Source organism: Bombus vosnesenskii, unplaced genomic scaffold (genome assembly GCF_011952255.1).
Source record: "Bombus vosnesenskii isolate JDL3184/JDL3185 unplaced genomic scaffold, Bvos_JDL3184-5_v1.1 scf7180000013383, whole genome shotgun sequence".
NCBI lineage: Eukaryota > Metazoa > Arthropoda > Insecta > Hymenoptera > Apidae > Bombus > Bombus vosnesenskii.
The window spans coordinates 11,392-155,570 of record NW_022883012.1 but is presented as its reverse complement, the minus strand read 5'-3'; the positions used below and the strand labels follow the sequence as shown (position 1 = coordinate 155,570).

The 144,179-nt window shown below is 36.6% G+C and overlaps 1 protein-coding gene across 9 annotated transcripts; it reads left to right on the top strand.

The window, feature by feature from the left end:
- The first annotated feature begins 38,863 nt into the window (after positions 1–38,863).
- On the top strand, positions 38,864–132,393 carry LOC117237610 (synaptogenesis protein syg-2-like). 9 transcript variants are annotated; one of them, XM_033501748.1, is made up of 18 exons: positions 38,864–39,070; positions 45,317–45,800; positions 86,305–86,343; positions 114,114–114,243; positions 114,686–114,894; positions 115,963–116,070; positions 116,267–116,350; positions 119,203–119,409; positions 120,937–121,091; positions 122,514–122,658; positions 122,776–122,906; positions 123,070–123,229; positions 123,443–123,742; positions 126,774–127,073; positions 127,679–127,903; positions 128,548–128,708; positions 130,147–130,209; positions 131,079–132,393. In XM_033501748.1, the coding sequence occupies exons 2-18, from the start codon at positions 45,743–45,745 to the stop codon at positions 131,448–131,450; spliced, it is 2,847 nt and encodes a 948-aa protein (XP_033357639.1). In that variant the 5' UTR covers positions 38,864–39,070; positions 45,317–45,742; the 3' UTR covers positions 131,451–132,393. The 9 variants fall into 9 exon arrangements, with proteins under 9 accessions (XP_033357639.1, XP_033357640.1, XP_033357642.1 ...); XM_033501749.1 differs by having other exon boundaries at positions 38,864–39,110; XM_033501750.1 differs by lacking the exon at positions 38,864–39,070 and adding an exon at positions 39,104–39,124.
- Positions 132,394–144,179: the final 11,786 nt, after the last annotated feature.

Genomic DNA, 144,179 nt, shown 5'->3' with positions numbered 1-144,179 from the left:
CTATTAAATTACATTAGAAACCTTGTACGATGGAAGAGTGACGGTATATGTTGGAAGGGCGAGGCAGACATTGAAAATTAGAAATAATCGATTGTTCGTTCTCTAAGGACCTCTAGGAAGAATCGAAGGACTATCTTTTCATTCGATTAAACTGTTATGATAAATGTTATAATGTTTAAATGTTTACAGATCACCGCCGAGATCGATGTGGATATATACGTCTACGTTACACATACATGGCTCACTTTTATCCATGACGATATTCTTCTATTCGGTGGCTAACAACGTTAAATCACGTTGCTCCATGTAGCTGATCTCCTCGCTATCGTCTTTCTCTGCCTTTTCTTAGACGTTCGAACCGCGAAGGTATTGGCAAAAACAAGCAACACGAGAAGGACCTAACGATATACATATAAATGATAGATCCTCGGCACAGACAGCGGGCCATTAGGTGTGGCCATCTCAATCACCGACGCACGGCTGGTCATAAATTTTTCTCACCGTAATAGAGAGAAGGTCGCAGATAGAGACGCAACGAGCTGGCCCACGATCAGTCAAGCCTGCTGAAAATTCATCGAACGTTTACGTTACGCTTACGTTATTACATTTGCGTTGCGTATCGCCGATTCACGTCACTCAGCCTTCCTTTATTTTCCGCTGCCGACATTAACGTTATAAGCTATTTATTCTACTATTTCTAGCTGTATACGGAGCTATTTCCAAACTCTATCGATATTTACAAACTAGGCGACGCGAGATAGCTGGATTACCGATTTCTTTCAGATTTAAAAGAAAATCTACTGCTCACGACTGCTCGACGCTGGATATTATAAGAGTCGTCTGTCACCCGAGTTTTCTCTTTCCTATCTTTCCGATGGTCTGCGCCGTAACACCACCAAAGTCGATGAAAATGTCTATTGGAATGTCTAACGGAATTAGAGCGGTTCCTTGAGAGAAAGCTTACTTTAAAACGGAAAAGAAACGAATGATTTATCCGTTATCTTGGATGCTCGTAACCCTTGCTAATGAGCGAAACGAAACGAAACGAAACGAAGCGAAGGAAAGAGGAGGGTTAAAAACGTACGGGTGTGCCATTTTCTATCCGAGTCACAGCAAGCTATGGCGCATCGTCTAGCTCGACGCGTTTAATAGATCGCACGCCGACTCGTGAATTCCATCCTGTCATCCCGACAACCGTGTTTCACGTTGGTCCCGCGTACATACACCGCGTATAATTCCGGTTAGATATGTACGCGCGTATGTGCTTGTTTTCCCAACGGGTCGGTACACCGATGAAATGTCCTCTCGCGCAGATTTCATTCCCGTTCCAGCTTTTGCCATGGCGACCTATGTCCCATCGGATCTTCTGTCGTCGTTTCCTGGGTTAGGCGTATTACCGAGAGTGAAAGAAAATCCACCGAAAAATTCCATAGAACGATAGTCGATGTTAACGACGTGGTGACGGTCCTGCTGTTTCAGCTTCTGCAAAGGGGTGCCACGCCGTCAACTTTAAAGGAAACACCCAGCTAAATTTCTGGCCCTGTTCACTCGCCGAACACAGCCGAACAACAGGGACGAATACTCGCATTTATTCGGTGTTTACAGAGGAAAGAATAACGTTAAAGATCCAGCATATCCCGTCCTACTGCTTTATGAAAGTATTACGGTTACGGTAATTTTAAACAAAAAAAAAAAAAAAAAAAAAAAAACAAAACAAAGAAAGAGAAAAGAGAGAAAACAGAGAAAAAAGATTACACGGCATCTCCATACGCTTTTACCTTAAAGGAACTTTCCTTATCGAGCAAACAAACCCCTGCTACATACTTGCTTATAATAAGAATAATATCCTTGGAATTTCAGTATCTTCTGTTTTTATCGCGTATCTACTCGAAACGTTACTATCGGCTTTAACATCTTGGCAAAGAGTAATCGAATCGCTAGAAAGTCACGAATTTATCATTGGTAGGTACGAACTGTGCTCGTTCCACGATAAAAAGCTTTTCAACATTGTCCTATCTTTGATTACTACACAGAGATACACGATATGCTTCTCACCTGTCGATTATATATTTATCCTTTGTCATAATCTCTTATCCTTTTCGTCCAAAGTGGCAGGATAATCTGGCACGAAAGAAGGCAGTAGAGTAAATTATATGGCTGAAAATAGCTCGGCAGTAAGGAGAGTAACAAAAGTAGGATGTAGAATATATAGTAGAAGGTGAGTTCGATCAAAGGTGAATAAAATGGATATTGAAATTTGCCAGGGCATGCTGAACTTGCTGAAATGGAAACGGGTGTGAAATAATTAGCGGGGCTGGCGTTATTCCGAGTGTGGATGACAGCAGTTAGAAATAAATATACGGCTGTATATCTTATAATTGTGCGCGGACTAATTCTAGTGTAGAATCCGAGCTAACTTGGAAATAGGGGTGGTAGTTAAAAGGGATGAAAGTTGTTGGAAGGGTAGTGGTAGGCAGTGATCGAGCGGTTGCGACTTAATGAAACTCTTAAGTGCTGACTATTAATATGGCTTTCGAGCTACTAAGACTCGTTTCATCTTCCACCGTTCCTTCTCTTCTCTTTCCATCCTTGACGCGAGTTTCTTACACGAAGAGGAAGAAAATGGACGCAGAATGTGAACGCGACCGAGGAAACCAGTTGAGAATGGAGTATAGGAGAGTACAAGGAAATAGGACGCGCGGCTAATGGAATTCTCCGATATTCACGCTATTATCAGGTATGCATACAATTTACATAGAGGAAACTGCATCGAAACGACGCATCATTCTGTGGACGAATTGCACGTTCTAAAACCAAGAGAGAATTTACGCTCGTGTTAAAATTTTCTATATAGATTATGAACGAATTCGCACGATTATGTACGATAGATTTTCTTCAAAGTTACCACACTCTTCGATATAACGTACCTACACGTACAATGCAAATATCATACATGTCGAAACGAATGTATTTGAAAGATAATTAAGATCGTATGTAAACTTCGATACCGTTGCTTTATTACAGTAAAATGTGTTTTACCCACAAGTTTGAATTTTATTTCGTCTCGTTATATCGAACGTCAGAGGGAGGCGAATGTCGAACAACGGATTGCAATTTCATAAAGACGCGTAACAACTTTAACGTAGTCGTTAAATAGAACTAATTTCGATATCACATACACCTTGGATGTTTCATTGACGACAAAACGACCATCGAATCGAATATCTTTTATATATCGCTGTTATCAAGGGCAAATAATCAAGATGATAAACTATCGGTTACCATTTCTCTTGACAGACTAAACGACGCGACGCGCGTCGTACTCGTAATACAGCCTAGCTACGTAGTTGTTAAATCCAGTTATTCTTAGTCGAGTTGTACCTTTCGTCGTTACATACTCGGCTAGAAGAGTTCTGCAGCTCGGTATTACGACGTTTCAGATTCGCCAAGTCGAATACACAATCAGTTGCTGGTAGAATTCCGTTCTTTATTCGTTTCAAACAATGCATAACCCGATACTCGAAGAAAAACTCGTACAATTCGTTTCGTCTAATACAACGAACGTTGTTTCGATGCTTTAGCTAAATTTTCATTTATCTATCTCGGTATCGAATCGAATCGAAACACGAGAAATATTATAAATATGATTTTATTTGCTAGGCAAATCATCGTTGTCGCGCGTTAAATTATATTTGCCTTAAAAATTCTTCGAATTGCAGATTTTATGCAATCAGCAAACTTAAATACAACGAGTAATAGAAATTTTCAACGCGATATAACTTTGTCATTTACTATTGTCTACTCGTAATTATTTAAAGATGCAAAATGCACTTTCTACTAATGCGTCTAGTGTACGAGTAATTGGTATGGGACTATTTCTGATTGATAGATCGGAGACATTGTGACAGAATGACGCGAATAGGAAAAGCCAGGGGAAAAATCAATAGGGAAAAATAAGAAAAGCGTAAGATTTGTCTAGGAACAGTCGCTGTATAAGTAAACGTTTCTGCAGCTCTTACATTTCCATTATCCTATGTTGTCTTCGGCATAATGATGGGAAGATACATGCGGAAAGTACTTGACATTTACATTTGAAAACGTTGAACAGACAGAAAGTCTTTACAAGTTGGAAGAATCAGCGCAGTTTCGAAAGTTGTCACAATCCTGAAATACTTAATCGAAAGTCTACAACTCTGGCAATCTCGCGATATTCAAACATCGACGAGGTGTGCATTGTTTCGTAGGAATAACCGAGGAAAGTATGTTACGTACGATTAGAAAAAGTGATAATTATTGTTAGAAATGAAATTAGAAATGAAAATCGGAGGAGCCGTTTCAACGTGAATAGCAGTAAAGTTAGAAAAGCGGAAATTCATGGGAAAATGTAAAACGTCTGGCGGTATTTCCAAGTAGGAAGGAATTAAGCGAATACGATCGAACACGATGGAATACGATGCAATACGTAGCTAACGATTCAGACTATGGGAAACTGCGTGACGCTACACCATCTGACTCATTTTCTCAGAATAACGACACATTTTGCAGTAGTGGACATGTGCATATCGAGTTGGCATTTAGCAAGAGACAAGAGAGAAATGGGAAAAATGGCGATCGTTTAGTCGCGCGCCAACAACCTCCGACTCTTCCCTTCTACTTTTTCCATCTATCTAGCACGGCGGCGCGGCGTTCCGCTCGTTTTTCGATTCGGTACCGAGACAATGAAGTCCTTATCGCCAGTGGCAATCGCTTCGAAAGCCAATGCAGCGGCATCCATGTATTTCGTCCCGCGTTTTTTCCCCATTTTTCAATACGTCCTTTTTATTCGGTTTCAACCGCTGCTTTCAGTGCTTCTACCGCGAATCCAACGCCTCTGACCGCAAAGCGTTGTCACCAACAACGAAAGTGCTATCAACGATTTTTCCGGTAACTGATCGGTTCACGTCGGTTAAGACCTTTTTTCACGCCTTTTTTCATCCAACGTTATTCATCGATTATTTATCGCATCTTGTCCCTCTGTGTTCCATTCGTACCGTACTATTATAAAAAGAGAAGCCCATGACAATTTCGAGGTATCCGCTATCATCCCGCGCTTCGAACAAATCGAAAATACTTTTAAAAGAATATCCCTGTAAACTAAACTTCTTCCTCCATGCGACAATCGTTTCCTCGCACGAGTAACTTTTCGAATATACTTGTTTCGTACTCGTTTCAATTTTTCTCAGATACGACGGAAAATCGCTTAATTTTTCAGCATATCATTCGATGATAGTGGATGCAAGTTAGTCTTAAGTTTAAACGTTCGTGCAATGCGATCCATCTTTCGATTAACTTGATATTTAACTGTCAAAGTAATAAATAAGCAAAACTCGACCATGAGAATGTTCGAAGATCAGCCACATCAGCAACGCAAGGTTCAGAAGGGCGGGGAAACTCGTTACACAGATATCTGAAAAGGTAAAAAGGAAAATCACGATTATCGCGTATTAAATAATTTCGTATTCGCCGATGAACCATATCGGCAATTACGATAAGCCAGTCGATGATAAACGATAGGCCTTTCTTGATCGTGAGAGGTGAAATCGCAGCTGTATATTACCGTATATATACGCGGCCGCTCGTGCATACACGATTAATGCAATATCTATCTGGCATGTGATTAGGCATTAGCGAGTAATGCGCGTAGTTTGACCTTCGTTTACGCTATATCACAGAGCTCAGCCTGAAGAAACAAAGAATACGAATTAATCTTCGTAATGCATCTTCCGTTAACTTTAGATGTAATTTCCTTTACATTTTTTTCTACCTCCTCTCTCAAGTTTGCAACGAAATAACTCTTACTTGAACTCATTATTTCGTAAAACAATTTTGCTTCAGAAACCGTTTCCTCGGTGAATTAATTTTCTATAAAGAAGTTGCATTCTTCTTTGCTGAAAAATCTACAGCGACTCGATTAAATGACACAATCGTGTTTCGACCGTCGTCGAAACCTTTCAAACCTTTCCAGGTGATAAGTTTGGTAATTAAAGCGCTAACGATGTACCCACGTAGTACCCACGCATTTCTAATATTTTATATAGCATTGGTTATATAGTTATATCGATATACTTGAACAAGTTTCTTCTCTTTCCAGGAAGAACAAAAATCCCTTTCATTTTATAATATATACGTATAATAGAAGAAAAAAAAAACGGGAAACTAGTTGACGGGAATAGCAAGTTTTCCGTCTGAATATCGCATGGCGGAAGGATACAAGTTGCCCGCTGAAACCCTTATCAAAATTCCTTTCAAAATGAATTCCTGGACCAAGGAGATGTCAGAGTGGTCCTTCAGAAATCGATTTCTTCGAGGCTATCAAGAGGACGATGCGACCGAGAACAAGGAGGACGATGGGAAGGTAATAAGGTGGCCGTTTGTCGTTCCAAGTGTCAAATAAGCGTAGCAGTGTCACCCGTTAGAGCATCCTGATCTTTTTCCCAACGTTCCACTTCACCTTACTGCTGTCACATTCCGGCGACCAATTTCTCCTTTTTGTTCATTCGCCTTTCACGAGATGTTTGGAATAATAAAATCGGCTTGCTTCGACATTGTCTTGGACAAGTTACCCAGTTACAGCTACGACCACTTGACAATTTTTTTATAACTTTGAGAGTAAATATCGATAGCTATTACGCCTGAGATAAAGAAAAGAAGAGGGAAAGAAGAAGAAGAAGAAGAAGAAGAAGAAGAAGAAGAAGAAGAAGAAGAGAAGAAGAAGAAAAAGGAAAAAGGGAAAGACATAAACCACAAGGTATAACGAGAGAAGACGGAAGAATTAGTTATCACTGTTTGACAGTATGTAGGAGATTGGAATTCCCTGGCGCTAGTTTCCTCCTCTTTCCTAATTAGCATTTTAATTTACTATTTGGAATTGGTTACGCGTTCTTCAACTCGAACACTGTTACCGTTCTTAAACCAATCAGACCAATGTGAAATCTATTAGCTTTTAGCGTATCGACGATTGCACGCAGTATCTCGACTGGGTCAACTCTGTAATCGGCAATCATCGTCCGATTCGATTTGGTTCACTGATCGAGGAGAAGATCGATGATTGGTCGATTTAGGAACTAATTAATTAGCGACGGTTTCTCCGTAGCTTGGTTGCTTCTACATCTTCCCATCTTCCAGCGGTAACCATACACGATCAAACGTATATCGGATATAAACAATAATTTGATCGCTGCTCCGCGATAGCACCTGTACACGGAATTTTCCGTATTTACAGAAAATCGATCCCTTACGAATCTGTCTTAAAATACGACAAGATAGCTTTCTTACGGTTTACTTGTACATACGTTCGGAAAACGTATGACTCGATTCATCGAAAAACATTTTTGCTTCATAAATAAATATTATCCACATTAATCCTATATTTTAATCAACGAGTCAACGAAGATCAATTTTACGCGATTCTTTACAATTGAAAGGTAAATTATGTTTGCACTTGTTTCTTCAGATATTCCAGAGGATTTTTCTACCCATTTGCGCGTAGTATTTCTATGTTTCAGAAGCTGGTCGTTGAATCGGCTCAGGTCGTTGAATTTATTAAAACTTAAACTGCTACGTTAAGCGTTAGGTGTAGATCGTGTCGATGTTTCAGCCCATAACGTGTACATTATTCCAGAGATCTGTTGTCCTAAAACGATTCTAATTCGCATCGGTCGCCGATATTGTTATCTTTACAACAATCTCTCGTCGCTTTAATAAACCAGCAAGTTTATTACGAAAAATGTAATATCGCGGTTATGTATCTGGTTGATCCGCTTTAGGATCGCGTTTCAATGGAACATCAAAATAGAAACGATGGTAAAAGGAGATGGAACATAACACGGGTATGGAAAATTTTCTATAGCGAGAAACTATACTCTTTGTCGAGGTACCGGGGAAAGTACCGTGCGGTCCCTGTCCACAGTCACAGACCGTGGTCAGGTCCTTTAAGACAGTCTCTTTGACATCGGCAACTCTATTAGTAACGCATTCTCTAAACTCTAAGCAACGTGTCATCGACACCTCGTAGCTCGGCGACTATCGACTTTCCAAACATTCGTTCGAGCACTCGTTACATTACATTCCACATACATTGATATTGGCATAAAGGCTAAATATTTAGGCATAAAGGGCTATTTGCCCTTATATCGTCGCGAAGATGCGTTGACCCCCCTTACCGTTGCCGCTGTCGCTAACAAATACGTACGTGACAAACGTATGTGCACTAAAGATACGTACGCTAACAAATACAACTACTACAACTACAAATATAAATACTGTACGCTACAGTACAACATTCACAATTACATTATTAGGATTACGGTATTCAGATGTGCTGTCGTTAAATGTAAAATAAAAATAAATGTTAAAATGTGTAAATAACAGATGTCGAAACGTAGAATGAAAAGTATTAAATAATAATAGAAATTATACGATACATAAAAATTTGACAATTTGAAAAATACATAGTAACGAATCGATCGACTTGAACGTTTATCATCACGTAGCCAGAGTTTCTTCCTGAATGTGCATATAGCGTATGCGTGTAGTCTACAAAGTTTTCTAAACTACGTCTTAGTGTCTATCGAATATATTATTATCCTCGCTTTGCCATACTCTTCTCGCCGCTATATACATTCTTCTAGATAAACGCACGTACCTATAGATACACGCACACAGCAACTACATTAAATGGTTGAAGTTCAAGTGTCGAGTTCCCGAGAGTTCTTCTATCTCGTGAGCAAGTTCGGCGAGTGTTGGCGCTCGATAAAAGTGTTTCTCTTTTCCTTGGTAGTTTATACCGAAGCCATGGTTGAAACTTTTAGCTTCTTGACCAGGCGGTCACGCTTTTCTCCACTCGTTTTTGTGATTCCGAGACACCCACAGGACCACCGATAGCAACGAAATCGTATCGTCTTGAAGTAGTCGCTGAATATTAATAATTCAGTCTTACGAGCGAATAACGTGATTTATCCTGGCTGTTATCGAGCTTTGTTACTTTTTCATTCGAACGTTCTCGTTCGAACGTGAAACAGAATCTCCATGAATTCGCAATCGTCGATTGGCCGAAAAATTGGGCCAAGCCTGCTATTCACGACAAGAACCTACACCAACTTTCGATCGTTTTATCTTATCGGGTTAGCTAGTCATTATTTCTCCTGACAAACTTCTTCCTGCCTCCGTCATGCTGCCGAAGGAGAATTTAAAAATTAGTAGAAAGTTTTAAACGCGCTTAGGAGGAACAAACTGCAGCCAAGACATTACGCTGTATCGCAACGAAAACGATCATCGACCATTGCAATTTCGGAACGACGAATAGTTCTATCGAAGCTTTCAACAAGATTTCCAAAGGTTCGCGCGACTTTCCTACTAACAAATCGATTCTCAATTGCTAAAACCGCTTTCACGCTTTGTATTTATACGCAACGGTATTAATATTACGACAAGAAAATAATATGACAGGCAGTGCTGTAACAAATTAACATACGTTGTTATTAGATGGTTGTGACAAGGATACGAATGGTCGATCGATATCGTTAAAGTACGCGTGAATGTCTGTTTTAACGTGTGCGTGACAAAGAATACTCGCGAATAAGTATATAGGTAGAAAAACATAGAAAGATCATTAACTCGTAGGTAGGTACATATCAGTGAGATTAGAGTTTAGGAATAGGAAACTATATACTATCTTGTAAGAGTAATAATATGGGAAACGGGAAAAAGGTTAGCACAAAGTGGAAATCCGTAAAATGTTATTGGCTGAAATTTTCATGCGATATGCTATTTACACTCGAAAGCCTACTAATTTTCTAACGCTGAATTTACAGGTACGTGCGCGCATACATTTGCGGATAGAAACGCGCGTGAGAACGGTAAATTAACCGTGGCGCGTCAAGCGGGACTTTATAATCCGGAAATTAAAGGTGTATTATATCCGGAGGAGGAGGAGGACCTCGGGTGGTGGGTGGGCATGCTCCTGACGAAAGACGAAAGGTACCTACAGGCGTTTGAAGTGGTGGTGTTGGCGATGGTGGTGGTAGCAGCGTAGGAAAAAGAAGGCCTGCTCGACGGAGGTCGAAGCATAGAAGGAGCAAAAGGAAGTGGAGCCAGGAGCGACCGAAACGGGAAATAGAAGAACTGTGCGAGGCCGAACTACTAACTTTTCTTATAAGATCTAAAGTTTCCGCGTGCTAAGACCCTTCTTCCTTTTCCTTTTCTTCTCCTCCTATTCTTTCTCTCTTCGTCCCGCTCTTTCTTCTTCGTCCTCTTCTTACATCTTCTTCTTACCTATCCTTTTACCCTTTACCTTAGCCAGCCGGCAACTCCCGCCATCCAATATACACAAGCATCCATAACGAATAGAGACGCGGCGGCAAATGTTTTACCGAATAATTACTTTTAAACGTTGTTATTAGTTTACACTCTGATTCCGACAACCAGACGAATAACCTTTCAGCTTCGTTCGCCGTATTTCACAGCCTACCGCTACTAAACTAGTTCCTCTTTACCGGTATTCCTTCCAATCATTTTTACTTTTCGCTATCACGGACCTATAACGATCGACGTTTTGCATCGATCATGCTATATTTTCTTATTTCAATCCACTAGAAACCGACGATGTTTAGGGTACGTTTGAACAACGAAATAACTTTCATCACTAAGCCTTACCATTACACAAATCCTATGTAGCATGTTTGCAGAAAAATGAAACAGGCTTCCTTATAATACGATACGAACGAATATAGGTCGACCTAAGACCCAGGCGACAGAAAATACACAATGATCCTGAAACCCGGTGAAACGTGTCCGGCGTATTGCCTCGTACAAGCCATAAAGAAAAAGACTACGACGTTCGGCGCCGTGAAAAATGTCGCACTTTGTAAGAAACATCGCCGATTAAACATCCAACTTGCCTACTTGCTCATAGGGATCCGGAATGGGGTATCGTAATCTGTCCTACGAAATTTCCAACTGGACAGGGTCCATGTCTCCTTCGGTCCTCGAAATTATCCGCATAATTAAAAAGAGGAAAAGGTAAGCACACGTACATCGTATTACGCGATGCAATGTATATTTATACGTAACAGGCGCTTATGTACTTGGAGTTTGGTGACGCCTCAAGATACGATATAATACTTGAAATTTCTTCGTTAATCGACGTTTGGATCGGGAACGTAGCTTTTTCCACCAACGAATGTGAAAGGTAGGCATTTTAGATAGATGGGCTATTTTTCATGTGGAAGAAGCAACGTTTTGCAACATTTCGTCCACCGAATATAATTTAAAATTTAAACTTGAATTTTGACACGTTGAAATCTGTTATTAAGAAAAGTTAAAACGCGTATTTGAGTCAGCGCAAATGAATACAATTTCAACACAGCTGTGTACAATTATCAACGTATGCCAACTGTGACCAGGTTTGACCTAAATAAGATCACGAGCACAGTATCTGTTTAACACACGGTCTAAGAGAAACGAAACTTGCCTACGATTAGTATCCGAGTTTAGTTTGCTTGATGGAAGGAAGGACAGAGTATATCGGGAGTATAAGACTCAAGCGTATACGAAATCAGAAAGTGGTGAAAATACGACGAACCGATACCGACGAGTTTCCAAATTATCTTTTCACCACCGCTTTCCAAATCGAATTCATCGACAGAACGAGCAAATATCTAGAAGGGATTTCTTACTAATTTTTACCAATTAAACCTTTCTTTTTCTTACTATACTGTCGATGTACCGTTGCTAATCGTTCACTTTTTATTTTATATGTTATTTTTATTTTAAAAGATAGCCAACCAATCAACGTATCTTTGGCCAATCTTGTTTCCACTACTTTGATTAATTCGCTTCTGGAATAAAATTAAAGCGGTTATAACGATGGCAACTAATAACGGTGACTAGACACCGGGATACACTTGCTCCAGTCTTTTTAATTAGATTTCGCTGGACCAACAGAGCGATTATATAATCGCAGTATAGTGGGAACTGTGTCCAAGTTTCTTGATAACAGTAACACCTACCGTCCACCAATTTATAGGCTCTCGAGCTTTTCACCGTAATCTTAGATCTCCTCCAGCCGAACAGCACACGTTTGCTTAACCCTACCATCTTATTGTTAGTCGTCTTGGATCACTCTGGGCAAGTCTCGTGAGTCTGGTTGAAACTCTCGACCGCATTCAAGGCTGGCTGTCGCTTCTAGGAGAAGCAGTTGTTATGGTCGAAATCACTTTTCCCCCTCCTTTCTCTCTTCCACTCATGCGCTTCCGTCTCCCCTGGCCGCCCCTATTCCGCGGCTCACTATTTCACTATCTTCGCAAGCTAGTGCCTCGATTACACATAGCTGCGGTGTACTGTGCACGAGTACCGAACAACGTTCCTATGGGGCTACCCTCGAGGGCTTACGTGCTCCCAGTGATATCCGAAATACTCTAGCAATAATCCGTCCTTCCGATTTAACCTCTTTCACACGTCTTCGCATACACTTGCGTTTACTCTATATAATCATATACATATACATATACGTACTTCCTACAAACGCTTTCGCCAGCTCACTCGCGTACCATTTCAAAACTATCCTTCGAAAGATCAATAAATAACGATATAGAAGAAAGTCACAAACTACCGTATTTCCTCTTTCTACTTTTTATCTTGTTTCTTCGTTTTTCTCTGTCCAATTGTCCAACTTTCCGATAATTTCGGTTTTAGTGACCTGTATAATCAAACTGTTACTCGTTCCAATGAAAATAGATTCTCCTCCGAATATCTTTCACTTCGTCCGCTCCATTTGTCGCGTAACGTGCGTACAAAGTATCTGTACATTTGCTTATGCGTGCCTGTGTTTAGAGGCTCGTTTTATTATCTTTTGTTTATTAGCTATTGATAATAGCTAACCATCGCGTCATCTTCGTCGATAAATTCTATACGACTTGATAGGATTTGTTATAACCCAATCACTGGAGGATAAAATATGTATATTATATGTAGGTATGACGACATCTGTTTTCGCTGCAATTAATGATAAACTATTTACTACAGATGTGATTTTATTTTAAACGAATCGAGGCGAAGTAACGCAATTAATTCGATATAATTTCGATCGTAAGTCTTTCTTAACGGTGGCTGTAGTGGTGGTGACGGTGACGGGTACTTCGAGAAGAAGCACGCGCAAGGAATAAATTAGAAGATTAAGAATAAATTCCATTCTAACCGTGTAACGTACACCGATAGTTTTTGCGTCACTGCAACTATACGTATTATCAGAGTTATAGAGTAAAAAGATTTAAGAAACAACGATTCTCTGCTTTTACAAGGTATAATATCGATCGACACGTGTATACGCATATACGTAAACGTATGTTTGTATCTCTGCTTATCGTTGCATATGGCATATTGCATCGGTACAGGTTTAAAAAATGACTAAGAAATAACCAGTAAAAATTTGTTTTTTATCGAAGAAAGCACTCAGTTCACAGCTCCATTTTCACGAGAAAACAAAGAGGAAATGGGACGAAGGACTAAGGACGATAGTCTTACAACGTGCTCGTAAAAGTCGTACCGAGGCCGGAAGCACTCTCCTACTCTTGACAGATATATCGCCTACATGCTCAACTTTAATGGCGGTTACTTATTCACATGGCCGAAAGAGCGTTACTTTCACGAGGTAATAAATAATTAGTTGATGCAATGAACCTACTCTGTTGACACAATGAGACTACAATATGTTTGTATGGCAGGCGTAGTCTGTCAAAAGGCCTCTCTCTTTGGCTTACGCTCTACTCTCACAAGTAGCTACTATGATAGAAATCAGTGTTAATCGTTTCCAAGCGCGAACATCGCATACCCGTATGCAACTATAAAGCAACGATGCTACGAAATATCGTGTATCCGACGAAAAAGGTTCTTGTACGAGCCATAGAATTTTCTAGATCGGCAAACGCAGACCGTTGATTGAACAATTTCTAGCAAAAAGTTGATTTAAGCTTAATTCGATGAAATATTATATATAGAAAGGTAAGCTTTGTCGTCAACGATTAGAATAAAGATTTCAACGCGTTCCAACCAAGAGAGAAGAGAAACTAGACGAATGTTATTAAGTTGTATATTATTGCAACTGTAAATACACTGTTATCCGAGGGTAGAATAGTGTCTAATAGTAGAATAGAGACGCGTTGTGTCACTGTGAAACGCAGAGAGGAGGAAAATGCGTAAGCTGTTATATTGCTACGGCATATTAATACAGAGAGAGAGAGAGAAAATCGTAATATAGATCCTATTCACGGACAATAGTAGATAAACGTAGTATACAACAGGACTCCGCTTATAATAACAGGTCGCGTCGGCAGGCAAATCCGCTTGGATAACAAGATGTTTCGGTTTTCCAGATCGTAATAGGAATTTCCTAATTTTCGTTCGCATCGTTGCTTGTTCATTTCGACGCTAAGAATTAATATTCGTATATCCGTTCTTCGATCGATAGCCTATACGATAGTGTGTATAGATCGCACACTCGTCGTACATTCGACGTAATGTGAAAGAAACTCGTACGGAGTAGGCGCAGGCGATCTCCCATTACGTAACAAATAACACGTTACTACGCGGGTCCCACGGCGCAAAAACCAAAATAAATTTTCTTTCTTAATTTCGAGTAACAACTGATTCTAGAGATCTAGAGATAGTAGAAACGTCACGATGTACGTAAAATCCTTCTTATCGTACAAAAGTTAATGCGCAATTATGATTTTCGGGTCGATTCAGAAGCGCAGATACTCGAATAAGAGACAAACGCAGCAAAGCGATTATAAACAGATGCTGCTCTTGATTCGTTTAGCTTGTACGTTTAAAACAATGAATGATATTTTCACCCCTATCAGTTACATCGTCGTACGTTCTCATTGAAATGCATGTATACATCACAGAGCGTTTTCAAGCAATGCCGCGATCGCGTAATACACAAGTTAGACGAGTACCGCGTTATACGCGATCCTACTCTATTTATTGTACTATCCCACCTGGCTCGAATTTGGATAATACCATCTCGGCAACATGTTCAATAAACCAGCTACTGGTAACGAAACTCGTTCGAATAAATGGAGTTGCACTGTAATTCATGATTAAAGACCCAAGAACGTCTGGCTCGTGTTCGAAAACCAATACAAACGTCCGCGTCGCGTTTAAGCGTATGAACAATATATAGATGGAGAGTTTGCGCATTGGAGACCCTCTGGCAAGGTTTTCAGTCATTTCGTATTATTCGCAGCTAAATGACGCATGTTTATATGCATATTTCAATTTAAAGAATCGAACCGACGTTTAAACGACGAACTGACTCTAAGGACCCACGATATGATAAAACCCATTAGCTGGGTTATTGCAGTGCTTATGAAATGTTTCTCTAATCTTTCACTTTCGTACATTTCTGATACATGTGGATCGAATACACGCAAGATTCGTAACAAAAATATCAACCGTCACCGCAATATCAATAACCGCGAAATCTGTCTATATACATTTATTTTCTTTAGACAATTTTAAACTCTGTAGAAATGTCGTAAAAATTGCTGAAAACATCAATTGAAGATTTGCAGAAGGTCGTGTAAATGTTGAAATAATCCAACGTTGGTTCGTGAAATACAAGACGAGTGATTTTCAATCAGAAAATAAACCAGGACGAAAGATAAAAAGATCATGGAATATAAAGTTTTGAAAACAGCAAGAAAGATAGCCTTTCGAATGTACGCAATTGACCATAAGCTAATTGTTTGTCATTAGAACAAGGAAAGAGCAGAAAAGAAAAGGAAAAAAATGAGCAAATGAGATAGCTTGAGATAGTTAAAAGCGAGGAGCGGAGGAGGAAACACGAGGCAGTCGAAAAGCACAGCATCGCTTGTCAGTTGAGTGGTAAATTTTGCATAACATTCGGAATATTGGTTCGATAAAGTACGATGTATATATGAACGTACATTTAATTTCATATTGATAAAAAATTATTACTTCGTACGAGATCAAAAAATAACGATAACTTTTGATGGCCATTTGCAAGATTTATTCATTTCGGTTTTCTGTAAACGGAAATTTACGTCAGTTACGCGAATATGTACATCGATCGATTAGAAGAAGAGCACATTGCAGAGAAACAGAGGGAACGCACGTGGAATTATTAGATGCAACGAGATGGTGAACAAATTGGCGAATTTATATGTATGTAGTATAAATAATTTAAAACGTTTGCAGTTTTACACGTGCGATAATGAAAATAGTTAATTTATTGACGAGATACATAGGATCGTGCGGGAATGTTACAATGTTTGAAACAAACTATGTACGTGTGGATTAGATGTATATTTAACCGACCTAGTAGCTTGTAAATGATAATAATAATAATAACAAGTTATCCGAAGAGGGATAGTAAATTGAAAATTAGTTAACCGGATAGAAAATTGTTTTTCCAGCTGGTTGTTATAAATTCACATAAACCGAATTCAACGAGGAAATATTCCCTCGAAATTATAATTGCTGGATGCACTCGATTCGCGATGTACTCGTGTAGAATTTGAAAGGTGCAACGGTAATAAGTATAGGGGATAATAAGTAGCTTAAGCGCGATCGATACGATCGATCGGACATAAGAGACCAGACGGGTCGGACTTGTATCCGATTCTCATTGTCGGTAAAGTCTGTAAGGCGACGTTTAATGGCTTCTTGGCGTTGGTTAATTTTTAAGTGATTCACACGCGAAGTGAATAAATGCTTTAAATCTTTACAAACTACCCCTTTTAAAAGACAAAATTACAAAGTTAACTTTGATTTCTAATTGATGAAAGTACAACTAACTATATTCGGATAAAGGAATTGGAGGGGGAAAAAAAAGAAAGAGATCAGATAAAAGAGACGAAAAATTAAGTTTATCATAAACGTTCTAACGATTCTAACGATGCTAACGGTATAAGAAAATAATTTTCGATTACATCTTCGCTTGTTTTAACATACGCGATCATTCCGTATATTCTTCATTCACAGCTCGAGATCTACGCGAGAACAAAGTTTCATTAAATCTGAGAATATAACCCCGAGCGAATCTCTCGCTACAAACGAGTTCCTTTCATAGTTCGACGCTTAAGCTGTGGAGAGATTACCCAAAATACATACCTTAAAAGTATAACGAGTTTTGGCCAAACAACCACGTTCAGGTGTAACCATTTTCTACGTCGCTTAACCGTCTTAGCGCTTCCTTCCTCAACTTCGTGTATCGAGTCGAGAGGTACAAGTATACACCTTACATCGTTATATCCCTCAGTAGTCGCGCAACTGTACGCAGTAAGCGCTCCTGCAACCATGAGACTCAAAGGTAGGGGTCGATTTCCTCTCGATCGCTGCTCGCTCGGTGCTCGGCGCTCGTCAAATAAGCGGCTAAAACTCGTAAACTCTATAATAACTAAGGTATCGGCGTTACAAAGCCATCCGTATTCAAGTTGCAATTACCACGTACTAATTACCATATTAATAAATTTCACTTTGCAACATAAATAGGTCGAGTTACCAGGCACATTTATAAATATAATAACTTAAAATCATATTCCAAATAATTTCCTTCTATTTTTATTTCCATTTATTTCAAACCGTAAATAGTATTTTTACTTGATCCATCGTCACCCACCATCTGTTTAAAGATCATACGGAGAAAAGTAATGTTGAAAGTCTGCTACACGGCCAAGTTGATACGCGAATGATGGCAAGCTTCGTATTACCACCTTCCACACCTTCCCTTTCATTAGACGTAGAATCAACGTGAATTCTTTTTCTATCGATTGCCGTTTGTTTAGTCGAGACTAAATAATATCGCTCCTGTTACGATGCGTATTCGTTTAGCGACCAACTGCCAAATTCGTAAATCAATTCCGACCAAATTGTTCAATTTCCCCGACAACCTACAAGCGTACTGAGTTAATATTTTCGATAATTTATTTAAAAGATGCAAGCATCAAACTTGCAATGGAACTTTTTACGGATTTTCTAACGAGCAATCCGTTTAAAAAATGTTCCCTTGTGATCGCGTAAATTTATTCACAGTAAATCGTTTCAAACAAACAAATACGCGATACTCGTTAAGATGTAGCTTAAGGATTACAAATTATACTACATCGAAAGTATTAAACTTTTCTTATATGACACAACTGATAAAAGGGTCAAAGGTACTCTACGTAATTGTGAATTGTGTTCATACACGTAATAATAATAGGTTGAACAAAGCATAGCTGTTTCTATTAATACGAAATCTTACGTACTACAGGTGAGAATTAATTACTTGGTTTGTACACGTACATGCGTATCTGTCGGACCGAACATTCGTCATCGCGATTAACATCCTAAGCTCGCGGATCGTTTATCGAAATAACTTGTCGTTTGGTAATATAACTTAGAAAGTGAGAAATTTGGATAGATTAGAAACACAAGAGACGTAATGGTTTGTCTTCTTCTACAGAACTAATCGATTAACGTTGACAGACGTGAGATTTTCATTTATAACAGACACATAATTTTATCGCAGTGTCGTCCGTATCGTGAAAATCGTTTAAACGTGGCGACCCTTGGAATAGCCAAAACTATAATTTGCAGAATGATTTTCTTAAAATTTGTCGAAAAAGTCACGAAGAAAGTGAAATCAAACTCTCTCCGCTCTGCAAGAACATGGTTATCGATGAACAGCATGGCTTCTTATCAAAAAGATCTATTGCCGCTAATTTATGCTGTTGTACCATCGCTATCGGTCGCTCCATTCCTCTATCCAAACTAACAGCGTATGGCATATCTGGTATTTTTCTGGCTTGGATAAGCAACTTTATATTGTGATCTGGCAGGTCACAAGCTGTTACGTTTAACAGTCTAGCACTCTCAAATATTATAAAGGTTACTTCGGCTGTTCCATATGTTTCTCGCCCTGGACCTTTTAATCTTTTCATTTTTCAATTCCTTTTATTAACGATATATCCGATCCTTTACATCTTCGTTCAATGTATCGTTTGCTAAACGTATTACGAATATCTCCGGTGTCGCTTACGGAATCTTATGTTTCGTTAACAGAGCATCTAATTAGTTTGAGAACATAAGCACTTTAAGAATATCCTATTGTTTTTTAGTTGCGCCACATTTCGAGTACCGCTCGGCTGTTTAGTCGCTTTGTCATCGATACCTATGCATCGAAGCAGAGAGCGTTCGACGTAAATTTCTACCCATAGCCGACCGTAATATGGGCTGTCCCGCGTCCATCTATCACCACGACTATACAAACGTGCTATCTCGTCTTAAGCTATGTCTCTTAAACGTCGCCATCTTATGTTTGACCCATTGTTCGCCTACAATGTCTCTGAACGGTGCTGTTACTTGTCCCGAAATTGTATCTTCCTTTGGACTAATCGCATCTTGGCCACCGTGAGGACACTACCACCTATTAGATACGTCAGACGCAATATAAGACTCGCTATGGAACTAATCTAACTGCTTCAACCGAATATTTATTAATGTCGATATATTTTGCAAACTTTTCAACTTTTTTCCTTCACGCGCCAGCTTCAAACGTTGACGAGTGAACGAACAAACGGATAAACGAACGGTAAAAAGACTGGATTATTCGAATTCAAGTTAGTGGCAACTGACTTGTTGAATCTAGTCGTAGGCAATTGTACATATGTATAGACGTAAAAGTCGGTGAATAGTAGGAAAACGATTTACCCCTTATGCTTGTCTAGCACACGTATTTCACAACTATTAAAGTTCGGCTCCAGGCGAATCGATACTCGGTACATTCCGCAGCGAATTCCAAAAGCATTCGATGCGAAGGGTTACACTTGCAGGACTCGTCCCGTTTCGCTCCCGACGTCCCGTTTCGTGTCTCTTCTATCTGTTGCGAATATACAAGGTGATAAACCGTAATTAGTCGTGGTAAGAGAAGAATGCTCGATCATGTTGCTACGAAACATTCCGGCGATAATTCCTCGGAAATTCTCATCGTTAGTTGCGTACATCGCAATTTGTATACCTGTCAGAACTTTTCGTACACCAAGAGAAAATTTATTCGAAATAATATAGTCACATCCTGCAACTACTATGAAACTGTTACTAATTATTTGTCGCCTTACCTTGTGTTAAGATGAGGGTTATTCGCTACGTTTCTTTTTTTTTTTTTTTTTTTATCTCTCGTGCTTGTACAAATTTGCGAAAATCGTATTGCATCGGCTTCTCCTCGGTAGATCACCGTTAGATATTACCAGAAAACAAGAGTCTAAATCGAGTTACAATTAGTACAGCGGTAGTAGTAGCGGAAATGAATTACAAAACTCCCGGAAATGAATTAAAAACTAAAATATCGAATATCGATATATGGAATATCGAATATATAACGAATATCGTCAGCGCCTTCCCAATGCATTTTCAGCGCGCCTTGACTTACAATTAACGAGGATGAATACGATGACTATGTCACGTCGACGCGAGCATACATTTACATCTGGTTATAAATTTAACAGCAGCAAGGAGTTTCCTTTAGGTTCGTCCCTAGAGTCATTGTATCCTTGTAGGTAAATGTATTTTCCTATCTTTTGGAAATGCCTGATTTATGACAGTTTTCTCGTCCAAGATGCAGAATAATGCCAATTTCTTCTGCCCCCGATGATTATCATGTATCCAGAATAAATCTCGCACGAGTTTCCAATTGTTTCTAAGCTGAAAGTCTATCTTAAGAAAATAGCGATCTGCCCGGCCATGCCATAAACCGTGCCACACGATAAACGGTTATTGCGTGTATTGCGATAAATGTTAATATACTTGACGAGATTTATAACGTATTGGACGATACACCGATTAAACTATACAGTGATTAAAACCAGAAATAGTAAACGTAACGTAGCATCGATCCGGAAATACGATCATGCGCTTGATAATTCAGAAATAAACGATAAGAAACACCAAGTTCGACATATTATTTACGGAGAACTTGTTACGTTACGTTAGTTATGAATCGTCTTTAATAAAAATCCGAGGAACGTTTAAAGAAGTCGGTAGCTGTAATTTCACAGATATTTTAGATTTTCTCTCCTCGTAAAACGTGCAGCGTATACCTAGGGTATACCAAGAACGACAGGGGTGAAAATTGCGCGTCAAGCAGAGCGCTCGGTAATTATTACTTTCATTTTTGCCGGGAGTAAACGCCCTATGAGAAAAGAAAAAAGAGGCGAAAGAGGTGGTGAAACGTACAACGAAGCTACGGCTGTTACTTATATCTATGTATATACCTGCCTCGTCGTTATGGAATCCCATAACCGCGGCTCTATTCTCGAGTGCTTCTTACACCAATCTCCCCGACGCGACGGCACTAATATTCCTGGCGTAACAGCAAACGTCGAGTTAGCTCTTGCTATTTTATTCGTCTGCACCACTTACCGCGTTAACCCGCATTAACTAACCCGCTATCAATTAATTCTATTCGTGGCAATTATGAACAAATTCATAACTTTGTTTTCTTGGAAATCAAATTGAAAAATTGTTACAAGCTAATTCTTCTGACCGTGTTGCGAAAGATTATACCGTTTCTAAGCTAAAATATGACGAGGATTTTCACAATTATACGTATGTTCGTATCGTATTCAGAACACAACTGCACGGATACTACTACCATCGATGTTACTCTAAGCGCTTGTTTTATGCTTAGTTAGAGAATAATACGGGGCAAGTAACGAAAATCTGACCTTGAAATTCAATCTCAAAGCGAATTTTGTGGCAGTTTTCTTACACCATTTTCCATCGAATTGAAAATGTATCCAAGAATCCAAGTATCGTAGTCGTGCGTATCGGAGCTGCGTACCATGCGAATGTCGCCAGTTGTTTTAACGTTAAAATCAGTCTAACGATCCGCAAGCAATAAAATAACAAAGCACACCAAGTTTAAGGAAAGGAAGAAAATGTACGTTAATTGTCAAAAAATCCGCGTCGCTGGATCTTTGTCCTAGTTGCAAACGGACGTGGATCCCTTAAAAATTAATGTTTTATTTTATTTAATTACAAGAAGCGTGGAAGAAACGACTTTTACGGTAGAACAGGGAACGCGTCTTGAAATTGATGGAACACCGCGGTGGAGACGGAAATCCATGATGTAGATTTAGGCTGGCTAAACGAGAATAATGAAAATAGAGGCAAATATTTTTGATTATATTTATGAAAAGCGATCTATATTATGTGCAAGCCGAACGAAGAATTCGCCACGTTCGAGTACAAGAGAAAACCTGTGGAATATTGGAATAGCGGCAAGTCAAAGCGATTAAAACTGAACACTGTACGTTCTAAATTCCGGCTTATAAAGTCTAAAAGAATGATGCTGCACGAATAGACTTTGGGAAGCTGAACAAAGAGGTTCGTAGAAATCTGGCGCGCGCGCGCGCGCGCGTGTGTGTGTGTGTAACTGTATCCGGTTTCTGGTGCTGTTGATTATTCGCGTTAAGCACCGTTCTAGCATCACTCTAAAAACTCGATAAATCGCGATCTGAATTGCGATAGAGTGAAATTACAGAATCATATTCAACATACGTAGGTACCTGTACAATATTACAACTTGTCAATTCACCCTTATAACACGATATAATATGCACTTGACTGAAATCAACAAAGTAATAACATCAAATTCACGTAACTCGTGCAACGTCTATGAATTCGTTTAACGCAACAATTGATCGTACGTACAGGTACAAAGTTCCGAAAGGAAGGAAAAAGAAGAGCAAATGCATTCGTCGAGGTGCCGTAAATGTACGAGGACGAAAAGAACGCCATAAGTTGCTCGTAAGACACTGTTTCTCATCTGTATAGCAGCACCAGTTGGCGCATGCATCATCCTCGGCATTTTCTACCATGTTATTCCATTCTAGCAGCGTAATCTGCATTCTCCGTTTTACGTTGTAGAAATATCGGGAGAACGTGGCCAAGCTGGCTTCACTGCCAAACTCTTTCAGACATCATTTCAGCCATATGTATGTTCAGCCTACGTATGTGCGTATGTATATATGTATGCGAGTATACCCATCCTGTTCCAAACCTCTCTCATAAATACGATTATCGATCATATCGTGTCTCATCGTGTCTCATCGTGTCTCATCGTAATAAATTTTCTTAAAATACATTTCGCCCTTTACGTTATGGCATAAATAATATCATCCATTTTTTATATGTTCGATTCGTCAATATCATTGGTACTATTCGTATTGCGCATATATTATAATTACGTAGTTTACTTAAGTAAAACGCGATACATGTGTATCAAAGACAGTGATATTAAAATAGATAATCGCATCGGTAATTTAATATATAATATTTATAGAAACACGCTTAAAAACGCTAATATAACGAAATTAGTAGCGGTTAAGGACAGCAGTATCCGGGTTTTAATCCTAACTGGAATTAACGATATCAAAGCTTTTTTACTGAAACCTAATCTGCGAATAATATATGACGAGATATGGCTGCACTCTTTATGAAAATAACGTGAACATGCTTCATTACACGTGAAAAGTTTCATTACACTCGTTACTTCTTGTCATTCTACAAGCGGTAATACAATATAATACAATATAAACGGTCAAAATAACGCGTCTGAGTTTCGACAAGCGTCTCATGAGAAAATTTTCGTTCGATGAAATCGTAGAAAGACCGATTACGCTCCGATTTCGATGATTTTTAGATATGTTTTAGATATGTTTAGATATGTTAGATATCGATATTTCGAACAATTTCTTCTTGTACATATAAAACGGGTGGATACGCTCAGTTTTCGAGATATTTGCAAAAAACTGTCGGTAACGTTACGGCGTATTACTGTTTATAGTTGTACGTCTGTGGCAGTGCATGCTACGAGTATTGGGTTGCCGGCTGCTTATCTGTCATTTATAAACGCGGATTGGGCGAGTTTAAGGCCCCATGCACAAAGGCCACGTGTAATAACAGAAAAGATATATACCTGAGTTAGACTACGAGTTAACTAGCATTAGAAGGACTAGTACCGAAGCCCTTTATTTAAGCATTTTATTTACACAATTAAGAGGAAGGCACTAAAAATACAAAATACTACGCTCTAATCGATGACAAAATATCGACTAATACGTAAAGTTTTCAAAGATCTCGTAAAAGGAATTTTTACGATTTCTCTACCTACGTAAAACTGCTACAAAGATAATCCATTCGCAAAGCCTTTACACTAGCACCGTATAATATTTCGAGCACATATATATGTCATATTATAATTTTATACGCGAAGTTATTAATATTTATCGAGTTATAAATAATTACATTATAATACACACGAACGATACACGATTAACCCGTCGGTGAGAACATACATGTATCGACAATGAATACACGCTGACCGGTTTATGATGGAAATGCTGTATCCTGCTGTATGCCATATTTGCCATATACCACTCACGATCAAATTCAGTTATCAAAGCGTGTCTGGTTGAATGAAAATCAATTCGTATTGATATATTTTAAGGAGCAAATACGAGGACGCAAGCGTTCAATTATTAATATTAAAAGATCCAGGCTGGTGTAAATTATGTATATTATTAATAAGACGATATAAGTAAAAGGTAAAGCACGTAAGTATCACGAATAAGAGAAACATTGTGTCGTAGGAAACAGAAAATGTCTTTCTTATTTATTGTCGCAACACACGAGAAAAAAAAACCCTTGCGTTGTCTTAATTTCAATAGGTTATTATACGAAAGGCATCTATAATTCCCCTTTTTCCTTTCTTCTATTTTGTTCTTTTCTTTTTTCTTTTTTTTTTTTTTCTTTTTTGCGCGAACATGTTAAATCGATGAATACCGCGTCATAGTTGAACAGTGGAGGATTGAAATTTCCTCATAATCTATACACGTGTGGAGAGTTTCTACATACCAATTTAAACAAACCTCAAAGTAATACTTCGATCGACACGATTTACATCGTGACACATTCGATTACTAAGTTAATTGTAAATTTAATGGACATCTTTATCGGTCTACATCTGGTAATGCAAAGTAATGCAAAGAGGGATAAAAGCCAAGTATTTGGCTACAGTTACAGGAAAATTAACTAAAATTGTTTGAACGACCATTTTACATTTACTCTTCTACCTATACTTTGTTTACACGTGGTTGTTGTTTCAGTGGAATGGAAGGAATTGGAAGTTGGAAAAAGCGAGCGTAAGCACAAGCCATTGTGTCGATTTAAATTGGTACGATAGTGTGCATATTTTCAGCGCACGCGACTGCCTAATAAGCTTTATTTGCTTCCGTCGGCATAGCACTATATTTAAGAGAGAATAGCGTGGTTCGTGGTGGCGGCGAGGCGCCAGGTAACGTAAATATCAGCCAGCATTATTAATAACCCAAGGTAATTTTACGTAATTGAAAATGCCTAAGAAGGGTCGTGCCGGTATTTTCCTCCGTGGGTATTCTCTCGCTCCTGAACTTAATGGCGGTCTTCTTTCTGTTCCTTGGTACTCATAGTCTGCGAAAGTTTGCCAACAGAGCACAATGAAATCCCCTTTGGGCCTCTGATTTTTCATTTTCACGACGTTAAACGTATGTATTTCGCCAAAAGCTACAATTTATTTGCCCCTTGTTTCGATGTTTGATAATACATGTGGCAAGTAAATAAATAAGTATCGTGTAGAGTCGTGCATTAGTCGTCGATATACGAAATCGAAACATTACTATCCCCGATGTAGTACTGCCGTGTATAATAAAAGACGCTTTATATCGCCAATAAAAGATACAACTTTTAATTCGGCGAAGAATTATCGACTTAATTGTTATTCTGTGTGCCGTAAAGTATGACGCAGCTATTTTCAAATAGTTTCGTATAGTTCTTACGTTCATATATATTATAGTTCTATCGTACGTATAACAGCGTCATACGTATACTAAATATATATCACTTTGCTTGTTTATCGAAAGCATCTTTATGAATAAAAATTCAATTATGACGCTCATAAAACAGAGAATACTTTATTCGAATCTTCAAGCATCGATAGGTTCGAAGGTAATGAATAATAAAAGTAATGCTCGATGATAAGTACGTAAGTAAGTGTATATGTATATGTATGTACGGTTGTCGTAGCAACAGACCATGGAAAATCAGATGTGTAATAATAAATAACGTCGCGTAAAAACATAATGGTTCCGTCATTTGTGATCTTGTCGCAAGAAATATAATTAGCCACAGACAACAATAGCACATACGACATTTCTTACTTTAATTCAAAACATTACACGAACAAAACAAATAATTCCAAGAGCTGTTATAAAACTTTGTCTATATTGTGACAAAATTATATTAAAAGTTGTAATAGCAGTTGCTAAACTCATCGGACGAGTTTGATACCTTTGAAGAAGTTTACGACAAACTATTTGATTCGGATTTGTACCATATTGATGATCGATCACCACCTTACAACCATACGATCAAAAATAAAGTAATAATAGAAAATAAAATAAGAAACACAAATTTCCTTCAATTTTATATACGTTGTCTTCTTTAACTTTAAAGACTTCCGGCTCGAAATATGATTATTTCTAAGCAGTGACAAGTGTACATGCTCGTAATATGGGCACTTATACGTCCATATAAACGTACTTGATACATACACCTGAGGCGGAGATTTTACGAAAAGATCTACGCATGATTCTGCAAAATGCAGAAAAATATTGAGGGAATAAAAAACGTGAAAATCAGAAACTGTTGCAACAGCGTGACGACCTGACGCGATATATCCTCGACGCAAATGCCTTACAGACCAGGATAACGGTGAACAGCGTACGACTTATTACCCTTGTCATTCCTGATTGACCATCGCCAAGCATTTCACACCCACTGTACTTACACAGCCAGGCAGGCAATGCCAAGCTCCATACTGACCATGTATGCACTACTTACCTAGATCTCTCTTCCTTTCTTCCTCTCCTCCTCTCTATCTGTTTCCCTTTTTCGCTTCCTCGTGCCGGCTCCTGTTTACCCTCCCGCATCGCTATCTTTCATCGATATTATCTTTGAAATCACACGCATACACGCGCACACACACAAAAAGCGCGCGCGCTGCAAATGGTAGACATTTGCTACGCTGTTGCATCATTCGGTTGAAGATTGGTCCATCAGCAAAGATATCGCACCTCTCAGATGCGCGATTTGAACACGCGCTAAACGAGTGATAAATCCTGTGATCCCTGTACAAGCTTCTCGTGTACGAGATTTCAGAATCACTGTATTTCCCTATGATACATTGAAAACTCGCCCTGTCACGAGTGATCGACTGACCGAATATCTCCCGTTTACCGATATCGCTTTTTTGCTTTTGCTTCTCCGTACGTTTTACCTTTGTATTCTATTTTGTGAAATTTTAATTTACTTTCCATTTCATTTATTTCGAATGTAGCGTTTTAAATGTACGTACCTCGCAATGTAAATAATTACACAAGAAGTAGATATATCTTTCAAATAATCTATCGTTATTGTCACGCATATACATGTGTTAATACAACGACTCGACGACTACTTACGATCGTACTTTGTTCGCGAATAGCTAGCTATAAGCTATAACCTATAAGTTACATCCGTTCGTTACGAAGAATCCGAATCGGACTTTTTATACAAGCGTCGTAAGCCGTAATCGATAGAAGATATCAAATCTGGAGGAAAATTTGTTCGAAGAAATCAATTTCATACTTAGATTTTCTAAGCTACGTACTTAAACGACTTGTTGCAGTCGGTTAAAACCAATCCATATATTGTCACAAATACGAGTATATTCAGATCCCCGAAATTTTAACAAAGTTTTCGTTACTACGGATTAACGTAATTAAACTTACTCTTTGATAAATACGACAGAAAATCGTTTCTAAATGCTGGGGCGGTGGGTAACAGGGCACGATAACACATTCGAAATCGAATCTCGTGGGCGCAAGTGATTCAAGATCAGTGATTCGAGCAATCTATCATTGATCGAAATTAAACGGTCGGTTATTATTGAGATCATCGAGGCACACTATGCTCGCCTACTTGATTGGATTCTCGATGACAACCATGCTGACAGTGTTCCCATACAGGTGGATAACTCCTCCGACGCAACCTATCGTTGCTCGTAACATCCGCTAACAACCATACTCTGTCGAGCGAATATTTCGTTCGACGGCTTAACGACCAGCAAAACCTTCAAAAATATTCAACGTCGATTAAGCTGTGCTGTTGATGACGAGAAATATCGTTTGCTGTATCTCAATCGGTCATCGATCAATATTTATTATCTATACTTTACTTATTGTATTTGAGTAAAATTCATATAACATATAAACTCGTCGGGCTCGTTATACATCTTCGTTTTTCATGTATTTCGTAATAGCTTTCTTTAAAGTTAATGGAATATGCATTTAAAAAAGGTAGTTCAAAAAAGTATTCGGATACTAGACTTGGATGCTAGATTTGAACACCGTCAGAGTTTAATACATATACAGGTATATGCGTGAACCATTTTTTATAAATCACCAAGTATCAATCATGTCACGCATCGTTACTATTACCTACTAACGTTGTAAAGCAACCCGCTGAGAAGGTACAGAGATAAATTATGAACCGCGTAACACGACTACCTCTAGTTTGTTCTTAATAAATTGATCAAAAGCTTTTCATCGCATATAATAAACCACCTTTTATCCGGTATGCCAATCTATGGCGCAATCTACGAAGCAGAAATGCGTGCATTGTTTTCAATCAATAAATAATTTATTTTTTCAGATGTAGAAATAGCAAACGAAACGTGACGCGTAAACACGGTATCGAATATTCATTGAAATAATTATCGTTTATTCTTCCGTTGCGTTAATATGACAATACAGAGATCAACTAGTTACTCCCTTGCGCATTTTACTTTCACGAAATCAAGAATTTCAACGACCAACGACATAATCAATTATGGAATATTTTACTGTCGCTGTCCCTTTGTTGAGAACTGTGCCGTGTAACTAAAACTAGAGTTCGAAACAATGTATCTCAATTCATATTAGTTGTCGTGTACGTCGTGTCGTTTTGCGTCGCGTTGTAAACTTGGATCGCAGGAAAAATTCGGTTGTGATTTACGAGACCTGAAGAGAGCATCGAAACGGCAATCCTGAATATCGATGACGCAGAAGCTCGGTTTGTTTGACGTTAAAAGACGCGACAGAAGAATCGCTTAGTTACTCGTAGAAATATAATTTGTACCCTCTACAGTTTCAGAAAATACGAGTATGCAACGAATAACAAATACGCGTTACACAAACGTTACGATGTCCTACTAAAGATAAAAAGTCACATATTATCACAAGCGCGCGTAAGTTTCTTTAAATAGAGTGGTGAAATATCATTTAGAATAACTTTATCCATTAACCGTATTATTATTTTATTATTCCAGATTTATAAATATCTTAAATTTTGGAATTGCTGCGCTCGCAAGATTTTTCAATTTATGAATTAGAAACAATTAATTTACTAAAAAGCTATCTAAATGATATAAACGATGAGAAAACCAGCTTTTTTTACCAATGTCTTGTACAGCAGCCTGTAAGAGAAATTTAGCCCACTTCTGAAACGGCAGCACTTTAGTCTAGTCACTTTTAGTAGCCGCGCTAAAAGGGACTTTGTGTAGCCATGTTTTCCCGGACTGCAGCCTCGCGAAGGGCCTTTTCTCGCCTGCTCTCGCTAATCAACGATCATCGCGTTTAATCTTGTACCAACCACGCACTAATCGCCGATAGATTATCGTATACGCCTGTTTCGTAAGAAAACGTAAGACTTCGAACGGTCGGAGCGGTTTCCTGCATTTTATCACCTCTGATTGTAGAAAGTGAGATAGCGAAAAAGATCGAGGATGCCGTAAATTATGCTGCGTCACGAGTCAAAGGAACCCAACGGACCCCAACGGACCCCAACGGTTCCCAACGGTCCCCAACGGTCTCGCGACTGCAACACCCTGTATACCTCGCTATTCCTCTATATAGAACCGTCAACGCAGAACCACGGATCCTGCGGCAGAAAAATCGATGCTACGCGTATTCAAGCATCCCGAGTAAAACGCAATACTATGGGTAAATAAACTATAGGTTATCTCTTTCCTTGACATTCGCTTATATTCAACCGTATATGCGAGGCTGCAGAAAATGTCTTGGAAAATCTGTTTCAACGACGGCACAACGACGGAATAATTAAATCCTTCGATATCGTGGCTGAAATTTGTCCAATTTCAAACGATAGTAATAAAATCTAGAGCTCAATACGAATTGTAATTATATTTATATTTACTAACCAAACCTATATAACGTCACGGTGGCCGGATTTAAAAGACTAAGCCACGTGATTAATGGTAATCATGTTTTCAATACGGAGTTGTCCACGGTTGCGTAATCCGAAGGACCCGTGAAATACGCTCAGTCTCGTCCAGTCTTCGTTTATACGTACTAGTTTATATAAAGAAAAGATAAGAGTCAGGTTTGGAAGACAGTCCGACAACCGATACTGTCGAACAAGTCGAAACGGCAGTTACGTGTATGGGCAAGAGTTGTTCAGAATCATGTTTTCCCGACAATTAAAATCATATTAAGGAATCATCGAAACCCAAGATACCGGCAGCTTCCTAAATAATCGTGCACCATTTTCTCTATTGAATTTGGTTCGTCGTAATAAAATATTATTAATTATCATACGTGGTAAAATCTGCGGTTTATTCTACTTGGCGTTCGATTAATTTCTTCCATCTTCGAACAACAGCCACTATGTACATTGTACATCAACGCTATTATATAACAGATATTTCTCGAGTAATATCCTTGCTTGAATTTCATTGATTCCGAAGATGTATTTAAAACCGTGTAGTGTTTTAAATTAGCGACTTTTTAAATATTCTTTTAGTAATCCAGTTCCCCTTTTCTTGAAGACGAAAACTTTTTAATAAATTCTTCCGCTTACATCCATTCACTCGTTTACGCCTTTATGTTTGTATATGGTACTGTGCATGAACGCTTGAGTGTTTCTATTTCTTCCTTTATTTGCTTTTCGATCGCATATGACTTGGCAAACGACGAGGAAATCGCACGATACCCGTAGTTTGACCGTGTCTAGTTTGTGACCCAACACTTACCCATTTTTTCACAGATATAACAACTGCTTGCTATAAGACGCGGTGGCGTATAACAAATGTTTAGTACGATAATTTGAATATTCCTTTTATTCGTAATCGATCAAACACAGAAAACAATAACGACAAACGAATATTAAAAAAACAAATTTCACGAATTATTCAAGACAGGCGGATTACGTATCGATCGTTGATCATGAAATTGGAGAACAAAGAGAGAACTGGACATTCTCTAGTTAGCTTGTTGGTTGCGCGAAACAGGAAAGAGGGAATACGGGCGAAAGGGCTTGTCCGTGCAGATCCGCAGGAAGCGAAAAGGGATAGAACGCGGGAATACACGCAAGCTCCAGCTGCATGCAATAAACGTGCGTTAAGCCAACGCGTATGGTCTAAAGCCATCGAGATTATGGCGAAAACTAATTAACTCTCTTCGACCAATCCGTTCTTCGTTCTTTGTCTCCTCCGTTGCTTCCTCCGCTGCCTCCTTCGCTCGAATGCCGACAAACCGATAAATCTGTCAACGATTTGTGATTTTCAACTAAAGCAATCGTTAAAAACTAGCTGATACGACAAAGTTACCTTGACATTATGTATTCAAAATCTGTTTACTGTTTCGTAAGTAGGAGAATCTCTTTCTTTTGCCTGCCCGTCTACGATCTACAGTCTACGATCTACCGAACCGATTGCCAGCGAACTGTATAGGCGAGTTCCTCCGAATTCACCAATCGACTGTCATTCGATCTCGTGGCAATGCATCCATCGGACGTCGGTAGACCGAGTGCATCTTTCTTTCAGCAGGCGTCATCCGCCGAGAACGTATTCGGCAAGATCAAAGGCTCCACATTCACTTTGCTTTTGCTTTTGCTCTTGCTCTTGCTCTTATATACATATATATATATATATATATATATATATATATATATACACACATATATATATATGTATATGTCGGGTTCACATTATGATTAGGGTTAGAGGCGTGAAACGAATCTTCATTTGGATTACACATTGTTGTTATGCAATAGAGAAGACATTGACTAGTGCAAATATGATTATTAGTACAAGTGTGGATATTCCAGAATTGACAAGTAACCGCGGTGATATGTATATTCTTGTAATTGAATAATGTTACCTATGTATTCCCAAATCACTTTTTCCTATTTCCATCTTGCCGTTTTTAACCTGTTAACTGCGCAGTTTACTTTGAGGAATCCCTTACGAGGTGCGTAGCTAAAACCAAGCAAAACCAGGAAGGATTACATTTTTATTAAAAACTTGAAAATTGACAAAAAATAATAGAGTAAGACGTGCAGAAGAATTCGGGGAATAGCCGATATACGCGGTAAAGTACACAAATGGGGTTTCATCGAGGAAAATAATCAACTCAGTTTAGAAAAAGTGATACGTTATACGGAGCATGGCCGATATACCAAAGAGAATCATCAAATAATCAAACTTTTCTTTATAAGATATATAATAGTTTTAGTGCAAGTATAAAAAAAACATAACGCTAAGTGTCACTTATATTACTTTTTACTAAAATTCTGTCTTTTTACAGTAAGTGATAATTTTTTATTTCACACGGCGACTATACAGGTCAATCGCACCAAAATAGAAATTTGCGTGGATACAGATTGGACTCAATTAAGCGGTTAATAAAAGATTAAGACGCAGGAGATGACTCGATCAAAGATAATTATCGTTATTTCCGTTATCCTCTGTTACAACGATAATGAATATGTATACATGTTTTTATATTAGTAAAGTTATCTCGATAATTGACAACGATGATACGTATCGTTGAAGATTTCTATATAAAATATAAATACATTCGAAGGGGTTCGTAATGATTCTATAAAATTAACTTTTTATATATGTACGTATCTATATCTTTATTTCGCTTCAAATCGCGTCAAATCGGTTCGAATCGCTACAAATTTCAGATCAATTCAAAATAAGATTATGTTCGAAAAACGGAACTTGAATTTGCTACAATCAGATAAATGGATACCTGACAAGCAAGTAAATATGTATGTAACAAAAAGTCGATGTTATTCGAGCGAGGGTTATGATTTTGGTAACACCATGTTCCTCCATATCGCTAAATAATGATCGATATACCACCGTAAACCTTCGACAATAGTAGATTTGAAACAGGAACTGTGAGATTGCGGACCGGTTTGCCAAATTAAGGTCGTATGCAACATTCCCGCATTGCATGCCTGCATACCCTATACAGCTGCTTGTGTGGAGTGTATGCAAAATTCAGGAAACCACCCTCATGGCGTTCTCACGTTCTCACCTCTATCTGCAACCCTTCGGATAATCTCACACAAGTTACCACGTAGCGTAGGATTCGACATTAAAACAGTTTTTCAAATTTAAATTTCATCAAATTCTTAATTAGTACGTACTACTACTTAATTACTACTTTTATACTATTCGAATACTCGTGACATTATAAATAATTACCATTCGTATTCTTCGAGATTCAATTTCAACCAACCTACACGCTAGATACATCGTACAGGTTTTCGTAATGGCTTCTCTCGGCGTACTTCGTCACTGTCGATAAGACGAACACTGACAACCTCGTGTTTTCTATACAATAGCAACTTGACCTTTCCAAATTTGCAATGGAGTTTATCTTTCAAATTCAATGCGATAGATCGTACAGCGTTAAACCGTAAGCCGTAAACGAACGAAAACTTATTAACATAGACAATCTAAATTTTAATATGACGCGAGGTACAATTTTTCAATTGTACAATTGTCACGGAGCACGGTTCAAGTCTACAAACTAATACAATATCAAGCTATGCGACAATACGTTACTACACTTATACGTTACTATAGTAAACTCAATTTCCAGCACAAAAGTGAATAAATAATCAATGTAGCACGAATCTTCTCTGAAAGTATTGTTTTGTGTTCTTTTTAATTCGTAGGTTGACGGGCGACAATTTACCGAAGTGAATAGTTAAACGAATTGGTATCTCGAAACCCGATTGGAATACCGATACATTCGGTTATTGGAGCGCATTGTTCCTAGAGTTGGTGTTGAAACACGAATCGAGGAAGTATTTAAAGGTGTGATATAGAGGATAGCCAGGAGTGAAAACAGCTTTCAAAATTTCAATGAAATTAATTAGATAACATTTAATCTTTGTACAACGAAACAGGTTATTGAAAGGTCATGTAGTTTTAACGCGTTCCCGCTTATTCGTGACAGAATCATCTTATGTATGTATACGTAGCATATATTACGGTAAACATATAGAAATATATAGATCATAAACTTTGTAGTTCCGTTTGTACGAATAGAATGCAAAGTTAAAAGAAACAAATAAATTGCAAAAGCCACGACAAAAGTAAAAATAAAAATAATATTTTCTTGCGTATCGTAGCCTGTAGCACGACATGCCTGCGACATACAAAGAAACTGATACGAAGAAACACGAGAAAATGAAATAAGAAACATCCATGGTAGAATAATAATTTTTTGATAAAAATAGCAAAGCCTACCATGCACAAAATATATACATAATATTTGGGATAATCGCGTGTTGTATTAATTCAACGTTTACTCTATTTTGTAAACCTATCTATTCATAAACTTGAAATTAATCGTCGTACTAATAACATGTACATGTTCATCGAAATCCAAGTTATTCGAGTGTTTTAATAATATTATAAATTTTACAAAGTACACATAACTTTCTGGCCATGCAAAGTTGGCCTTGTATTATTCAACTTTTTATTTTTCAATTTCAACGAGATACGCAATATGTAATATATAGTAGATAGGTAGAGTAATCGATAATATCAAAGCCTGCTATAATACTATCGAAACTTCTAAATAGAAAATATGTTGAAACACGCGACATTCAGAATACAAATATTCAATGAAATATACGCAAACAACTGGATATAATAGATATTATTGTATTGGATACGAGTTTGTAGATGGAGTTTATAGATCGGATCACGGTAGTTGTATTTGAAAAAAGTATAGTAGCCTGGTAATGTAGCAGGATAATTCAGTGTCGAGCCGTTTTCATTGATCGAACGAATCGATAATTGGTATCTCGGAAGCAAATTAGAGTGCTGATAGAGGTAGCTGTCGAGGGTGCATTGTTGTCGTGGTCGTCGACGGAGCAATAGAGGAAACAAGCAACTGGACCCGACCGGCCAGGCGGAGGGGCAGGCAGGCAGGCAGGCAGGCAGGCAGGCAGACGCGAGTAAATGCGAAGCTTGCTGTTTGCTCCGCCACGGCGTGCAGCGGCGTCCGATTAATTTCTCGGGCAAAGCCTGCGGGCTCCAAGGACATTGGCAACGATTGTTTTCGGCTTTGCCGATCTCAAAACCGTGTAAACGTCCGGCAGTTGCTTTCGCGTGTTTCCTAATTAAACTACCACTATACGGCGAGAGAGACCTTAGCTACCATATCAACGACAAACCGCCTCTCCTATTTACATTAACATCTTAATACTTAATACTTATTAACTCTTAATACATGCTGTGTCTGCGATTCATTGTGTCATGCGGTTTTATTCATTTTCGACTTGATTAGTTTCATAATTAATTAATTAATTATTTTCAGCTTAACTATTAACTTGACATTAATCGTCCAAAAATAATGGAAGAATAATCCGAATACCGGCGATAGTCGTTAGTTTTTCGCTAAAGACTAAGCCGTTAAATGTGAAATTAAACGTAAAATGGATGTACAATAACGAGGCGCTATCGCTTGTTAACGCTTGTTAACGTCGCAGTAGAAAGCTTAATACGTTTCTGTTTTTCGAGGTAATCATCTGATTTTCGATTACTATTCGTTTCATTCGCTGCAACACCTTTTAATAGGAAATAGTCCATGAAATAAGGACATGGCTACGAAAAACAGTAGTTAAGGGCTGAACATGATAAGTGATAAAAAAGGTAACATTTATTTATACCTTCTACGTACATACACGTACATATATGTATCTGTAATAATAAATATACCTGCCTGAGAGAAGTTGAAATGGGATAACATGTCGTACGAATGTACATAATAATTAATATCTTTAAAATAACGGGAAACGCACGCCATTCTGAAATCTTCGATTCAATGAAATTTGCATGGGAAGAGGATAGGTACTAATGAAAATCGAGGATCTGCATTTCTCCAAGGTTAATGGGGCAAGAGGGAACTAACGAATTCAACAAACTGTAAGAGTTGGTTGATCGCACGAATTTACAGCACAGCGTTATGATATTTTCCACGATATCCTGGCAAGTTTCCAAAACATCGTCGAACGATAAAGAATATATAAAAATTGCTAGTTTACTTACTAGCAATGTTTATTTCTTGCACGATATCGCCCATCGATGTGTCTTGATCTTACGTAATACGTAATTTCACGTAAGAAACGATTTAACGAACCGATGATGTACCGCGATATATAGGTCCATTTTACGATAAATTCTACAAGATGTTTGAACGGTATGAGAATCGGACCCAGTTGATCGATCATGAATGTTAAAATAAAACGTTATGGAAAACTTAAATGTGCACAAATTTACACAATGTATACAAGAATATACGAAATACGAGTATCAAGGTGTAGTATTCGTTGTAAAATTTTAATTGTTCTATTCTATTGCTCCTTTTTGACCGGATCCATGAAAATGTAAATTTCCATAAACATCCACGATCTAATAATAGGTATTTCGTAGTAGCAATAAGCAATAATTTCCCGAGTAGATGCTTTAATTTAAGATTTTTTCATAATTTAACAGTGCATCGTAAGATCGGCAGAAGATCGATATCAACGCATTCGTATCATTATCTGTACGATAGAACTCCATTTATCCGAACCCGTTGAGGGACAAACAGTTCATGTAACTAGAGGTTATACAATAGGAATTCACCAAATCTCTCTACTACCTATGATTTCTCGTTCGAATAATTGGCGTTCGTGTTCACTTAATCGAGCACTAGCTAAAATTTCGTTTCGATAAATGACATTCTCTGCCCTAGTTTACCACAAATGCAAATATAAATGCATCCACTTGTTCGCAACAGTCTGTGGATAATTACGACATCGACGCTCCCCCGCGTCACCACGATAGATAAGTTTTTGCTTTCAAACGACAAAGTTCAAGGGACCCAATCTTTGCCCAAGATTTGCCCAATCTTCGATGTTCAAAATTATTTTTTACAAACAAATTGACAAAGCTGCCCAGGGAGCTCGCATTATAAACTTAATTTCGTCTAAAAGGCAATCGTAGTTAAGTTATATCTCGATCGGCTTAAACAGCTTTAACGCACTGCTTGCATCGTATCTCGCACGAACATGTATGTGCGAGTACTTATGTAAATACATTCGTAAAAGGTTTCGACCGGCCTGTAAGATTAAAAACAGATACAAATACCTCATACGCCGTTACAAGACACTCGCGAGCGATAGATGCGTGGCTTACTTTCTACTCTACTAATTATATTATAATCGGTCTTTCGGATAAACTGTTGTATACATACATATTTGGTTTCTCTTTCTATCGAGCAATGTTCGGATCGCGACTGTTTCATTTTCTGTATCATTTTTCATAGAGCGTGATACAAGGGACAAATACGAGTTGGAATTTTCCCGTAAATGTACTGTCGCAAATGTACTGTTTCTCGTAAACGTTGTTGGCTTTTATTCAAAATGATATATCGCGTATAAAGAAAAGAAAAATTATATATATTTTAGATTTTATGCCATAGATTAAGTTCTAGTAGTTTAAGTTTTAGTAAACGCTTATTGGATTTTTACTTGTTTCGTTGTCTCTTTTAAGCCGATCGATTATAAGAACAAAGTTGACAAAACTGAAATTCCACCATTGGGAGTTCTATAACATTAGATAGAGCTCGTCTAAGAGCACCGATATACGTGGTATAATATTGGATGGGGAATAATCCACGAGGTGTGATAGAAAGCGAAACAAAGGGACTAAAGGCAGTAGCAGATTAGGATTCGTACAATAATTATAGCAGTATCGATAGTTTGTGCCATTATATCGTTTTATTATTAATCGCTTACTGTCACTTACTGTACATTTTGTCACTGTATCGTCGTTCCTACGAACGATTCGAAGAAGATGGGCAAACGTATTTGAAGTTAAGTGTCCGAAGCAGTATCCAGTAGAGAATTGTCATTTAGCAGGTAGCACCGCATCAAAAGACTGTACATTGTACATTGTACATTGTACATACAGGTGATGATACGAGGCGTCACGGGGCGATCGAGAATGGAAATACGAGATCCGTCGAGTCTCGACGGGGTGAGGCATCAGAGGGCGAGAAGGGCGAGAAGGGCGAGAAGGGCCGAGGCGAGGCTAGGCTTGGCTTGGCTAGTCTGGGCGAGGTGAGGCGAAGCGGTGGGAGGTGGGATGGGGTGGGTTGAAGTGAGGCGAGGCGAGGCGAGGCGAGGCGCGGCGAGGCGAGGCGCGGCGAGGCGTCGCGAAACGAGGAGAGGCGAAACGAGGAGAGGCGAACCGAGGGATACCGTGAAACGTGCCGGACGATTTGAGAGGGCCGGCCGGCTGACGCGAACCAAGGGCTGAAGCACGGAGTGGGGCGCGAGAAGCGTCGCGACGCTTCTCGGTAGCGCCGGGAACTAAAAGTCCGGGTGGCACGACGCGCCAGTATTCAGCCCGCGACGGTCGCGAGCGTTCGCGTACTTTCAGCTTTGCTAGTACATATGTATTTATTTGGGCTTGTTCTGTGCACGTATATAGTATATTAGTATATACACAAACATATATCCGAGTTCGTAAGGATAAATCTCGTAACCGGGGCAAGTGAATTTTTCTCAAGATTCTTTTCGACCACGCATATCGGTGAGGAGACGGAATTGAAGAAACTTTTAACTTGTGATGGGTGAACAAATTTATGTAAAATGTTCCAAAGTTCGAACTTACCGAAGGCAGTTGCTTTGCCGAGTTTCATTTCCTCCTCTGTTCTTCGTATTCTTTTTGTTCCCATAGGCAACAGCCGCATTTCTCTATCTAATGGCCATAAAATGAACTTGGCCGAAAGGAATCGCGTTTTACGTTATTATTATCCTTTTCTCGTTCTTTTCCTTTTCTTTCTTCGCTGTTTTTCTTATTAACTGCGGAAAAATAACAGAAATTTTGGTCCCGATTTTATCTTGCCATTGGAGCTCACTTTTTACCCTTTCTACCGACCATGTATTAACATTAATCGAATACCGTGCGATCATTTACCAATATCATAATCTAACAGAGAATTCTTCAATCCCTATCGTTTCCCACTTTGACGCTAACGATTTAACGAAAACTTTCTACAATATATATATTCCACGTTTTCCGCTTTTTCGTTCTTGCAGTCTCAAATATGTTCGACATTTAATTAAATACATACATTGTTTTGTTCGAGCATTCTTCTATAGACTATAAGTGTTATCGAATTTGATTCGCGATTGGGATGCGTGCAATTGTAATCGCACGTTTGCGATACCTGTAATTTTTGTAACTATATTTTACTCGACGATAAAGAGAAGGAAAAAGAGAACCGACTCGATTTATTTCCTTGCCGATACCTTGTCGTTCTATTCTGTCTATATGTCACACGACAGTATGTAAGATGACAGGAAATTGTATAAAGAAAAGACCTCTGTCTTACAATTTACAGTCGTTCGCTTCGTAGCCTCCACTCTAGCATCAATTTTTATTTTCATTTCATTTATCGATATCGAACAACCTAGAGCATACGTGACTTCGGATACGTTACCGCCAGATACACCCTTGCCGTGATTTCATCCTCGTACGAATCTTACTCGACGTTGAATCGTTGCGTTGGGATTGGTAACAGGACCGCCGCTGCGGCTTAACGAGTTCAACGAGTTTTTCTCGGTCGACCGTTCGGTAATTGAGGATCTGGTGGCACACAAAATTCCCACCGATACGATACTTTTATCGACGAATTAATTCGTATTGATTTGCTGTGGTGGAACGAAAAAAAGAAAATAGAAAAAAGAAAAATAAAGAAGAGAACGTTTTTCAGCCATTCGATACTCTGACTTGGGTGATACCGACAAGTGTTTCCAAATGAATCGAGAGCACCTAGATTTTGACAAAGTATAAACGTATGCGATTCCTATCTTCGTTCGAATGAACAATTCGTTGCCGTTCGCGAGAATTTATAGTGATTTCGTCCTTATACCAAAGTCGTGAATTTCATCGATCACATACTTTAAAGATAGATACGTATCGTTTAACTAAATAACCTTAACAACTTTCTTGTCGTTCTGTCAACTTCTGTCAAAATCTTTTTCAATTCTGATACAAAGACTCTGTTAAAATATTTATATATACGTATTTATTTGTAGATAGGAAAAGATGAAACTGACTGAAAAGATGAAGCTTCCATGCTTCACTCGATATATACTCTCAAACGTTTCCGAATAAAACCGTCTAATAGTCTAATCGTTCTGTTGCATTTCTTTCGTTCGATTCGTTACGGATTAACGAATTATTAGCAGGAATGCGTTAAAATATACTTATTGAAAACGACTATCGCATTACGCAAAGTACCCATTAGAAGTTCAAATTCTTTAATCTTCTTTAATCTTCTTTAATGCGCGGTATATATAGATTGCGTTAATCGGAGGATATACTCGAACTTAGGGATTGCATTAGAATGCGACTACTATTAGAATATCCACTGCTTGTTAGAAAAATTGAGAAAGTAACAAGAGCTCGATTATTCTTTTAAATTACGTGTTTGTATGATAATAAATAGCTGTTAATATATACGTAGATATATATAGTACATTTGTATTATAAAAATTGTTAATTGTTTCGTCGTATATGTATATGTATATATTTATTTATCAAAATAGAGATTTAAATAATAACGAATAATCTGGCGAATTCAGGGAAATGAATAATATCGATTTAACGCAGGAAGTGAAAATTGTCGAACCGACGCGACGAGCGGAGAATCGCATTCGAATCTAAATCCTTCTTGACGCGAACATCGCTTATAAACGTTTTCAGTAAATAAGTTGTTAGAAGTGATGTTTCTCTCCCTGCTAAATAACCTGGACAACGTTTCCTACCGCGCGACGAGTAAAGTCCCTCTGGGCTGCTGGGCGTATTAGCAAATTCGATTCGGTGCGGTAACTTCCACCGTTCCATCGTTCCACCGGTGTAACACGGATGGAAGGGATAATGCGAACGAAGCACGATGACGTCGACGTTTAATAAAGTTTTTCGCACTCGGGGTTCCGAGTTCCACCGAATTTTATAGATAAACACCACAGGAACCGACAAAAAGCGTTTCTATTTTACACGGTTATACGTATCGTTATACGTTCGCTTAACGTGTTTAATGTTTGTAAGTCCACCTGAAGATGCAGTACAATCCTACTAAAACTTTTTCTATAAATTCAAACGAATTTGATAAAACGTCCGTTTCTTACGATATAAGTTGGAAGATGCTGTTAGTAAAAATCACTGTGGTTTCGATTTTGCATTCGTTGGGTCGTACAACTCACAATGAAATATAAACTGAAAAGTGTGAATCTTTGGCACTTGGTGACAAATCTTTTCGACGGAAAACCGACTGAGAGGAACTTGTGTTTCTCGAATGAAACTAGTTGCTTTTTAGTTTCAGAGATGCGAAACTTTCCTGAAATCCAGTAAATTCATTGATTCCTCCTTTCCAGCGAATCAAAACCTCTTCTATTCTTGTGCCAAGTTTTAAACTAGTAAAACTCGACCGGATCTAGACGTGAGAAGGCGAACAAGTAAATTCGATTTGATAGCGTAATCCAAACTATAAATCATACAGCTTTTTCCTTGAAATTATTTGTAAAAGAAATGTAAATTGCCAATGAATATAACTCGAGTAAAAGTAAAAAGTGGAGATTAGAATCCAATTATAATTAGTATCCAAGTATAATTGTTTATCGTTATCATAAGTACGTAGCGTTTTTACAGTTAGCAAAATAGAATTTAGTTTTACATTAAATTGTACATCGTATCTGTAATTCTACGTATACGATTGATACACGGGTATCGATGTGCGTAGATATGAAAGGAGGCCAGTATAATTCGTTGCGCGAAAATCTCCACTTTTAAGAAAGAAGAGAATAACTTGCCGGAAATACATTTACTTCGTATCAAAATTAACAACATCTCTCTTCAAATTAAATGATTTTCACGCAAATATCGTTGCACGTGTAAATCTTTTATTTGCAACAACTTGACGAATAACAGCACATTTGCAAAAACTATAGATTTATGTATAATATCATAGATATTTAAGATAAAGAGAAAATGTTTCATAAATGTCAGTGAAAAGTTCAAATATTCTGTATTTTCAGTTTATTACGCGTCGAAAGTTATCGTTTTCTACCGTAACGTAATGGAAACTGTCCTCCGTTTATTTCTGTAGTATACATATACATATCTACATAGTTGGATACGTCTTCTTCTGTATTATTTCGCACGTTCGGCAATCCTATTAGCTTTTACCCTATTCTTAACCACAGCTGCCTGTGCATCGTTTTACCGCAAATTAGTCACTCGGAAACTTCGTTTACGATTGTGTCCTTATGTACTATATAGTAAAACTTACTGGTTCTGCGAAAATCATTCAAATATTATAAAATGTACATCATAGGAAGAACGATTATGAAAAGTATAGTAACACAAGAACAATAATAGGAGAATAATTTTGCGATACAAACAGAATATAGCACAGCTGTATATTTCAATTCAAACTTCTTCCGTATAACGATTTCCAATGAACAAGGGCAAGCGTTATTGTTCATTGTTATCGAGAAATCTTTCTACATTAACTTAAAAACTAATGGAAAAATATGTACGTATACATGAAAACAACAAAATTCATCGAAATAATCAACAATTTTTTAGAATTGAACATTTATCACATTCGAATTTAATGGAATTTCATAGTACCAATCTATACACTCGAAAAAATGATATTCTTCAATTATATGTTACGTTCGATCACATTGCTGAAATATAATTCTCTCGTGTTATTTATTGTACAATTATATTTGGATGTGGTTTTATTTGTAATATATCATTTGGTGCTCGTACAATTGACACGTCTCAATAAATGCCAGAGATACGTGTTATGTTGTGTTATAAACTTAATAACGTTAATATTACGTCGTAATTGATAAATGAATACGAGTGGATGCTAATACATATGTGCATTGTGAATAGAGGATAAATAAGGTTGAAATTCCGTCGAATCAAGGTACGCGTGTATATTGAAACAGCGGAAAAAGTGAAATGACGCGGTAAATGTCCTTTAAAGTCGAGTACGAAGTTAGTTGGCAAGGAAGAGCACCGCGAAGGTTCATACAATTAATCACTTAGCAGTTTTATTCAATTATGTCTTGCTGCGGCCCAGAGTGCCAGAACGCGAGTAGGAGGATTTAGGGTGGCTAGCGACAATGGCGTAGGTTGAAAGGAAAGTTGGTAGAAAAGGAAGAAGCAACGGAAGCCTTGCTAGTGGTATTTGATTTGTAAGCGAAAGCATAACACACTGTTAGAGTTACGCTATAAGGTTGCACAGAGAGATACGTGTTCCATGTTCATCAATCATCGACGATAAAATCCATCGAAAAGTCGAGTTGCCTTTTCAATATGCCGTTAGCATATTCGCGTCGTATCCCGTGGTATCGAGAAAGAGGGTCGATAACGAAACAGACAGAAAGCGAAAAGCAGTAGCATGAAACACAGGAAGAGGAAAGTTTTTATCGCAACTCACATCCCTATGATTAGAAATTCTCCGTATGATTATTACTATTATGTTACAACTGTATAAATTATACGCAATTATATATAGATATATTTTATTAAATAACAATTTTCTCAATTTCGAGCAGGCTTTCGAACAGAGGAGATTCTGGCCAAAAATTCTTCGGCTCTACCCTCTATTGCTCCGTATTACGGTATACTCGAGTATTTTGATTCTACCGAGTTTGCTCACTCGGTTTGCCAACTTTCTTTCACGATAGTTCTTTCATTCCTATTTCTTATTTCCTATCAATACGGTTTTTCCTTCCTCTGATCGAACAAATTTTCGATATGGAATCATGACTGATAAACATCGATATCTGTACGTAACAATTTACATAAACAACCTTTCATCAAAATGTTTTTCACATTATTAAATCTTTTTGAATTTTTCGATACTTGTAATTGGACAACTTGAACAAACACAAAGCGTTTGAATAAGAATCATGTCTTGATAGAAGATGATTGGAAATATCTTTGTTGTTTTATCGACGTAATTGTGGTGTGTATAGTTCTAGCGTAATATATCTGCGAGAATACCGTGATCTTTAAAATTCAAAAGCATTCAATACCTTTTCTCAACGCGGGATAAACTGCTGCGATCGCATTCGTGGAAAAAAGTCAGAGCGTTTTGAAATAACCGATATCCTTGTCGAATCAGTCATAACGGCGCAATAATTTCGTCATCTCTCCGCATTTAATTCCAATAGACTTTCGTCCATTGAGTCACGTCATGTGTTTGGCGCATTAATCGTACAAGAAAGTTATGCTGTTTACGTATTACCGGCCGTACGAATATACGTATTTATCAATTAAATATATTCGTTTCATAACTTATACACAAGCTGTCGTTAAAGTGTTGTAATAGAGTTCATTCGAAAGAGCTTTTCTTTTGAATCTTGGTTGATACGTTTTTACGTTATACATACGTTATACATGCCATGTATGTAGTCCTTTTACACAATACTATAAGTAATTTTGTTAGTTATTATGTAATATATAAGTAAATTCGGAATGTTACATGGTGTGATTTTCGCATCAAGTAATCTTTTTCGACCGTCGAATTTATACAAAGCATATTTCGTTCCGTAGTGTATTATTTTGAATTAAGATACACAGTGACCATGTATGCTTTACGAATAAATTGTTGCATCGTATTCGTATACTGCTTTAATATTTAGCAAGATTGTTGTAATATTAGTAAATGTTAAATATCGTTCTGATAAAAATCTAATTATAATTTTGTTTATCCAAGTCTGATACGTGACGTTACTTACATTCCAGAATGCAGAAACAGAGTATGTCGAGGAGAGTTTCCCGAAGAATCGCGCGAAAGTGAGAATCGCGACGGATGACTACTTAAAAATACCGATTGTTTATTAGTGGGGAATTCTAGAAATAGCACAGTAAAAGAAGAAACGAAAACAGTGTAGCGGAAATCTTACGAAACGTGAACGGCGGGTGATATGAGTGAATATAGGATCTTTCGTGACGTTAAATGATCGAGTTACGGCCTGGTCGAAACAAACCCCGTCGATTAACCGGCACGCGATACGTCGGAAACACGATTAAAACACAGTGCGTCCTTCTCTTTTGCGCAAAGAAACCGACAGATTCGTGAGCTCGCGTGGAAAGTGAAACAACGTTGGATACAGGGGAAAGAAGCAAACGGGGTGTGTTCAAGAAGAGAAGTGAAAAAAGGGAAAAATAATGTGGTGTCACGTCCTCGCCACCGTCGTCGCTTTTTTGTGTGTTGTCTACGCTCAAGGTTAGTCTGATTTTCATTCATATTTTTATACATATTTTCATTCCAATTTCGAATCTGCCATTGCCTTCTACGGTCAAGGTGTAACAATGGGACGTTCGTTGTCAAAAGATATAGAGCATACACACGTACATTTATTTTTACGAATATGTAACAGACAAATGGTCAAGGATTTGTGATTTCCCTATTTAACAGAATCTTGCAGCTGTACTTTGTAACGGGTGAACTCTTGAACAGATGATGTGACCCATGCGACCATATTACCTGCGTGATTAGTTCGTACGAATCAAGTACCCTCATTTTCATCCAAGATCGCATCACGTTTCTGGAAATCACCGATCAAAATTTCAAAGTATCTTCAGTCTTGCGTACACGTATACAGGCTTCGCTCCACAAAAGTCTGTATTCGATAAAACTACATATACGAGTACGTATCGCGTGCGTATTCATGACGAAAAGGTAAAAGCATCTATGGTTAGAAATCAGAAAAGAATCTCCTAGTCCGATCGATACGCTTCGAGATCCTTTGAGAAAGTTACCTCTGAACTCTGAATCTACATATATTCATACGTTGAACTCGAGCTTGTAAAAGTGTTAAAATGTCGCGTTATTATGTTATCTACGGTCAACGAATTTTACTTTTTCGTACAAAATTCAATATATAACCTATACGCATAATCTAGCAAATATAAACGAAACGAGTTTTTTCCTAAATTATTCTGTATATACAGATTTCTTTCACCTCCTTTCGTCTAAAGATCCGAGCATTATCTCTGTATCTTATCTTTACACATATATTATTAAGTCATTTATATGATGAATCAGTAGCTCGAAAATAATGCCAACTTCGTGTTTCTTTTACTAGGCTGTGTATTAGCGCACCTATGCATATTGTTTTATATACATATCATACATATTTTACTATCGTATTTTACCACGTTTGTAAACATAGATTAGGTTCATACAAATTGTTAAGAATTTTAAAACTATCGATAACCATATACGAGTTCTCGCATATCTTGCAACTTTTAAACAGGCGCAATATTAAATTTCACAATAAATTACCAATGACAGAAAGAAATTCTAGTTTTAGGTAAATATGAATATATTTTGAGTTAATTGTATGTATATAAAATATCATATAAATATAATATAGAACATCAAACCTCAATAGAAATTAGAAAATGAATGTCTCTCTGAAACTTGCTTTGTAATAAAATAGGTCCAATAATACTTTTGTAATAAAGTAGGGCGCAATAACGAAGAATTAAACGAGTTGATGAAAACCTTATCTACTTTCAAGTGAAAGCAAGCCGTGATACAGATCTTTCGTTGTATCTGCCCACCATACGATACGAAACGTATACAGATATGTTTCATAAAAATATTTCTTTTTAAAATGCTTCTCGCTCCGTCGCATCGTGCCGATCTAAAACACACACACACACACACACAGATCGTCGTTCCGTTGTTTTATAATTTACTTTCACTTATGTTTTTAGATATATACGTGTCGTAGTAGATATATGTAGTTACAAACTGTTGCACGTAATAAAGAAGGAGTGTAATTCAATGGGATTTATGAAAATCAAAACGATGCTATTTGTTCCGAAAAGTAATATTCGCGTTTCTCGTGCATTTTGATGCTACTCTTCCGACCGGAAAAACAAAAGGACTGAATCTCCATAAATAAATATTAATAATGTTTATTACGAAAAGCGCAATTGGATTTACAAAAAAAAAAAAAAAAGAAAAGAAAAGAATTTCTTTATGCAATAAATAACGGTGATTCAACTGCTTATATTTTATACGCGAATGTAGGTGCGTATTAGTGATACTCACTTAAATGAGATAAAATAAAAAAGAAGATGGATATTATCCGAGACATGTCGAGCAATAATAAACTTTCATTAACTACAATACTATATTTTTCGATTGGCCGTCCTCCTTTCGTAATTTTTTTATTAGCATGGTTTCTTATACACTACTCGAATGGGTATACTAAATCGGTAATGCCTCGGAAAATGCAATTCAAAGGGTCACAAAATCTCCACCAATTCTTACGATCGAAATCGCTATCAAATCACACAGCAGTGTAAGATATTATAAGGTGGGAGTGAGAATCGACGAGACGTCATTTGAATCGATGAAAGACGAAACTTTTACAATTTTTGCTTCGTTATAGTACAAATATCGCCATTTTGATTAAAACAAATCAACACACGATGCAATCAGACCATCTTTTAGGCGATAATAAATTGATAGATACAATAAAATATAACAGCCCAAGCCGGTATAAGATGTATTTTATATATAGTATGTACATACATGTATACAAATAGATATTATGAATTTCTCGAGTTTCGTTATTTTGTTTGCACTGGCAAAAACTATTCCCAAATACTATTCACATTTCGCGACAAGTACGTGCTTATTATACGTGCGTATCGATACATACGACGTTCGTAGATCGTATTGTAAAGTCAAGGATTTTGTCACGCCTATTCTTCGACTTGTTTTAACCCAAGCGGAGACGCAACCCTAGGCTGTTGCTGTTGTGCGTCGCGAGACCCTTACGTGCAATCGAATCGAGGTCGCACGCGTGTTTGCGTCGACGAGTGCATGCGAATTTGTAGATACGCACGCACTCACACTGTAGTCACAAGCATCGAGGCGTGGTCGGCGAATTATGTGCTACGTGTAGGGACACGTACGTAGGGAGTTGTGGCGTTACTGCGTCACCGACCTTTACTCGTGCACCCTCTGTTTCTTTCGTCCACCCCAATGGATCGTGCAGTTTACGGTTCCCATACGGCCGTGGATAGATTCACCCGTAGCTTCGTACACTACGTACATACGTGAAAACAGCTTTTGCTGAAACTGTCGAGAGCTTTGCGATGCTTCCTCGGGCTGATGACGAGGCTTTGAACAATACTGCAACATTCGAGGTTGCATTCTGTTTTTTATCTCCTCTCTTTCGTTTCCTTTTACTCGTATAATATGCCCAAAAAGAGTAAAATTTCACCTAGCGTTTGATAATTTTCGAAATTTTGTATCACACGCGTATCGTGCATGCAACGCAACGGCAAATATGCTGGTGAAAATAGACGAATTTCCAAGTTTGACAAAGTTTAATATCGCCCTGTAATATTTAAAAGTCTCCGCAATTAGTACTGATAGTGTTTAGCAAAATAAAACGATATATAACATGACAGTAGTGATTCGTCACATTTTGATATTGTCAGTGTTGTAATTGCTGATTTTATTAAGAAGTGATTAGGTCGTTGCAATTATAAATGGAACATCGAGATAACGAACGTAGTCTACGCTAAAATGTCGAAAGTTTAGTTTTGGAAACGGTTTTGGCGTGTTTTATTGTAGCTGTTTTTTTTTTTTTTTTTATAATATCGACTAGATATGACGGGCTATGGTCATGTTTTTGGAAAAGTAGACACGCACACGTTCGCTAGTGTGCACGAAGTGTACGAGTCAGTGGGACGTATGAGATTGCTAGCAGCGTTAGAACATTTTTGTTTCGATGCTTTTAACGTTTGTGTCATTTTACTTTGAGAACAAGTTGTGCGCATCGCATTCACGCTTCGAAGTGGAATGCATTGCGCTCAATGTACGCAAGCATTGTTTACTAAAATTGACATTTAGCATGATACCGTTATAATAGTACCGTTATATCTTTGTGTCTTTTCCGTTTAAACGTAAATTTGTACGAGACGAAACTAGAATCGTGTTGATTTCGAAGCATTTGATATTTGCATATTCCCCGATAGAATATATTTGCTATGGTAATTCATAAATTTTCAGCCATTACGCTATCTACTACACTATAATATAATATAATTCTATTTGATGACTTCACTCATCACGATATACATCTGTCGATCGATATAACGAATTTAATTAATTCGGTTGACGCGCAGCGATCTTAATCGATCGCCATATGTTCTTACTGTCAGCTGACGTTGAATTCATGCGTTTCCGTCGCTAGATAATGTCAGTTATCGATTCATTTTAACGAATACCTTGATAATGCCCTCTTTCTACTTAAATCGTTAATTTAATATCTTATGTACAATCAATTATTTATTTTAATTGTATAAAATAAATAAATAAAACAGATTTAATTCCTTTATGCTCGGATTAGCACAAACGATGTAATAATAAAATCTGACCAAATATTTAATTCAAATTTTAATACCTTCGGTATAAAAATAAGTAATTTGGTCGATAGTGTTACTTGTACATACATATACATATGATACATTTGCCGTAATATTTAATTACTACAAGTAAATAGTCTTGTGCCATTTTCATGGCTAGATAGCGATTAAACGCAGAATCAAATCACAGTATTATTGACGATCTGTGTTGAAACTAGCTACAGTGTAATATATTTCGAATATAAAATGTACAATTTAAAGCAATACAATGGAAAGAATGTGACCGGAATTTTCATACATACAGTTTATATACACGTATATGGAAATACATATGTACTTACCAATAAAAGCATCAAGAAATGAATTCATACTGTGGACACGTTGCTACTACATGTACACATTACTGTACATAGTTATTTTAATAAACAAAGTAATAGTATACATTTGCTTATCGCTGAAAATGTTACTGTTGTAACTTTAGTTCCCTTTCTCTTTCTTTTTATCCTATTACGTGTATATATGTATATTTATTTATTATATATGTATCGCCATAAATCAGCGAAGATAATAAAGAAAGAGAGGGAGGGGGAGAATGTCGAATTGCAGGAAGAAATTTTGCACTAGTGGTTTTTCGATTTTGCATCAGTGGTCGAAATAGTGGTTCTTTACGAACAATTGTTTTTGCGAAGGAATCGACTGATCCGCCTTGGGGAAAGAAACGATACTCTGATAGGTTTAACGAGACGGGAAAGATTCTGACTAATTACCACCAGAGCTTCTTCTGTAAGTCACTTATCATTGTACAAAAACTAAAGTAGTGCAAAAACTAAAAGCTCTAGCTCGCAACAATCATCCTGGATTCAATTAATTTTCTACACGCGCATTATCGCACATCGTATCGCAATGTGTAGCGGTTTTTCAAAACTAGCATCGTAAGTCTGCATTTGCAAATTCCAACGAATTAGAAATCAGGCGTTTCGCGAGCATTTTCTCGAATTGGGCTGTTTAGTTGGACTGAATGTTCATTTTCTCCTAATATACACAGAATTCTAAATGTCTTCTAAAGCCGAAATCAATTTTCAAGCATTAATCAAACATGACTTTTCATTTAACGAATACAGATATCATTACATCGTAACATTTTAACGTATATCGTATTTAATCAAATTTCATCAAATTTCATCAAATTTATTTCATTCTTAAACAACAATGAAAATTACAGCATAATTTTTGTTCAATTATAATGAAGGTGTATAATAATTTATAACATTTTGTAACGCGCTACGATGCTCTATCCGAGCTCTATAGGTTGAAATTATTTCGAATTAAAGATACATTTGCATACGCCTTTCACAGTGTAAGGACGAACGGAAAACGTTTCATTTGCAAAATCGGAAAAGTACTTTCTAAATCGACGATCTTTAATATTTCAAGTTTGGCACATAGTATTTAATTCGCAATCACTTGCCAAAGAGTTATCTTAGGAATTAGCAGGCCTCGTTGCCAGAAGGTAACTACGTGAAGCACCCGTCCGATTGCCTCTAATCCCAACTACCCTCTATTGCATTAATCCAGGTATCTGGAAGCTGTTACCAGCAAGAATACCGAGTTCTGACTCTACTTGTTCCGTAGATCGGTGTATCCAATACTGTGCAGTATTGTATTACGGGGCGGCAGTCATCATTCCCTTCAACGTGCCAGAAAATGTGATTGTTTGTCCACGTGGATTCGTCGCTTGTATCGATCTTACAAAATATTCTAAAACGTGATCTAATAATCTAATTAATAACTTAACCGTAATCACCATGCTAGATATTTAATGCCCGGCGGGAACTACATATTCGTTATCCTTATGCATATTTGGACAGCGACCGTTACCTTCGAATGTCGCGTGACACTACGCCATCTCTACCGTTGCTTCAAACAATGATCTTATTACAACAGTGACTTGTAATTTATTAGTCTTTGCGCGTTTCTTGTAAATTTATGCTTTGCTGAATTTCTTTCAATAGTATATTGCTATGCAATAGAGATTAATATAAGATCGTATTTTACAGATATCTCTTTCTTAAAGGCTTTTGAAAGTACGCAACGTATTACGTATGTATATAAACTGATAATGTATGTATAATATAATTTTAATACACCATTGATAATTTTGCACTCTTTTATAACGAAATCGTTCGTCTTATCGTGCCATATTGAAATTACAGTATGATTTCAAAATTTATAAAAGGATTTGTGTATGTTATTTAATACATCGGCTATCAATAACGTTCGAGTCGCGACTGTGCTTTTGTCTTCGTATACAGTGTATAATACGTGTACTTTGTTGCTCCTCACAGTTATGTTATCGAATCACAAACGGTAGCGTGCAACGTTTATTAACATAAAGATATTAGTCCTTGATTATCGTTTAAAGCTACTATATAAACTATTATTATAGACGATGTCTATTTTTTTTATCGGCATCACCGACCACGATAAACGTATAAAATTCGAAACGGGTTAATTTAACGAATGCGAAAACGCTTACCGTTGAAATCAAACGGTAATCTTTTTACACGCATGCACAGAGTTAGATTACGGTAATTATTTGGTAGTCTCCCCTCGCCACTGATTTCGATGATTTTTCATTCATCGACGATTCCGACGATTCCGACGATTCCGACAATTCCTATGATTCCGATGATTTCGTTGCCGGGAGCATAATTCTGAACGACAACGACCTTTTCCCATACACGTGACCGTTGCTCGACCCTAGTTACCGGGATATTCGCGAAATACTGCCTTTACGGCACATTGAATCCTGCCCATATGCGTGTATCCGTGACACAGTCACAGGTATAATCGACACGTTTTGCCGCTTCGTTCGCCGCTTGACGATCTGTTTACATCCATCAGTCATCGATCTTTTTATCTTTGTATCATACTTTAGGCGTCTAAACGAACAGCCTGTGGGAAAATCTCGTTCATAAATTGAGTATACGGGACTGTAAGAAATTTCTTTGATAATGTTACTTCGCTATAGATCTTTCTTGCTATCTGTATAAATCAACAAGCTCAAACATGGATGATATTTACTTTTAATTCAGTTGTAACAGACATTTCTTAGAGCCCCGTGTATGCAGTTGCGCGTTGCAGTTTCGGACTTTCTTCCTAAGGATCCGCGAAATAACCAAGCTCACCCAACTTACGTTTATGTTTATAATATACTATAAAGAAAAGACAAGAGTTAGGTTTAGGTTAGATCATTTTATCCGGTCAATACTAATTCGCTGTAGTGGTTTTTTTGCATAGGCAGAGTTTTACGAATGCCTTGGTATCTAAGTCCCAAGCGGTGGTTACATGTATAGAAAAAAGTTGTTCAGAATCATATCCCCGACAACATCGTAAGAAATCATCGAAACCTATGATGGCGATAGCTTTCTAAATAATTATCTATGTTCTTTATTCGCGATAGAATAGCGCATGATTAGAGGATTTCAGTGACCTGTAGCTCTAGAACGCGATATCACGCGAGGCTAAATGACGGAATAAAAAGACGATTCTTGCGTCATACAAGGTGATCGAAATAATGTAAGCAAGTTAAATTCTATTAAATTATAACGATTTCCTTCGCTTCTATTTTAATTATTGTACTTGGCAATGGTGTCTCTCCGACAAAGTTTTTCTCTCGTTCCGTGCTCTCTTCGAAAAAGTCTCTGCTATCGTATACCTCTTGTTGTTGTTGGTGTTTCTCTGCCTACTATCGTGTTACAGACTCGGAAACAGTAATAGACGAAACATCCATCGAAACAATAACCAGATGGTAACGGTATAGCCACGTCTGATCATATCTAAAGTCCGAGTCCTTTACCTTACTTGCGAAACGTTCGAACTACGACACGAGGAGATCACCGATGATTTGTTAATTTCGTGATTTCCTGTGTTTTCTACGTGACAAACGCGCTGCTTGTCGCGGGCCTTATTGCCGAGAAAGAGACGCGACAAGACTTGGCTAGACGATGAGTCTGACTGGACGGTTTTGAGGGTCGTCGTGTCTTGGACTTTTCCTCCGATTCCAAACCAACGATGTCCCAACAGCTCTACTTTGGACGATGAATGGTCATCGTAAAGCTAAACGGCGCATACACATAAAATCGTAACTGCAACGATACTGTTACTTAAAACTTATCGATACGGTTGACCTTTCTTAGTACGCAATGCCCATAAAACTTCGTCTCTACGTTGCGAATAATAACTTGTAATAGAAAGTAATTTAGGTAATTGATATTACGATCCGTGAAATCTCCGGTATACAAAGATATTCTACACGGTTAAAGTCACAAGTAATCAAGTATCGACACCGATCGATACAGTACCACCAAGGATTTTATTTTGCGCAATATCCTGCCTCTCGATAGACCGAATCAAAGTTAAGATACTGTACACTTGGTGCGTCTCTGACTGAGGTTTGCAGCCCTTATTTTCTCAGGTTTCTGTCAATTCCCTCGTCAAGATGTTCAAACACGTAAAATTCGATGCCCGATTTCGCTATCTCGCTATATTTCTTTCACCAACCTAAAACCTTACGGATTATACCTTGTAGCATGGTATAGCTCTGGTTGTCACCACTTTTTTCGTTACTTCTTCGGTCATTCGTCTCATAAAATTCGCCTCATCCTTAAAAACTAACATTCGCCCTTTCTATTCATTGGATACACTGCTATCTGCATGAGCAACTATTACTTTATCTATTATATCTAAACACACCATAAAGTTACAAACGTTTGCACACGTTATCGATGCGTTAATGCTATTTGATATCGATATTGATTTGAAACCAAATCAGTCTCATCGAAATCCATCGGAGTATGAAACGATAAATATGCCCAATGTCTTCTATACGATAGGATTCGTCTAAGCGAACAAAAGTATGACGATTGTTCTGTGAAATACGACTATAGTGGACATGTCGGTTATTAAAACGTCTAATAATACGAATAAGAACGTATTTCGTGTCTTCGACAAACACGTTCTCCGGACAAATCGATTTGCTCTAATGTATGCTAGTTACGTTCCTTCTACGATACTTAGAATTAGAACAGACTACTACTCGAAACACGCACGTGGTCCTGTTACGGTTACTGGAGTTAATTCTGTCGATTCGATATATGTATGTCTGTATGTATGTATGTATACAGTCTGTATGTATGTATATAGTATGTATGATGTAGCTTCGATCTATGAATTTCCACTGCCATACGTTACTTAGCGTTATCTCGATTACCAGGGATTCAAATCGATTACTAACAATTTGTAGCCACCGGAACATACACATATACGCACTTAATCTCGCAAACCAGAATTCATATACATGCATATCTACGTTTAATTCGCATCTAGATTTAAGCTACAAACTTAAAATAAATCACTGTCACTTTGAAGAATCGGGCGTCTTGCTTTTCGAAAAAAGGCAAAACTGATCTATCTCTTAAAGATTAGCGTTAACTGGAATTTGATAACCGACAGTTTAACTTTTTTTTTCTTTTCTTTAATGGTCGATTATGCATTTGGATGGATAAAATCGAATAAAATAAAATGTTTCAATTTTGTAAGAAGAGCAACTAGGGAGGATCTCTCGAAAATATAAGAGAAAAATAGGCGTCTTGGTATTCATGGAAAAAACTCGATCCAAACCGACATGACGCCTCAAATCGAGCAAAAGTATTTCGGATCATATAAAATATGAAGTACCGTTAAAGGTTAAACAAAGTGATCGGTATGAAATGATACTGATAAAAGCATATTTGATAGCGAGTACGTCAAAAAGTATGCAAGTACTATGTATGTACATACTAATGAAATTATTCGGATATAACGATGGTTCTATCGATGTATATACTCGTCTTCGGTCATCTTCGGAGACGTGAAACGTGCGAATGCGTGTAAGGATGGACGAACGCGAAGATGTGTGAAATTTTGAGTCGATGAGAGAACGAAAACGGAACGTGACGAAAAAGTGGAAACGAATGTGGCATTACGCGACAGCTATGCCATGTGTCCCTTTTCTTTCGTCCTTATAATATCGTATTTTATTTCGTTAAATGTTACTTCGCTTTTACGTAAAACGACGACATTTCTGATCCATCATAGGAGATTCTATCCTACATGCGTTGTGAAAGAATAGCAAAAAAGAAGATTGATATTCCGTGTCAGAATATGTTAGAAACGGGCAAGGTAAAATATTTTAAAAGTTTTAAAAAATGTAAACGTCGGAAAGATCAGGCGCAGAAGGGAGAATCTATCGAAGCGCGGAAAGCATTGATTACGAGAACAGAGAACAATGTACTAGATTAAAGCGCGATAATGCGGAATAGATTGAAAAAAAGAAGCTTAAAGGTATGGAGTGCAAATCAAGTGGAAATGAGACGAGAATGAATTCATATATGATAATTCCAGAAAATGAGAAACGGTATAAAAGTTAAACTGAAGTGGATGAAAAATATGGGCAGGTCAGCTTTCTGCTGATAACAGCAAGAACTTAAACCGGAGATTAACAGATAACGATTGTGACCTCTTAGTTTTGAAAAGAATTTATATCATATTGAATACTTCTTACGTGCAAATAAGAGTACGGATGATATAGAAAAAGTTGTGAACGTTTCTTAGTAAACAGGTGATTTTTCAAATAAATGAAAAACTATATCGATCGATATCGATATATATTTTATTATTATTTATATTATTATATTATTATATTATTTATTTATTTATATACTGTGCTGTATAAGGATTTCTATCCTCAAGTCCCTTTTAAATCTTTTTTTCTAGTTCTAATTTCTCTAATTTTCCTCGTATATATTTACATGTATCCGTATTCATATACGATATACACATGTACGTACTAGAAGTTGATTTGAAAAGTCTGTTCGTTCTGTAAACAAATCCGTTTAAATTTGTTCATCGGTATCGTTATCTTCGCTATCTCTTTTATTATTTGTACAATTATCGATAATTCTTGAACGATGATTACTTACAAACGATTTCTATCGATTTCTACAAGATACAATGCATTGCCGCGAGTGTGAACGTTTTGCGACAGAACCATTTCCTACTCTTCTAGAAGAAATTCAAATGTACCAGTAAATTGTTTGTACAATATATCCGAGTGTATAAACGGCAGTATGCATTTACTTCTCCACGCTTTTCAAATGATTTATTCGTACGATGTAAATAAGGATTTGATGACCGGTGTAAAATACGTTACGATTTGAACACAATGTTGCAACGCAAGTTTTAATGTAACATGTGACGAGTTAGATTAAAAGACAAGATATTCCACAATCGCGAAAGATATTATTAAATTCAAGGCTGTATGCGCTAGGTACTCGATTATGACTAAATTCTTCTCTAATCCTTTATTTTTACAGTACAATTTTTTGATAGTATGTCGAATTACTTAAACGAATCAATTCAATTCGCAATATTTTACTCGTCTATCCAGTCAATCATCATTATTTCATCGAGACTGTATCGTAGTAAGATTAAGATAATCCTCCTGTCCTAAACTAATCAATGATTGACCCGTACAAGCTGTTCAATACTTATCCGTATGAAATAACAAACTGCATCACGTAATGTATTAAAAATAATATGACTCTATGTGATATATGTGATCTTTAGCTGACTTTAATACATCCAATCTTTAATCTCATAATGCTTCTTTTGCACTTTACATACGTATGCATGTACATACCTGTAAAAGCATTCTTTCTACACGGTTTATTTTTTGAAATACTTGCAACGATAGGTCGAAATAGGTCAACCTGTATAGTAGAAACAGTTTTTAATGTTTAATCGATGTAAATAAAGGTTATATAGTATAGAAACACAACTAGGTCAAAACATATTCTTCTCGCTTTGCCAGTTCTACCTATCGATAATTATTGTAAAGTATTCAAAAGTATTAAAAATATAGTGTTCTTTGTATCGTAGCGATTCATGTATTTAGCAATTACACAATGTTGTAAGGAGTTAAGATTTTTTATTAGAACGGCGTTTAATAAAAAATATTTGATTGCTTTGAGTGCACACCATTTAATTCTAATTATTTCAGATAATCGAAACGCTGTTGAAACTCGACTGCAAGATTACACGTTTAATTTTCTATTAATGTTTCTTAAACATTGCGCGGTGGCATCAACGATGCTCTCGAAATTCAAGTTTATATAAACTGTAAACGTTACTCATCTGCCTCATACTTTCCTTGTAACTAGCTTCCCTTGTTTCGCTGCAAATTAATGCAAATATTATTCGACGAACTAATCAACGTTTCCTTTGTCTTTGCGTATTTTTCTGAAGTCACTTCCGAGATCTAGACATATTGTTGTAATAATTTCGCGTTACAAACTACCGCAGTGCAGGACGTTAACCAACGAATTTCCGCGTTGTCGGCACTCATTGTGCCCGGAAAAATTACACAGGAAAGTGGCAACCGTTTTATTACACAAGCGTAGCAATTCCAGCCGCTAAACTATTTTTCTACGCAACTACATCACTGTGTCCTTTACGCTTTACGAGTGACTTGGCTGTTACAGATCGTTTGCACATGCACATGTTTGCCCCATGAAAACGTTACCGGACACATACCATGCATCGAAGAAACCACTTTACAGACAACCGTATATTCGACAACTGTATATTCGAACTATAAGAACCATTTCTATTGTAATTGCGAGTAAAGTACGTATATCGATATTAAAACGATCTCTTTTCTTCTGCACACAGCCTATGTCTTTTACTCGCTAAATACGTATAAATATATATAATAAATAAAAGAAGAAGATAAATTTTCACGTATCTTTGCCAAATTGTCACAACACGATACGCGAACGGAAGATAGAAAACTTTGGAGTAAGACAAAAATTGTTATGAAAAAGCACAAGAAGATAATCCGAATGAGAATACAAGAACGAATTGGATAGAGCATAGAAGAGATTGGCAATCACACGAACAACCCGCAAAGATATGCTTTAGCGGCATCATAGTATATAATACGGTAGTATATTCCAATCGAGAGTCGAAATAATCCTTAATCGACGATAGAAATCTTATAATTTTCAAACAATTTGATCCATTTTTAACTTTTTATGCTAACAAACCGAAACATTTTAATTTTTGTTATTAGCAGGATCGATCGATCGTAATATTAATCGAGCAAATATCCTGATATTTTGATCGCATTAAGTGTTAAGATAGTGTTACGATATGATGGTTTATCGATACTATACAATTCTAACAACAATCGAACAGCGTTGCTTTCAATATTCAATATCAAATATTCCGATGAAATATTTAATCGATTTGGAAAACTTTTAGTTGTTGGCTATTATTTTTCCAGCTTACAATTAGAAACGGAAGGGAGTAGCGCCTGTTTAGAATTTGTAATATGCAAAGCAACTTGTGTTTCCGGTAATATAAATAAGTCTAATAGAAAAGGTTAAAGTATGGAAAAGAAGGTAAACCGATCGAGTAAAAGGAACAAAAAATATATTCTGCCTCTCTCGATTTTATGTAAAGCACAGTTCAATTACTCGATAGACCCTCGTTTCGTTAATCTTTTCCTTCTTTCGTTCCTCAGTTTCCAGTTGGTTCGTCTGCTTGATGGCAGTTCTCTTTCGTCTTTCTCGCAACGGCGAAGACAAACTCGTTCTATTCGTTGGCCTCGTGAGAAACCCTCCTTGCAGTAAAGCTCGACAACTTTTCGCTTCAGCATTGCAAATTGTTTGGCACGAGTTCTGTCGGAGGCTACTTACCGAGTTCTCTCTCTCTCTCTCTCTCTCTTTCTCTCTATACCCTTACTCTATCCTAGACGCGGTTACTTCAGCATTGGACTATCGTGTTTCAATTTATTCCTTTCTTCTCGACACAATCGCACCCGCTTTCATCGACGAAAGTTTCACTCGTTCGTTTTTCCAAGATGTCGTGACGGTAACTCTTTTGTGGTTGTATTTGTTAAAGAAATTAAAGGTTTCGATCCCGAACGATACAATCGGTAACGATCGACCACGCGCCAACGTATATACCGCAGCTAAACCCGTCTTATTTTATCAACACTTATTTTATAGTAATTGATCCAATCTACTAATTTCCAGTATCTCGACGTTATCGAACATTCAAATCTACGATAATGTCGTCTCATCTACGAATCAGATAGAGTGTCTGTGTCGATTCGTTGTCAGTGTTCGTTTAATGTCTTGCACGTGTTCTTTTCCATTCGTCGGATATCTTTGGCTCTGTCAGCTAAACGTTGTTCGCATAGGGTATAAATGGAAATTATTTGATTTACATACAAACACTCGATTAAACACGCGATTGCATATCATGGTTATTCCGTGTCTCCTTAACAATCGTTATCTTATTAAATCGTAGATATACCGCAGAGGCCCGTTTCTTCTTTTCAATGATCCATAGAGATTACTTTACGCAAAATTGTTCACTACTAGTAAATATATTACGATACATTTGAATGAAAATATAAAACTATTTACAGATATCGTATTAAGCAATCCTTAATTAAGAAGGGCAAGTAGTTGCGTGGATGCTTCTGGAGAGAGGAATGATCGACGCGCGAACAAAAACCGATAGTTATTGGGTCTTGTAGTACGCGTGGCCAGAGTTTCACTATTAATCAGCCATTTCTCTAGCAACTTTCCGACGACAACTACATGGTTTTCCAAAGTGCAAACAATTTTAATCGATGAACTTTGCTTTCACGTTCGATCCAATTAGTTTGCACAAAGGAATTTTATTGTAATCAGAACGCGATGAAAACGAATCTCGTTCAGCCAACTGCGAAATCATTTTGAATTAGAAAATAGGATTGAACAATTTTACCCTTAATAGTCTTGTGAAATTGAATTTCGATTATTTAACGATTTAATTAGCACAGAATATGCTGGAATGTCTTGTGTGTTAAAAAGAAATTAATATCATTTAGTACGGCAACAGAAGTCGTGCAAATAAAACGCTTAAAATTATAACAATTAAATTTCATATACACGTGTATATGCCTTTTGTATAAATAAACAAGTAATAAATAGATAGACACACACACATATAAACACGTTATTTATTGAATACACATATAAGTAATAGTGTATAAAGAACTTATTTTTTATTACAAGTTTAACATCCTAACAAGACGGAACATAATAACGTATCGTATTTGAACTTTTGAATCGCAGTTACGTGTTTTGTGTTTAAGCAGTGTCTCTGATGCTAGTTCTACCGATAAAACATAATATACTTGTTCTACATGATATTGCGAGATAAAGAATGGAGCGATTCGGTCAGACCACCCATGGAACCATCTCTGAATATCAGTGCAATTAACCTGCCCATAGCATTCACGTAGCACACCCATAAGCTGCTATGCAGGTCAGCCTGTACATTTATCGTTATTACAGTGCTTCGTACTATACATTATTGCACTTTTCGTTAAATTATAATTGGGATGTGTTCAACGCAATCGATTACATATATATTCTTATACTTACAACGTTCTCATAATATACAGCTGGGTGTATGTTAAACGTTTCAGAGTTGTTATCAGAGCCTCTGCCAATAGACAACGTATTTATATTTACTATCTAACGAACGCTGAGAAGTTCTACATGGATACCCAGTATCTAGCATTTACGGATGAAACAAAAATTGTCACTTTTCAGCAGTGATAGCTTTCAAACATGTACGTACCTACTTGATGCACGTATTGGATTGTAACATTGTAAAACGTTCGATTTGGAACAAATCTTATCTCACTGAATGCTAAAGAAGAGGCGTAAAGAAAGAAAATTATGAAAGAATGAAAATTTCGCAGCAGGCAGAAAGTTCTTAGGTCTAGGAACGATATATAAAATGATAATTTTGATAAAGGCAAGTTTCAGAAAATTGCAATTGAAACTCACAACGAAATCGGATATGTCATACGTTATCACTTCACAGCAATCTTAATATGTGAATATACTATGCATGAGAAAACTGACTAACGATGCTAATGAAAAAACGACGAAACCCTCGGAAATCTGTGACGCGAGAAAGCCAAGAGCGATCACGTACTTACATACGGATACAGATATATCCGTTGAATCAATACTGTTCTCGACTTGCTATTTAGCCTTCTTTCTCTTCCAATTGAAAGCAATTCTCTGTATAACTTTAACTTCAAAGTGAGTGGAAAGCTGGAACGGGAAGGGGAACGGGCTATTTTAATATCTACCGATCGTTTCCTAGTCGGTCGGAGCCGATAAAATTGATTTTAGAGACGCAACGCTCTGTACAAATTTAGGCAAGCTGGTATTTTTGCAAGTAGAAGAACAAGCAGCTTCTTTCGAGTTGAATTCTCCCTTTGCTTGGTTCGTTTCCCTACTCGGCCGGTTCCACTTTGTTTTCTCACAGTCCGCAGCGTTCACCAATGCGCGGAGAAAAGTTGAACAAAAATCGAAGGCTTTTCTTGCTAATTAAAGAACGATGTAAACGGTCAAGTGGCTTTTATGGAAGGAAAACGAGAGCATAGCGGAGGCCTGAAGTTTCGCGGCAGTTCGCGTCAGGCAGAATCTATCATGTACAGGTACAGCGACCTCAAGTATGCAACTAATTAAATTCCGTATGTACGTATGTCGTGTGTCGTACTTAGGTAAAACGTGTACCGGCGCAGTAGCTGCATGCACTGCACACTCAACGAGAACTTGTTCGGAACAGCGGTCGCGAGTCATTCGTTTGCACGGTAACTAGCTTCGTCGTTTCTCATACCAGTGAACCACCCTCTCTTCCTCTCTTCCTCTCTTTCTCTTTTCCCTCTACCGTCTTTGCTGACACAATTTCCTCTATGTTTACATATGCAGAAAACGCGTTCAAGATCAACCAGAAACGTATGTGTTGTTTTGCTTCCCCAAGTTCTCGATCGATTCAAACGTCAATTATACCTGAATGCGCATGCATCGGTTGCATCGTTTCCGAGATCCGTGTAATGCCATTTACTTCACGTACAATTCGTCTTATCGTGAAAAAATCTTTTCGCTTCATTCTTTTTTCCTTTCGTTTATTCGACCTATACGATAATGTACATACATATGTATTATCCTATATGATGAATATCCGTCGAATTAGCTAAATCGTTTGAGCAAGTAAACGGTCAAACCGTCGCAGCAATGTTTTTAGAAAAACACGCTTAATCATTAATCACGTACAGAGAAACGTTCTATAATAAGTATGCCGATTGGACGGACCGTAAAACTTTCTAGCGGAATTGAATTAGTAGCCACTTTTCAAAGCAAGGGCGTGTATAATTATCCAAGTATAATGATAAATATTGAAAAGTATAATCAATGAATATCTGTTGATACCTAGAGGATGGATATAAACCGCGGAAAATTTAGTAACATCGATGTATGCGGTACAGGGCTGCGTTGCATCGGGACCGAAAATTTTGTTCGATTTTGTTGAGCCGACTAGTCGTCATCTCCGTTACATATTTCTCGAAACTACCTCCGCGCGGTGCAACTCTAGTAGGCGTCACTGTCCATTGTATCTATTTATCTGCTTATTAATTTCACGCCGATGTAGAATTCCTGTTTGTTATTCACCTCTCCTCGTATTCTGAGCACATTCGGTGCCAGATCCGACTCACGATCAGAACGCAAACCGGTACCGTAAATGTTTTACTTCGATCGACTTGAATTCTTTTAACATTTCTTACGACGCGTTCTTGGCAAGCTATATTTTAATCAGCACTTTGCCGTTTTACCGAAACTGTCCGTATAAAATTAATCCTTTATGGCAGTACATTTAGAACTTGTATCGAATTTTCGTCGTTCTCGATAGTCGCAGATGGTTATTGTCCACTTTCCCCGAAGCATAATTCAGCGAAGAAGCGCGAAAGGATATTTACGATAGCGTAGAGAAGCAGGTCGATTGAAAATTATCTACGAAACATTTGAAGTAGCATACTTAAATCTTGATTTAGCGTTCTTTCAAGTTTCGAATTCAAGTTTCGAATTTTCAAGAGTTTCAGCATCATCCAGATTAATCTAGGATCTATTAAAACAATCCTCCAACAATACATAGTTGGATGAAATTAACCTCTCGAACCATCGTTCAAAATTATCTGTTGATAAATTATTTGCTGTACAGAATAGCGAGTTGAAACTAAGAACCACTCAGTAGCATCATATATATCCATTCGTTCGTTATCTCTTGCCATTCAAACTTATCATATTTAAGTATTAACTTAAAGAATAACTGGTCGCAAAAGTTGGCGTATCAGGCTGTTTAACGACGAGCAGCGCGAGCAGTGTGATTTATAATCCCAAAGAGAAAACGTGGATGTCTGTGAGAAGTCCGATCGGAATGCTTCCAAGTGTACCTTGGTGCGATTTTCCAGGATCCCTAAAGACCGATAGACGATAGATACTTCATCATTCGAAGCAGTACGAAAACGCGTTTCATAAATATCGTTATTGGTGCGCAGTAATTCGAATGTCGTACGCAGAAGTCGTACGTTTCCTTTCTGTACAGCCATTTCCGTTGCAGCAGCAGCAGCAGCAGCAGCTCTTTCTTTCTCCATTTTTCTCGTATTCGCTCGTTTGCTTCTCCAATCTTTTCCTGTCCCATTCGCTTAACCCCCGCCATCTCTTTTGCCTTATTTCATATCCTCGGCCCTTCCGTGCTTTTTCCTTGAGCTTCCGCTCTTTTCACCGTTCCCTTTTCGTCTCTTTCTCCAACTCCGAAAATTGCACAGTCCTTTCGTTCTATGGGTACTCATTTTTCGAGAACGATCGAGCGAAACAAGCTTCGAAATATGACTACTTTTGCGCAAGTTTCCTCTTCCGATGGAATTCTCAACCTACTAGCTAAGATAAAATGCCACATTAAATCGGACATCTTAAATATTACATATTAATGCGTGGACCAGGCTTTTTCTTTTTAGAAATTCATTATCACTAAACGTACGTAAGAGGAACGCATCCGGAAAAATTGTGTCAAGATCGTTGAAAGAGATCGTTGTGTGAAGATCGATCTATCGTCAGATTCGACTTTCGCCGCTTTCGAAAAGCTTTGCCGCTTTAATCAGTCGAAAGATATAGTAGGAAAGCAGGATTGTAGAATAAGCATTATAATCTGTACGTAAACGATCGTGTTTACGTTTCATCGATGATAAATAGTAAACGTATATTTCATGAATTTCGTATCTTCGTATATTTCATTATTATTTGTTCCTCGTTTCTTCAGTCATGTCTGATTTGATCTTTTGCATACTTGGAAAATGGTTGAACCAAATGGAGCGATGGTACTCGAAGTTTTCCGGTGGTTGAGGAACCAGGGTGTAAACGGTCGCTTTCGCGTACGGAACGCATATCGGCGTCAGCTGTAAATTCAATGGAAGAGGGTGGTAACAAGAAATGGACAGACAGATAGAGAGATAGATAGAGAGACAGAGAAAGAGAGGTACCCAGGATGCTAAGAGAGGGCGAAAGAAAAGGAAATCTGTTCGTAATGGCGAACTGGTTATCGGTGGTGGGAGTTTGGTCACAGTACGATCGTATATATAAAATCTGAAAAGGAGGACGAATATTCCTTTTGGCTGTGATCATCGCGGCAGCTCGCATTACGTTTTTCTACCGAGATCGATTCGGTGTTTAAAAGTCGTCTCGGTTTATCGTCCTCGTTGTAGCTCTTCTCCTCTTTTGTAATCTACGATGAATCGGAAACGCGAAGAAACGTAAGAAATCGTTGGGCACGAACAAAATAGAAAACATAATTTTCTCGTTTCTATTTCATGGAAATGATTATATTATATTATATTTTATATTATAAATGTCAATGATACATAAATGTCAACGTACCCTCTCCCCTTTTTATCGATATGAATCGACACCCTCGGTTACTGGCGGCTCACCGATTTTCCGTTTGCTTCCCTGCATCAAGGATAACTTCCTGCTTGTGTATATGATCTTCCTTCGATAGGCGGGGAATTGTGAAACCGCAATGCACAGAGGAAGATGCATGCATACCAAGAATGCAGCTCAATGTACAGAGATTCGTGCGGAAAGCCACGAAAACGGGTGAAAGCTTTCGGAGTGGAACGCGATGTTTGTCGTCAAAGACCAAGTCTTCTCTTTCTCCAGCGTTTCCCTCCTCCTTTCTAATGTACGAGACGATTCATAGAGATAGGGAGTGCAACAAAAGCATCGGGATTCTTCAGCTTTTCGAAAGAGCAGAAATATTTTAACATGGAGAATCGTAAATGTTGCGAATCCTTTCTTCGCAACTTATCTGCTTCGAGTTTCTAGTTGTGTTGCACGAGAAAACTTTGTTCGCTGTTATTAATCAGCTTCGTATAAATTTATCTTCCAATATCCTTTCTTATCGTTTTCGCTGAATACGAAACTATTTGCTGCACAGCTATTTCCTTCAACATGCTCTTTTACTGTATTTACAAACAGTATCGCATTAACTCAGAATTAAGAAAGAATTAGGCATGTTAAATCCACGTGAAATATCCTTAATATGTATAATGGTTAATCTCGTTAGTAACTATACTCGTAAGTTGCAATTAGTACCATCAAACGGGACAGTTTATTCTATCGATTAATGTCTATCAACCTTATACGTCTTAAAGCAAGGTATTTGATTCATAAAAATGTAAGACGAAGAAATGTAGGAAATTACGTATCATATGCAGGCTGTTCACGCTATTAGCGCCCGGCTGTTTTCTGGTAAACGACAGGTATGAGGAAAAAATAAAAAAGGAACGAGATGAATGGTTCAAAGTTCCAAAGAGTACTACATGTTCGCGATAATATTTTTTCTTTTTAAGTGAAGAGATGCATGTCCCTCCTGTAGTTCTACTTTTCTACCTGTATCTTTTTTAAAGGAAATCTTCCTTCTCTTTGTATACTGACCATAATATAAATAAATAAATAAAATAAATAAAATAAAATATACATATATCTATATATATATATATATATGTCGGAGATGAAAGGACATCAGAGCCTTCCCTCTGGAACTTCGGGAAGATTCATCAACACCGTAATTTAGATTCTATTATACCTTAGGTGTAATTAAACAATTGTCGCCATTCTAACCGATTGTATCTGTGCGAGATTTATGATAATGAGCTTGGGCTCCAGGCGACAACCAGTCGCCTAACATCTATAGCTCTTCTTAAGGGAAATACCTGTAGCGGCGCGCGACAGTGGACATCCCAACGGTTTCTGTCCCGTGGCCCGCCACACGCAGACCCTATTCTTCGGGTATGATGGTTGCCAGATGCCGACGCATTTCCACAGTACATGTTCAGCTAGCGTGAGGGCCGTTATAAATATTAAGATTTAGTTATCCAAAGTCCTTCGGACAGACAAACAGTCTTTGTCCCAACTACGGGAAGATAGGGGAGATCTATTTTTTCAACGAACCACGCTTCCCGCTAGCAACCTTCCCTCAAGAACGGCTAGCATCCTTTTCTAACCACCCACATGGAAATTGACCAATTAACAGCAACGTCAATTTCCCTCACTTTCCGAACGAAGGCTATCCTGGACGAAGCCGATGATCTTGTGCCCTTAGACACACCCCATCATAGTTTTCCTCGACAGCGTCACCGTGCCGGAGAGACACTTTTTTGTACGATCTCGTCGACGATTTAAGTAACTTTCTACGAGCAGTGATTATTTCACGTTTTAATATAAATTCCAACTTAGAATTTGGCGGAAGGTCGATTCGCTGTTCCGCTGACCGCGGATTCGTTATCGAACCTGAGACCATTGTCATTAGTATCGCGAGTGCCTAAACATCGCGATTACCTGTTACCACCGTAATATCTCTACCTGTATTAATAAGCTGTATCTTTGTTGTACCGCACCGATGTCCAATTCCAGTGAAAATTCATTAAACGCCCCTAACCTTAATTCTAATGTAAACCCGACATATATATATATGTATACTTGTTATGCGACGGATTGCCCATGTTATTAGACCGTACGTTTTTCAAAGCTCCGAAGCGTTTGATCTTTTACAATTTGGCTGTTACGTTTTCAGCAACAGTTCGGACTGTTGAGCCACAGTAACGGTGTTGCAACAGTAGAGACTAGAGAGCAGAGGGTAGGGAGTAGAGAGATGGTGATGCGCATGTATCGATAAAACACGATACATATTTTCTTGTTCCTTATAAAGTCTGATTTACGCATAACGATGAATTATACTTTGTATAATGTTGTCAATGCCAATTGTTTTCATAGCTATTCAGGTTATTTGGAATAGTTTCGAAAGTACAGATACATTTTAAAGTTGTTTTACCGTATCGTTTTCACGTAATTACTTAATCTGCATTTGTGTAATATCAAATTCATTATCGATAATTTGTTCTAAACCATATGTAGCGTAGCAAAAGTAACGAAATACCGAAAGCTAATCGATAGCTGCATTTAATTGACAACAATGTCAGATTTTGATTAACGAAGAAAAGGAATGCTTCTTGTTCATTGACGAAGTTTGGACGCTTTATCCAAAGCGAGTAAGCGTGTAAGCGAGTAAGCGTGCAAGCGAGCAAGCGAATAAGCGAGTCAGAGAGTAGGAGACTTGATGTGTCAATAGGCACGTGCATTATTCACATAGTGAAACGAGGATGCTTCGACCTGGGAAGCGAGTTCGATGCTTAACGTCTCTTATTCCGCACGCGGATCGCAACTATGTAGTTCGCCCTCGAACACTCGAGTCATCGTTTGAAGTCTGCGTTCGCTTTGTGGTCGCTATTTAACAATTACGAAAACTCTAGCAAATATTTAACAACCATGATTGCTGTTTGATTCTAATTGCAGAATCTAGAAATGTTAATAGTCGATCTTAAAGTTTAAGTTAATTACTCCATAGATATTCTAACTAATTACCGGTCTTAATTACAATTAGCATAGTGTTATGTGATACCTATCTATTTATGATATTCCCTATTGGAAACGTTTGTAATTATTAATTATTTTATCCTATTACACTTATAGTCTATTGTTCCTTCGACTGTCAACATTATATAATAATACACTACGCTTCGCTACCTCTATATCGCAACATATCCAATTATTGTATTTTCTATAATAACGACTATTTATCGATTAACTATGTCGATATCTTTCCCACCTATTGTTAATTGTCTTTTAAAAACAATAACGTTAATACATAGAGGCATAATACAGAGAGGCGTGATAGAAATCTCGAAATTTTGGTTAACATTTGGCAAGTATAAACCTAAAGCGCCACACGTAATAATAAATAGATTTAGATTATATTTTGACTAATTCTTAGTCGGCAGATTGTGTTTTCTGGTAAATTTTACACAAGTGGGATATACGATATAGCAGTATATGAAAGTAGTAGAAGGGAAGCAGGTACAGCAGACATACCCTTGATCCTCTACTTCTACAACTCTGCTTGACAGTCAGAACCACAAACTCTAACAGATACCTAATTTCCAGTGGAGAAACCTTCTAATCTTAGTTAATTAGATGTTTTGCTTACAATTTGCTTAAACTTTCCTTGAATGTAATACATACCTAGGTGGTACAAATGTTCGTCTCCTGCTTCGTTTTTAGTTTGCTCGACAGCTTCAACTTTCAGTTTTCAGTTTACATATTTAGATAATCGATGATCGTTGCGAAATTAATTTCTGTTTGTATGACACGCCTCTGAAACATAATATAATTCAGATTTAAATTACATTACATTATTTTAGAAATGTTGAACACTGAAAAGTCTGGAAATTAATGCGGAGTAATGAATAACAAAATGAGAAACTAACAAGCGTTGGACTAATTTAAACATAGGAGAATTCTAGTTTAACGTTTAATTTGACATGGATTTTTCCTAAAAAGTTTAATAAATTAAAAGTTAATCGATTATATGGATATCTTTCTTTCTCTTAATTAAATACTGTACTGTATAAATAACGGATTAATTTATACGTTCAAATTTGTAACGCGTAAATATTTGTACAAGAGAAACGAAACGTCATATATCTGTGTGTATATATATTTACTGTGTCAAAATAAAAGAAACGTATTCGTTTCCTTGTTCGAATGTCCGAAATGTTCTACGAATGAATTTTTGTGTCGGAAACAATAAAGAAGAAATTAAAAGTTAAATAACGTCTTCGTTGAAAATAACGAGCGTTGCGTCGTCGCGCCATTTGTTATTAATTCGCTTCGCGTAATTACATTTGTATTGCGAATAAATAAAGGATACTTGCTCGTTCTATACCGCTAGCTCTGGCATTCTTTCATTTTTGTTCTTTTAAGTCTGCTTAACTCTTTGTACACATATTCACCGCCTAAATTACATCTTCGCCATTGTTTTAACGCAAAAAGAAAAAAGAAAAAGAAACAAAAAACGCACAAGTGCACAGAAGAAACCTATGAAACTTCATTTCATGACCTGTCAAGTGTTTCTCTTATCTCCGTTCCATATACTTGAATCGCGTAAGATTAAAAACGTTATCATCGTTACACTGTGAACCTACTGTTTCTAGAATTTTCTAATATCCGTCATCTACTAATTGCACAGAGTCTATGGAGAATTTAGCACACGTTATTCATACATCTTATTTAATATTCAAACTGTTTCTTTCACCCTGTTTGTGCCCGTACGCGTATATACGGCGTTTGAACGGATAACACTACACTTTGTTATCCGATCAATTAGCCTTAGGTAACTTGTTCACGTAGCGATATTTCAAATAATTTTCATCGCTTCTCAACGTACGAAATCATATTTTTCCCATTAATATAGGCAGGCAATGTTTGCGTTTATTTATTCGCATCGTTCGATCATAAATATTTATTAAATTTATACGGAATTGATATTTTTCTTAACTTTATTATTTCCACCGACCTTATACGCAACTATAATTTTCTATACATTACTAGTAGAGTACTATCGTATTTTCTACGGATTATAATGAAAATTTCTACGGCTCGGCAAACATACGTATTAAACGGATAGTGTGCAGAGATTGGATGAAACTTGAAAAACAACAGATATTTCTCTTCCCTTTTTTAAAAAAGTTTTATCTCATTGTGGATGGAGCCACAGGTGCTACACACAGCGTATACATATGTATTACCCTCGTATTTAAATGAAATTATTTCAATGAAATATATCAGCATGCGATGAGAAAACTGAAATGTTTTCTTTGTTTGATCTTTACCATTGTTTGTTTATAGAAACTTTGAAGCTTTACACGTCTGAATAAACATTACATTTTTGTAAGTAGTGGATACAAGCTAACAAGTGTATACACACACGCGCACGTACTAAATCATAAATTACAATATACGATGAATCTATTATCAAATTGTTCTACAATTTCTATTCTATTTGATAAATATCGGGCTCTAATTAGTGCATCACTAGTAAAATAATAATGCTCGTTAAAATGTGTACACATACATCTATATCCTGATAATGATAACACATTCATAAACACATTGAGGTAAAAGATTTTATTCTATTTACTTTTTAGTGTCTTATTAATATTCGAATCGGTCATTTAATACGAAAGTTCAACGCCAATTAGCCCTATATCATGGTTTGATGTGCTTTGATGTGCACTCTATCTGCTAATTATATTATCATTATGCTTGCATTTATAATCACACGTGCATTTAAGTATGTTTCATATATTACAATTTTTAACTGTTAAGTATCAAGATTCGTGTCTACTATTATTCGACATATCTAGTGATATGTAATGATATATGCGACCTATGTAATAATATAAATAATCCAATAATTAAAGAATTCGCGTGTCTTAACGTCACGCATCAAAATCGTATGATGCAAAGTTGAAACCGTAAACGCTCTTATAACTTCAGCTTTTAGCAGCATTGAATTTCAAATGAAATGTTAGCGATATCACGATTACACAGTTTAGATTAACGCTACATTGCACAAGTCGTATCTAAAACACGATTAGTATTGAAATTTGTAGTTGCAGAACCACTCGAATGCGTTGAATAAGCGCATTGAATAAAACATTACCATTTTTCTTACATCGCGTAACATAAATGTATGAACGCGAATAAAGTGGCCAGAAGCGTACAGAAGATTTACAGATGATACGTGCATATAATTGCTCCTACCTAATAATGTAATTCGCTTTCGTCCTACTGCCAATGCAGGTTTTCGTTTCGGTTCCAATCGTTTAATAATCTCCCGTGCCCTGACTATATACGATCACTGCTTCTAACAATAAGATTAGTTTCAATCTCGACTTGACGAGCAATTTGACCGCCATGCGAGGGACAGTCTATATAGGTACGTAGGCAGATACTCGGATGATGCACGTAAAACGGAATACTTTCCACGGATAAAGACAGTGTCGTTTCTAACGTGTCTTTTGTTATCTAACCGTTCTTGAATTAAAATCGATTATAATTCGTCGACTTTGCCGTCGCATATATATGTTTGATTTCAAAGATAGATAGATCGATGATCGAATATTTATATCTGTTCGTATAAACCTGCTGTTACGCAGCCATACAAGAGTGAAGGAAATTTCGTAATATGTTTCGTGGTTGAGGAAATCGTTGTTTCAGGACGTCGTGTCAGTCTCGTCACGGCCGTTACGCGAACAACATCTACTTTCGTTCCATAATACGTATGTAAATCGATAACTTTCTGCCGTTTACTAGCAGTTACTTGTGTGTTATTCATTTACTCGCCAATATCCCTTGCTATTGCTATATAATATTTTTTCATTGACATCCAAGATAAGTAGTCCATATAAATATTACAATGAAAGAAACGCGTTTCAATATAAACCGAAGAACGATTGCAATTTCGTGCAAAAAAGGGTGAAATATTGTGCGTTTCTTCGACAAAGGTCTCAGTTACGAAATGCAGAATTTTACAGTAAAAAGTTACACGTTATTGTTCGATATAAAAGTGGGTAACCAGAAATCCTCCGAATTTGTGGTCTGGCACGAATTCAAGTCGCAGTTTAACCGATACATTCGATAAAAAAAAAAAAAAGAAAAATACTAAATATGGAATTATATCTTGAAATTATCAGAGATAACTCGAATCGATTGATTTTCGTTCGATTATGACTTTGCATAAATATTGCAAAAAAGGGGAAAGAAAAAAGAAAAATAAAACGAGTCCTGAACGCGGAGAATTGTGGATACCTGACCAGAATTTATGAAAACGATACCATAAATCAAGTCAAACAGGCGTCTTTCATCGATAAAACAGTTGCAGCACGGACATCGATCTTTTTTTTTTTAAGTAGAACAGCGTATTAACGTTTTGTTAAGTAGATAATCGTTATCGATGCTAGCAATATGTACTCAAAAGCTTTCGTTTTACTCTGCATAGTTTAACGCTTACAGCGAAGAATTTTCGAGCAACTTGCGAGAAACATCGCAACATATGCGAACATATACGCGCTTAATGTACGCTTAAAGTTCATTTTACCAAACGTTCAAAATACCGTCCATGCACTTGCACACATTTATTCAATTTATTTATTCTTCGCGTTTTGAACATCTTCACTTGCAAAAAGGCACGCAAAATTTGCATTTCTAACAAAAATTTTATAAACAGAGCGTTATATGTATATACATATACATAGCCTCTGTGTGTAGGTGGTATGTGTTATTCTTCCTTGTTCGTACCCATACAATATACCAATAAAGTGTGGTCGGAAAAGGCTGGGACACCCTGTATAAAAGCACATTTATACCAACTGTTTTAATCTGCATGAAGGCAACTTGTTCTTTGCTTTTTAAAATGGCAAACAGAAGTGTATATATTATACGCTGTATATATTGCAGCTTGTATGTGTGCAACGAAACTTTACAGTTACGACATATTACATGAATATTTCATCTGAACGGTTTAATCGATATGAAAATATAGTTACGTAAAGGAAAATTTAAGCCCTTATTCGGTATGGATAAAAGCGAATCCTTATCGGTAAAAACAAAAAGGAGCGATACTGCATGTATCTTTCAAATACGAAGAAAACTCATCCGATAATATATAGAATATTTAGTGCAATAGCGATGCAAACGATTTTTCCGTTCAGTCAATACTGGCATTATATAGGTTAACTGCAACTCGCGACAATATCTCCGTGTTGCTATAAAAGTGAAAAAAAAAACAGTATGTATTTCAATAGCTATTTCAGATATTTCCTGTCTTAGTGCAAATTACCAAGTTACAAGATCCAGGCCACTAACGAACTTACGAATAGCGTACACGAACTCGAACTCGAACATCGGTTGAACGAACATCGGCTCAACGAGTATAAATTCTTACAAGCTTTCTCTTCGTACTATATAATCATAATTGAAAGTAAGCGACAAAAATTACAGACGCAATTAGGATAACACTGGAATGGTTAATCAAGTTTTTCAAAATTTCCAATCTTGACAAAACAACTCGAGTATGAGAGGAACGAAGACTTTTGCCTGACTTTTTTCTTGATTAAAACATCAACACCCGTATGCAAAGAAGATTAAGCAAAGATAGTAAATTGAGAAGCTAAAATATGGAAAATATATTCCACTACTTTCAAGAATTGGATGCGAAACGTTTAAACGTTCAGGCGAGAATCATTCTAACATTCAAATCGTTAATGTAATAACACGATGACATAAACGTCGTTATAAATATAATATAAACTGTGCTACGTTTATACATTATTATGTTTATATATTGTACATGTATGTCCTGCCAATTTACGCATACATATATGTAAAATGTATATATCACTTATATTATGTATATTATGAGTTTAAACGATAATATTATAGAATCGAAAGACAAAGTTGAAAAACATTTAATAAGTCGATACTGCATTAGCGTATATCATCTTCGTCTGTTACAAATAGTTTTGCACGATGAAAGATTTAATCAATAAAAAAATCAAGTTGAACAAGTCGGTCAAAGTCTATCGAGTTCATATCCAATTCGAAAGTTACGAGATGTATTTTTTATCTTATCGATCGGTTATTACCTTGTTTGTACTGTATTCGTTAAATGAGAAACCGAGAGCTAAACAAACGATGATATTGATATAACGTATGTAAACAACGAAATGCAAATAAATGCAGTAACTACGATTCCTCGCATATTCATTCATAGGAATTGAAGCCGCAGGGTAGACCGCTTCGCATAATGTTCAGTTACAAACTGGTTTCCTATTTCCTACGGCGAGAAATTATAAATGTTTCGATACGGCTCACGGTCATCTGCATCACCGTATAATTAAGCTATTTCTATGTAATACAGGGCTATAAGACGTATTATCGTTTTCTGATCCATCTTTCGACATGTAATAGGTATCCTCTTTTCATTACCGTACGCCATCTATATGTATACGGCGAACATTCGATGAAACAGCGTATCATTTTGAAACTGATCTCCGAAACGTATTTTTCTATTTTTATCGGCGTCAAGTTGTTTTCTGCTTATCCATCCTTTCGTTCGTTGAGCTGGAGATAATGCCCTCGGTAATACCTCGTTTGTTGCCATCAGAACATGCTACGTCTACAAGAAATTGATTTACTTTGATCGGTGGCTTCTGATCACGATATTAATCGCTGTGTGAAATTTAGATACTTCAATTAAATATGAGATTTCGTGATATCGAAGAGGCACGGATAAACAATGCATTCGATCAGTATGATCGGTATGGACGGCCCAGTTTGGGATATTATCAGTAATAAATTTCAGAGTCGATCGGTAATTGCCGATATCTCATCCAACTTACCTAGGTTTCGATCATCTTCGAACATGTTGTAGAGATCAGCGTTTTTAAACCTATACGTATAATCAGCGGTCAGCTTTGCTTTCCGAGATACTCGTAGAAAGCCGTCTCTAACGCTACAGTGAATTCTGTCTATAATTGTGCGACCAATTGCGTGCCGGCAACAACCAATACTGGCGCATACTCCGTCACGAACGCACAATTATAGACAGAATTCACTGTAGCTATACCGGCAGTTTCTTGCGAATATCTCGGAAACTAAGGCCAAGCAGCCTTATATACAGGGTGGTTGGTAACTGGCGGTACAAGCGGAAAGGGGGTTATTCAACGCGAAAAAAGAAGTCGAAAATATAGAATATAAATTTTGTTCAACTTTTTTTTAATTTTTTTAAAAATCTACAGTGAGATCCGTTATAACGAGACGTGATAAAGTGCACGCGTACCGAACGAAAATTCAAAGTCGATTTTCTCGAAAACAAAGCCTCAAACGAAAAATTTTTTATTCTATATTTTCGACTTCTTTTTTCGCTTAGAATCACCTCCTTTCCGCTTGTATCACCAGTTACCAACCACCCTGTATATATATAAAAGAATTCGCTACGCGTTATCGTTCCATTTTCGGGACATATCTATATTACACATATAATATTATAATATATGTACAATATAGGGAACAACCTAATTAAGAAAATTCTGATTTTAATGAAACCTTAGGTGGTTGTGTAGGCAAGTAGGTTATAGTAGTCAAGCGTACGAGAAACAATTTTTTCCGATAGAGATTCATTTTGAATGGATGAAATCAACCCTCGAGCTTCTCATTTCTTTTCTCCTCTGGCTATGCGTAAGACTCGACGTAGAAAAAATTTATTCAGTTTTAATATTTTATTCCATCAAAGTATTAAATAAAATGATAAAAGGAAAGTTGTTTTACAATTCCTGACCAGGAAGAATAGCCATACGAATAGTATGATATTATAAAGTTTAGAATTTCAGTCGGTCTGTGAAATCATAAAGCAGCAAACGCTTAATATCTTCTGTACAATATGTAGCGTTATTTTACGCTTGAACTAGTAGTCCGTATTTACGTTAATAGTAGCAAATTAAACAAATTTTTTATGTACACACATGGTATCGTAGAAATTGTCGCGTACTTCCTATGTTTATCTACAAAATACCGAAATTACGGTTAATTATTCATAAAATTGCGGGTTTCGTGAGATTTACGATAGAATTTACGAAATCGTAGAAAATTGTAGGAAACGGAACTGTATTTAAATAAGATAGAGCCCCATGGGTGTATAAACCGTCAGGAATAGAGACTTAGAAACGTGACTACCATCAGGGACGATGAATTTTCAAGATTTATCTCTGTACTAACAACAAGAGTAGGTAACTACTTAATCGAGTTAGTCAAGGTACAGGCAGCGAGATTTTCATCGTGCCGCGAGCACGTTCGAATCAGCCTTAATTACAATTCCTTCCGGTGGTATCTACCGGTAAAGACGACCATAGCTTTTGGATTGGAATGTTAGATTAGGTGTTAGTTTCCTGCCGTGCTTAAGGTCTACTATGCCTCGTGTTTCCGTTTCTTCCCCCTAAAATGTAAAGCCGTTGATAGAAACACGAAACGCGATCTCGTCTTTGCATCAGGATATTGTTTCACTACAGAGATCTGGTATTCGTACCTGCCCAGCCGTGGAGCGAGATTTTACCTCTCTCGATACTACCTACTCCGCCTTTGAGACTATGCGAATGAACTTTACAACGTTGAAAATTACCGAGCTTGTCAGCCCTTGTTACATATCTTATTTCATAATGGATATTCATGCTACTTACTAATTTATGCACCACACACACATATATATATATATATATATATATATATATATATATATATTTATAATTATATAATATATTATGTAATTATATTATATATATAATAAAGAGGTACCTTAAGAAATTTCCTTCCATAACTAATTTCTTTGTAACGAAATTCACAGTTTGTCAAAAGATGTTGTATCTCTATTATAAACATAATCTTTTACATCCTCCCTATATCGAGTTCTCTGCAAATTGTTACTTTTTTCCACTGATCAATTATTAAATAGATATTTTTATTATTACGCTAGTCAGTAGCTAATATTTACTATAAAATACCTCTTCTCCGTTCTTTATTAGCGCAATAAACATTTTTATTATTTAATCGGCGAATATTTTTTGGAACCGATTTTTTTACACCGATTTCGACGATTTCACAACCTTTGTAATAATATCTGCTTATGAAAGTAGCAAACAGACTAAATTTACTTCTTAACTTTACTTCCGTGACATAAAAATATGGAAGGAACAAGCACAGAGGTACATATTAGCACGATCACTTGTAATTTTCAAACGGTACTTGTTTCACTATATACATATGTTTCCGCTCGCATATCATAGGTATGTATATACTAGCACTGCCCTATACAGGATAGAATGCCAGATATTAGTACCTATCCTGTTTATTTCGCTATTCATATTTATCCCAAAACCAAAACATTAAAATATAACTAACATATTAACACAAGGCACAATGTCATTCAGTTTATTTTTCAGTGATAATAATTCCATTACGCAAATAATGTAATGACAAGTTTCCGCCTCTATAATCATTGCATTATAATTATAGAATAATCATAATTATAATTGTGTAGTAAATTATCCATAAATTATCTAAATTATCTAATTTAAAATATCCTTTCCTTTTGCTATCGCTCAGAATGGTGATAAACGCTGTAGTTCGTTAAAGAAGGATTGTTTTCTCGGGTTTTCATCAAAAGCGCTAAACCAGTTATCGAAGTCTATTTACAAGGGTTCGCACGTTTATCCATAAACGCGGAGCTGCTCTTTTTTCTTCGTGGGTCAATTTCATTCGAGACGATGAAGAAACGATCAAGGCAGGGACGATTTACAGGTATACGTGTATCCGGAGCAATGATTTTCGAACGATCAAGATTTCACGAGGATTCTTTCAACACCGTTAATTATTTAGATCGTAAATTGATAATTAGACCTTGCGCTTTTAATCGTGAAATTGATATCTCTTTGTATTTAGCCACAAACTTCCACCTTTACTCCTTCTCTTTTTATCGTTTATTTCATTTTTTTCACTCTGTTTCGGTAAGGCTGCCCGATAGGTGGGGTCTGGCAGTTGCGGATCAATGGCGATTTAATTAAAGATTATGGCTCGACGAAAATTAAGATTAATCTCACCCCCAGCTACGGAAGAGAAGAATAAAAGGGGTAGAAAAGGAGGAGGGTGATGACGTCGAAGCGGTTTGCTCGTCGACCTCGCGGCCAATGGCCTTAATTATTCGATGGAGACAGATGGAAGGAGAGAGAGACAGAGAGAAACAGAGAGAGAGGAGGGGGAATGTGCGACAGGGAGCAAGCGGGAATTGGTACGATGTCGAGGGAAAAATATGTACATATACATATAGAAAAAGCAGAAGTATGAGTGGAAACGTACAAAAATACAATTAGGTTATAAAATAAAGGAACGAAAGAACTAGAACAGAGGAGAATCCAAGAATCGTAAAAGAATTGCGAGAGGATAGAACAACCTACGAAAACATACATACATGTACATACATATATACACAAAAGAGGAAAAGTTAAAATTTGAGAAAAGAAGGGGAATAAATGTAGAAGAAAAAAAGTCTGTGGATATACGGGTAAAGGAATGCGTAGAGTGGAAAAGGAAAGTATAAATGAACAGCGAGGAAAAGGAAAAGATTACCAAAGGGGGTGATACTGTGGGCAACGACGTCGACAACGTCGCACTCCGTCGAGACTCATGACATCCGGGAAACGAGGTCGAGGACAACGACCAAGATCTTAGCACCCTCCGGCTATCCGATATATATATATATATATATATATATATATATATATACATATATATACATATATATACATATATATATATATATGCGTACGTGTATATATATGTGTGTGTGTGTGTATGTATGTATGTATGTATATAGGTGGAATAAGAGTATATCGCTACTACGAAAGAAACCGTCTGAGCTATGCCAGAAGTTTTAATGTGTATGCGAGCTAAAGATAAAGAGCCATGATGTGAGAAATATGTCAGATATACGATATATAGAAATATTTGCGAAATAAGGATAACGTTTTAGTATAATAGAAAACATATTCCCAAATTTATGAGAAAAATTTGAAATAAAAAAAAATATTCCTATTAATTGCATAGAGTACAGGCTCGTTCAGTTGTACGGTTCTTACTATTCTTACTTTCCAAATATATTTTACTTATTCACATTGATTAATAAAGCTTGTATAATATGATATATGAAAGTTCTTCGAAGAAATATGTATAATTTGCAACTATGGTAGCAGTCTCTGCGCACATACGCATTGAGCCAGTGGCATTCTCTCATTTGTCCGCAAGCCAAGAAGTCGGTCGAGTTCGTGCAAGCAATCAGAACAAACGACACAATTCTAAAATAAAGTTAGTTTTTTTTATAATCGATTTCATTATTTATAGTTATTGTTATAGTTTGTCTCGTTGTATCGTGATTGGGGTTAGGTGATAGGCCAATATACAAATGATTGTGTATCAAGTGTCGAAGGATTTTTGAATCAATAACATTTTATTGCCTACGGAATGCTTCTAACGAACGAATGATTTTGTGTAATGTCCTGAGAAGTAACAAACGATTATCTTGACATACGCGTAAACGAAACTCAGGGGAATATAATCTTCAATTTATACAAACGCACTTCGATTCCATTCAAACCGCCGCGTTTTATTCAGTACACAAAATTAGGCATCGCAGTCGCAACGCAAAGCCGTTTGGGCCCGCTAGTCCACGGTCCAACACGCAGCAAGGGAAAACGGCTTAATTTACAACATGCTCGAGCGTTTTCGTTATCTCTTTGCAAGAGCCGAGGTTGACGAGAACCAGGTTGGTCACTGCAATCGTTTCTAGCCTGTGTACGTTCTTACACACACACACACACACACACACACACATCCCTACAGATTCTGATTGCATTTAATACGATTCCTTTATCAAATATCATAATTCTAATGCGGCAGATCCGAGTGCTAGTCCGTTTGACACCATGACTGATAAGTTCGATCCCAGATAGGAAAATTTGACTGGGTATGCTTCTGTTGTACACCGTTGCATATTGCGTTTAGAGCGGAAAGAGGTGGGCAATACGGATGTGAGGCTTCTAACGATAATAGGCACCGATGTTGGAGCGAGTAAACCGTTACGCAAGAGTTAACCAACTCTTTGCATATGCGTTTACAATCTTATTTGCCACTGTTGAGGACGACGAATACACATTCGAAAAACGCCTTCGAACGAAACTAATTCGTTCCACCACTAATCGGCCACTTTCTTTCAAACAGACAAGGTAAAGAAAGTGAACAGACTCTGAGCGACTTACCAAATCATAAAGCAACAGAGATAGTCGTCTCGCATTGTTTCGAAAGGATGTATAAGAACAATCGAAAAGTGGATGTTATATGATAATCGATGGTTTAAGTTTGTCTTATGATATTATATAATTTGGAGTTACGATCACGAGAAAAGGATATTACCACCTGTAATCGAGTCGATCAGAATGGAATTAACAAAGAAATAGCCTGCGATGGTGAGCAAATGCAAACGAAACCTGTTGCACGACAATGTAAGACATTGTGCGTCGAAAATGTAAAATATATAAAACAAACATAAAATGCATACAAACGCTTCAAATAGTAGATCATCCTTGTTATTTATGGAAATCCCCATTACGGATCTCATTGTATCAAATTTCAGTCTGCAATAGTGGAATTGATCAACCGATTGTGAGAAAAATGCATCGATTAGAGTGAAAATTATTTTAGCCGAATATAATATACAATGTAATATGGTGTTCTGCAGAGGTATGTCTAATTAATGGTTTATACGAAAATGACGCTCGGAAATGAAACATTACGATTAAACGGAACTTGTAAAATTGATAAGGTAAATATTTATACTCGCGAATAGTACGTCTTAGAATACAAGACTGAAATTCTAGCTACTTAAGCGTCCCGTGTCTCTCACACCAGGCGCCTAAAATCTGCAACGGTATACATACATGTACACGGTATATACATACTGCAGTATGTTCGTGCTACTTTTACTTATATCTCTTTCTCCGTGTGCCTGAAACCTTGGTTGCGTGTACACGAAGCAACCCCTCTGTGTTTCTGCGCTCTCGCTAAATCGAAAAACTTTACCACTCGACGCTCGAGTCAAGAGTAGAACGAATCGAAATAAAATGATAGTCGATGGTACGAGTTGGGATTAGGGCCAACTGGTTGCGGTGCTTCGGAATGATAACGACGGAGAGAGTACGTTCGCACGAGAATGGAAGAAAAAGGCCTGCTCTTCATAAACGTTGGAATGAAATGCGACGACATACAGTGGTGTTCCTCGAGATTACTAACTTTTTCCCATCCCACTATTTCCTAGCTTGAGAATACACTCGACGTGCATCACCGAACTATTGTAGTACGAAAGGACTCGAAAGCTTGTTCGACAAATATTTCTATTCATACTTGATAAAACTTGCAACGTATTGCAGATGTCACATAACGAGACGCATAATTATTTGTTTTATTATATTAGTATCCACTGCTATTATAAATTACATAGAAAGAAAATGGCGACCCCAAAGAAGAAGAAAAGAAAAGAAAAGAAAAGAAGAAAAAGGGACAAAAAAGGAAAAAGGAAGAATGTATAGAATAATTACTTGGAGCCTATCGCTGTTATCGTATGTATCGAAGAAAACTCGATAAACGTCAATTAGAATGGAATTATGTCATAGCAGAAATATGTGACGTATGTATAAAGTGACGCGCTCATTGACGTATCATTAATCAAAGCTCAAAGCAAGTATAGGGTACCGGTAAACGGTTTAAATTATCGAACTTTCTAGGAAAGTGGAGTACCCCGTTATGGTATTGACATTATTGATTGATCGTGCATTTCTGAAGAAATAAATACTTCGAACCAAGTCGTAACGGCATAGAGAGAAGAAAAGAGAAGAGAACAAATTTTGTATTATTTTTTATATACACGTGTGTCTGGTAAATATGACGCTTTAGCGGTTAGGTATTTTAGCATTTCGTTAGAAATGCCGCGGAAGGTAAGCGTATAGGAAGAAAGCTTGGTTATTTAAGCATTGACATGTACGATTACGTTCGAGATTTCTTCCTACGATACTACGTATATAACTGCTTCGCTGTTTTTAAGCGATATCATCTTCAGACCTCTTTGGTCTCTAAATCTCGTTTATCCACAAGTTTTCTGACGTTGACACAACCGTGGCAACTAACTCTGACGAGTGATTTTCCATATTCAATTCTGGAATTTGTTTCGCGATTCAAATATTCCGTTGTTGTTCGTACTTTGAAGGTTCGATGCTTGCGGCTTGTTTTTCTAGCAACTAATCTCACGAGCATAGTATTTATTATATTATTATTAAATATTACGCCATATGCCAACGCCTGTTGTTAATTACGTGTACCACTTATTTCATACACATACATTTTTATTAACCAACTTCTTTTTTAGAATAAATATCGTGTACGATACGACAGAAACTGATCAAACGTGTTATTGGCATAACATTACTACCAAGTTTACGTACCAGTAACAGAGTAGAAGCATCGATTTTACTATGTTTCGCAGACTTGATACGTGTTGCCTACTTATCATCTTATCATGTTTATATTGCTAAAAATTATACTTTTCGTGATAAAATTTGTCCAGAAAATAGGGGGTACACACGATATTAAGAATAAAGAGATATATATTTGTTGTTGAAAGAGATTTTAATAGTTTGAAAGATACGCGTCCACTCGAGTATTTCTCGCCAGTGGACACTGCGTCACTCTCAACGCAATGTTCATTCACGAGAAATACTATCAGGAGCAACTCGCGATAGTTTTACTCTAAAGTGAAGATGCACTTAAAGATTTGACGAATAAATATACATATATGTGCACGCGTAAGTATATGTATACGTATCCCATATGTACGTATTCTAGCGAGAAAATTAATAACTCGACCGTGTAAAGCAATTCAGGTCGGTTTGCCACCTTCGTTCCTTCTTCTCGTATATGGCAATCGACCGCTGCCTGTATCAGTTGCGACAATGATAGGAGAGAACGCCACCTGTTTTCAAGTGTTATGGAACCTCCGACCAGCATCATCGTCTTTGTCTTAGATAACTTGCCACCTAGGTGCATATTGCACCCTACAGAGAGAGAGAGAGGGTGTGTTCGCCATACTGTAATTTCGTTAACGTTGACGTTGACGCTATATTGCAACTCGCCACATATTGCAAACGACTCTTAATCAGACATTTTTCCCACTCATCATCTTTTCGTACTTGTGATTCTTCATACAACACACACAACTATAACTTCTTTCTTGTCCATTCTCCCGTTTACGCATCTTACAAATCGATCAAACACGAGGCAATAACTCGAAATGATAATAAAATGAAGAATTCATTGATAAGTAATAACAAGAGCGGAATAATAAAGAAATAACTAATATAACATATAATATAATAAATAATAAATAAGAATGAATGTTATCGAGTAATTAATTGGGAATATACGCTTACGCGTAACCTCCAGGCATCGCGTAAAACAATTAATCGGCTCATCGCTCGTAAGATTCGCATGTAAAATTTTATTCACTCTATCACCACTGGCTTTGTTACTAATAATTTCAAAGTTCCAATCTTCTTAAGGATTTCCACGATTTCCACGCTCACTTACTCAATAACAGTTTATCAGATATTTTATTATGCGTATACGTAATACGCGTTGTATATTATGCAGGGTGTCGCGGTTTTAAATGATCAAACCACAGCAGCATGTTATACGGATGGAAACGAGGAGAAACGAGGTACAACGAATATAAACGTTAATCTAAAAACGTTTTGTAAAAAAGTTGTAGAAGAAATATGTAAATTAAGGATAGAGCGGAATTCGTTGTTGATACGCATCGCAAAATAGTGTAACAATGTCGTAGATGTTTACATGGAGTATGCCGTTACGATGAGATCTTCGACGAACGGGCGAATTAGTATGCATTCGGCGTTTACATCTTTACGTTCCCATTTCAAAGTTTCCTCCCTTTGAAATACACTAGCTTGACATTGTAGGCAGATTGAGTTTATCACTCTGCGAATTTCATGCTTATTTTGTTTTACGAGACAACGACGGAAAGTGTACGATGACACAGACCTGTGTTTATATAATAACACTTTTTCCTACCACACTTTCCACTCGTGCAACATACCGCCACAGTTTGATCACTTAAAACTGGGACACCCGCATACTAATAACCTGTACGAGTATACGTATGTATGTGTATATACACGTGTATACTGTATAAGATAAAGGATCTTTGTTATGGTACACACTTTCTTTTTACTTTGGTGATTCCCTTTTTGTTCTTTATTTTCATTGTGAATATCTCATAACTCGCAATAAAATGGAAATACGTACAAATCGGTTAACCTTTAATTTACTTGGATCGAAAAATTTAAACTGTTCGTAAATTTGCTTCTGACGAAAGAAGTGAGACACAGGAGAGATAATACGAGGGGAAATACTGAAATAAACTTTAAATTAAAAACAAATTTTAAAACGCCCTTTTATTAAAATTCAAAATTATATGAGAGTATTTAAAAATTTGAAACGGAAGCACTCGGAACCACGTCGATAACCATGTTATTACACGCTAAACTAAATATCGATCTTATTTCACTTTCGTTTGCAGGAAAATTGAACGACTTGGTTTTTTTTAAATTCAGCCGTTTTCCGTTTCTGGCGTCGGTTAATCACTGCGAACGTCGAGTTTGCGATGCAAACTTTATTTCACGCCCGGTACCCATTACCAGATTCAACCGTACCCACTTTCCAAGCATGATCATATAAGCTGACATATTGCGCGTGGTGCCTATGGTGATGTCAAACGACAATATGACTACCTTTTCGTTCTCGTTGAATTTCATTCCTTGTTAACATAATTTACATACTATAATAATTTTAATACTATATATACCTATGATTATCATCATTATTACTATTATTACAATATTATTGTTATTATTACTATGATCATTCATTCAATTAATACCAAATCATTTCAATTTTCCGCTTTCGTTATATTATATTTCCAAGTGATTGTAATTTAATTGACAAAGTACATAGTTCATTGCTTGCTCATCATTCTGCAAGTTTGACGTTCAACTAGTAAATCGATTTATCTTGATCTCCTTTCCCCTCTCTTTATAAATGTCTATCGTCGTCTTGTTAGTAATGCGTCCTTTATTAGTAATACGAATATTAGATCCTAATAGACTATAGTAAATATCAATTATCAGAGACAAATACGTTATTTCCTTCCGTGCTCAGATAATTTCTTATGATTTATATATATTTTTGTTACAGGAGGCCCGCGAACATTTTCTGCTAGGCCTTACCGTGGAGGTTGGTTGGTTTGTTTGGTTTGCAATTACAATTATATACATAGTCTGTAGATATTTTCTTCCAAATCTGCCGTAATTTCAACCACATTTCTATGTTCCATTCATATTATCCATAACTATAGCTATATTTATATCTTTATGTATCGGAATATCTAAACATATAGCATATGTATATGCGTATAACGACCGTACATTTTCATTTCCTGCTTTGTGTGTATTTTTCTGTCTATCTATCGACTATCTCCTTCCCGTTTATCTCTTGTCATCTCTCCCTTTAGCGTTTTCATCATCATTTAACCATGCCAACTTCTTTTCCGTATCTATGTATGCGATTCGATTAATGCCATGTTGTTAACATACGAAATGTTCTCACGAAATGATCCGTGTAAAATCGATGGGAATAATCGACGGATATGTAATAGAAAATTCTCGTATGAAATTTTCTTCTTTTATATACATGTTACAACAATTTTATTACTTTATACTCAACGCAGGCGTATCGGTACAAAGTACAAACTGTAATTCGAAACTTGACGATATCTGAAAATTATGTATAACACTCTCTTTTCTTCTATACGTTGAATGTTTCATCGCATAAAAATATTACAAATTATCACATCTTCTTTTAGTAGGATGTTTTCGTACGTTATACACGCACATTTCGTGAAAATGTTTGTACACCGGTTCAGCCAAATTAACCATTACGAACGACGCTTATATCGTTTAATTATAGCGTATGATATATTTACAGAAATCGATTACTTTAATCACACAAAACGCGTCTTATCCTATCAATTTACATTACTAGTTTTATTTATACATTACATCGATCATAAACACGATAGCAAGAAATTTTTCCGAAGGTAGGTGACAAACGATACGACTTATCCTTTCACCATACAACTTATCATGGATTGTGGAATTTGTCCCGGCTCGAATAGATTATGTACCAACTGGGTTGTACTGTTGGATTATGCACCAACTTTTAAGCAATTTTGTTCGTAATCGGGTGGATCCGAGCCTGAAATGCAAGGAACTATAACCTGTACGATCTTTATATTGCAACACGAAGCAAGCTGTAGTTTGAAACCAACATCATATCTGACATGTATTTATATGAATCTTTTTTTTACTTTACTTTTACTAAAAATCAGAAACTAGGTTTCACAATTATATTTCAATGTCGTCATTAATCTACTACTCATCTACTGTCATTAATATTTCGCTAATTATTTAAAAGTTTACCCTCAACTTCGATTTCGATGATTTTTGAATATGTCGTAAAACTTCAACATTTGGAACAATATCTTCCTCGCAAGAAAATATCCTACTCTCTTAGTAAATTTTGCCTATAATCACGCGTCAGTATTGGCCGTATAACGGCCGACAACCAATACTAACGCATACGTTGTTACGGACGCACGATATGTCGACGATATAGGCAGAGTTCACCGTCGACGTTTACGCGAGAGGAGAAACATTGTTCGAAACGAACGATGTCGAGTTTTATAACGTACTCAAAAATCATTGAAATCAGCGTGCAGGAAAACATTTAAATAAATAACATTTAAATAAGGAACATTTAAATAATTACCGACATTTCTTGACAACGACACGGAAGGATAAAAGAGACGGACGACGAACGATTGTATGCGTGTTGCGTCGGAGGGTATGTAAATCGTAAATCAAATTTATTTATTATTTTCTAGGCGACGAGGCCACGAGGCAAATTAAATAAATAAATATACGTATATACGCGTATTCTTGAAAGGGATATTCGTAAAAAATTGCTTTACGAAGCGATTCTTGAGAAGAACGGCAGCAACGATGACGACGACAAGATTGTCGCTCGACTGACGCCTCGAGTATCAAATCTCGTTGCTCGTTGCGGGGCGGTAAACATTCGCGATATTCTCAACAACCATTGTCGGTATCATCGACGCGACGCGACGCGACGCGACGCGACGCAACGCGACGCAACGCGACGCAACGCGACGCGACGTCCGTCGATGTGCACTCGACGAGGCTTCTCACGTTCCTGACCGCCGCGTCGTTCTTCCAAGATGACCGCTCGGGCGTAAAATTACTCCGCGACTAGAAAGCAAACGAGATATCGTTTCAAGAAAACGTTCGAACAGAGTAACCTTCGAAGGAACAGTATGTATCACTGTGAATATATGTATTAGATCTCGCTGTCCTGTCTCCTCCTCACTCTCTCTCACCCTCTCGCGCCGTGTAGCGGAGGCATCAGACCGCGGTACATAATTATCTATATTACATATATCCAAGTTCATTGAATTTCATACTCTGCAAGAGATGCAGTCGGTAATCGCGGTTTCACGATTCTTCGCTTTTATTAGCTCCTGCACGGCTAATTTCAGCCACAACTAGTCTTTAGTTACTCTTCGAATAGACTGAATTTTGAATACCAACTAACGTATATTCTAATTTTTATAGAGCGAAATTATCGATCAAGAACTTCCCTCTGAAAGAAGGAAAGAATTTTCCTGCAAGTGATTATGAAAATATGAGCCCGAGTCGTAAAGCAAAGTACGTTTCTGTCGTAAAAGGGAGTCAACGATTGAAGACAATTCGAGTATTCGGAGCGAATAAGGAAAGAAACCGAGTCTTGATCGAACCTGTAGATGAATGTAATTTCTACGATTTATATATGTAAAAAAGTGGTTATTTTTGCAAACGTTAAGAGTGAGTAGGGATAGCGAGAGAGAGAGAGAGAGAGAGAGCAGACAGATCGAGCTAGATTTATTCGTTCCTAAGAGAGAGATGAAATTTCAACGAGACAACACCTGTGTCCCGAGTTTGGGTCTGGGTTCGCACGAAACACTAGGAAACCCTATCTGCGATGTGCCTGTGCTGATATACGGAGCTAACAAAATTTCTTGCTGTTGTATCGTATCGTATCGTATCGTTCGAACTTTTTCGATAGAAACTACTGAATCAGCGAATTACGGAAACGTGCCTTATCCAAGATTTCCTACGTACTACCCGATTTATAAATGTAACAAATAGGAAATTACCCGAGGACAAATTAAGAAATCGACTAAAGACGTATTGACTTACTATATAACGCGTTTAATATACTTGTATCGTATGATTGTACTCGTATTCCTAGAAATTTGTCACGCAACTAACGTTAGAATAGTCCAATTCGTACAACTTCTTCATTTAAATATGAGTGTGAAAAATGACGTATATAATCGTAACAGAGAAAAGTACATGTTCGTTATACATATCGTATATCGACTAGCAGTATCAAGACACGGTACAGTTTTCCTAAGACTCTTTAGACTGTTTAGAATTTTAGAGTAATGAAAATAAAATCCGAGAATAACGATTGACAGGTGCTATAAAAAGGTAAGTTGCTGGATGCTTTCAAGCGGTAGCAACCAATATCCGTCGCAACGGTATCGTTTCATATCACGGTGCACGTACGCAATGGATATTGTTTCCTCGTGGCCGAAAGTTGAAAGGATACGAAAGAAGTTTCCCTCGCGTCGTATCTAGATACGGCAGCCAGCCTTCCTTCTGGCTCTCCTTCGTGAGGTAATGGGCTTTGGAGAGCGGTGACAGTTGCGGAAGGAGGTGGGGACAAAAGCGAGGAAGACACTATGCCGAGCTTCCTAAAGCGTGTACTGGTAACAAATCATTCAAGAGGAAGCGACCTGCTATACAGTGCTTTCTACCCCTTCGTGAACGATTTGATTTATACGTTGGTCCTGATTACAATTGATTTTAGTCTGACGATATCTGTCTGTCCGACGACGGAGTACGTTGTAACATTCTCCACCGTATTTGTACCGTACAAATCTATCTGCCATGCGAAACACAGCCGAGGAATATTAAAATTTTAAACCGCGATGGCAATGCTTCTGTATAAAAATTGAAAACAATTATTTTGTCAGAATGTAAGATCGAATCAACGATATACGACTTATTTTTTTCGATTTATTCGTCCGATGGAAGTCAGTCTCTAGAATCTTACGTATATGTATGCGATCGTTAGATGTAATACATACGTATATATAGCTGAGCGGGTATCGACCTACACTTACATATTTCAGTTGGTGTGATTTTTAATGCGTCCGTGTAATCGTGCGTGATAACCGCGTGTAATACAACCATCAGTTCTTATGATACGTCGAGAGAGAAACGGAAGGATTAATTGGTGAAATTTGATTAACAGAAGTTTCACCGGAGTTTGTTATTATTACTTGTAACTTGGAAATTCATCGTCATATCTTTATTATTATTATGAAAATTACTTTGATAAACAGACTGAAATACTTTGCTATCCGTATATTCAAAATTACAGGAATTCGAACGAATTTGATTACATTATAACTGAATTACAATAAATCGATATCTTACTATACTATATGTAACTCTAGATAGATATGTACACGTATATAAAATTAAATATTACAAACTGTTACAACATCAGATACTATTCCAACGTATTACGTAACTAAACAACACGATCGCTCTATATCAGTTACAACAGAATTATTGCAACTAGCGCCGGCTCGAGTTGTAGCTGCCAAACGTATCCAAGCTTTCGTTTGTACCGCTAAATCCAGTTAGTAAATTCGGTTATACCGCTAACTCTTCGCTGCACCACACCTAAGGGACGATGGGGCGGCGATTTAGGATAAATTTCGGTGTCAACTTTTTAGAGTATCGTTCATCTACGAGATCTAACAACCACCCGAGTGACAACAAGGAATTTTATCTTCGGGCCCCTTTTACTAACAATCAGTGGCTTAATCCACTTATTCGCTCACCGTTTTGTATGCCAGGGGCCCTTAAGCATTCTGTAGATAGCAGGCAACAACACCCAAAGCAGGAGAAGCGGGTAGATTCGATTAGAATAGGATCTCTGTTTTCATCAAATTCCCAGTTAAGTTATTTGCCAATAAGCAACCGGCACAACGATAATTGAAATCGACAGCAACAGAGTGTGGACATGGCAAGGATCGTAACAATAGTTGCATTTGAAAATATTTCTATAAAACAGAGTATCGTTAGAAATCACGGCGAAGCCTGTAGTAGCTTCTGGCGCCTCGAAACAGTGTTTCCTACATCGAAACAACGTCAGTTCTATTCGTTTTTACGACAACACGTGGTAGAATTGATAAACGGCAAACGCGATTCGTCTTGCCTTTCGGCGCATAGTTTGTCGTTAGGCGTATTTCGTATAGTCTTTCATTCTGTTCGCGTATGTACGCGTCATCGCACGTTTAGTTAATAAATTGAATTGAAAATGCATATGCAGCGAGTATGTGCCGTACAAGTTTGCGATCATTCCTCTGTCTATGGTTCGACTACGCGTACGCACACGTTATTGAATTTACATGCATACATTCATAGAAATATCCTTTGGTGTAGGGGTTAGATCGTATCTCGTCGCTTATTCGTAGGCAGACGGAATCGTTTACGTAGAATACGTTTCCGTGTTAAACGGCCGGAGTACGTGATTTCATTTGCGATACGAAGTCACGATCGTTCTACATCCGTTGGAAATATGGCGCCTCACGTTCGTCCCTTCGTCCAGTGATGCACGGTCCTGCACTCCATAAAGCACGCAAAACCGGATCAACTAGGCATTTAGTACGGAGGAACCGCATGAAACCCACTTCCGGGATTCATGTGCCACCTCGAGATTCATGTTTCACCCTAAATCAAATAATTTGGGTAGACGGGAATTTAACCTAGAAAGCAGGCAACAGTTCGACGAGTGTTCCATTTGGAATGGACGATTGCCGTGTGGGAATATCTCGACTAGTATTTTAATTATTGGTAAAATCTACGAACATACGGAATAAAATAAGCAAAAGAATCGGTCGCATGAGAAACAAAAGTGTACGCACAATCTCTTTCCTTTCTCTCACACCGAGGAAAGAGAAGGTAGATCAACGTGTTTGTGATTGTAAACTTGGATTCTAAACTTGCAGGTCTTCCGCTGTAAACATGCTTTCTACTCCTTCCACTTTGTCAAGTTATACGTCGTTGCGATGGTTGGATGGGTGAGTCATCCGGTACAGAGAGGTCAGGGGGAGGTTAAACCGAGGGTGGCGGCGGCGGCGGCGGCAGCGGCGACGACGGCACGGTCCAAGAATCGCCAAATAGCCGGTCATTGTGCTTCGCTAAAGAGTAAAAGAGACCAACCAATCGACCGACCAACCCACGAACGTCCAACCGGTCGACTCCTCCTCCTTTTAACCTCTCCCTCTTTCCCCCTTCAACCTTTGCCGGGTGTCTGTTGTACGGCACTTCGTAGTCAACCTTTGATTTTCGAGTTTCGAGCGGCCAAATTTCTTCACATGCCACGCCGAATAGATCTCCTTCGTGTGCCTTTTCATTCCGTCTCCGGCGTTCTTCCCCTCTTTTTCCTCCCTTTCTTCTCCCTTTCTTCTCCCTAATCCTTCTTTATTCTTCTCTTCCACATTTTACTGGCACGTTCCTCTATTTGCAGCGTTTCGTCCTGTTTTCCTATGTCTCTACCAAACCTCTTTTCCACGATCCTCCAGTCACCTCTTTCTCGAACGGCGTTGGCCAACCTGCACGTCTCATTCCTTTGTCCCGGCCACGAGGTGGTAGTTACAGCAAGGTTTTATAGCTGATCGTATATCGAGTAGTTGAACGTGTACGCTTTCGTTTCCAGAATTGATTTCTTTGATTTACTACCAACCCGTCGCAATTTCGTCGCTAGAAATCTACACTCGATCGCTTTACGCTGATCATTCTACTTTTCATATCTCAACGCGAAGTCAACAACATTGAAGATTAGCAAGAAGAATAATAACATTTCGAATGGAATTAAGCAAACGCGGCAGCGAAGCAAAGAAACTGTCGAAGAAAATGAGTTTCGCTGCAACTTGTAATATAAGGGAGTAATATAAATATAAGTAATATAGGGATAGACAGCCATTATGAAAAATAAATAGAACCGTTTCAAGGGCCTATTATTATCGCTAATGACAGATGAAACATGCCATGTATATACATATATATATATATATATATATATATATATATATATATACATACACACACACGTACATATTGTATAGATATATAATCAGGAAACTTTGCGAACGATGATTTGATAACAATAAATATGTAAAACGTATGTTAAAATTGTTTTATCCAAAGGAAATAATCGTTTGACGATCATACAATATTTAGAAATAATTGGTTACAATCTCCTACACCTGGAATTACACGAAAATTAGAAATAGATGAAATATGAAAGTAACAAAGAATCGATTCGCATGGATGAACAAACGCGTGATAACAATAACGCTAGTTCTATAGAAAATGACGATGCAGCAGCATTAATGATTAAATTATTTATTCTATTACTTCTATCAAGAGCTCGAGTATTTTCAAGGTTTTCAAATATTTATTAAAGAATTTTCGAAGAATTCTCAATTTCTATAATAATCGTTGTTTTTTACACGTCTGCAACGTTATATGGAAATTATTTTGATTAAATATCCAATTTTCTGAAGATTTTCTGCAGATTTTCCGAGGCTACGTGCAGTTAAAGTTTTAAACAACATTTCGTATAACGTGGTAACTTGGAAAAACTTTTCCGAAGGAATTTTCAAAAATTAATTATTTTACTCAATGAAATATCGGGAGAAGACGCGGTAGATACGAAACAATATGTACATATAACGGTACAAGTGTCGTGTAAAATTAAGGTAAAAATAAGGAACTTGTTAATTTCCGAAAAGGAGATTAAGTTCTTTTTATTTTTTTACTCAATTTATACAATTTTTTCGGTTCGCGATGATACACTTTCGATACTTGGATTAGTTAAGAATTTTTTTTATTAGACTGACTGGATGATTTTGAAGGGAGCATTTATATTCTTCCATTCGTTGGAGTGGGAGAAGGTTTTGTTTATACTTAGTGTAAAATTCGGAGAACGGCTGGAGTGATCGAATGCCACTCAGGCGGCTGAGAACGGGTGCTGACCGGACGGTCACACGCGATAAGGCGTTCGGAATTTCGGTTTGTTATATACAGTTGCTCGAATTTCGTCTGTGACACAAGCAACGATTAACCGCAGTGGTGGGTCACGGATTTTACACATGTAATCATAAACAGTCTCAAATTATTAGATCGGCTCGACGATTTTTTTTTTTTTTTTTTTTGGTTGCAAACATAACCCTGATCTTACGTATGGAGTGGTTTTCCTCGTACTTTCTTTTTCTTATGGAGTAGTAGTTCCCTTTGAAACATCGAATCTACGGAATTTGTTTCTAAGGAGCGATACACTCATTAGCGTATTAATTCAATATTCGAATTAAATCAAGACAGCGAAAGGATGGGTTTTTAGACATTCGCAGCAACCACAGAAACGAGTAGCACGCGCGACGCTAACCGCAGTGTAGGAAGATGTTAACGGCTGTGTAGGATACGATAGACAGCGATAGACTTTTGTTTAGTCTAGAAGCGATTTTCAAATGTTGTGCCCGCGTTTAACGAAGAAGAGGAAAGCTACGAGTCGGCTGTAGTCATTGACGCGCGCTTCTTTTATGCAACGAAACAACGTGCTCGCTGCATCAGTGAGCGACGAAGAAATAACAGCGCAAAATAAAAATTGTTTCAACGTGCCGCAGCACGGTAAAACGTGCTGAATAGCCACTGCTGATTCGTGGTTAACTTACCAGATCTTACTGTCGCGAATATATCCTACTACGTGTATACGTGTATCTTAGGTCTTAGGGAAATCTTGTACAAATAACGTACCATACCTTTCGGCTCCAAGGACTCATCTCTTTAGACTTGGGTTTCAGATTTAGTTAACAACAACGTAGACTTATCGTTAACCGAGAAGGTTATGCTGTTTTATGCTTATAGCGTCAAACAGTAGCAAAGTAATCGAGATATATGTGGGTATTAAGGAGAAACCTCGGTACGATTGTCCAATAAGGTGGCAATCCTTGTTCTAAATCGCCAGTTACATAGCTTCTGACAATACTCTCGTTCGCTTTAACTAGACTCTAATACGTTGCTCAGCGACCATTCATCGTTACTTGCTTGTCAGCAAGTAAATTTCGAATTTCACAAAAAACGCTCTACTTCGTAAAACGATTTAATCGTTGCGTTTAATAATATACATTATACATACATACTTACATACATATTAGGTTGTCCGGAAAGTGTCTTTCTTTCGTAAACGTGTTTTTTACAACAATGCACGTTCATACAAACATGAAATCAAGCCTGTGAAATGTCGCGGTGTTTATCTCAACAAACAAAATGAATCACAGAACAAAATGAATCGTATGTAATTCAACAAATAGAATAATAGAATCAAACAAATCTAAACAAATAGAATAATATAAAACGAAAGGAACTTTTCGGACAACTTAATACATACATACATACATATGTTTCACGTTACATGTATTGATAGCACATAAGCGTATATAAGTGAAACACATTTTTCAACTATACTTTATACACACATACTGTGCACATTATGATCTTGTCGCGTTTATGTACACTATTAAAGTACTACCTATGTGGTTAATTATAAAAAAAGGGAATTGAGAAACAGGGTTATATTGATCGTATCGTGTACATATTTAGCTATACATGCACAGTATACGTGTATAATAAGCTTGTATAATGTGGAATTAAACGGCCTTTTTAAAATATGCCAACAAATACATATATATAGTAATTAAGATTTCGACAGATATCTTCTTTATTCAAGAAACTTTTAATTATTTTTATTTTTTTCAGCAGAATTATATCACTAGTTGCTTTCGATATTGCGATACGCATGTATAAAGGATCAGAAAACAAAACTACCAAACTGTGACAAATCGTACTAATAGCGAAAAGTCATACTGCTTGTGATATGGTTGTGATATTGATTATTAAGTATCCGAAATATTATTGTTTAATAGAAACGTTGATTATTCGAGAGATAGATCATCACAGATTATGTACATATGTACGTCACAATCAGTTTCACATATTTATACTACAATGTGAAATATGGAACACCTATGGTTCAAACGCACCGAGTACAGTTTTTTCGTAACTGTTCGCAGTTTTTCTGCGAATTTGTATTTCAAAGTCGAATTGTTACTTTCGATTCCAGTCTACCCTAGCGCGATACGGCGCAGCGCCGCGGCACGACCCGCGACATGTCATGCGGCACAATGGGCTTGACAGGATGTGACAAGCCGACCTGTCACACGGCAGCCAAAATGTTAAATCTTTATCTGCAAAAAAAATACATTTTTAATAATGTTTATTCGCTTTATTTTCAACGCCTAAAATTAACATTTACATTATTATTATTATTATTATTATTATTACTAAAAGTTCTTTTCTAACGATTGAAAATTCGTATAATGCTAGTGTTTCATCGGAACGAAGGTATTCGTACGCAACCATTAATAATAACGATATCGTAATTATTGTTTTATGGGATCAATTCTTTTCATCACGTCTCGTAGTTTGTAATCGTATCGTTTGTATCGTGATTATTGTTTTATGGGATCAATTCTTTTCATCGCGTCTCGTAGTTTGTAATCTATCTTGAATAGGATGCGTTATTGTCCTACCCGGAAGCAACAAAATGTGGCGGATGAAAAGAGAGTTGTGCGTTTCGTCCCGGGACTACCGGTGGACTCGTCAGTAAGGCTATGCCCGGTAGTCCCTGCCTTAGACGTAGAGGGAGTCTCGCTAGGTGCGGTATTTGTATCAATCGCTCGTATATTCGACCGCTAGCGAGTTAGACAGACTCGTTGTCGTCGTAGCCCTCTAGTGTTGGCGGTTGGTACCAGCGGATCGCCCGGGAGCTGTTGCGCCGCGTTGATGCCTCGACCTGTCTGCGTCCTATTGATACCGATCCGCCACAAAAATATTGAATAATTTAATCAACACACTTTGTCACGCATATGTATATTCGCGGGAATTGAAATAATTCAATTATTAACGGGAGTATCAAACTTTTATAACAAGGTACGCTAATGTTTGAAAAATATCAGCATTCGTTGCGTAAAATTCTGTCAATGCGATTGCCAAAACAGAGTAGTGAAATAGAGAAAGAAAGCAGTAGATCAAGCTTGAAAAAGAAGAGGGCAGAGAATGCGAGGGTTGGGCAAGTTGCGGCTGGTGGTACGCTATTGGTTGCACGGTCATCGCCGCGATTGTAAATCAATTAGTTCGCATTGTAAATAAATCACCATTTTACAACTCTACCATGCCGCACCATACGACATTCGTATGAAATTTATTGTCCATTTTCACCAGAGTCACTTCGATTTTAGCGCTCTGGCACAGTATTGCAATTATACAAAATTGTTGTAACATGCAATTATACCAATAATTCTTTCTACACGATGCTGAGGTATTATTTCCGCCTACGTTCCCTGGAATAGGTGAAATAAAGATAAATTTCGCAATTTAGAACTACTCCCGTCCGTTTATTAGGTTAATTCTGAAGTTTGTTAGCGTTACAAAATTTAACAATTTTCATGATATCTTTTTACTGAGTTACTTTTCCATCGTACACAACAATTTTTTATACAGTTTAAATTAAATATTCCTTGATTTTCTCTTGCCCACAATGCGTGGTTTTGTGTGAGATAAAACCAAGATTTTTTAAGATATCTAAGACTTTAAAAGATAGTTATGTACTAATAACGTTAGACATACGGAGGCCACAACTCGAGTAAGCGCACGGTGGTTCCAGCGAATGTTGTGTATGATTCTGCAGGACGTTGAAGCAATTCGATCGCGAGTTCCACTCGAACTTGTGTGGTTTCTCAAACGCCTTTCGAAAGTGGTATCCGAAAATATATGATTTTCTGAGAGTGCAAGGAAATTCGAATCGATATGTTTCTATGGTATCGGAGGGGAAAGGGTAAGCGATATCTGGACAAAAGTATTCGGACCTACTTCCGAAATAGCAACAAACAGTATAGATGCACTACCGGTACATAAATGCAATCAACGGTTGTCGATGGTCACCTGCCCTATCTGCTGATTCGTTATTCGATACTTGCCGTCAGCAGCGACCGTTAATTAAATAATCTTTCGAAAATCTTCCGATAGACTTTATAAAGTTCAGCGAATTCGCGAAGCAACAACTCATCATACGCCGGCACAATTGTCCTTAAAGCCACGAATGTATGGTAGCCGTTGTACACTTTTGTAACACGTTTATTCCTAAGAATTTGCTATACTTCCTTTTTAATTCCCTTGTTTAATTGAACATTTCCAATAATTACTGTGCATTTATGAGAAGATAGCCAAGCGAAAGAATGCGAAGATCCGACTGGTATAACAAATAGGCCCGCATTTTCTCACATAATCGCAAATCATAAAAAAATTACATTTTCTATACTGATTGGGTTCATCACAGCGTCGATTATTGTCAAATCACCTTGTTTGTCTCCTTAAACGCTTGAATTTTCGAACAGTTTGGATTCAATAAATAAATCCTTCTACAGTTTTACGATCATCGAAGATTTCAAAGAAGTCACTTGTAACATTACCTCTCGCAACTCAGTATCATTTAATGACGAGTTAAGAAATCAATCGAGTTATGTTTCCATAAGAGAAAGAAGATCTATTTGCTATGGATACGTTGCTTGTACAATGTACATACGACGATTAATTATTGGAGACGTGAGAAGTTTAACTTTTCCGACACGTATACACGGGAACAATATAATTACACTGTCTGAAAATTAAAGGAAATTCCAGGTTGTTTCGCAGTCGGCTGATGTGCGCCAGGTAATTGTGTGTACTGTTAATTGCCACCGGCTGATGGAACAATGCTGTTATAAACTGCCCGCCTTTGGGATACACTGCAGAAATTTCGAGAAAGCCACGTCGCAGTCATCGGTCACCGACGAACGTGAAATTTGGAAAAACCTATCAGACACCTCTCATCTCTCATTTTCTGTACAATCGTATTACTTGATTTAGACTTACTTGACAAACCTAATATCTTCGCACGTGAGAATCGCTATGGACCTCTATTTGGGCTTCCCCTCATTCGATCCTCGCGAGGCATAGTTCATCTTTCGGCTTTCAACGCCGATATACTACGTCTCTACCTCGCAATCAGAACGCGGATATACCGGTGTCTCCCACGGTGGGCGCCAAGACCGGCTTTCACTTTCATTTCGCATTTACGTTTACGCATCCCAATGACTCGCACAATTAACTTAATCGTCTATTTATTTAAAAAAAACTCGTTAACCACTTTAACCCCTATTTCGTGGTTTATAACATTTGAATAGACAATTTTTATAAGCCTTACACAATAGTTTCCTTACATTTATTAACATACACGTATGCTGGCAAGGTTTCAGCGGAAATGTAACTGCCAGAACATTAAGTACGCTAATAACTGATAAATAATAATTTTGAAAAAATTACCCAACGATGGATATATATGTATGTATCTGTATTTATACTTTACATATATAACAGTAATATATAACCGAAACAGCAATAATACCGCATTGATATTTTGAAATTTTAGGCAAATAATATCAAACGTAAGAGACATTTTTGCGGGAAATAGTAAAATAATTTATATATGGAATCTACAAGCATTGATCTACGACTAATGGTCTATGGAATTTCTCTGATTGCTTGATAATGAAAAAAACTCGATGTTGTCGATAAATTCTAAATTGGTTTCAAATAGGTTTGGTATTGTAAAACTGTCTGTCGTATCAATTGATTTGACTGTACGAATCCGAACATGATATTAGACATGTTCGATGTAAAGTAAATCATGGCAGGTCCGCTTAAACGACGAACCAGCCGTTTTGCGTGGACGCATGTAGGTGGCAACGGGTGGACAGAGAGCATAGACGCGACGCTCCTACCCGTACAGTGCTGGCGTTAATGCTAATGCTAATGCTGATGCTAATGTCGATGTTAATGGCGTTGACGGTGTCCTTTGCCGATCTGTACTAGCGAATAGACCTACCAACAGACACATACTACCTCCAGTCACTCAATTGATTATCATCGACTTATATCATTCTGGCAGGTAGTTCGATCCAGCCCAAACGATCGATCGTTTTTATCGATCATTTCTCAATTAACATTTTGTACTTACCATTATGTGTCTTTCTTAACACATGAAAATAAATTTTGCGTCGTGTTAATCACATTCTACGCGAACGTATCGATAGAAATTACAACTGAATCGCAATACGAAATCAATTTGTTAAGAGAAAAAATGTGCCGATGAACATTTTTAGCAAATAATTCAAATTACATCGAATAATGCTAATAGTAATAATAATAATAGCGAATAATACTAATACTATACCTATTACAAACTAATTACAAGGGAATAACAATTAGTCACGATAAAGATTAACATAGCATTTTGAATCAAGAACTGCTGCGTAACTGAGTGCTAGTAACTCAGTTCAAACAGTCATTTATATAAAACACAGTTACCAAAGTGCCCAAAACCGAGTTAACAAAGCGTTATCAAAGAGATAGCCGTGAATATATCTATTTGAAAATGAATAAATAAGCTTGAGTAACTGATTTTAAGCAAATTGTAAATTTGAGTTGTAAAAATCAATTGAATTGTAAAAATGATTTGAGTCGATACTGAATGGGCAATGAGTTCCTAAGATTGAAATGATATCATTGATGAATAATCATGTAATGTAGTTCTTGTATCGCACGCAAGATCATCAATGTTCACTGGACAGAGCTGTCCAGTTGTGTAAGTTTTAACGACTATCTAGCATAAAACTTTTAACGACTGGAGAAACGCTCAATTTCGATTTCTGGGACCGAGTGTAGTGAATATTGAGAATGATAAGCGGAGAATTACGATTGGTTAATTTCTATTAATTGGAATGCCTGTTTAGATTCTCGATTTCATATATATATATATATATATATATATATATATATATATATATATATATATATCTCAAGTTATGTACTAATCTTTTCACAGTTTTCCATCTAAAAATAGGATTTTTAATTTGCTTTCGCAATTTAGTTCAAAAATTTCATTTCTCTCCTTACACACTACAGACATTTTTTTGGAAGGAAAAAGACAGCCCCTAAGATCGATTCAATTCTTAAGTCGAAATTACGTCATCGTCGTTGACGACCTAGACGTCAATTACTGCTACTACCTTTACTACCGTATTGCATTTGCATAAACAGCCACGACTCAATCTCTATGCTAATCGACTTGTTCGAGTCCGAAAAGTACTTGCGTTAGATGCGCGTGTCTGAATTCCTGCATGCATATATGTATGTATGTATATACGTAATTTACAGATATTTTCAGTTTGCTTTTCACAATACACGAAATGTATGCTGAAATTACAAGCACTCCATTTTACGTTCCATTTTATTAACACAACTTATTTTATTTTTTATTTATTTATTTCTTACCGCAATCGATCGAAACCACGAACAATTTACCGTCACTGACATCATTCGTATATCATACAATACAACAGATCATGTACACAACTCATTTGCTTATGTACAGAATCGCCGAAACGATTTTCCTTAGCTATTACACATACATATGTTTGTCATATTTATCGCGAACTGCTAAGAAAGTTATTCAGTTTCAAAATAAATACTTTATATCTTTTAGCTTTTCACAAATCTATTTCTTCTAATCGTGTTTTCTCTGTTTGAATTTTCCAAAACGTCTCCTTTCAATTTACCATGTTTCATTATTTCATTTAGACATTAGATCTCATAAAGTTTATTTAAAAACGCACGAGCTAAGATAATATATTTAATAAATAAATTATAGGAACCAATTTACAATTCTAATCACGAAACTAATTTAAAAAATGGCTTAGAAATTATAAATACATATTTATTTTCTTTGTTTTGTCATTTTAAACGAAATCTACGTAATATCAATCACTTGCTTCTCAAGTTTTATTATTATCCATTATTTTCAATCGTCTGCCAATTAATATATTTTATAATTGATATATTATAATATATATATATCGTTTATTAAACAAATGCCCGAACAAATTAACATTTACTAATGGCAAAAGTGATTTACAACATGTTTTTCGATTAATGCTTTCAACGGATATTTCAGTGGTATGCGTACAATTGTAGTACAAATGTAAATAAAGCGATGTTGTATCATGACAATTCTGATGTACATACTGAAACGAAGCTTCACAATTAATATACGAAAGGGAAAACACTGTTTAGTATTTTTCTGTTTTTAAATTGGATGCTGGGCGAGCAAGTGAACTCATTTCTGGAGTGAAAAATCCGATTTACGGAAATTAAATTAAACCTCCGCAATGGTAACCTTTGAAATTAAATTTTTTAATGCCATCTCTGTGGTCAACTGTTGACGCATATATACGTGCCTATCTAAAATGTGTAAAATAGTTGATATCGTGTAAAAATACTCTATTAAAGCAATGTAAAACTCGTGAAAATCGCAGTAATTTAGATTACACAAATATGTGTATCACTTTTAAGCGGTACTTTTCAATATCCTGGAACGTTATGTTATCTTAGTTATTCAATTATTAAGGATAAACAGGATATGGAAGTAAGTACTTCAAACTTAAATCCACTTAAGATGAATGAATTTTTAGACTAACGATGTTAATTCCGCAGAATGAAACGATTAAGCTACGATTAAGATTACTCGATTATTTCTTTTGTAATATCTTTTAGTGGACTTAAATCTAATTAACAATTACAAATTTCTCTCATACAGGGAAGAATAGCCACTACAGATTGGTTTACAGAGTTAATTACAAAGGAGTCACAATCACAATTACATAAAGCACGTAGTCTTGTAATTTGAAGATTTGTTTCAAAACTAATTTTTCCAGGATGTTTCCCGCTTTCGTTAAAAGTAAAGTGACTAAGGCGATCGTCGTATCGCGAAAATCGATAGAAGAAAGAATTTTCCTTTTCTATTGATTTCCTTTTGAAATATGTATGTATCGGATCGCGGATTCGATGGTTTCTCGATCTATTGCAAGATGTACGCAGACTGTAAACTAGGATTGACTTCGATATCGAAGAATGGGACGGCCGCTAAGCTAGGATTCGCGATTTATATTTGATCGAACTCGATGCCAGATCCCAACGCGGTCAATCCTTGCGAGAGTACATCTACGAAGCTAGGTCTCTGGCAATAATTCGAGAAAGATCTTCCTGACGACGTTGACGGCTCCTTCGGGAACGGATCCCCGAGATAAATGGAAACTCAGAGCATTGGGACCATTTTCCGTCCCCCTCTTAAATTCGATCAAATGTCACATAGCTATACTGCATTGTGTTCGTTTCATCATATTCATAAAAAGTGTTTCAAAATTTGCTACTTTCGTATAAAATAACGTGTACTCGTGGATACTCGTGGATACTCGTCGAAAGTAAATCTAGAAGAATTATAAACGAAAACAATGTTTTGAAATCTGGTTAAAATATTCTAAAAGCTTGTGCAGATAATATACATGTATGTACCTATATAACAGGGTTTCTAATCCATCTTATTTTGCATCTCTGGATGCAATACGAAGGACTCCAAATTCTTAATATTGCTGATAATTTTGAGCTTATGATAAAATATTTATTACAGGCACAAAATTCTCTTTGCAGACGATCAATTTGTGGAATGGATTGAAATAAATCAATATTCGATAATATGCTTTTAGCTATGTCTACAAGATTTACTATTTTACAACGTGTGCTGCACTTTTTAAAATCACAAAACACCAAGTATCATATTACGAATATTGTCATGAAAGGTCGTGGATTTGATATTTGACATTCTTTTTCTTCTTTGATATATGTACATACTGTACACTCTACTTTCATCTGTTACATTCGCTTCAGTCACTTCCTTCTTGTTCGTCCTTTCACAATTTTATTATTAAGATATTTCGATTTTGAATTTGAAAAAGGATAATTTCTCTTTCTGGCGACAAAACTATACGTATGTCTTACTTGAAATATATAATATATATAATACAATATCCCAATATAACATAACGTATGTGATATAATATCCCAAGGAAAATATCACTTGAAATTACAGTGCAACCTTTTTCGCTACTTTTTCGTGAAAGTTCATGTATAATACAACAGCTTACGTCAACTGACAATGAGTTTCTAGCAAAATAGACAATTTTTATCATAACACCGTCTCGGAGGATAAACTCTGGATGAACGACGAATTACGACAGCAGAGAGAGAACAGAACCGTTTCCGTCGTCAGAGGGTTGGTTAATCCGGTTAGTCCAGAAGTTACTAGTCGAATCAGCCGAAGAGAAAGACATGAACAGTTAAGGATAATCGACGATAGAAGCAAGAGAATTAGTCACCTCTACCGTCCTATTATTGGAGTCAAACTTTTACCTTTGCCAGTAGAAATCCAATCGACTCTTATTTATCGCGTGTCAGCCTGATCACTTTGTTATCAAGAATAAGATTCACCTCGGAAAAATGTTTCAAACTTTTCACTTTACCTTTTTAGATAAATTTGTAAACTAGAACCTGATTTGATCGATAAAGGTTCGCAATAACAAGGCTTATCAATATCTTACCCAGGATAAAATGTTCTTCTTCAAGTATTTCGAATATTTAACAATCCTGTATACATACTTTATTTCAACATATTGTATAATATTATGTACATCATATGTTGTTGATCATTTCAATGGTTAAAATATAAATTAGTCGAATATTTAAAAATTACAAAATACGATAGAATAAAAGAAAGAATGGAAGAAAATGATGAAATTTAGAAATGTTTGATAAAAATTTAACAGTACTTTGCAAAATTGGTATTCGAATATAATGAAACTGGGGCATTTGCGTAGCGAAAACAAAGTTTGAAAATTCGTTGGTTGAAATGAAAATGGAGGGGGTGCGGTGGGTGAGTGGGTGGTTGGGGGAAAGGAAGGTGGTGGCGGAGGAGGAGGAGGAGGAGGAGGAGAGAGCGGGAAGAATATCAGTTACCGCTTGGTTGGAAAGTTGGCTGAGGGTTGCTACGAAGAATACCCATTTTTAATCTGGTAGCTTTCATCTAATATTAACTGGAATTTAAAGGGACTGAGGTAAGAGATTGCGGGTCGAGAATAAAAGAAAAAAGGAAAGGCACGGTTAAAATGGAATCACTGGGAAGAGAAAGAATGCATAAATGATTTTACGCCGTAGAAACGACTCATATTTTCATCGTTTAAAGCTCTCTCGACAATTTTGTATTTTCTCGCACAACTTTTTAATGCACAATCTTCCCCACAAAAACGGTCTTAGAGAATCATCGGTATAGCGTTCAGGAATAGTAGAGAATTCAATTAACGATTTAATTGTTGTAAATAATATGTTTCAAATGTTACATAACATGTAAGAATGATGTAAGAATAATTTAGTGGTTTGATCATTTTAATCGCTAATTTTTGTGGAACATTATACCATAAGAGTTGTTAATAATTTGAAAAAATTCAGCTACGTGAAATTTCAGTTTCTTGTTCACGATAAATTTCGAGGATAAAATTTGGAAGAGAAAATTGAACGAAACAGATCGTCGCGCTGTCGTGTCAATCGCAAAATATTTCTATTACTATCGTTATTACCATCTTTGTCCAAAAACTATGTACATGTTTGAGCTCGTTTTAAAGCCCAAAAGAAAACCATTTTCAAGTTTATTTGTAAGATTATATTTACCTTTTTGCTTACGTAAATACATCGATAACAGGCACACGGGAAGAACATAAATTGTTAGTTTCACGCTAGTCATACGAATATGTCTTACTTACTTACTTGGAATGAAAAGTACAATCGTATCGCATTGTATCGTACAATCGTATTTTACGAGAAACATTATTCTTTGCAAAGGAATAATTCATTTAAAAAAATTCATTTTTGATTTTTACATTTGTTTTTTTTTTTTGCTCTCATAGAATTTCTCGTCTAATTACAATAAAAGTGACATTTCGTCTCGTTTGAATGGATCGACTTCGTAAGGAAATTGTAACTAGGAGCTAGGCGTTCTGATTGATATGTTAAATTGATATATCAAAATAACAAAGAATATACGATGTATTTTCATAATTTGATCGCGTTCGCGGATACAATTATTTTTCAATGTTCTACTTGTATAAAGGAAAGACTATAAATCGCATCACCCAGAGTGTCTCGAAATGTAAAATATGTTAAACAGACATTTTTTGTACTAGAAAAAGCCGCGTATCTCGGGTTCGTGTTTTCTTGAAACTCTAATATGGATTTTTCTAGGAGAACGGCCTCGATCGTTGAATCGTTTGCGTTTTTATCAAACGAAGTATTCACGGAGGTAGTAAAAGTTCAAATGCATCCAGGTGTGAAACGAGGAATCGTGCAAGGGTGTAGGCAAATAAAACTGTCGACATTGCAAGACTTTATTGCCAGTACGCCATTGCTTGGGAGCTGGTTTAGTCAGTTGAGCATTAATGTGCCCGATGTAAATCGAGCTTCGTGTTCTTTCTTTCCTTTACACCTTACACTCTCCTTCGGATCGTTATGCTTTCAGTACATTGGTCTAGCAAGAATGTTCTTGTGCTGTCTTCATTGTACTTCTGTGAGCAGTTCTTTCCCTGGCAGTCACCCGTGAATAATGGCGATTTTATTGTGACAAAGAATCGTTCTTTCGCCTTCTATTCAAACTGTATGACTTGCTTTTTCGTCGAACTAACGTCGAGTTAACAACGACTTTCAGTTATGTATATAATCTCCTATTGCCACGTTGTTACTCGCATAAAAGCAATAGAAGGTTAATTTTTCAAAATCGTTTCGATACTTGAAATCTGTACGCTTTAATTTAGTAACAGTTGATATTGTGTTGTTCCCGATATGTTTAACTTTATAACTGCTCCTTCGATTAGATACATCATCGTCCTTCTAAATATATGTCTATGTTTCTAACAACTGACTTCGTATTTCGAAGTTGATATCTGGAAATTCATTGATTTCAAATGAAAATTAAACATTGCGAGTGTTGTTTCACATACAATCTTTCTTTCTGACATGTGAACATGTAAATATAAAGCGACCAAAGAAGCGATTAACTCCATCGACATGAACCAAATACTTCAATATTTTAAACTAAATCAATTTTTTAAATCTTCAAACGAGATTGATAGGCACCACATTTCTAAATTTTTGTCCAAAATCATTGCTACAATTTGGATGTGTACGTATATCGAAGACCGCAAAGTCTATAATACGCTAACATTTAATTTTAAGTTGAATTTTCGAATATTAAAAACGAAAGTCGATATTCTCTTATTGAAACCGATTTAAATTCTCTAATATCGTATGACAATTTATGTTCGTGATAAGAGATCGTAGAGGAGATTGCGAAATGTGTTGTCCAGCTGGGCTTATTACTTGCACCTGCATGAGCACGTGAAAGGCCATACATGTGGCTTTGTAACATGGCGCATGTACTTAAAGATATACATATCTACATATAGACCGTATTTATGCACTACCACGACTGACAACGCGCGGTTAGAATATCCGAATCAGCTAATACAATAAAGCATTTATGTTTTTACACACTTGTATCTTACAACTTTTACAATTGAATACTTACCAACTTCATTTATATACCTACACTAGTAGAATGGACGAAAATGACGAAGACAATATATATTAGCATCAGATCATGATGGAGAACTTTTGTTGAGTCTTCGATCGCTTGTAAATTCGATTAAACACAAAACATGATTTACTATATCGGTGCCATATCGGTCATCGGAATTAGATCGATCGTAAGATCGTGAAAGTGGAATCGGGAAAGATGCCTGGCCTGGACAGACATACCGGAGAAGCGGACGAGTACTCTGACTTTACGCTGCTTATAGAGAGGATCTAGAAGTCGTTGCAAGAACGTCAGGTAGTGATAATAAATGAGGTGTTGGGAATATAAGAAGAGTGAAAAGGACGCAGGAATCGTTCAAAATTAATTAAGAATATGGCTAACAGTTGAAAAGAGCTTTAGGGGGTATGCGCATAATTTAGTAAGATTAGATTAATAAGAGATAGGTATCCTCGAATACTTCAAACTCTTATTGTTTCGTTTACAAGTTGAATAAAAAGCGATATAATAATAAATAAAGCGTGTAGAAGTAAAATAAACAAAGTACTAAAACTCGAGAATCGCAAACCAATTTTGAAAGACGAAATACGAATTCTGTAATAATATAGAGATGCATTTCATGTTCAGGATTTGATGCTATTAGACTACTATTCGTAGAGATAATATAAATATTAATACGAATGACTGTGTATACAGTATTATACATTCCACATTTAATTACGTACGTTCTTGTCACGTTTCTCTGCGTACAAATATGTTCATTCAAAAATTTTACACAAGATTTCATAATAGATAATTCATGCATTACACCGTTTCTATTTTTATCAATTATATATATATTTTGTCTGACGATGAGTTACTGCGGAACCACGGTTTTACTCGAGATATCCTTCCGGACGATGTTTTAAGTAAATACATTTATTAAATTACAAATAGGTGTAGCAATAATTATAATAATATAATTATAGATATTATTCATTTATACCCCTAGTTTAACCGCTACGTTACGGCTAAAGAAGAATGACTTCCAGTAGTTCCATTTGCCTGTTACAACCAATACTTATCGGTAGACTCGACTTATTGATTTAAATTGAACGATGAACTGAATTATTAGAAATAATTGAGGTATTGAAAGTGTAACGACGTGGTCAAGATGTTATGTATCATATAGGCATATACGTATAATACGATAGGTACGTTAAACGATGGTGTCGGATGAACGTATTCGGTTGGATGTACAATAATGTACATATTAGAAGGGAGCAGCAGTTTGCATTGATACCGGTATTTCTCGTGGCTCGGGCCTAACCGACAGAATTCAGATTCCATTTGGCATTCTCGAGAGACAACGGCAGCTGTCGGAATGCACTCGAATCGTCTCTACTGTATAAATACATGCAAACGTAAACACACACTTGCGGAATAGCATAATCTCTTCCTCTCTCTCTCTCTCTTTCTCTTTCTCTTTCTCGCTCTTCCTGATTCTGTTTGAATCCATAGATACTTAACTTGCAAGTTTTTAATAACAATAGTTCATCCGTGCATTAATGCTCTTATTTATCGAAGAAATTTCAATTTTTATGTTTCACTCACATTTTTATGTATGTGCCAATAGGTACATATATGTATACAGGGTGGTTGGTAACTGGCGGTACAAACGGAAAGAGGGTGATTCTATGCGAAAAAAGAAGTCGAAAATATAGAATAACAATTTTTCGTTTGAGGCTTTGTTTTCGAGAAAATCGACTTTGAATTTTCGCTCGGTACGCGTGCACTTTATCACGTCTCGTTATAACGGATCTCACTGTAGATTTTTAAAAAAATTAAAGAAAAAGTTGAAAAAAAATTTTTATTCTATATTTTCGACTTCTTTTTTCGCGTAGAATCGTCCCTTTTCCGCTTGTACCACCAGTTACCAACCACCCTTTATATATACCAACTTTTTCTTTAGCCTTCTGACATTTCTCAGTTTCACATGTATATGTATTTTTGGTATAATTCAACTTGATATAATAACATGATTGAATATAACTTGATTAAAAGATTAGTCACGTATATATCGAGTGCCATTACGAAAGAGGCAATATAGGACGCACAGAGATATACGATTTGCTCCCATATAAAAAATTATAGCATCATTCTTCTGGTTATCATTCTTTATTATTACGCATAATTCGTTCATAGTTATATTCGTAGTTATATTCATAGTTCATTCATAGTTGTATTCATAGTTCATTCATAGTTATAGCCAAATCTCAGCACGTTGATTAATGTAACAGTGGATATTTCTATAATCACTATTATCGGTCATATTAACATATAAGCTCATATTAAAATATAGTATTTTCTTAACCTGATTAGAAATTAAAACCGCAAATTTATTTGTTAATAAGTTTGAGGTTTGATACTCGAAATAACCAAGAAAAACATAGTTTACAGTGTCCTTTGTCGACTATTGTAGGAAAACTAAATTTCATTCTACTATGTTATCGAGTATACAACGTATATAAATATAATTCTCATTCTAAGGAATTCAATGACGATGATAATGAATATAAATAATAAAACATACAGATATATAAAACGCGAAAAGATTCTTTTGCTCGATGCTTGATTAATAGTAGTCCATGTATAAAGTATAAAGATATGTACAAGCTGTGCGAGGAAGCCTCGAGTTGTTCTCGCGTCGTCTCGTGTTGTCTTTTAAACTCATAAAAGCAAGGTCTAAATGCGCATCGAACGAAGCGAATAAGCAATTGCGAAGCATCTTTAATCTCGCCGGAAAACCGCCAATCATTAGCTCGTTCAAAGTCCTGCTGTATTCAACGTCAAACCGAAGCATGCCTCACGGTGAGGCAGGTAAGTATACATCTCGCCAGGCAACTCGCGGCTTTGCCTCGTACTATCTTTACATAGCTCAATTATTATCAAAACTTCGGGTATCCGTGATTTAGAGAATATTGTTGCAATTCCTGATTAACACATCTGGCTAACTGTTAAATGCTTCATTTATTTACACTTGCATGATAATTAAATAATTAGGTAATGTCTTTAATATAATCGATTTTTACGTTATTTTTAATTTATAATCAGACATTATTGATGGTTACGATAGGGTTTGCAAAAGAGGTTTGCAAAATAAAGTAACGATAGGTAACGAATGTTACAGACATATAGTAATAATAAAGGATATTAAATCTTAATGGTAATGTCAATTCAATTCTAAAATTACCTTATCTATTATTATGATCTGCGATACATTCAGTTTCTACTTGAAGTTGCACGAAAGTTGTAAGCCGAGTGAACATTTTTTTAAAACAATACCGGCTGTTTCATCAATTGAAGGAATAATTTCGAATATTTCATGTTTGACCGGAACAAAGTGTATAAGAAAAGAATCTGGAACAACGATATCATCAACTATTGGCAATTTAGTCACGATCTCGTAATATCGTCATTCAATATCTAACGAATTTTGCCTGATTCGCAAACGACCATCTACGCAGGCAATAGCAGAGGCAATCATTCAAGCCGATTTATCACGTGGCCCGAGCGAACACCGGCGGTCATACATTCTGACTCCAATTTACATCCGAAATCCATTTGGCCGATATGGCATTCGTCACGACATTTGGGTCGATCTACGACTCCTTGAGCACATTCCTTCAGTCGGTCACGCGTCTCAGTTATGAAATCAGCAGTACGTACATGGGTTTTCCGAGCATGATTCTGCAACTAAGATAGTAATAATTCGACTATGTGGAATATCAAGCCAAATAAATAACGAGGGAAATTGGATATATAGGGAGGCAGTGACAAACAGCCAAACATCTCGCGCAAGACATATTAACTAGACTCCCGAGAGTGCTATAATCTCTCTTGTATGTCACTCGTTGCACCGCGCCCGTTACCTACCTACCTACATACATATATGTATAGTGATAGTAACCAGACAAGACTACGGTTCCTTTAGGCAGAATCCCTAGTCGTCGGTTGATTCACAAAGTTGGCTATACATATTCGGATTAGTTTTCAAGCCTTGTTCCACAGTTGGGCATGACTACTGTCGAAAATAATGTTACTGTAGGTTACTTTCTAAAATAAGGTAAATAAGGTAAAAATATGTGTATATAATAAGAAATTCTTCAAATTTGATATACGATTAGAACTATATACTAATATATAGGATATAAGAAAAGAACAGCGAATACTTTCCATCGTTTATCTTTTTATTTTTCCGTGTTTGATTATGCGTGAAAGCATAAATGCTGTTTACAACGTGTTTGCGATAATATTCTCACGATCTATTTATGTAAAATTGAGTATATCATACTTGATTCAAATTGAGATTAAATAATATCGCATGTTTTTTGATTGAAAATTATTCAATAAAATTGAAATTGTTAACCCAGCCATTTTTTGGATATTATTCATGCGTACCAATACCTATATGACTTGTATCAAATTCAAAAATTAGTAGTATACATACATATAAGGAAAAAATGATCAATAAGAGGTTGCGTATAATCGACCAGTTTCACCTTTAGATAGGCACTTAAGTACATCAAGTACATTTCGTCAGCATGTAACTAATACATAAATATTAATTTCCTATTGAATGAAATTAACTCGTGAAATTCCTGTAACGCTTTAACAGATATGCATGTTTTCGAAAATACGCGTACATAACTTTCTGTCGATATAAATATAAAATTATTAGTCGAAATCGTAAGAAATGGGAAATAAATAAAAGATAGAAATTAGAATCTAATTGACACGTATTGTCTTAACAGCAAAATCAAGGAATTTTATCGAGCATCCCATTCACGTAGCTATCTTTTTTTTTTTTTTTTTCTTTCATATTGATTGCCACTATAGCAATTTATCTTTCCTTCTACCCCACGCGAGGTCACCTTAGATATGAAAGCTTCGAGTAGCCAGCACATGCAAGCACGCAAAAATATCATTACATCATAAAACACGAGGTGATCCTTTGAAACTAGCGATGCATATCGGTTAGCTTATATTTTCGTTCAAATATTTCTTCGATTATGAGACTTTAATTTGGCTTGCGATTTTATTAAGGAACTTCTATCGATAGTTTGATCATCGATGTATACGTATATTACCTAGAATAAATTTTAATTCGATATTGAGACATATCAAGCATGTATCACCTTTTTAGTTCTCCGATAAAAAGGTTATTCTTGACACGGTTCGCATTCATATACTCGTTTGTATCATAAAATTGTTGTCCATGTTGGCAAAATACCTCGAAGCGTTAATTAATCCATTAATTGATGCAAAAAGTTAATTATTGATACTTAATGGTCATGTCGACCACATAACTTACACGTATGTAGCTCGGATCTATTGTCATACGATTTTCATTACTTCGTTAAATATGAGAAAAATATATGACTAAGAATCGTATATTATCGTCACTTATTTAACCTACCGTTACTTATAACGAGTCTTCGCGCCCGCTTCCCATCGTCCACGCCGCTTATCGGCCGTTATCATTCGTTTTCGAGAACCGTTAATTTACCGAGCCCGATATTCCTGTTTCTGGCGGTCAATACAAAAAGTTTATCCTTGAAACGAATGGCTCAAGTACAAGTATTCAAGCGATTCGAGTATTGAAGCGATGGTCGCCCTTACAAACATTTTGACATCGTCGGTGTTGTCATTATATAATATCGCATCGTCGCTGACTATATTATGGTGGCGAGCCGCGAGACAAAAGTCACAGAAACACTGGTTCTGCGGTTTGTCGATTTGCCACCCATCCGCCACAGATGTCTCCGAATCTCGAACACTTACATAGAACGTTTACATTTTAAATAAGATGAAGCAAAATAAGACAACATGTTTACTAAGACGGAACGTTCAGGTTTCCAAATTTTATAAATGCTATCATTATCTGCCCTATTCTTGTTTCTGAAGATATTAATATCGTAATCGTTATAATTTTTATTATAATTTGCAGTTGTTATGCGAATATTACAACAAATTTTGAAACAAGTTTTTGCCTGAAAAAAGATCTCTAGTACATTAATAACAAATATTTTGTTAGAAAAATGAAAATTTCAAACGACAATAAATATTTTATATTACAGGATCAACAGTAACAACAAGAGCAGTTCTTCAAGGTACGGCAGAGTTGTCATGTGATATCCGTCCACCGCAACAAAATGATTCCGTAATTTTAGTTGTTTGGTACAAAAGCGATACCACACCTATTTACAGGTAAATGAACAAACTTTCATGTAGAAAATTTCTGCGTCTTGGATATTAATCCGAGTGTTCGAACCTTATATTATGTTCAATTAGTTCTTTTTTTATTGTATTTTGTATACATTATTAGAAGTATATCTTAAATAGTAAATTTCGGTTATTTTATACAGTACGCTTCGTTTTACAGTTCGTTTATCGCAGAAAATTCATAATGTATAATAGTTTACAAATATAATTGTCAAGTTTGCACGAGGAAATTTAGGAATAATGTATCGATTCGAAAAAATAAAGAATAGCGAAAACAAAATTGCTGAAAACTTTTATCAGGATCATTTACAAACGAACAAGTCTCGCGCAAAGTTGGGAAAGATTACAACGAATCTCAGAGTTTTAAGAATCAGAATGTTAAATATAATTGTTTTCAAAGTATTAAATTAAGAATATATTGTTTCAGTTACGATATGAGAGGCAAACATTCTGAAAAAGCTTCTCATTGGAATAATAAGGACCATCTAAACGACCGTGCATTCTTTAGAACTGTCACTGAACCAGCAACATTAAACATCAATCACATTGAAGAAAGAGACGAAGGTGAATACAGATGTCGAGTAGATTTCGCGAAGAGTCCTTCCAGAAATTCAAGAATTCACCTGATGGTCATAGGTTTGTATTATACGGACTTTCACTATATTTAGTAATATTGAATTCGTTACATATCAATTTATTATGTATCTCATAAGTTTTATGTATTTGTAATTTTTTATATTGGAAAACATACATTTGTTGGTCAAAACTCACATCTCTCATAACTCACAAATACCTGATGATCTGACTCGGTATAAAATGGTATCTATTGTTAAAAATGGGGAAAATTTGTAGGTCTTTTGGAACGTGTACGTAGCTGATTTTAACGATATTTGTGCAATATTAATATAGTTTCTATACACATACCGCGATATTATTGATCTGCGAAAGAATAATCGTTTCAAGAACTAGAAAGGAGGGTGTTACAAAATGTCAGTTTCGGGGATCGCATTGAGTTGAAAAATTCATGCAAACTCTCTAAAAGTGTCTGTCACGGAACAAAAGTGTCCTTATCGTTTTTTCGAAAAATAATGGAAAAGTTGTTAAAAATGAATCCAAACACGCGAATATGATAGTGATCAAACTCACCTAACTCGTTATAATTCATCATATTTCTTGTCAAAATAATTAATGAAAAAATCAGTTTATCGTCGACTGAATTGTCTTGAGCGTATCATAAACTCTGCAGTCCAAGTCGCTTATTTTTATCCTTAATTTATTAACGCCAAAACTAACTAACGTTAACAACTAGTACTTGAGGGTTATTCGAATAAAATTATAGTCATACATAATCGAAACTTTAATTCAACGTTGCAGTCAATCGTTCGCTGAATAACCAACAACAATTAGAGTAATTTTATACGATATTATTTTATACGAAATTATCTAAATAAATCTTTTAACCCAGTAGTGCTCAATTCCGAATTCTAAACAAATAGTCACAAACGATGAACGATGATATGTCGCCACATAGATAATTAATTAATAATCCCCCTTCTTGGAGAACGGTTGGTTTATAAATCGGTTAATTGGTCGTGTCATTAGGATATTGTACCATCGGTTCGTGCCTTATAATAATACAAATAGCAAAGATACGTGCAATTAATAATATATTCAATAAGAATGTTTTATTTTCGTATATTACAGTACCACCGCATAAACCAAATATTATTGATGAACGTGGAACTGTGCCAGCGGTAGCAGGTCCGTATGAAGAAGGTGGTGATATGAAATTACAATGTCTTGTTTCTGGAGGTGAGTTTTCCCTATTGTTCTCTATTTATATTTCTACCAAGAGTGAAAAATTATTACGTTCGTATTCAAGTTTTCTGCATAAACATATCAAATTATTTTCAAGTAATAACATTGAGAATTGAACAATTAACGTGGAACCGAGGATATCGTCCAACATGTAATATAAATTATCTTACAATTATTTTCTCAACAAAAGACGAACGTCTCTGTACGATACACGACAGCTTGGAAGGAATCGACAAATATTCGCTATTTCACGAGCTGTTACTGTCAGTGCCATGTAGGTATAAACAATATTTTTCGGTCGTTCTTGAAAGGTTCTTACGTTCGAAAAAGGAAAAAATGCTAGCAACCGTTTATTTTTCGTCCAAACGATATAGACAGTTCAATGCGGAGTAGCTGAATAACAATTAGAAGCAAACAAGTATAGGTATGATTCGATTATGTTTGATAAAAGATCTCATTATAGAGAAATTTTATAATACTATTATATCGTTATTTTTTACAATTTTGTTATTATAAATCAACTTAGATTTAATTACACGTATAGTTAGACACGGTATTAAACATTACTTCCAAAATAACATATCTCCGATATTCAGAAAGTTATAAATCAATTAAAGATTTACAATATTTTAAATACTCTATGGACATATTGGAGATTATTGGTATTCAGTATTTGAATCTGCCGCTTTCGTTTAACATTTTAAACGGTCTTTACCGTCTCTTACAAGCGTGTATGTAGCGTTGCGTTGAGTATGCCCCCTACGCCCTACCGTACACGATATGATTTTTTTCAAGGCATGCCACCAGATCAGGTTTCATACGAGGCAAGCTGCATCTCTTGGGACTTACTTGCAAGAGTAGTTTGGACATGGGCATCTTCCATGAAATTGAATATCATTTCTGTGCGAAAAAAAGTTGCAATTGGTTAGTTGTAGTAGTAGTAGACGTGTGTATTGGTACGATAATAGATATGTGTGTAATGAAGAGCAAGAAATACCACGAAAAAAAGGGAGAAAACGGTCTCGAAGAATTGACTGAGTGCCAATTTTATTATTACTATTGTATTCGATCTCATCTTAATCAAGAAAATTTCACCAATGCGTTAATGAAATTTTTAGAAATAAAAGAAAATTCCGTGGTTGCATTAATGTCTTATCTCATTGGTACGAGGGCGAAATGGCGAAATGGTACGGCTCCGGTGTGCGATCCTCTCAAGTGCACGAGATAACGTCACGGGGATAGAGATGACACAACGACGGCGAAGATCGATGATATAAACAATGCAGTCTGACCGTATTCTGCACATACACGAGATCAAAAGTAATCACGAGGCCAAGTAATATCTGACCGACAAATGAACAAAAGGCACCTGATCTGTCGGAACATAACCTACCGCTACATGCTAGAATATACGGAACTCTCGATCCGTTTTCGGTGGTTTCGTACCTACGTCACGCAGTACAAGAAATTTAATCATGACCTATTATCGAGTTCCATTGGTATTAACAAAATATCTTCATCTACCGGACCTCATCCCGCCCCGACCATACGGTAGACCATAAATAAACACTAACCTTCCACGGCCAGCTACCCACCTCATCGAGTACAAGATCGTAATAAGGCTTAAAATTAAAGTTTACGACTTTTACTTTACAAATGAAGGGGTCTGCCTAATTTCTGCCTATCGCAAGCAGGCGGCGGACCAGTTCTTCAACACGCACGACACGTTGGCTGTATTCGGTGAACTTGTAGAACCGTTTCGTCCATTTTCACTTTGACGATTCTCGAATATATTGCAAAGCTCAACAGTTTGAACAATTTTTCCCAAATACGTGTAACCGAGATATTAAAAATGCTAACTCAAACCCCCAATAGAATTATAGACAGAAGACGGATGGGGCGATCGGCAACCAATACTGGATGCATACGCTATCATAGATACACACAACTGTAGGCAGAAATACACTGTATTTATACCTATAGGTTCTTGCGAATATCCGGAAAATTAAGCGTATCCGACGGTTATACGTGTATAGGAAAAAGTAGCTCAGAACGTTGATTTCTATAACATATTCAAAAGTCATCGAAATCGGGGATGACAAAACGGTTCTACAAGTTCAAAGTATATATTTTTTAAAATTAATGTCGATGCGTATAGATATTTATTTTGAATAAATTTCGGAATTTTTATACGAAGTTCGCCGTGACTGAAAGAGGTTTTCAATTAAATTCTCGCAGTTTCTCGAAAAAGCCTGCAATACCCAGTACAAAAATATTACATCTTTTTCATATCGGTAATCCAATATCATTCGAATCACGTTGAGACATGACCCTTCGAATTTCTTGTTTATAACGTGTTATTAAGTGACTGAGAACGAACCACGAAAATTGCCATCTACAATACGAAATCAAGGAAAGAAACGTTATACTCGGAAATTATAGCCAATACGGTAAAACAAAATTTCACATCTCCGTAACTTTTCTGCCAGCTAGATATCCGAGTATAGCTATCAAGCGTTCGTCGGCAGATACGGCCTCCCGCGTTACAGTATATTTTCCCCCAAATGTACAGTTGAATTAAATTTAAAACAATATCAAATTTTTCTTTATCCATTCGTACATAGTATAAAAAATCTTTTGCCTCGTTTTGCCGCAATTCTTCTAATAATACTACACGCGAAAATGCATCTCCTGCAATCAGCCAATATCTTCATCATTTTCTCTTTTTCTCTCTTTTACATGGTACCTCTCCCCCTTCGATTCGCATAGCTACCGCTACACCAATCGCAATCTCTTTTTTTCAGAGACACATTTTCTAACGTCATTTCGCTTCGAAGTCAAAACGGATACTGACTGTGAGTAGGTTTCATGAGGGCCACACTAGACTTCATGAGACCCAGCTCGCTTCGCATGAGCTTTCGTCTCGAGGCATACCTCGAGGAAAATCTCTTCATGTAGGGCCCGCTTTAAGAAGAACTGTGTAATAGAGTTATTTCTTTCTTTTTATTTCTAATAAGTAAATACATATTTATTTTATCACTTCGACAAATGATCTATTCAATAATTGGATTATAAATAATAGTCAACAGATATTTGACCTACTTATATTTATATGTTGTTTACTAGGTCGACCAGAGCCAAAAGTGAGATGGTGGCGGGGAGAAATGCTCCTTGATTCGAAAGATGAGCCAGGAGAGTTTCCATCCCTTCGTAGAAATGCCTTAATAGTAAGGGAACTTTCAAGAGCTGATCTTCATGCGGTATTTACTTGTCAAGCATCCAACAACAATATCAGTCAACCTGTCTCTGCATCGGTTGCAATTGAAATGCATTGTAAGTTTCGTTATAGTATATGATACTGTATTTAAATACCATTTAAGTACGATACGAATTTATTTGTTCAATCGCGAGAAGCGGGACGGGATAGTTCGTAGGACATTGTCCTGTAATAGAGTTTGTTCTTGGTTTTGTGTCAAAATTATAGTACCGAACCGTTTTAGAGCCACGTATTTCTTATTTTTAGCTAGCTATACATTTATATATATATATATATATATATATATATATATATATATATACATAATGTATATTTACTAATTTTAGTACATATTCATCATAATTAATATTGTAATTGTAGTTGTTGTTTATTTTTGTACTATTTTATTCACTATGGATTTAGATCTTCGATAATACAATCTCAAACTAACTTATAGCAGTGTTATATTTTTCTCGAATGGAAAATGATTGGTAAAAAAGAAATTAACATAGCGATTCAATTACATACGATATTGTCGCCACGATATCATTCATTCTATGAGAGAGTCCATATGCGCGCGCGTACACACACACACACACACACACACAAATCCCATTCAATTAAACTCTTATATTTATATCCCTTGTTTCGTGAAAGAATTTCAGCTTACTATAACAATTACTTAATTTGTTTTGTACGTACCGGTTTTATAGTATATATAATTGTCTTTATTTGCCATTTCTTTAACAATTACAATATACATTACAAGTTCATGTATCTCGAATCCTTGTTGAAATTATTTATTTATTTATTTCGTACGTATAAACAGAATAGCAAGTTTCTTGAAACACATGCGACAGAAAATTTATTTGCTTCAATTGCCAATTTCATCGAAAAGGACGTAAAACGAAGAAAAAGAAATAGAAAATTCTGACTCCTCTGTGCTTTAAATTTAGGCGCGCGGGTGTGTGTATGTGTGTGGTCTACTCAAATGTATTTAAGTGAAAGTCAAGAAAAGTTAACAAAAACACTGTAATTCGTAATATAACGTTGCGAGTATTTAACAGCTACGGCGTGTGAAGCTAGTATTACGGCTGAAAATTAAGAAAATATTTGTCATTGATATCCGGTACATGGATTACATAGTTACTTATACCCGTGTATCGTGAACTGTACATACTTGAAGAAAATTACTGTAAAGAATAGTTGTAAATAAGGAACTATGCAAGAGAAACATCGATCGCATAATAACATTATTTATACAAATGGACTTTTTAAAAGTCTATTTAGTCATCACGGTCATATTCGTCACTCAAAAGCACAAAATTCTTTCATTCGTTCATAATTTCTCTATCTCTAATCATTTCCGAGATATTGTAGAAAATATATTTCTGATACGAAGTGTGGACGATTGCCAATTAAAGAAAGAAAGAAAAAATTAAAAAGAATACGTATGGGCTAGGCTGTGAATCTACAAAGTTTCATGAAAATTGGCGTTTCAGACCTAGGCGATGTTTCTTGTATATCAAATAGATTATTATCGACCTATATATAATACACTAAATCTATATATACTATTTCGTTAAATCTGTTATTCTTTTCAGTGAAACCATTGTCTGTGGCAATATTAAGTAATGAGCACGCACCCCTTAGCGCTGGACGAAAATATGACATAAACTGTATGACTGTTGGATCCAGGCCTCCAGCAAAGTTATCGTGGTACATGGATGGAAAGAAACTGAGTAATTACACGGAGAAGGTATCTTGCTTTGTATCGTTAACTTTATAAAGATTTTCACTAATATATGATTTCATATTTTGTTAAATAGTGATAGATAATAGCAAACAGATTATAATAATACAATAATTTGCATTACAGAGCTTCGTAATCTGTTCTAACGTTATAATCTTTAAATATGTTTTCATCGAAACATGTCTATAACACGAATTATCTTAAACACCTCTATAAAAAGACCTTTTTTGTACACAATACATGCTTCTAAGGTATGTAATTACATTATGTTCACGTTGCAAGTTTGGAGGATAAAAGCTGCTCGCTTTTCTACATTTCCATATATTGTACGTATCGGTGTAGCCTTTATAAAATCTTGATTGATCCTCGGAATATATTTGGAAGAATTAAACTCATGTAACTATACACATGTAGGTTTAGGAGGAAGAATCACGGCACAAACATAAGTCATGGATTGCGTTTGAAATCGAAGCTATAACGAAATTAAAATTGGAAGTACATATATTAACACAATCAATTGCAGATCTTACGATCAGTATTCGCGACTCACTTATTCTTCTCTCGCCGGACGGCCGTTAAATTTTCCGCATACAAATCTTGACGTACAGCTTTTTCCGAAAGCAATCCGACTCGCTTGAACCTCAATTCTCTATTCCATTGGTCTGCCCGTTCACCGCCACCGTTTGTACTTTATACGTAGACAGTGTCGCCTCGAAATAAGTAGCACGACCGGGACCGGACAATTGCTTATTACAAGTCAGGTATGTTATTCGACTTGACTTTTTTTTCGAACGAAACACGAGAGAACACACGGAGAACGAGCAAGAGGCTCGAGACAGCGGCCGATCGTAAAGCGATCGGCATATAACACGCGATCATCGCCTAATACTGTTATGAGAAAGCATCATAAGTATTCTATTCGTCTTTTGTCAACCGGTGTTCGCTGTTCATTTGACCATACAAATTTACGAACAAATTACATTTTCTTTCGTACTCGTCCCCGGATCTCTTACTCTGTTGGCGACTTCAAATAAAGAAGAGGGAATTGTGAGTTGCTTATTTCGAGTCAAAATTCTGTGTGTTGTACTGATCGGTACGGAGGCGCACGCTTATACGTTCAAACTCTCTTGCCGAAATTAAATTGTCGCGTCGTTGCCGATGAACCGGCTCTGACTTTTCCCTTTTTTCCTTCATTTTCCTGCAACGGTAAACGGTTCGTCTACGGTTCGGCTACGGTTTTCGCTCTTGCCTCGCTGCCTTGCCGTTCCAACGGTCGCAAACATACATCTGTACACACACGTGCGCTCTCCTTATATATATATATATATATATATATATATATATATATATATATATCTTAGAATAGTACTGCATAATAGCGTCCATGGGATAATTCCATGAATTTGTATTTATTTTCTCATATTGAAGGTATCTCAAGATGGTAACATGACAAGTTCGACGTTGATATTGAAACCTACGTTGCTTGATCACGATAAAGTAATCACTTGCCGTGCAGAAAATTTCGAAATTCAACGAGGTATAGTCGAAGACACATGGAAATTAAATGTATTCTGTAAGTATAAAATTATTTTATATAAAATATTTTTCAAGAATACAAACTATTGCAATTTCAATACTTTTATGGATATTCACTTTTATCATATTTACTCCTTCTATTTTTATTTTTCAGTTGTACCAATTTTACATCTGGAGTTAGGATCGAATATGAATCCAGACGATATCGAGGAAGGCGATGACGTATACTTTGAATGCAAAGTTCATGCTAATCCTGGCGCTTACAAAGTTATATGGAGGCACAATGTAAATTTTAGTTGAATATACATGTAAACATATTATGTTATATAACATGTTTATGTATATATATATATAGGTCTATTATAAACTATATAAATGAAGCTAATAATAAGGCTATAAATAGGGCTAATGTTTGATTTAATCCATCAATTTGTCCATACCGTTACAGGGAAATATTATTCAGAACAATGCAAAAAATGGTGTAATAGTGCAACAATATGGCTTGGCTTTGAGGGAAGTTAATCGTTCTCAAGCAGGCAATTATACTTGTATTGCTAGCAACGTCGAGGGAGATGGTTACAGTAATACTGTCGAACTTAAAATCATGTGTAAGTTTCTGATGCTTCTAAACCTCTTTCACTTTAGAATATAGAATACGTTATTTACACAAGATATAATATATAATTATATTAAATATATATATCCCTATATCAAATATACGTATTTGTTACGTATAAAACGATTAATGTCATTTGTATGATCAATATTGTAGAATATATTCTTAATACTAGAAAATTCAACATTTTATTCATATTTTTTAGACAAACCTATTTGTTTACCTGACCAGAAACGAATTTATGGCGTAGCTCGTCACGAAGATGCCCGAGTAACATGCAGTGTAGAGGCATACCCATCTCCAGATAGTTTCCGTTGGACGTTTAACAATACGGAAGAAATGGTAGATGTACCTCAGGCACGGTACAAGAATTCTACACGTCATAGTCAAAGTATTCTTATTTATCGACCAATTACAGAAATGGATTACGGTACAGTGTTCTGTTGGGCAAGTAATACCGCTGGCCAACAAAAGAACGCTTGTATATTTCATATCATTCCAGCAGGTATGTGACATATATAAATTATTGTAAGATAATTATTGAGAACAGTTGTTGTTTCATTTTTCAAGCAAATGAAAACCATAGAATACCCTATTGTAACTTTTACCAGTTTGAATATTCCATTCGAACGAGATCTTATGTATAAATGTATAAATGTATATATAAAACATATACATGCATATATTAGAAGTGGAGGTACCTACATTTTTCTTTGTCATGGATTCTGTACTCAATAAAGCTTTATTGACGTTTGACAAATCAATTGGACGAAAAATATCACGAATCATGTTCTTACTCCTATTTTTACCCAATCGTTATTGTATGCTGTATATCTGGAAAAAAGAAATGGATGTTAATATTTAGAGAATTGTTTTTAGACATCAAAGAAGTGAAAAACGTTTAGATATAAAATGATCGGTTAAGGTTTATATTTGAAACTTATACGCAATTTAACGTTATATTAAAATCTAATTACATTACCCGCATGCAAATTAAGCTGAGCCGTCATTAAAGACCGGTATCCATTTATCCTATATGTATTTTCATCATTGCGTATCATTCAGTGATGTGTTGATTGTCCAAATTTAACGAATGGCATATAAATATTTCTTATAATTGTATAATATATAGACGCAAAAATTCGTTTCGTTTATCAGAATAATGCGCGAAATGGGAACGGTGAAATGATAGTACATCTACAAAATGCAGATACATGTACACACTTATATATCGCTATGTTTTGAATTTATCGCAAGAGAGAGTTAGTTTCTCTGCGTGGTTAGAGTAATTTCGGAAGTTCTTACTCTTGTAAAATGTTAAATCATGCCTTCACTTTTGTGAATGAAACATACGATTTCGAAGTGAGAGTGAAGGTTAGATACGAGATAAAGTCCACATTGATATACACTTATCAATCAAATATTTGAAGTTAATTTTCTTAAAAACATACCTCTGAGTGGAAAAACCTTGTTGCATGTTCTCAATTTATCTTCTCATATAATATCATCTTCTCTTCGGTTGTATCGTCAGTTACGAGATACATTGTATAAGATGTAAGCGTAATGAACCTGGAATACTCTCATAAGAAGTATCCTCAGACGAAATAGAAAATTTTCATGCGTATGCTGTGTGTTACTACGTTTGCAGCATTCTTACATATGAAGTATTATAATTCTGTAAAATGTGATAAATCATAAAATTGGGGTGCAACGAACTCTGGAACTATTAGTTGTCTCTGTGTGCGCGCGCGCGCGCGTGTGTGTGTGTGGTGTCGTACATCGGTAGCTAAACCATACGCGATGTCATTCAATGGCATTACACGATGCAGACAACTAGGGTTCAGCTATTGATTTACATTGATCTTCGGATCTAGTTTGACACACTCTGCTATATGAAACGATATCATGTGGCATCTATTTTGGATCAGTTTTTAGTGTGTGATCTATTTTCGGAATATTTCTGTTTTATCATTGTGTTGTTATTTCATCGTTCCCATTTCACTAATTAACTTGATAATTTAGAAGTGATATACTGTCAAAGTCGATTTTGCGACACTATATTGTACTATTGTAGGAGCCGAGGAAAAATGAGGGCTCCGGCAACGGGAATCAAATCCGCAACACTTGTATCCTGTGATTGGCCAGCCGCACCTTAATAAACTTTGCCAAAGCGCCCTCGCTAATTCCTCGTTGTTATTGCTCCTTTTGACGGGTATGGAGGCCTCGGCCCCACACTATTACAAGGTAATATTTATACGCCATCCGTTAAATCTAGAGAATTATAAATATATCACTATAAATTTAATGATAGCTTATCTGTGCTGCATTTTCTCTGGTAGTACAGCCATATTTTTCGGCCCAGGAGCAATAATATCAGATCAGATAGTATATTTGTAAGCATCGGATATTTAAGCAAGGATTAATATGATGAACAACGTTCTGATATGAACCTTTCGACGATGATTGTATTTCAAATCACGTCGACTGCTATACTATTTGTCCATTTTTCGCCATCTTGTTCCCATATTGATCCCATCCCTTCTACTCTTCAACATCATAATTGCACTATTATACCAGTATAATGTATGCACAATGCACATCTTACGCAGGATCTCAGCATCGCTGACTATTTTCCCGTTCCTCTAATTTTCCTTATCGTTTCCATCACTGTCATCACAACAATCTCAAACACTTCTGTTGTTGATCTTGGTTAGGTGCTTATGGTCTCTTCTATACTTCTCCTTTTTTACAGGTCATTTCTTCCTCTCCTTCTCCTCCTCCTTCTTCTCCTTCTCCTTCTTCTTCTTCTTTTTCTCTTTCGTCTCTTTGCACAATTTCTTACGGTATACTTGTAAATTATTCGGTTAACAACTAAAAGTTGAATGAACTGATACGTGAAGATTCTTGCGTTGATTCTTGAAAGTTTTCAAAGGTTCGCTAAAGCTTTAATAAATGCCAAGTATAGTCTTTAATCTTTTATGAAACTGGAAAAAGATTAGTTTCTGCATATTCTACAGATAAGGTATACGAAATGCGAGAACGCGCAAGCAAATAATCATCCAATAATAAACGTCTAAAACTAGGGCTATGCGGCATCGCCTCGAGTGTCGGAATCCTGAGTTTGTTGACGAGTACGACGATAGCCTCGATTTAATAATTTTAAGAGTGGTCGGTACGTTTTGCGTTCCTCCTAAATTGCCTCAACGTCTCGAATATGAAAATATCTGCAGAGAACCTCTTTTCCTACCATTTTAAGTAATTAATAATAATGTCCTATTCATCATTTTCGAGAACATCAACAGAGAATAACAACAGTAAATAAGCTATAAAAAAGCTTATTCCTATATTTAATAAATTTAAAGATGGAGCTATCAACAATATGGTAACTCTGTAATGAACATGTCCTATACGCCCCCCCCCCCCCCGCAGATTTATATGTGTTCAATCCCTTGCGGATATATTATATCGATGCATTCTTTCTCATTTTTAAATCATTACACAATCTATCGTTTTTGTTTATGTTTATGTTTCCACAGGAAAACCTGAATCTCTGTACAATTGCACGCTATCTAATCAAACAACCGATTCACTCTCGGTGGAGTGTTGCGTTGGTTTCGACGGTGGTCAACCGCAGCACTTTCTTCTTGAAGTCTTTGATCAGCATACAGGAGTACTGCAAGCAAATATTACATCCGAAGAAAACGCTGTTTTTACCGTTCACGGATTACAATCTGGCAAAATTCTTAACATGGTTTTATATGCCGTAAATGCGAAAGGAAGAAGCGAACCCACTTTGTTGGAAGGATTTACATTAAAGATTGCTGAGAAACAAACTGGTAAGTAATGTTATATACTGTCAATACTGGTATTATCCTGATCCTGTACTATTCGATTTCTCCGATAGATACATAATTGACTTTTAGATCACGTTGCATTTATTTCGAAAATATATTGCATCAAACTGGTCTTCTGCTTTTTTCGTTTGAAGCGTAATTTCGATATTTGCTCACTTCAGATAAGTAAATGGTCTTCGATTAGCATTGTGTACAACAAGTTACTGTTATTTGTATGCGGGACAATAGTTTAAACCTTTCGTAGTACATCGATATTAAATTGCAAATTGTTAATGTTTAAACATGTTCGACATGAAAGATAACATTTTCATTTACCCTTTCCAGTTCCCTTTCATTGGTTCTGATCTTTATATCTATTTCAATCTACTATACCGAATGTATATATAAAAGTTAGCAATATTTTCTTTTGCCTTTTCCTGCATATCGTAACTTGTTAGTATGCAAATCATCATACTTGAATTATAGCTTTCGTATTATTTTAAATTTCCTGTTATTATGCATTGCAAGTATGGTATATTCCAATTTTCAAATGACGTACAAATTGTCGTTTTGACACAATTACATTGATGCATCTATTTTGTTCGCAGGAATACCAGTGCCATTCGAAATTTCCCCATTATTAGGAGGATTGATTGGAGTAGTAACTGCATTGCTTTTTGTTACTATTACTATTCTAATAGCTATGAAAATTAGAAATGAACGAAGAACTCAAAGACCTAGTGATTTACCGTTAAAGAAAAGTACTGCACCCAGTTCCGAAGATTTGTATGATACGGAAGATAGAAATCCAGATGTTGTACCAATAAATAAAGGTATGTATACTAGAATCTACATTATATTATGTAAAACTTATCAGCTTATGGGGAATAGAATGTGGCATGCATATCTCTGTTATTGCAAGTGTTTCTTTTTTTCTTTTTTTTTTATTTATCAAGGACCAATACGCACTGTCGACCAGTGCCAGTCACCAGCGACCCCATTGGATTCATTGGAGCATATGAGCATATGCAATATATGATCACACGCATTTGGTCGCGGCAACCAGTGAGTCCCCAGCGAGCACGGAAATACGACGCAAACGCGGTTCGCTGATCTGTAATCAGTAGAGACTAGTGATTTTTAACAAATGTTGCGAACGTTTGCAACTTTCGTATGGTATCTTTGCAAGAATGGATGCATCCAATATATTTCCTTTTTCTTTCTCTTTTCTCTCTTCTTTTTTTTCCCCTTCGTTGGGAGTAACTTTATAATTGGAACAGTTTCTCCGACATCCATTCCGTCGACATTCTCTACGATATTCAGAACTTTCGAGTCTCCGAGCTCGGTCTGTGCGTTTTGTCGCTTGGTTTTTGGTTGCCGGCGACTGATTAATAGTGTCAATAGGGGCCTTCAAGTTTTAAAAGTTCTCATAAGCAAGCAAGTAATAATAATAACAATAATAATAATAAATTTGAAGGTTCTGATTACCAATTGACGGGATCAATATCTGGCACTCCGTTAGCCACGCAAAATACACCGGATGGACTTACGGCGACTTCGCTTTCTATACAACAAGTGACTCACCTACAAGGATTGTCATCGTATCCACACGAGTATAATAATTATCCGGCATTATCGGTGAGTTACGTTGGTTCTAGTACTTCAATTTGGTTTGCTTTCTTCAATAGAAAGTAAACTGCCTTTTCTTTCGGGTTTTCTTTTATTTTTCATTTTTTTTTTTTGTTTTGTTTTGACAGATAATTGTATTTACAGTAACTGAAGAGAACGTTGTTCTCTATGAAAAGACAAATCAAAACGTGTATACAAACATTATTGCATAAAGAGCAGTTTTAAATGAAAACTTTTGTTTCTACTACCAATATTTGCACACAGATACTTACTTATTGTATTTATATCAGAAGAATAATATGAAAAGGAAATACATATGTACATAGTACTAATTTTGTATAACTGAAAGTAAAAATAAAATAAATTTGCGAATAACAGTGGTGTCAATATAAAGCTGTTCAAACCATAGGACAAATAGCTCTTATTATATAATATTTGAAATAACTAACTTTTAATTATTTTTGTTAGAATTTTCGAAATTTGCTCTGTGACGAAAAATTAAATTAGACACTGATAACTATTATTTAACACATTCTAATAATTATCTAATAATAATAACTATACGTACATATTGTCATGATATTGATAACATTTATCTCAAGAAATATAATTTTTGCTTTAAATATGGCCTGGCCAGTACTGGGTTAATTCTAATCCTAAATATGCGGCAAAGTGGAAAGAGGAAGGGACACGTATACCGCCAAACTAAAAAAAAAAAACGTGAAAGTTTTAAATTATAACTGTTTCTTTGCTGTAAAAAGTTATTTAACAATTATTTATTGTTTTTTTTTCAGTTAGAATGTTATTTATTGAAAGGAATTACTATCGCTGTATGTCAAGACACCGTCTGACTTATATTTAGATACATAAATAAAAAACAAAAAATTGACGTTCTCACAGAACGAGCGAATGTTAGATATTGGTCGCTTAAAGTTTTTAATTTGATTAATGCTTATGATTAGAAGAAATTAATTTTTCAAAATTGCGATTGATTTAATCGATTGAAGAAGTTGGATATTAGTCGCTTATTATGTAATTGACCAGACTAAATCATTGTTTTTTATTGCATTGAAAAGCTATTTGTGATGAAACGTACCAACAAAAGGTAAACGGAAATTTCTGAAACGTGAACACACAAAATATAATGATACACGAAAGCTATAGCTTTTTCGCTTCAATAGTAGTCGAATGAAAGAAAGATTATCAAATCTTTTTTCAAGAAACCATATCGTGAAACGATAAGACATTGTAAAATAATACCATTATTTTATAACGGATACCTTTCTCTTGAAGTAAGCGTAAATTTTGCCTTTTAAAATAGGTTCTGTACGAGTCAAATGCTCTGCTACTCTAAGTATTTATAAGCATTTTCATCGAGCATATTATTAATGTTCAAAGCTTTGAATAACGGAGAACATATTGTCTTGATACTTGAAATTTGTTTCAGAGAATCATACAAACTATCCCATCTTGTAGCGCCAGGTCGACCAACAAGGAATCATCTCCAAATGTAAATCACCGATTTTAATGAAACTTACGAACGATGTTGTTCTCGAAAAAATATTTGACATGTATTTGTTTTACGGGCCGAAATTTATGTCGAAGAGGTGAAGACAAAGCCCCAAAGCTCGGGGCTTGGAAACATATTTCACAGAATGTTTTGGAAGCCATTACTTTTAGAAAAACAGTTTAAAGTAACAGCCAATTTGTTCTTAAACAGCAGAATTCAGCTGTGTAAACAACTTCGGGAAAAAATTAATTCGATAAAAAGATTTAATAAAAATTCACATGTTTCTGCTAATTTTTAGTGCAAAAAAACTGGAAATGATGTTGAAAAGTTTGAGAAAATAGTACATATTTTCAGAGCATTGTGCCTAATCCAAGTTGGAAAGGAAAGAAGCGGAACGAATGCGAACGCGAATGATCGCAATGGAATCAGACCCAGTCCAATCTCATACGTATTTTCGGCTACAGCTTTCATGTACGGTGCATTGGCCGAAATAGTTATATTAATTAATCGCTTGATGAGCGGAGCGAGCATAGTATCTCTTCTCGTACTGATACTTTGTTTCGCTGGTTTTCTTTCCAACTCTGCATAGTACGTAGATAAGCGTTACGATAAATATATAGACGTAATTCTTATAAATGAGAATAAATATAAAGAGATCAGGGCTAACTTAATAACAATAAAAATACGTAAACTCTCCGTGTTACGCTCATCATATAAGTAATGTTCATTCTCACGTTTATGTATGTACACATGCAAATTTGTATATTCATTTATTACGCAAATTTGTAAATTTATTTACTGTATAGTTTTATTGCATAATGTGATTTATTCTACAAGTAATAATGTAATGTTTTTTCAATCCTTTTCAGTTATCAGACGAGGTAACGTACGCCGAATTATGTTTGACACGTCCATCAGCATTATCAACGTTAGTAAGCGATACAACGTTGACTGGTGCAAGTGGAATCGGCAGTTTAAGTACACTCGACGGTTATGGTAGTGGGGTGATCGTAGGTGGTAAACCGTGTACGAGAGAAGCTACGATTTATGCTTGCATAGATCACAATGCAAGACCATTAAAAATCGATCCATCATCTACTTCGCCGTTCACATTGGCATCTCTGTCGACAAGAAATACATTTCGGGACTGTAATGTTTCAACGATGAATAACAAACACCCCACAAGAGAAATTGTTACTGTACGTACACCGTTAATATCAACCCAGGAAAGTTGTGTATAGGGATGCGATTTTGACGCGCTGAATATCAACGAATACTACGTTTGATCTGTTGTGCGCGTCTAGTTCTTAAATGTGGTTCTACAACCATTTGTCCTATAACGAAACGTACATACATACATATATGATATTTGATATGCGACAAGTGTGTAAAGTAGTTAACAGAATTAACGTCAGGTGGACTAATCAATCATTAATTGTCAAATATTAGTACGGTAGCGAAAGAATACAAAGGAACAACGTGTCCTCTTGGTATATTAAAAATAAAAGCGTGATATTAATGTTAATCTACGAATTGTTCAAAGACACTAATAAGTTAAGTTTAAATTTGGTCACTAAGACTGATTTAAATATTATGTAACCTTCCATGTACAGGGTGCTCCGTTTATTGTAAGCAACTAAATTGTTTCGCCCGTTACTTGAAATGCAAAAATATTCGCGGTTGTATGATTTAAAGATCTGTTTTTAATACTAGATGGACATTACAAGTTCACGAAGCTATACGCTTTTCGTTACTCGTGTTATAACTCGTACCAATTGATCGAAATGCGGAAGATCAGTGGTTATATCGGTTCTCAATTTTTCGCTAAAATCAATATACATTACATCATTACGCATTTCATGCATTAAGATATTAATTACCATTTCTTCACCCAACCTCCATATTTTTCGAATTACTTACGATATGTAAGTACTTAGCATTGTGTTTAGCGTATTAAACTATAATATTTTGTATAACTGATAATGATATTCATTCGGGTGATATGGAAATTTCTATGACTACTTTTTATCCATAAAATGCTGATTTACCTTTCACCATCGTATGATGATAAAAACTCATGGTGTTACACAAAATGATACGAATAACAGTGTGAGAATTGTCAATTCTGGCAATGTAAGAAATATATTTTTTGTCATCAATAAATATACAGGAAACATTCGATAATTGCATAAGAATATTCTCTTCGTAATTGCACAGTCGTCATCCTTGTTACGGGATGGGAGGTTGGGTATATCGTATTTGGTGTCGTTTTAATCATAAAAATGTAGGAGACATGTTGTTGATAAACATGTTTCATTTATCACAAATCAAAAATAAGAAAGGTTGATTTTTAAGTTAAACATATCAGCTTGTCTCCAGCCTTTAACGTTTGCCGAACGTCCCTCTTCCTCTTTCACTCACGTTGTCCTTTTTCTACGTTCGGCACATCTTAAATCTCAGTTTCGAGAATCGAGAATCGTTTCTGCCTTTGCAGAATTGCAACACTCGATTTTTTTGCAATTACCGAATGTTTCGTGTATTTTGTTTCGTTCTCTTTTCTTAATCGCGTCGGCCGGATAAAATACGACGGTGCGCAGGAAATATAAATCTCCATTGATTCATAAATTTTCGCGGTTTACCCCTTATAGTTAATATACATATAACGGAGGTTAAGCTACACAAGGTTGTGTCAGGATTACTCTTCTAGGATTAGCGAATTTCTTGTAACAAGTGATATTCGCAACAGGAAAGATTGCTGTCAGTCGGAAAGGAATAAAAAACAACAAACACATACAAACAATCTCGCTTGACATTTGTCATTCTTTCTCTAGTTAATTTGAAAATTCGGAGCTTTTATAGATCCGTGACTAGAGCGGAGAGAGATAGAGAGAGAGAGACAGAGAGAGAGAGAGAGAACTTCCATGTACATGTGTACATATATACTGTCACGACATGAGAAATTGCCTTAATCGACGAGATACCTTTCACGTAGTAGCACTGCTAGTCAACGAACGATTCAAGAACGGCCTCGTTCTCAACTTACTGCTAAGAAAGAAGTTGGGTGTACTGGATCCAAGTCGTCGTCGTGTGAGCCTTATTAGGCTGAAGGAGGACATTCAAAGTGGACTGCATAGGTTTTAATCCGGAGCGGGTTAAGAGTGAACGAGCAGAGAATATCGGAGAGGGCAACATCGAAAGAGAGTATTCGTACAAGTTAGTCGTAGCTCGTCTTCTTGTGACTCACAGTACTTTTATCTTCGCGCATATCGCTCGTCATAGAAAGCTCGCTTCTTGTATATGTTAACCATAAGCGAGATGCTTAGTTAAGCTATGCTGTATGCTGCCAAGTTCAACTATGATGTAGTGTGTGAGTCAAAGGAGATCATCATTTCTTTGTCGACTAATGTGGACAACATATTTTAAGGAAAGTCAACGTAAGAGCCTCGAATCAAACGCAACCTACATCATCATCTTTTTCCCCATCATTAATAACAATGAAAAAGAGTTGTGTTCATGAGTTGGAGATTACTATATATATATCTTCGCATATCTTGTTTAACTTATTATACCGATATAATTACTACGCTATAAATTTCAGAAAAGTATTTATGAGTTGATACATACTTGGATTATTTCAGAGTTCAATAGGCTTTAATGAATTTTTATCACAATTGAAAAATTAAATAAAGCTGATCAATTGAAACTGGGATCACACAATGATTTAATATTTAAACATGTCAATTCGATCATTATTATTTATGGCATTATTTTTAATGTCCACGCGTATGTGCACGGTTGATAATTATTTGAAATAGGGGCAATTTCAGCAATGATCTTGAAATGTGTTATCAAGGTCAATATTCCGAACAACTCTTTCTTATGTATGTAAACCGCCGTTCGGCTCCGGTCCAAAAGTTATAAAGCAATTTACATTTAATACCAAATGGCGTTATTCGATAAATCATTTCACAAACATTTATTTTGTAAACAACGTTATAACGACGGTAGGTATATTTGTATATTGTATATCTTTCACCAGTTGAAGATCAAAACAACATTCCATATGTGGCGGATGAAAAGAGAGTTTGCGTTTCGTCCCGGGACTACCGGTGGACTCGTCAGTAAGGCTATGCCGGGTAGTCCCTGCCTTAGACGTAGAGGGAGTCTCGCTAGGTGCGGTATTTGTATCAATCGCTCGTATATTCGACCGCTAGCGAGTTAGACAGACTCGTTGTCGTCGTAGCCCTCTAGTGTTGGCGGTTGGTACCAGCGGATCGCCCGGGAGGTGTTGCGCCGCGTTGATACCTCAACCTGTCGGCGGCCTATTGATACCGATCCGCCACACATACATATCAATCGATGCATCGAAAGGTTTCTTTTTTATTTGTCCAATGTTAAAAACGATTATCTCATCGATGAGCTAAGTTTAGGTTGGGTTGTATAAAAATGCGACTATCTAGAATAAAGCATAATCTTAAAGTAAACGTAATTGAAGATTTTTGCAAATATCTTGGCAACTAAAGCATAGCGGCGGTTATACACACATATATGTATGCGTGTGTAGGAATGTTTGCTTTGAGAATGTATTTCAAGGTCATGGAAATTGGTGAGGTTGCCTGTATTCCGAACCGAATTACCGCACCGTTTAATATACATAGTATTAGTTGATTTTAGTTCCAATCAATATATAAATTTGATGTATCACTGCTAGTATGATGATAGATAATATGTATCATAAAAAAACGTAAAAGTATATTGTAAAAGTGTAATATGACCAGAATATATGTGTCGGGTTTGCATTGGAATTAGAGTTAGGGGCGTGAAACGAATCTTCGTTTGGATTACACGTTATCGTTATGCAATAGAGAAGACATTGACTAGTGCAAATACGATTATCATAGAACTGGACAAGTAACCGTGGTAATTAGATATTCGAGAAACTAATGACGATGATCCTAGGTTCAATAACGAATCCGCGGTAGACGGGATGAAAGATGAACGTACTCACAAAATCTAAGTCGGACGCGTAATATTCACTGATCGTAAAGAGTTACTCCTTTCATCAATGAGATCGCGAGCGAGAATGTCTTTCCCGTCCCGATCATGCCACAGAGGAAAACTATAATGGGGTGTGTCTAAGGACACGAGATCATCGGATTCGTCGAGAAAAGCCTTCGTTCAGAAAGTAAGGGAAATTGGCGTTGCTGCCAATCAGTGGTTAGAAAAAGATGCTAGCCGCCCTCGAGGGAAAGTTGCTAGTGGGAGACGTCGCTCGTTGAAAAATAGGTATCCCCTATTTTCCCGTAGTTGGGACAAAGACTGTTTGTCCGTTTGAAGGACTTTAGTTGGCTAAATCTTAAGATTTATAACGGGCCCTCGGGCTAGCCGAACATGTACCGCGGAGACGCATCGACATCTGACAATCGTCTTACTCGAAGAATAGGGTCTGCAAGTGGCTAGCTACGGGACAGAGACCGTTGGAATGTTTACTGTCGAGTGTTACAACTATTTCCTTTTTAAGGAGAGCTATGGAATTACTCCGTGCCTTTGTTAGACAAAGCGTTCATCCCGTGACCGCGGCTACGTTCGGCGACAGACTGTCGCCTCGAGCCAAAGCTCACTATCACTAATCTCGAACAATTACCATCGGATTGAATAACTATAATTGTTTAATTACAGCTATAGTAGACTCTAGGTTACAATGTTGCGGGATTATCCAAAATTCCAAAGGCTCCGGTGTTCTTTCATCTCCGACAAATATTTAATATTAAATACAAATCGTATACCAAATGTTACCCCTGTTCGAATAAAAAGAATGATAGAAGAATCGTTTATACACGGCTGTCTGAGTTAAGATAAATTAAACGTTACTAAATTTCCATGAAAATTAAATTAATAATCGATCCGCTGTTGGGCGACACATGCACGTCCACTACCACCATTCTTGCCCATTCGACCGCTATGTATCCGTTGCCGCGTTCCAGTGGATCCTCGTGGGCGGACGCCCCCGGCGCTGATGTCCAGGTGACAGCCATCCGTATCTCCGGCCCAGTCCGGAGCGTCCAGGACTCTGTATGGCTCGGCCACCACCGCTAGGGCCATCGTGCTCTCCAGGATAGCTTGAAAGAGCAGGTCTTGTGCCCGTCTTGACCGTCCCAGATTGGTCTGGAGGATGCGCATCTTCTTAATCCCCTAAGTGCATGGCTTCCATCGCTTCCTCCGCTCCAACCTCCTTGCTCGCGGGTTCAGAGTTGGGAATTTCCTGCGGCGAGCCTTCCTTGTTACCGTTTCCTACCGTGCATTCATCGGTCGCGGGTTTGGTTCTGTATAAAGAAAAACTTCGAAACGAATTAATCGTCGCGCGCAGCGGCTGTCTCTCTGCCACCAAAACGCGAAAGAAATTGTTCCTTAAACGTTGGCCAGGTAAGCTTTCCACCGCGCACCATTTGTGAAAGCCAATGCGCAGCAGGACCTCTTAGGGCGCGATTTAGAGCGGAAAGTAACGCACTATCTTGCATCGGGTGGTCTTTCAAAATCAAATCAGCATGAGAGCACCACGCGGATGGATCGGCGCCCGCACCTTCGGGGTCAAAACGTGGTAACGTTGCATCCTTAGATTCCGTACTCGGTCTTTGCTCCCCCGGTTTGTGCGCTAGCGTCTGAATTAACTCGCGCATAAGGACCATTTGCTCTTGTAGCACTTTAAACGGTTCTAATCCCACTTCTGATGTCGGATCACGATTCGAATTTTGGGCGCGCGACGACTCTTCATGTGGACTAGCCATCGTTTCACAAAGCCGAGATTTTATTTACACGTATATACAGGTCTATCACTAAGCTTAACAAATAATAAGTACAACTAATAATAAGTCTAACAAACACTAAGCCTAATGAATAATACGATCTACGAATAATTAAATTAAATAATACTATTAGCAATGTTTGAGTTCAAACGAATCCACGGTCACCGGGATAACTCCTTACTAAGCGAAACTAACTTAGACGCAAATGCGATCGTCGAAAATGCTCGATGTATCACTCTCCAAGGCAATCGCAAGAATGCCAGCCTCGTGGAGATTTTTCTCCCTGTACGATTGCATTTTGTTTTCTATACCCGTTTGGAAGCATCGAGAAGGTTCCAAACGCCGTTGCTAGGCACACTCGTTGGAAGCATCGAGAAAGTTCCAAACGCCGTTGCTAGGCAGTTTCTGCCTGGAGTTTTGATTACTAATACAATGTATGTCCCATTGCATCGGCACCTCCGAGGCAACATCACACGTGGCTAGGCCCGCTCTCGAGGCCGCATGCCGCCACAACCACATTTCTCGGAAAACACATACAACCACTCCAGACCTCCGTTAGATAAAACATCCATCCCGTGACCGTGGCTACGTTCAGCGACCGATTGTCACCTCGAACCCAATCTCGCTTATTACAAATCTTAAGCAATTACAACTATAATAAAATCTAGGCTAAGGTACTAGAGGATGTTCCCAAAATTTCCAAGGAAAGGCTTCGGCTTTCCTTTCATCTCCGACATATAAAATTTCTTTCATCGAGACATTAAAGTACAAACTGTTATCGTCCTTTTGTTAAGATCTCTTCGATTGAGAAAGAGATCTATCCAAGCATCTGTAATTTACTATTACAAAAAAAATAAGCTAAAATTTGTCATATCAAGTCTAAGCGTGCAAAAGCCCAACGATGTTTGCTTTCTGGCGACAAACTGTTTCAAACGAGTCTCTATTATGGCCGGTACTGTAGAAATCCTTCGTCAAGGCACTCGTTAAATAAGAAGAAAATTCCGAAAGAATGAAAGTCTCCGTAGAGATTGGAGAAATGAAAATTGAATAAAATCTGACTTTCCAAGGAAAAATCATTTTTCGAACCTCTCTGCGATACTCGTCTTAGATTGAGAATGGAAACTAGTCAATTTGAGGTGAAGATAAAGATGCGTCAGACTTTCGCCAGATTCGAGAATGATCGTTACTCTATCTCCGTCTTTCGTTTAATTTCTCAATGGTGTAATCGCAGCAAGCTGGAGTCCATACTGAACGTGTATCGTAGTTATTAATGTGATTAATGTGATTTGCCAGGAATAACATGAAATAAATTTTTATTAAAAAAAAGACAAGCTACAGTAGATCGAATCATTTTATACCTTTTGTACGAAAATTCACACCCACGAAATCCCCGACAAGTTCACTCCTGTAATGATTAATTACCTAAAGATTTTTAAAACAGTACGAGTTTACGGTTGTACGAACTATTTTACGAAAAAGATAGTTATCCGACGATGTTAAAAATCTGAGCATAATGGAGATGTACGTACAATAAATACTCACGGGAAAAATCAACGAGACTAATAATAAAATCAATGAATTAGAAAAATAAAAGAGCTATAGGCAAATATCTTATAATATACAGTAGCATAATCTGCAATTTATTATAAAATAATTCATCCGAGCAAAATTTATTATGAAAAAAGATTACCAAATATGATAGACATTGTCGAATACTAATCGAATAAAATCATTTAGTTAATTTTCATAGAATTTGATACTTCTTCAAGCCTAATAAATCCTTTGATAGATCTAACGAAGAATATTATTCGCTACATAATTAATATCTGTATCACGTACATCAATGCAAGCGCTATTAAAGAAAACAGAGCCATTTTATGTTACAACTATAGCGAGTAAATTTACTCGTTCAACTTGAGAGGAATTAAAAAAGAACCTGACTTTTAAGTAAGCATTAAGTAAGAGTTTTAAATATCGTAAACAGTGATGTAGGTGTTATTCAAGAAAAAAGAACATTTTATTTTTTAATTAGCACGAGTAAATGAACGAATACCGATAATATAATATAACGCTTAATATGAATTTTATCTGTCTGGTTATTTAATACCTTAAATAATTTCATAGTAACGTCATCGACCGCTGTTAGGCTCTTTTCCCTTTTAGTTCAAACTAATTGATAGTCGAAAACTAGTATGAAGGAGGTGTGAATTTAGTCTTAGTTTGTAGAAACCATTAAAATGATAATAATGGATATCGTATTAAATCGTTAAAGATGCCAATTTACGATAAAAATTAAGAAATCGTTCAATTTGATTTTGTTATAATGGAAAAACCGTCTCCTGTTAAGTCAAAAAATCGTTACCGTTTGATTAACAAACCGACACCTTGTCAAGGTATATAAGGAACACGGAAGTCGCGCGCGAGCACTTTTGTGCCTGAAATTCCGGAGAGTGAACATCGAAGAAGAATTTAAATATAAGGTAAATAAAACAAAAAATATCAAATAACAACATTGCAACTAGCAATTTACAACGTCTAAACCATTAATTTACAACACTTAAGTTATTAATTTATAACATTTAAGCCATTAATTTATAACATTTAAGGAATTAATTTATAACGCCAAAACTATTAATTTATAACATTTATGCTATTAATTTATAACATTTAAGCTATTAATTTACAACATCCAAGCTACTAATTTAAAATATTTAAACTATTAATTTATATCATTTAAGCTATTAATTTACAACATCTAAGCCACTAATTTACAACATTTAAACTGTTATTTTATACATTTATGCTATTAATTTATAACATTTAAGCTATTAATTTATAACATTTGAGCCATTAATTTGTAACTTTTAAACTATTAATTTATAACATTTAAGCTATTAATTTACAACATTTAAAGTATTAATTTATAACATTTAAGCTATTAATTTATAACGTCTAGGCCATTAATTTACAACATTTAAACTGTTATTGTATACATTTATGCTATTAATTTATAACATTTAAGCTATTAATTTACAACATCTAAGCCATTAATTTACAACATTTAAACTGTTATTTTATACATTTAAGCCATTAATTTATAACATTTAAACTGTTACCTTATACATTTAAAACATTAATTTCTAACATTAGAACTATTAAATTATAACATTTTAGCTTTTAATGTAGAACATTTGAATTCTTATTTTATACATTTAAGCCATTAACTTCTAACATTTAAAGTATTAATTTATACCTTTTAACCATTAATTCCTAACATTTAAACTGTTAATTCATAAGATCGAAGCTCTTAATTTACAACATTTAAACTATTAATTTATAGCACTTGAGCTAGTAATTTATAACATTTAAGCCATTACTTTATAACATTTAAGCTATTAATTTACAACATCTAAGCCATTAATTTACAACATTTAAAATGTTATTTTATACCTTTATGCTATTAATTTATAACATTTAAGCTATTAACTTATAACATTTAAGCTATTAATTTACAGCATTTAAACTATTAATTTACAACATTTAAGCTATTAATTTATAACGTCTAGGCCATTAATTTATAACTTTTAAACTGTTATTTTTTACATTTAGCCATTAATTTATAACATTTGAGCCATTAATCTAAAACAATTAGTCCATTAATTCTTAACAGTTATACTGATAATTTATAACCACATTGTCGGATTAATTCAAAGTAATTGTGCTCTTAATTTATAACAGTTTGCCGTTAATCGGAAGTAAGTCTTCATTCATTGATTTAAATCAATACCATCAATTCGTAGTGAGTGAATTAATGATTTATTTTGTTTTATTTTATTAACGAAATCTATCGAGTCTTTGAAGCACTATTTTATTTCTATATAGCATTATTTTTTAATTTTAAATACAGTATTTAATTTCTCATTTCACTGTTTCGTATAAAACCTGTGGTAAGACAGAGTGTAATTTTAAGATGTAATTTTTCATGTCTGCTCAAAACCAAGGAAAGAACACCATATTCATGGAATCAAGGAAGCAAGTACAATTTAACCGAAGGCAACGACATCTTATCATTCATCCATACGCGCTACAATTCGTACCTCGCATGGTTTCGTTTCTTCGATGACAAGTTCAATATTCAAGTATGATTATGCGTATCCACGTACTACAGCTATTCTAATTAATAAATTTCAATATACTACTACTATACTACTACTACTATATGCTACTTCTTTATTATAAAATAATTTTACATCTCTGCTCCCAATGCTTAAAAACTCTTTATGTAAATGGGACCCGAGCGTAGTTACCTCCTCGTGGTGGGTCCCGGTAATTGGTATCGTTTTCCAAATAATAATACAGCAAGTACTATTTTGAATATTAGTTTTATTATCTGAAAAACGATATCAAGCTAAAAACTACTTGAACATAGTCTGGTCTCGATCATCCAAAATAGTTTTGGTGATCTAGACTGGACTAATACCCCCCGCGGGGGCGCCGTGGGACATCGTGGGACATCGCGGTACATCGCGAGACACCGCGGTATGCGAGCGTTTTAGTCTTAATTAATCATAAGGTAGATACCTATGTTAAGTGCATTGGGAGCTCATTCTGTACAACGATATTTATCCACCTTAGAACGAAAAAAGAAAAATCTCGTCTCCCTTCACTCGCTTACCACACAATACTTATTGTACTCGCGATTTATCGGTTCGCGATCACTCAGTTCTTTCAAACTGTCGCGTGACGTATTCGCTCGCGTGTATTCCGGATACGTGCTCGACTGCTGCTCGACGTTCGCATCGGATCGCGGGCGTTGTCGTCGCGCCGGTGATGCTAGCGAATCTGTTGGGGATTCAGTCGTGGATCTGCAGTCCTGTCCGATTGATACTTCGGTACTCGGCCAGGGACCTGCAATTTCACGTCCTCCGTAATTCTGTTCGGGCCCGCGGGAGCGGACTCCACTGTTCAGTTGAGGTCAATGCCTTCGTAATCCTGTTCAGCGGTCCCTTCCCGTGAGTGGACCCCACTGTTCAGTTGAGGCCTCTTGCCTTCGTAATCCTGTTCAGCGGTCCATCCCCGGGTTCCACATGTTCAGTTAAAGTGTGTTAAGTTGCTGGTCTATTTGCTGGATCCACGGCTGAATTACCCGTGGATCACCGGCATCATCGGTCGGCGCCATCGACCGCGACTCGTGTAAGTTTCGAACGGCGAAACAGGAATCGAGTTACGGTCAATTCTTGGGCCCTCCGCCGAACCTCGGGGTTATCTCGTGTACGGGGGTACGTCGCGTAGTTCTTTCGAGAGATCGCGATCTCGTTCGTTTCGGGCGCGCCGCGATTTTTTTTTTCCTTTATCATCTGATTCATCTTGGTTTCCCATTTTTAAGGGAAACTTATTGAGATCACGTTAGAGTTTATAACTTTTCAGTATCTTCAATATCTTACAGTGTCGCAAAAATAGAACGTTAACTAGTTTAGTACAGCGACTCGTATGTCCCTTCTGCAAGACACGAAATGGTATATACCGTGTCAGTAGCCACATTTTCTTCCTTTCATTCCAAGTTAGATAAATGTGTGTTTGATACCGAATGATGCCAGTAGGGATGCGAATTATTGTACGATGTTTGTACTGATCGATGTAATCGTTGTGTGAGAGATGGATGGTGTGTTATATATGTCGAAGATGAAAGAACACCGGAGCCTTTGGAATTTTGGATAATCCCGCAACATTGTAACCTAGAGTCTACTATAGCTGTAATTGAACAATTGTAGTTATTCAACCCGATTGTAATTATTCGAGAATTGTGATAATGAGCTTGGGCTCGAGGCGACAGTCAGTCGCCGAACGTAGCCGCGGTCACGGGATGAACGCTTTGCCTAACAAAGGTATGGAGTAATTCTATAGCTCTCCTTAAAAGAAATATTTGTGGCGACACGCGACAGTAAACATTCCAACGGTTTCTGTCCCGTGGCTCGCCACACGCAGACCCTATTCTTCGAGTAAGATGATTGCCAGATGTCGATGCGTCTCCGCAGTACATGTTCGGCTAGCCCGAGGGCCCGTTATAAATCTTAAGGTTTAGTTAACTAAAGTCCTTCAAACAGACAAACAGTCTTTGTCCCAACTACGGGAAGATAGGGGAGACATATTTTTCAACGAGCGGCGTCTCCCACTAGCAACTTTCCCTCGAGGGCGGCTAACATCCTTTTCTAACCACCGATATGGAGATTGACCAATTAGCAGCAACGTCAATTTCCCTTACTTTCTGAACGAAGGCTTTTCTCGACGAATCCGATGATCTCGTATCCTTAGACACATCCCGTTATAGTTTTCCTCTGTGGCATCATCGGGACGGGAAAGGCATTCTCGCTCGCGATCTCATCGATTAAAGAGTAACGCCTTCGCGATCAGTGATTATTCTCAGACTTAGACTTTGTGAGTACGTGCTGTTGTCATCCCGTTGGCCGCGGATTCGTTATTGAGCCCGAGAGCATCGTCACTAGTGTCGCGAGTGCCGAACCGCCGTGATCAATTGTTAAGACTGTAATAATTCTATCATCGTAATAAACTACGCCTGTGTGTACCGTATCAATGGCTAATCCTCGAGAAGATTCATTTGACGCCCACAACCCCATTTCCAGTGATGATCCGACATATATGATGTTTTACGTTTTTTACGTAAAGATTTATGTAAGCGCTGCGTTCGAGATATGTGTTTCGCAGTTAGGCTACGAAACAACTATCTCTTTACGCAGGCCCATGATCAAGTAGAGTCAGAACTCGACATTCTTGCCAATAGGTTGAATGTCGAGACCGATGCATAATGTTAAATAATTCATCTGCGGGTCTCGTGCGTAGTCACCTCCTCGTGGTGAGACCTGGTAATTGGCATCCTTTTCCAAAAATTAATCAGTTGATTAATCTTTGGAAAACGATGCCAAGCTAAGAACTACGCACCAGTCCAGTTTAGATCTCCAAAAGCCGCCAAAAGAATTTTGGATGATCTAGACTGGACTGCACCGTGGGACATCGTTGGACACCGTGGGACGTCGTCGGTCCAGTGTGGGTCACCAAATGCCGCGAAAAGAATTTTGGATGATCTACACTGGACTGCAACGTGGGACATCGTCGGTCCAGTGTGGGTCACCAAATGCCGCGAAAAGAATT

Coding starts and splice junctions, on each gene's coding strand:
- LOC117237610 (XM_033501748.1), top strand. CDS start 45,743: ATGTGGTGTCACGTCCTCGCCACCGTCGTCGCTTTTTTGTGTGTTGTC. Junction 127,904..128,547: donor TGTTGTACCAATAAATAAAG/GTATGTATACTA, acceptor ATAAATTTGAAG/GTTCTGATTACCAATTGACG. Junction 128,709..130,146: donor ATAATTATCCGGCATTATCG/GTGAGTTACGTT, acceptor AATTTGTTTCAG/AGAATCATACAAACTATCCC.